At 33.1% G+C, this 134,060-nt stretch overlaps 9 protein-coding genes and 2 pseudogenes across 14 annotated transcripts; 5 read left to right on the top strand and 6 right to left on the bottom strand.

Moving 5' to 3' along the window:
* Window positions 1-13,686: 13,686 nt before the first annotated feature.
* Window positions 13,687-17,279, top strand: LOC129286577 (phosphoglycolate phosphatase 2). The gene is made up of 11 exons (XM_054922521.1): window positions 13,687-13,901; window positions 13,984-14,051; window positions 14,123-14,215; window positions 14,306-14,377; window positions 14,919-14,990; window positions 15,323-15,382; window positions 15,468-15,520; window positions 16,209-16,306; window positions 16,399-16,498; window positions 16,616-16,719; window positions 16,992-17,279. Exons 1-11 carry the CDS (start codon window positions 13,823-13,825, stop codon window positions 17,090-17,092), a joined length of 900 nt encoding a protein of 299 aa, XP_054778496.1. The 5' UTR covers window positions 13,687-13,822; the 3' UTR covers window positions 17,093-17,279.
* A 9,455-nt stretch (window positions 17,280-26,734) lies between these two features.
* Window positions 26,735-31,150, top strand: LOC129285773 (serine/threonine-protein kinase D6PKL2). 2 transcript variants are annotated; one of them, XM_054921647.1, is made up of 3 exons: window positions 26,735-26,984; window positions 27,851-28,921; window positions 30,099-31,150. In XM_054921647.1, the coding sequence occupies exons 2-3, from the start codon at window positions 27,981-27,983 to the stop codon at window positions 30,976-30,978; spliced, it is 1,821 nt and encodes a 606-aa protein (XP_054777622.1). In that variant the 5' UTR covers window positions 26,735-26,984; window positions 27,851-27,980; the 3' UTR covers window positions 30,979-31,150. The 2 variants fall into 2 exon arrangements, with proteins under 2 accessions (XP_054777622.1, XP_054777624.1); XM_054921649.1 differs by lacking the exon at window positions 26,735-26,984 and adding an exon at window positions 27,678-27,698.
* Window positions 31,151-31,362: 212 nt separating this feature from the next.
* Window positions 31,363-35,898, bottom strand: LOC129285774 (U-box domain-containing protein 35-like). Its single transcript, XM_054921650.1, has 4 exons — window positions 35,323-35,898; window positions 34,223-34,341; window positions 33,290-33,405; window positions 31,363-32,144 (listed from the first exon to the last, which is right to left on the bottom strand). The coding sequence occupies exons 1-4, from the start codon at window positions 35,774-35,776 to the stop codon at window positions 31,931-31,933; spliced, it is 903 nt and encodes a 300-aa protein (XP_054777625.1). The 5' UTR covers window positions 35,777-35,898; the 3' UTR covers window positions 31,363-31,930.
* Window positions 35,899-40,869: 4,971 nt separating this feature from the next.
* LOC129286716 (U-box domain-containing protein 35-like) lies at window positions 40,870-44,405 on the bottom strand. The gene is made up of 4 exons (XM_054922720.1): window positions 43,861-44,405; window positions 41,906-42,030; window positions 41,685-41,800; window positions 40,870-41,370 (listed from the first exon to the last, which is right to left on the bottom strand). The coding sequence occupies exons 1-4, from the start codon at window positions 44,204-44,206 to the stop codon at window positions 41,088-41,090; spliced, it is 870 nt and encodes a 289-aa protein (XP_054778695.1). The 5' UTR covers window positions 44,207-44,405; the 3' UTR covers window positions 40,870-41,087.
* Window positions 44,406-49,833: 5,428 nt separating this feature from the next.
* LOC129286130 (WEB family protein At1g12150-like) lies at window positions 49,834-53,973 on the bottom strand. Its single transcript, XM_054922149.1, has 6 exons — window positions 53,956-53,973; window positions 53,702-53,803; window positions 53,636-53,646; window positions 52,547-52,952; window positions 52,233-52,442; window positions 49,834-51,736 (listed from the first exon to the last, which is right to left on the bottom strand). Exons 1-6 carry the CDS (start codon window positions 53,971-53,973, stop codon window positions 50,159-50,161), a joined length of 2,325 nt encoding a protein of 774 aa, XP_054778124.1. The 3' UTR covers window positions 49,834-50,158.
* LOC129285345 (acetyl-CoA acetyltransferase, cytosolic 1) lies at window positions 53,671-60,150 on the bottom strand. 4 transcript variants are annotated; one of them, XR_008587166.1, is made up of 16 exons: window positions 60,057-60,145; window positions 59,904-59,955; window positions 59,552-59,650; window positions 58,899-59,072; window positions 58,682-58,787; window positions 58,105-58,243; window positions 57,582-57,659; window positions 57,426-57,491; window positions 56,435-56,520; window positions 55,901-56,000; window positions 55,709-55,819; window positions 55,311-55,352; window positions 55,077-55,163; window positions 54,411-54,496; window positions 54,137-54,240; window positions 53,671-54,009 (listed from the first exon to the last, which is right to left on the bottom strand). XR_008587166.1 is itself a non-coding variant. In XM_054920981.1 (15 exons), the coding sequence occupies exons 1-15, from the start codon at window positions 60,090-60,092 to the stop codon at window positions 54,237-54,239; spliced, it is 1,266 nt and encodes a 421-aa protein (XP_054776956.1). In that variant the 5' UTR covers window positions 60,093-60,145; the 3' UTR covers window positions 53,671-54,236. The 4 variants fall into 4 exon arrangements, 3 of the variants coding, with proteins under 3 accessions (XP_054776956.1, XP_054776955.1, XP_054776957.1); XM_054920981.1 differs by having other exon boundaries at window positions 53,671-54,240; XM_054920980.1 differs by lacking the exon at window positions 54,137-54,240 and having other exon boundaries at window positions 60,057-60,144.
* Window positions 60,151-60,799: 649 nt separating this feature from the next.
* Window positions 60,800-66,476, bottom strand: LOC129287225 (DNA oxidative demethylase ALKBH2). The gene is given in 5 exon segments (XM_054923412.1): window positions 60,800-61,179; window positions 61,707-61,896; window positions 62,005-62,062; window positions 62,064-62,119; window positions 66,158-66,476. Coding segments are annotated over 5 exon segments (714 nt in total). The 5' UTR covers window positions 66,380-66,476; the 3' UTR covers window positions 60,800-60,991.
* Window positions 66,477-82,899: 16,423 nt separating this feature from the next.
* LOC129285230 (sister chromatid cohesion protein PDS5 homolog A-like) lies at window positions 82,900-99,589 on the top strand. Of its 2 annotated transcripts, none has more exons than XM_054920820.1 (33): window positions 82,900-83,104; window positions 84,763-84,966; window positions 85,113-85,294; window positions 85,906-86,032; window positions 86,153-86,371; window positions 86,674-86,890; window positions 86,975-87,120; window positions 87,232-87,377; window positions 88,367-88,516; window positions 88,602-88,650; window positions 88,731-88,922; window positions 89,086-89,268; window positions 89,667-89,821; window positions 89,899-90,025; window positions 90,107-90,256; window positions 90,352-90,405; window positions 90,559-90,695; window positions 90,820-90,937; window positions 91,092-91,226; window positions 91,339-91,535; window positions 92,203-92,359; window positions 92,447-92,590; window positions 93,140-93,211; window positions 93,302-93,904; window positions 94,003-94,110; window positions 94,240-94,319; window positions 95,595-95,646; window positions 95,737-95,823; window positions 95,936-95,973; window positions 96,591-96,650; window positions 96,735-96,871; window positions 98,178-98,581; window positions 99,179-99,589. In XM_054920820.1, the coding sequence occupies exons 1-33, from the start codon at window positions 83,012-83,014 to the stop codon at window positions 99,227-99,229; spliced, it is 4,974 nt and encodes a 1,657-aa protein (XP_054776795.1). In that variant the 5' UTR covers window positions 82,900-83,011; the 3' UTR covers window positions 99,230-99,589. The 2 variants fall into 2 exon arrangements, with proteins under 2 accessions (XP_054776795.1, XP_054776794.1); XM_054920819.1 differs by having other exon boundaries at window positions 93,137-93,211.
* Window positions 99,590-105,486: 5,897 nt separating this feature from the next.
* Window positions 105,487-120,276, top strand: LOC129285233 (sister chromatid cohesion protein PDS5 homolog A-like; annotated as a pseudogene).
* Window positions 120,277-121,180: 904 nt separating this feature from the next.
* LOC129285231 (trihelix transcription factor DF1) lies at window positions 121,181-123,543 on the bottom strand. The gene is made up of 2 exons (XM_054920821.1): window positions 123,025-123,543; window positions 121,181-122,088 (listed from the first exon to the last, which is right to left on the bottom strand). Exons 1-2 carry the CDS (start codon window positions 123,447-123,449, stop codon window positions 121,329-121,331), a joined length of 1,185 nt encoding a protein of 394 aa, XP_054776796.1. The 5' UTR covers window positions 123,450-123,543; the 3' UTR covers window positions 121,181-121,328.
* Window positions 123,544-129,009: 5,466 nt separating this feature from the next.
* Window positions 129,010-132,666, top strand: LOC129286129 (uncharacterized; annotated as a pseudogene).
* The last annotated feature ends 1,394 nt before the right edge of the window (window positions 132,667-134,060 follow it).

Genomic DNA, 134,060 nt, shown 5'->3' with positions numbered 1-134,060 from the left:
ATTTTTATTAAAAATAAAATAATATTTTTACTTTAAAAATTAGTGACACAAAAGTTTTTAAAAATTTTATAAAATTATGATATTTTAAAAAATTGAATTGTTATTTATATAATTTAAAAAATTTTATTATTTTTTTTAATATTTTAAAAGGCGGGAAATCTTTGGAAGGCGAGAGGCTGAAACTCGTGGTCATGAGACGCAGCATCTTCCAATTGAATATTACATGTCGCTCTTTTCATTGGATCCCACCAGCCCTCGTTGTTCACGTTGGGACACCATTGGACTGAAGAAGAAGATGAAGAAGAAGAAATCGATATTGCGAGTTGCGACGGGGCGCTGGAGGTTATTATCCGGTGTGTCTCGGATGCCGTGTTCCAGGCGTCCATTTCATAACCAGTGTCGAAAATTGGTAAATTACTGAACAGTTTCAATTTGACAATTTCGATGTTGTTGGATCACAGACAGAGAGAGATCAGGTGTCAGCAGCTGATAAGTGGAGCATGCTTCTACCATCACTCATGGGATTTTTCCTTGGGAGAATAATATCTTATAAAAATATTATTATTAAATTAAAAATTTTAATATTGAAATATACTAAAAAAAGTATTAAAATTTAAAAACATTAGTGTTAAAATATTTTAATTTAATATTAATAGTCTTTCAAGGTTCTTATTTGTCATTCTCCCTTTTTTTTAAATAAAATCACATACATTAATAAAATTTATTAAATATATTTTATAGTATTTCTTTTATTTTAAATTATAAAATACTTTTAAGAGAGATTTGGTGTCTCAAAATATAAGACATTTTGATAAAAATAATATTTTATTGATGATATTTTTTAATATTACTCTTCATATTATAATCTCCCTTTTTAATATTATTTTATAAATGGAGTATTAAGTGGATAGTGCTTTTGAAATTTTTTAAAAAATAAAATTATAAAATATATTTAATAAATTTTATTGGTATACATAATTTTTTTAAAAAATATCTTCTAGTTATCTTATAATTTATATTTTTAAAAAAACTTATTTGATATGACTTTAATTATGAAACGTTAAATAAAGAGATAATTTAATAAAGGGGAAAGGGTTATATTAAAAAAGTATAATTAATAAAAATTTGTTTTTATCTAAATATCTTATATTTTAGGCAACCAAATCACTTCTAAAGTTGTTTTATAGACTATGACCAATGAAGTAAAAAAAAAAAAGAGTGAAAAAAAATACTTAGATTGTATTTCTCATGTCCACATCATTTTTCATGGCCGTTTGTCAGCCGAGCATTTGACATTTAGCATGTTAGTTCGCACTTTCAGGAAGCCCAATATTATTTGGATACAAAATTTAACACGAAAGCTCATTCACACGACACTTTAGAGTGGCTTTGGCTCACATTCATACTCATAATTAGAGAAATATTTAAATAGATAAGATGTATTAGTTCAATAAAAACATAATATTTAAATAATATTAAATATAAATTAATTATGATATTAATGCTGATAGAAGGAGAAAAGGTAAAAAATTAAATATACATTGTGTTATAAAAATAAAATTAATTAAAAAATATCACACAAGATTTTATTTAAAATAATTAAAATATTTTAATTAAATAAATTACAAATAGCATGACAAACTTCATCTATTTGTATTTCTCTCCAAATAACGTGATAGACTCTATCTATCTGCAATTTGAAAAAAACAACATATGAAAATTCATTGCTCCATACTATCCTTCCTTTTCCACATGACCTGGCTTCAACTTCACATCACTGCCGTTAAAGGCTTGACCATTTGAAAGGGAATAGTGTGGGACACTTTCAAAATCATCTAGTTTTCAGTTTGCATTGTAATTGAATCATAGTGTAAAAATCAATAGATCTAATGGCTAAAAATTGAATAATTGAGTTGCATTAACTTAAATTTTAGTAGTAATGAAATAGTGATTGAATCAAAACTATAAAAATTAAATAATTAATTTTTTTAAAAAAACATCTTACAAGAGTTTGTAAAGCATAAATTACTTTAAGCAAAATTAGATCTTTGATCTTTTAACTTTATATGACATTTTAATTCGGTCCCTTGATTTATAAAGTATCTTTTAAATCATTTAATCTCAACACCGTTAAATTTAAATTATTATTTTTTTATATCATTCAATGTTATTTAAAAAAGTTAAATTTAATATATCAATATGATAGTAACATTTAAAAGTTTAATGTCAGAATTTTTTAAAAAAGAAAAACTAATCAAGTTAGTGTTATAGGATTGAAAATGATACTATTTAGAATTAAAAAATCAAAATGAAACTTTTATTAAGTTAAGTATCAAAGGCACACCTCTGTCAATTATATCATTGCAAAAATGTCAATTTTATCAATTTTCGATGAGAGAATAAAAAGAACATATAAAAACTATCTTATAAAAATAAAAAAACATTAAAAATGGAGAAGAGTACGTCCAAACATACAGCGTACAATATACAGCAAGGCGAGAGCCCTGTCAATGACGTTTTCGTAATTTGAGGATGCATGAGATCTACCAGCTTTTCATTATGTTAAGATGCATGAGATCCACGCGGTATGTATTTTATGGAGAATATCTATTAGTATAACCTGCAACAGATCGTGTGTTCTCTGAGGCTTCACGTCTTGCGTTGGTGCCCAAAAAAAAAAAGTATAATATCTAAAGGAAAAATAATAGAAAAATCTGCCACAAATATACAAATGAGAACGAGAATACGAGATAGATAAAATATAATAATTCCTCTCACAATTTCTTAACATCTTTCTAGATATTATTTATGGAATGATTATAATGACTCCAATTTAAAATATCAATAACCATTTTAATTTAAGTAATCACTACTCTTTTTCTATTAAAACGAGATAGCAAATGATAAGTTTTACTTTGCAAAATTTTATAATCACTGAAGTCCAAATATAAGTGTTGTAAATGTTAGTAACTACCTTGATTTTAAGTAGTGACTATTTGTTTTTTTCTTAACAATGATTGAAATGGGATAAATAGTCACAACCTCTTCTTTGCACATTTTTTAATTATTAAAATTTAAGTGTTGAAAATATCAATAATTATTTTTTTAAGTAATAATTATTTTTTCCGACAATGATAAATAGGATGGGAAATGATAAATTTCACTTTGCAAATTTTTTAATCACTTATTCATTTCTCTTGTTAATTTAAACTAGGGGTATTGTAATCATTTCACAAAAGGCATTGATGTCAAAAAAGTTTTAAAGGATTTGATAAAAATTATCACATTTTGACATTTTGAGTGACCTTGTTATCTTGTGCATATTTTAGGAGGATTTTTCTGTCATTTTCTCATACCTAAATTTCATTTAAATTATTTGTGCTATGTTTGGATGGATGAAATTTTGAGTTTAGGTTTGAATCAAATCCTTTTTAGATGTGTAAAAGTCTATGAATTTGAATTTGATTCATATGCAAATCTGTGTTTTATTATAATTTTAAAATTTTTTTAGAACCTAGTTATTTGAAATTTCTAAGACTCCAACCCTCATATTTTTAGTATCCATACCTTTGTTAGCATATCTCTCCTTTCATATCTCATTTTTCATCTCTCATCTGTTGAAAAATAGATTTAAGTCATTCTCAATTTTATGTCTCCACTTTAAATTTTGACCCGTCTATCTTTTATCTTCAAATTTTTTTACACTGTCCAAAATAAATAATTTTAAATTATTGAGATTTTAAATTTCAATTTAATTTCATCCATCAAAATGGTTCCTAAATTAATTTATCCGTTTTCATATAGGTTACTATTATTTTTCAAAGAACAATTATATAGATCCCTTCTAAATTTTATTGACATTAATCTTAAAATTATACTACTGTGTCCTGTCAGCAACAAAAAAAGGAGAACAATGATAAAAAAAATAAACTAATTAAATGAACAATATAATCAGCTTTTAAGGTGTTTACCAGTCTGTTTGTTTGTTGTTTATTTTTTTTCTTGTTCATTGGAGTTCTCAGCTAATTTTGACCCACTGTATCAGTTTTCTGGTTGAACCAATTAATTCAATTCCTTTCTCAAGAGTCAAAACATTATTAAGGGATCCAATTCACAGTGCAACCCACTTGGGTCTCGATCTGTCGTAGTTAAGGGTGATTAACTTATAAACTTTAATTTAGTTAGAAATAAGTCATTGTGACAACTTTCTAGAAATGGACTTAAGCAAGGCAAGAGATCAAAGTTAATTAATTAATTAACTTTAATTTCTAAGGGTGCATTTGGATGTATGATGATTTGGATTTATATTCGGTCTTAAACTAAATTTTTATCTGGATACATAATTTTTTTTTAATCAACATCCAGATCAATGTTTTAACTATAATTTATTTATAATTTTAAATAATCTTTAGATCCAAATTATTTAAAAAATTCATATACTCCAACTCTCTTATTTTCTTCACATTCTCATTGTACTTCTAATATTCTCATCGCTCATCTTATCTCTCAAGATTTAAAAGTAAAAAATTGTCAGTTTCAATCTCTCATTTTTGCTTTTAATACCATCTCATCTCTGCTTTACTTTTAAAATTTTTAAAATCTGCTATTTTAAAGATAAATCTAAAATTTAAATTGAAATCTATTAAAACGTTGCCTAAGTTAATTATGATCTTTTTAAAAAGAAAATCGCTATTAATATGGTTGCTTTTAGCATTTTTATAAGTTTTAAAAAATCTAATTGATATAATATTATTCCTTAAGGGATTTAAATCCTTAAAACATTGTAAATTTCTCTGAAGTTTACTCTATCTAATCTCTTTATAAGTTACTTTTAACATGTTTTATTAAAATTAAGAAAAATTTTAAACTTTATTAACCCTGCTTTAAAATTTAATAAGTTTTCACCTCTATCTTATAATAAAGATCAAAAAATTATTAAATTTTTGATGTTTAAGAAGGGAAAGAAAGCAAAAATTAATATAGAAAATAGTAAAGTTCTTATAAATAGAACCAGATATACTTTTTAAAAAGTGAAAGAAAAATTTACACTTTATAAAAAATAATAAAATGAGAAAAATATAAAAAATAACTGAAATTCAGTTATTTCAGTAGAGGATTTAAATCAATAGTTAAGTACCTAACAATTTTTTCAATAATTTATATTTCTACCCGAACTTTTTTTTGGGAACAACACTAAATTAAATCGTGCCTTGAAAAAGCAATGTCACATTATTATAAATAAAATCAATTTCAATAATAAATACCGCCTTAATTGAAGTGGTATGATACATTTGGTTTTTTTTTTTTTTTTTACCAAATAGCATGGTGAATGAAAAAAAAAAACTGTTGGGAAAGATTTCACTTCGATATCAAAAGGCTATGTGACTAGCATGTTGAAGAATTACCATTGCCTGAACATGCTTCAAGTTAATAAAAAAAAACACTTACAAAAAATATTTGCATATTATATTTCGTAATGAGATAAGATTCCTGAATATGCAATAACAACCAAATTTTCAGAGGTACCTGCATCTTGCTGGGAGATTTAATTTAAATCTTGATACCTACAAGTTACAAACGGGTTAGTTTAAATCACAGATTTATGACACCCAAAGAAAAAGATTCTCGTAGTTGGATGCGAGTCAAACTCAATCTTCCTTTTTTTACATGTGAAAAGACAATAATACCCTTATCTTCTTCATCCTTATTAGAGTCGAAAATAAAAACCAAACTTTAAGAACTGCTAATTTAAGCTCATTTTAATAATGGTTCGAGCTTGAAAAGTTAGAGTTTTTGAGAGTAACTAGATTTTGAAACTCAGCCCTAGTACGCTTTGAAAAAACAAACTTGAGCCCTGGTGTCCTCCAAACTCAATTCTCCCTCTCTCTTTTTTCGACTTCCCTTCAAAACGCACTGTTGCACACTTGGGAAGAAAACCCTAACCTTACTCACACGATCCTCTCGCGTCTCAGCCTCTCCTCTAGTCCTCCTCATTTTGCCTCCTGTGTCTTAGTCTTCCTCTTTGCCTCTCCTTTTAAGGCACGTTTGGTTTTCAATTTGCTAAAAATCAGTTTGATGAAAATTTATTTGGCAAAAGTCAGTTTGATGAAAGTCAGTTGTTGTAACGAAATTTGTGTTTGGATACATTTTTTTAAAAGTTAGTTTGGCGAACTGAAAGTTATTTGGATTAATAAAAATTGGGTAAAAGTGCAAATTTGGCCATAAACTATTTTTCGAGGAGCATTCGGTAGCCTAAACTATCAGATGGTGCAAAATAAATTATGAACTTTTAAAAATGGAGCATCCAGTAGCTCGCCGTTAACTTTAGCTAATGCACGTTATGTGAGGCCCACAATGACACGTGGCACGATACGGGCGCGACATGTCAGCATGGTAAAGGTTCAAGTTTAGTCACGAACTATTTTTTGAGGAGCACTGAGTAGCCTCTGCTATAAAAAAGCATATCATTCAACATCTTCCTCTTAATTTTAACTAAACACTATTTATTTCCATACTTATGAGGCCCACAAAACATTAATCTCTCTATCTTCTTGCTTCATTTTCAATCTCAACTCGAGAAGAAAAGGTTCTCAATCTCTCCATCTTCCTTCTCAATCTCAACACGAAGACGACGCTAACAAAGTAGAAGAAATAATTCATGACTAAATTAAGCTAGAATCAAACTTTTCTCATGCATAGTAAAATCAAGATTTTACTTCATTGACATTGTCCTTGTGAATATTTTCAGATAAGAACTCATTGAATCTCTTCTTTTGGAGCTTATATTGAGAACGAAGGCAAACAAATTAAAGAGAGATTAATACTTTATGAGCCTCATAAGTATAAAAATAAATGGTGTTTGGTCAAAATTTAAGAGAAAGTGTTGGATGATCTATTTTTTTTATAGTAAAGGCCACCTAATGCTTCTAGAAAAATAGTTTGTGGCTAAATTTACACGTTTACCATGCTAGTGTGTCACACCCGTGTCATGCCACGTGTCATTATGGGCCTCACATAACGTATGTGAGCTTAAGTTAATGGCGGGCTATTAGATGCTCTATTTTTAGAAGTTCATGATTTATTTTGCACCATCTGATAGTTTAGGCTATCAGATACTCCTCGAAAAATAGTTTGTAGCCAAATTTGCTATTTTACCCAATAAAAATTTTTACTTTTAAAATATACTTTTTAATATGTAATGACAAAAAAGGACATTGATTTATATAATTTGTAATTTTTATTATACAAATATAATATATTAAAAATGTTTAAAAAATGTGAAACAAATTTAAAATAACATAAAATTTAAAAGGTTAAATAATAAGAATACAAAAATATAAAATTTAATTTTGGAAAAATTATGTAATAAATAGTTAAACATTCATTAATATTGAATAGTTATATGATTAATGGTTCAATCTATAATATACAATCTGATTTCTAATAGAATTTCGAACTCTATTCATCTCTCTATCAAAAGCTATGCTTGGAATTACATTTAGAATTGTTGATGAAAATGCATGCTCATCATTATCATTGTTAATGTTACTCAAAATACCTAAGTTCAAAATCAGTTACAAACTTTCTTCTAATGAAATTATGTATAACTATTGTTGCACCAATAATACGAACTTGTTGCACAAATGGATAGCTAGGCATGTGTCATAAGATTGTGAATCTGTTTTTTCAAACACTGAAAGTCTTTTCAATCATAGTCCTTAAGTTTGAATGATAATAATTAAAAACTTCATTATTGTTTGCAAATCTGGATGAATGCCTGAAATATGGGAGATGATATCTATGAGATCTCTAAGGATTTAAATGTCCACGTGGCGTTGGATAGTCGATATCTAACAAATAATATTTACTTATCAATAAAAAAATAGAAATTGTAAGATCCTAAAAAATATTAAAAAATTATTTTAAATTAGACAAATATGAAATATACTTTGGGGTGGATGTGAAAATTTCATGTCCAGCCTTGTGAGTGCATAGTCAAACAAACGAGCATCATGAGCAGTCCCTTCCCATCTAGCCATGAATAAGTGAAGCACATATCCCAATTATATATAGCCATTATATTTTGTGTTAGAATATCTTTCCTTCCAATATATTTTCCTTACTCTTCAATACTGACCACACATGGGATATGTATTCCATCAATTGCTCCTATGGCATCTTTAGAGAATGGCTAATATCACGAATCACCTAAAATTTTTGGATGAATATCTTGAAAAGTGAAATCTTTTGGTTGGATGTATTCCTTTGCTCACAAGCATGCAATACATTTCTAAAATGTCTGTGAATAGTCTCTACTGAATGTTGAAATCGTTCTTGTGCCATCCTATTCCCCACTCCATGTCCAACAATATTTAGGACCATATTGACCATTTCATGAATCCCTATTCTTCTAGTTGTACGTAGGGCATGTTGTACCAGTTCATCACAAAGTTAAAGAAAAACATCTTTTTTCATATGAGACATGTTATAACAACGCGAGGATGCCCTTGCAAAATTTCTTGCACCGATGCATGACCTGATTGCGAACTGATTCTACAAGGCTCTTTCAATAAAGTTGCTGAGTAATTATATACTATTGTAGTAATAACCTTAACCTCATTGTCTTTTGCATGTACAAGTAATTGTAATAAGCGAGACTGCGAACTTTCATCCATAAAAACTACATAACATAATTTGATAACCATTGCACCATTATTCATGACTTAACATAAGAAATGCATAAAACAAGAGTCAAATAACACAATCAATTTCAAAATAAATTAACAACATGAATGATAGTAGCTAAATTTAAAACATTAAAAGGCAAGCTAGGATTGATCTAATTTGCTTTTTTGCCTAAGCACTTCAAATAGGTCACTAATGCTCTTCTGTTGTCCTTAAGCCTAACATACATGTTCTTTGCAATCTTATCTAGCAAGGCCATAGCACATTGTCTAAAAAGGGTCTCATCACAAGTAATCTCCTTGATTCCATAAAGTTCCTTTGCAACATCTACCACATTTTGATCAGCTGATTTTGTTCCACCCTCTATAGAATTAAGAATTAACTTCAATGTTGAAACCCTATCCTCTTACGTGGACACCAATCAACTCACTGAATCAACCATCACGGTTGCAAGACGTTTTCCCTTCTTGTTTTGACTACTTTCACCTCTCTTTTGCTTGCTCCCTAAATTAGTACCACCACTGTATGCGTTATTCAAGTTAACCTACCAACTTTGGGAGAGCTCCTCCATTAATGTTTCTTACATCATCATTATCTCCTGATCTTTTAGTCAAATCCAATTGAGGCCTATACACATCTTGTCGATCATTAGCCACAGGTGTCCACATGTAAGTGCCCCGTGCTGCAACTAGCTGGAACAAATGTGTCAATTTTTGTACATATGGAAGTGGTTTATGTCTGAATTTCCTATACTTACGATTCTCCTGCACATTTACAAGAATTGAGTCCAATATATTTATAAAATAAAATATCAAATGTATAGCATGCCATATATAATTGTATACCTTAATCTTTTGATTTCACTACTCCTCCGGTGCTGAAATAATATTCTTTTTATTATCCATCCCAAACTAGTCTCTTTGTTCAATAGTTTGTCTCATATATTCCAATCTTTCCTCAAATTGTCCCATTTATTCTTCAACTACTTCTTATCATAGCTTCTAAAGCTTAAAGCATGAACTGTTACATTAGCACCTCCCAACCTTCCTTTGATAAGGTAGAGCCTTTATGCTCATTTTTCCTAAATTGCTGGAGAGCTAATTTAATGAATAATTCGATCTCTTTTGTAGTCCATAGTGCCTTTTCTTTACTCATTTTTACTATCAAAATATCATATTCTCAATACAAATGAAATTTGAGGAGTAAAAATCCATAATTGAGTTAGACTTAAAATATTAAAAATTTTACTATCCTTTTTTATCAATGAAAAGTCAATAATAATTGTATTTTTTATTTTTATCAGTGAAAAGTCAATAATAATTGTATTTTTTTGTTTTTTTGGAAACAAAGAGAAAAAGATTATTCGATCATGGTTAATTAACCACTTGTTATCTTAGCCACATATACTTGTTGAAAGAAGCTGTTATTTAAAAGCAGCCACAATCAGATGGCTTAACAATTCTGGACTTACTCAAAAATTCAAATCATATGATTCAATATTATGTATTAAAATAAGCAAGTTTGATTAGAAATTTATAGTCTTTCTCATCTCTTCATCAGTTTTCGAAAAATGAATGAGCTAAAATTCCTATCAAAACAAAACTGAAGAAAAAAAACAAAGCAAGATGGAACAATTAACAAATCAATCATCAGAACATATTCCTAGAACACCGTGTCATATTCCCAGAACATTAATAGATCAATAAAACAATCACAAAATACAATCATAAATATTGATAGATCTCATCCATCTCATGACATGTTCCTGTTTTACGCAGAGGATGGCAATCAAAAGAAGGTAATAAAAAAAACCTCACACCAGTCACACTAGAACAGAGGCTTCACAGTGGTCCGAAAAAAAAAGAAAAACAGATCAGATCAAAAAGCAGAATGGAGGACTGCCATTTCATCTATTAATGTAAAACAGAGCACTACCATTTCCAGATCTGATAAAAAAAATGCTTGAAGGCTATCATACCTTGCAGATCGAAGAGCAGATTGGAAAAGAGGGTCGAAGTTTGATGAGCTAGTCTGAATGTTTAGTTTTGTACTCCACAGGTTGTAAATCCAGCTGGTTGAAGTTCTCTCAGCTCTAAAATGTCGTCCAAGTCCCAAAATAAGCTTGATCTGTGAAAGAGATAAGGAGAAATCAGATGGTAAAATACAACGACCGTCGATGAAGGAAGGAGGAGCTTAGGGAAGGAAGAGATAAGGAGCTTTGGATCCGTGAGATGGTGGAGGAGAGGCGAATGAGAAAAGGAGAAGAGACAGTCGAGCGATGGATGAGCAAGATGAGAGCAGCAGCAAAGAATGAGAGACACAGCTTGGTTGCACGAACGAGATAAATAAAAAGATATAGTTTCAGCGACCACATTGCATCTTCCATGCATAAAGTGAAAGGGCATCATGGTCAATAAACATATTAGGTATCGACCATAAATACGTAATGCCACAGATCACATTTTAAAAGCAACACTAAGGAGCCTTGCAAATTTTTCCATTTCAAACGTATTTGAAAGCTAGTTTTGAAAGCACATTCTATCTAGAAAAAAAACCCAAACAACATTTCACATTTGAAAAGTTAAAATCTACTTTTGAAATGTAAACGTGAGTGTATCCAAACGCACACTTAGTCTCACTCACAAGTCAAGATCTCAGCCTCTCCTCACCTTAAGATTCTTGACCTCTTCTCATGATTCCCAACATCTCGATCTCACCTATCTTTAACTCTTTATTGACCATCGATGAATACTCACCTGATCCTAACCTCTCAATCTTAGCAAGCACAAGTCGGCATCTTACTCTCGACCTCTGTCTCAATCTCACTTAGTATAATGTCTGCCTTGACATTACTAGAACAACACTCTAACACACAGTTATGATAACTAGGATTAATTCTAATCCCTAAGAAGAGTTATCACAATCTAAAGGTTTAAGAATAAAGTTTAAAATATTGAAATCCCAAGAAAACTCTTTTGAAAAGCCGTTTGAGCTCATAATAGAAGGATGGAAATAAAAAATAACTCTTAAATGCATAATTGGAACAATTTAAACTTTTTTAGAATTAACATTGTTTGCTATAATGGATGACACAAATGGATCACGTCCCTTTTTATGTATTGCGTAGCAGTGTGACTGTCATGTACTGCGGCGCACACCTGCTATCAAGACAGCATTTTAGACTAACTTTTAGAGTGTACCATTTTGCCATTCAACATTTGATTTGAATAGTTCAAGTATCCACACATAATTCTTTGAGCCTTTTAACTATTGGCATTGATTTCACAACCAAACATTCAACCATTAGTTAGACACTCAAAATATAAAATAGTTTGTCTTCAACCCTCAACACATTAATAGGTGTCCAAAACTCACAATCTTGTGCTAATAACCTAAGAACTACTTGAACTAACTCAAATGGATCACATACAACTTGATAATTCAATCATTTCACAACCATAACAGCCCATATACAAAATGACCATCAAAACCTCCATTTCACAGCAATATCAAGGGGTGGCTAAAATTCATGATAAATGTCATTTGACCATTCCAACACATAATCAACACAAACATATCACCGGTACTAATATCTCGACCTCTCATAATAACTTCAATACAGATATATCATTTTAGGTTGAGATACACACTCATACACCATAATTCTCATGCATGCAAATACAAAACAATGAATGATTCTAAGTTGGTATAATTAACATGAATTCGTTACAATACCAAATCATGAAAGAGAAGAGCCGTACAGACGAAGCTCTTTACTCCTCGTTAGTCTCTTCCTTTTCTTTGTTTCTACTAGAGCCCTCACTTGTAAAATATAACTATAAGGTGAGATAAACATATTAATAACATAATAATTCACATCTATCAATTAACATGTACAACTATAACCAAGTTAATGTACGTAAAAACATTTGTTTAGCATAGTCAACATAAATATTTCCATATGCCTAAGCCAGTTCACTCTAATATGATTATTCCACCATCTAAGCTTCCATAAAGTAGTGTTATTGGTTTTTTTTTTTACTTTGAAAGTGTTTTCAAATTAATATAGTTAAACTCATTTTTATTTCATTTTGTCTTGAAAAATAAAAGCAAAACCAAAACCAAATAACACCTTGAACTTGAATTCCTAAGGGAACCCACTTTATCCAAACTTGAAAATTTGGTTTTGGGAAGCAAAAATCATCCAACCAAACCTTTCCCTTTCCAATTCGCTTCTCACATCCTTATTTCATCATGTGAACCAAACTGGCCCTAAGAGGCTAAGATTTCTTCGAGCGTGATCTTTGGGGGTTTTTTTTTTGGCCATCTCTTGAATTTCAGCCTTTATCGTCTCTCGCATCATCAAAAGTGCACCATGTTCCACAAGTCCAGATGTGGGCCGGCCTAAATGGCCCATTCTGTGGTTGTTGAATTTGGGCTGCAAGGTTATATCAATATAAATTAAAATTAATTGATAAAGCATCCCATGTGAGTGCACATACAAAACTCTCTCAAAGAGTACCTACTTAAATGAGGATTTGGCTTAGCCTAGAGTGGCCTGAGCGGACAATAAACCTAATAGATTTAGGCATTTTAGGATACTGAGTGTGAAAGTAAAAAAAAAAAAATTAACTAATAAAAATTGATATGGTTAATAATAATTTGATTTATAATTTATATGGTTATGAATTTAATTTTGTTATTAATTTAATTTTTTATTACTAGACGATTTATAAGAAACTTTTAATCAACCCTAGTGAGAAACATAAATTAAAATTTTCTAAATAAAATTTAACTACCAATTTGTTAAGTAGGATAAATTAATTAATCAACATTTATATCAATTAACATAAATTCTAAATTTAAATAAATTACATTATTTATAAATCATAGATATAGTACCATTTATTCCTTTTACAAGTTTTGCCAACAAATATTTTTCTTACCACCAATGCTGAATTGCTGATGCAGTTGGCGATTGAACGACCGTTGTTTCTCACATAACCTAACACAGCTTCATAGCCCGCCAGGAAAATGAGTCATATGGTCAGCCATAGCGCGCGTACTCAAATTCGTTTTCCTTTTCTCTGCTTTTGCTGGCCTAAGCTTCACCTTCTTCGTTTCACCGTCTGTCACAATGCCTTCTCTCCCTCTCTCTTCTCAGAACCTCCAAGATCTCTTCGATGCCGTCGAAGCTTTCGTCTTCGATTGCGATGGTATATGAATATCCTCTCTGTTTTTCTCCCGCTTTTCTTCTTTTCTTATATTCCATTTGTTTGATATGATCGTTACTGTCAGGTGTCATTTGGAAGGGTGATAAGCTTATTGATGGTGTTCCACAAACTTTGGATATGCTCCGGTCCAAGGTGTGTGTGCTGTAATTTTGCTTTGTTCATCTCCTTTATCATCATCAATTTAATTTTGCTTTGTGCTTCAGGGGAAGAAGCTGGTGTTTGTGACTAACAATTCCTCGAAATCCAGGAGACAGTACGCTGAAAAATTCCAATCTTTAGGAATTTCGGTTTCCGAGGTTTCGTTCTGTTGAACTGAATTGGATATGAACCTCCATGTTGTTAAATTTGGAGTAATTATCTCATTGCTACCTAGTTCCATTTTGCAGGAGGAGATTTTCTCCTCGTCCTTTGCTGCTGCCATGTACTTGAAGATCAACGATTTTCCCTCAGAAAAGAAGGTTGGTGTGTTGAACTAATGTGGCAAAGAAAGCTTTTAAATTCCTTATTTCTATTTAAAGTATCGAATGGTGTTCCTTGCCTTGCGACGAACTCAGTTAAATTTCATCTTTACTAGCGATTTTACTTTCAATTTCATCTTTCATGTGCTTATTTCTCTGTCTGCGTAATCAAATCTAAAAGCCAGAAAATAAAATGATTCTGATTACATTCTCGTGTCATTTGAAGTTTATTTGCTTGAAGATCAGCTAGCAAGCTTTTGCATGTGCATCATTCTGATTTTCTTAGCTTGTTTCGTCCTAATTGTCTCTTCATGTATATTGAGTGATTTGAGTCTCAATATTTTATTCCACATTAAGTTCCTGGCTTCATGTAGGGGACTCCTCATTTTTAGATGATACCTGTTCATAAATTATTAGAACATTTATTAAGTATTTCACTGATTCCGGTTATACAATCTGGGTTGAGATTTGTTATTTTTGCCAGTCTGTAGATATCAGTTTTATCCATTGGTTTTTTTTATTTTCCCGTCTCATCCTGCAGATTTATGTAATTGGTGAGGAAGGTATACTGGAGGAGTTGCGGCTTGCCGGCTTTACTGGTCTTGGTGGTCCAGTAAGTTCAGCAGATTCACTTTTTCCCTTCCTTTCTTAGATTCCTAATTGAATTTTAAGGTTACATTCTTAAGACTTTGGAGAGCTATCTGAGACTGTATTGTGCTCCCAAATTAATTTCTTTCAGTTCAAGTGATCTTTTGCTTCAAATTTAGTTGGTTAGATGGTTTTTCTCTTCAATGAGAGAAAAAAGGGGGGAGTCTTACTAGATATGAAGTCTTTCCCTAACAATGACTCAAGTGATCAACTACTGTAAATATTCAATAATACAAGACAGAGACAGGGGATGACTGCTACTGACGTAGCTCTCATAGACGAGTTCAATTGTTGCAGGAAGATGGGAATAAAACGGTACAGCTGAAGCAGAATCGCTTCTTTGACCATGATAAGAGTGTAATGAAACATCTTGCCCAATTTTTCTACATGCATCTTCACTGAGTTCAGTGCAGGCAGTTAACTGCTGAACTCATTCTTGCAGGTTGGAGCTGTTGTGGTAGGAATAGATCCATACATTAACTACTACAAGCTTCAGTAAGAAGATCTATCTTCTTTGTTCCTGACTAAAATTTCAGTATATTTTCTTATAGACTTGGCTCTCCGGTGATCAAGCGTCGGATCTTTAATGACCTTTCTACATATTTAGTCCATAAAGAATATTGAGAGATGCTGTCACAGCTATATTTTAGTAGCTGGTACTATCTGAAGTATACACAAGGCATATTATTTTGAGGAAGCTGACTTATTTTCAACTTCTGGTAGTCTTAGTTTGTCCTTGTGGATTAATCTGCTCTGCCAAGTTTTTTAAAAGGATTCTTTCAACGTTTGTTTATGTCAAACATCTGTAAGGATAGAGTACAGCGCATTTGTAATAAGTTTACAGTACTGAATGAGTGACCTATTGAACACATTACTCATTTTCAAGAAGACTTGTGCATCAAACTAGAAATTACAACAGCTAAAGTCAAAATAAATCACGTGCATTAGAGGATAACCTGACAAAAGAATGGACTTTGAAGTTCCGATATCATATCTCATTTGCTCTAGGTGAATATGACTATACAAAACTACTAAAATCACAATGTTAATGTGTATTGACATCCTCTGAAATTCTGCTGAAACAAGTTAAGGACATACCTTTTGAATACTAGCATCAAATCATCAGTTTATTGCTCGCTTTCATTTGCTTCATATGATCATGCTTTAACATTTGACCTCACAGGTATGGAACCCTTTGCATACGGGAGAACCCAGGATGCCTTTTTATGGCCACGAACCGGGACGCAGTTGGTCATATGACTGCCTTGCAAGAATGGCCTGGTTCAATTTTCAATTCCATTCTATTCCTGAAGACTGGAATTAGTATGCAACTTGATTATATGGTCTTATAATGGATAAAACTTGGACCTCAGGTGCCGGTTGTATGGTTGCTGCCATTTGTGGATCAACCCAAAAGGAGCCTATCGTAGTTGGGAAGCCATCCACATTTATGATGGACTTTTTAATACAGAAGTAAGAAAGTCGAATGGCTTAAGTTTGTAGGCTCCCCCCCCCCTTTCCCCATCCAGCCGGGACTTGCTCCTTCCTTGATATTCTTCTCACCATTGTATAATTCACTCTTTCAATCAGATTCAACATAAGTCCATCCAAGATGTGTATGGTGGGAGATAGACTAGACACTGATATTTTGTTTGGACAGAATGCTGGCTGCAAAACTATTCTTGTACTTTCAGGTAATGGACTTAACTTTCTCTTCAGAAGGAAAAAAAGGGTAGAATGACAATTGTAGACCCTATATAAAATAAGAACCTTTACGTTGTGAATATGAAAGTTTGAGTTGTAAATTTATAAGTTTCATCACAGATTCTCACTTTACATTAATTTTCTTATAGGGTCTTCAATTGTCATTCTCCCAAGAAAAAAGTACCTTGTCTTTCTTTACATTCTGAGCTGTCCTGACTGTGAAAATGATTGATAACTTGGTGTGATTGCTTTGGGGGAACAGGTGTAACATCAGAACCTGATCTGAGACACCCTTCAAATAATATTCAACCAGACTACTACACGGGCCAACTATCCGATATGCTGAAACTTTCTGGGGCTTAAATGAATACCTTCCAATTTGGACATCCCTTTCAAGCCTTGGGGAATTATTTTTCAATTGCAGTTAGTCCACGAAAAAGCTACATGCTCAAATTGAGAGCAACAGATCCATAATAATACATTAATTATTACTTTGGGACGTTTGATTGTTTCCCCATTCTTCTTAATATTATTACTGTTGTTATTTTGAGATTTTCTTCTCTTATGGCTTACAGTACTACCGTTGATTTTTGGGCTTTGGTGATGCTGTTAATTTAATTCATAGAATCTTGAAGATGAGAATTGAGCTGAAAAAACGGGGGAAAGAAGAGAGGAAATAAGAGGAAGAAGAAAAAGATATGACTTGGATGAACAAGTTCCAAAGTTAGCTTTAAAAAAATTGTACAAGTTACACTGCACTTAACAGACACAAGTTGACAATTTTAGTTTTTTTAACGTATTAGCAACGATTTCAAAATTTATGATTTTTTAGAATAAAAATAATTTTTAAATAAATACTAAACATCAAACAGTTATGTTTACTGGAGATTGTCCCTTCCCAACCAATCTTCAAATTTGCTGTCTGAATTAGATATATGCAGATCCAACTGGGCTAGGTAGCATCAATAATATAGATGAACGTGACATTTTCAATGACCATTGAAGAGTAATATAATATAATATAATACTGCTACAATGTTTGTTGCAATAGCCTGTGCTATTCAATACAAATTTCCACAAAATTATATTAAATGTAAGATCTTGAAATAATGATATGGTATAAAGAGATAGCAATATAAAGCAAATTTTATACATTCTATTTTTTTTTTTAAAAGGAGGAGGTTCAATCATACATAAAATAATCCACATTGATCATGGAGACTCACCTACCCTCTTTAACCATCACTTCTAGTTGTTTGGTTTTATTTATTTGTCTGTTTTTCCTCTTTTTCTTCTTTACTTTTTTTAAAAAGATTTTGTGTCAGCAAAACGATCCATGATTCTTTATCCTATAAATAAAAGAGTCAGTTCAGAAAGGATCAGTGGAACTCCAAACCCAGAAGCTCTCATTGAGGTTTCAATATCAGATGTGGTCCACGAATTTTTCTTCGTCTTTCCAGAGAGAAAAGTAAAGGCTTACAGGTCAAATGGGAGAGAGAAAAGCTCAAGAAAAAAGAAGAGGAGGAGCAGATATAATATATGTATGAGTTGGGCCTTGAAAGTTGCTAGCTAGCTAGTACAAGATAGATCCATGGGTCAATAATTCTATCCAAATTAAAGCCACTTTCTTTTTTTTTTTCAAAAAAAAAAATCTTTTAAGTTTTTGGTGTTATTTTTGAACTTTTGCTTTGCGGGGAAGAGATTTTGACATCAAAAGGAACTATAAAGTGAAGGTTGCACCCAAAATCCCACATTTCCAAAGCTTTCCCAAAAGCCTTCAGCTAGGTAAGGCTATCAAACTCTGAAGCATCATGAAAAACATGAAAGAATAAAGTTAATGTTTCTTAGCATTTATATAATTTTGTATTTTCTTTTCTTGGAGTTGTTGTAAAAGTCAGATGTGTTTATTGTGTGGATTGGATATAGATAATAGATTGAGGGTCCCAAGAGTCACATGAAAGGCACATGCAAAAATACCATTGAAGAACTGCTACGTCTTGATGCTGCTCGTATCAGTCTGTAGTGCTATCAGTAATATTCAATCCCAGTAACTATAATAATAATAATAATAATAATGAGCAATAACATGATGAGAGAGAGAGAGAGAGTGAAAGAGAAGAGGAGGACCACTACATCAAATTGATAGTTTTGAATCATAAAGAGAAATAGTTGCATGTGGCTATGCCAAGTAGCTCAAAACTCTATGCATGGGCCTCTGTGGATCTTCTCTCTCTCTCCCTCCCTCCCTCTCTCTCTCTCTCTCTGCATTCTATCATCAATGCATTTGTTGCAGATATGAATCTTTGAAAATTATTTCGCTGCATGAAGCTAGGCATAATAAATTAGTGGGGTAATTAACTGGCAGCATCACATGTAAAAGGCTAAAATTTGAAGAAAGAGAGAATAATAAGAGTAGTATAGAGTTTATATAAAATGAAAGAAATTACTTATTTTTTGTATTTAATCAATTAGTAGCACATCTATAGCAAAAGTTTTTTTTTTTTTTACATGGTTATCTATTTTTTTTTTTACATGGTTATCTAACCGAGAACTCCGCCTATGTTTATAGCCGGTCCCAAGCCCGGGTAAAGGAGGAGGGTTGTGTTAGGCCATCAACAGCCAATGTAAAAATTTGTTGAATCTATCATGAACATGGACAATAGACGTTATAATGTTAATGCTAGGTCGTTGCCCGTAAGTAACGCGCTGCATGGCTCGAGTACAGTGATAAGTGAGTTAGAGCCGCTGCATCGGCGCCCGGATGTAGTGTTAAATGAGCAAGGGCTACCGCGTCATTCTGGACGCACGCGGCTAAAGAAGTTAGTCCATAAGAGCAAAATTAGATTTGGTACTTGGAATGTTGGGACATTAAATTGTAAATCTGTAGAGGTTGTAGGGGTTATGATTCAAAGGAAAATCAATATCCTTTGCTTGCAAGAAACAAAATGGCGTGGAGAAGGAGCTAAGGATATTCAAGGTTTCAAACTTTGGTATACAGGAAAAGTAAGTGCACGCAATGGAGTAGGCATCATTATAGATAATGAGTGGAAGAAGAACGTTGTAGAAGTTAGCAGAATTGGAGACAGAATTATTTCTTTAAAAATGATAATTGGACGTGAGACTGTTAATATTGTTAGCGCTTATGCGCCGCAAGTCGGGACAGAAGCCAGTCTTAAGGAATTATTTTGGGAGGATCTGGAGGGGTTGATTCGACACATACCACAGAGTGAAAAGATTTTTATTGGAGGAGACTTTAATGGGCATGTCGGGAGGGAAGCTGGTCAGTATGCGAGGGTGCATGGTGGTTTTGGTTTTGGAGAGCTAAATAATGAAGGGCAAACTCTTCTTGATTTCTCATTGGCGTATGATTTTAAGATTGCCAACACTTGTTTCAAGAAGAGAGATGAGCATCTCATCACTTACAAAAGTGGAGCCTCAAGGTCGCAGATTGATTTTCTTTTGGTTAGGAACACAGATAGAAAACTTTGTAAAAATTGTAAGGTGATCCCTGGAGATGCTGTAACGACACAACATAGGGTCCTAGTCCTTGATGTGTGTATTATGAGTAAAATCCAAAAACGTCGACAAGTAGTAACACCAAAGATTAGGTGGTGGCAATTAAAAGGTGAGAAGCAAGATATTTTCAAGCGAAATCTTTTAGATAAAGGAATTTGGGATTCTCAGGGAAGTGCTAACATCATATGGGAGGATATGGCTAAAAAGATACGGGAGGTTGTAAAAGTAGTTTTGGGAGAATCAAAAGGTTCTGGTCCGAGAGATAAGGAGTCTTGGTGGTGGAATAATAGTGTACAGGACAAAATCAAGTATAAGAAGAACTGTTTTAAAGCCATACATTTGTGTAACAATGAGGAAAATTGGGAGAGGTACCGTATGGCTAAGAAGGAAACTAAGAGAGCTGTGGGTGAAGCTCGTTCCAAAGCTTTTGAAGAATTTTATAAGAACCTTGAGACGAAGGAAGGAGAGCAAAATATTTATAAGATTGCCAAGAGTAGGGAAAGAAAATCAAGAGATCTAGAACAGGTAAGGTGTATTAAGGATGAAGAGGGAAGAATTTTAGTTACAGATGATGAAATTAAAAATAGATGGGAGACTTATTTTTCTAAACTTTTCAATGATGGAGAGGATTCATCTAGTAACTTGGAGGATTTAGTAACTGGTGAAGGAGAACAAAATTTGTCATTCTATCGAAAAATACGTGATAAGGAGGTAAAGGAAGCTCTTAAGAAAATGGCAAATGGTAGAGCTAACGGACCTGATTGTATATCTATCGAAGCGTGGAAATGTTTAGGTGAAGAAGGGGTGAGATGGTTAACTAAGTTATTTAATGTGATTTTACGGTCCAAGAAAATGCCTGATGAGTGGAGGAGAAGTACATTAATTCCTATTTATAAAAATAAAGGAGATATTCAGAATTGTACTAACTATAGAGGGATTAAACTCATGAGCCACACAATGAAATTGTGGGAGAAAGTAATTGAGCACAGGTTGAGATTGGAGACAAGTATTTCTGAGAATCAATTTGGTTTTATGCCAGGTAGATCAACTACAGAGGCAATTTATCTACTAAGGGGATTAATGGAAAAGTATCGTTGTAAAGATAAAGATCTACACATGGTTTTTATTGATTTGGAAAAAGCTTATGACCGTATACCAAGAGAAGTGCTTTGGAAAGCGTTGGAAAAAAAGGGAGTACGGATTGCTTATATTAAAGCCATACAAGATATGTATGAGGGGGTAAAAACTAGTATAAAAACGCCTAGTGGTCAAACAAAGGATTTTCCTATAAAGATTGGACTACATCAGGGATCATCTCTGAGTCCTTATTTGTTCAACTTGATTTTAAATGTTTTGACGGAACATATTCAAGAGGAAATCCCGAAATGTATGCTCTTCGCGGATGATATAGTTCTTATAGCAGAGACAAGAGAAGAGGTTAATTGCAAACTTGAGTTATGGAGGAGGACATTGGAGTTGAAAGGTTTTCGTCTGAGTAGAAGTAAGACGGAATATTTATATTGTAAATTTGGTAAAGGACTATTCGAAAATAATTTGGAAGTGAAATTGGAGATCAAATTATACCTCAAGTGGAAAAGTTTAGATATTTGGGAGCCATTATTCAAAATGATGGCGAAATCAGTGGAGATATTTCACATAGAATTCAAGCTGGGTGGTTTAATTGGAGAAAAGCTAAAGGAGTTATTTGCGACCGTAAGGTGCCTAATAAACTTAAAGGAAAGTTTTATCGTACTGCTATCAGACCGGCAATGTTATATAGTAGTGAATGCTGGGCTCTAACGGGACAGCAAGAGCATAAAGTTGGAGTAGCAGAGATGAGAATGTTACGATGGATGTGCGGACATACACGTAAAGATAAAATTCGAAATGAGCACATACGTGAAAAAGTGAGGGTGGCACCTATTGAGGAAAAAATGGTAGAAAATCGGTTGAGATGGTTTGGGCATGTACAAAGAAGACCAAGGGAGGCACCAGTGAGAAGAGTGGAACATATAACTTTGAGTCCGATTAAGAGAGGTAGAGGAAGGCCTAAGAGAACACTCTTGGAAGTTGTTGAACGTGATCTCTTAATTAATAATATTTCTAAAAGCTTAATAAATGATAGAGCACAATGGCGTCTTGCAATCCATGTAGCCGACCCCACCTAGTGGGATAAAGGCTTGTTGTTGTTGTTGTTGTTGTTGGTTATCTAACCGAGTCAGGTTCGAACATTGTTCTACTTGGAGGTAGTTCTCTTCTCTCAACTTGATAGCTTGTATTTTAGCAGTTATAATTCCTTCCATTATTGTGACCAACATTTTGTTGATAGTAAATGATATCTTTTTAATAATGATTGGATGGGTTTTAATGGGAGGCCTAGAATATGTGTATTAAAGAAGGCTCAAAAGGTTATGTAACATAATGGTACTTTTGTTTTTAATTTCCTAATGTATATTGTCCTTTTTCTTAAATTCTGCTATTTCATTAACAAGGTTAATGTTGTTGTTGGTTGGTGTGGAATGTAGATCAACTTATCTCACAGGTGTCAACCCGTTTTGGACTGAGATGCAACAAATTTCTATTTTCACAACTAATTACGTGGCAAACATGAGATATATGTAATTTCAATCCTCTTTTATGTACTGTTAAGCAAATTTTGAGAGAAGGAAAAAAATCAATGAGAATTATCTTAAAGAAAATAGAAAATAGAAGGAGTGTGACTTTTAGTTGTGGGACCCAAATTATAGGAGGATGAATTCAATTCAAAAGCCACTAATCCTAATACTACCCTCCAAAGCTGAATGTTTCAGTACTCATCTTCATGTGTGGCCATTACTAGCTCAAGCTGGATGCAGAAAGCGACTTGGATCAAAACAAGCAGACTTGAATCGGTAAGACCAACCAAAAACCCTCAACACTCTCATTCTAATTTTGGCCACACTGTCCAAATCTAAATTTCCTGCCCAGATTTTTCTCATCTCATGCATATTCGCACCCTCCAGACTTACTTCATGTTTGAACGAGACTGGTTAAGTTGGCCCTATGTATACATCTTCATAAGAGTATATACTAATATCTATGTGGGAACATCTTGACTGTGTTGTTAATTGATACTAGTTTTGTGGCTGTGATTTAAAGCAGGACGAATTGTGTTTATGTTTCTTGTTACAGGTCAATTTAACTGCATCAGATAGGCCCTCTTGCCTCCATATATGTTTGTGTTGTCAAATGCAGGGAAGGTGTTCGTGGACATGTGTAAGTGAGAGACATAAATGCTTTTCAGGAAAGATGAGTGTGTTTGGATTATCTTAATTGCATTGCACCCACAAACAAAAGCATCTCAACTGGGTGAGAGAAGGGGGGGCTCATTAGAAAATTAAATTCCAACCACTTTGATTGATAACTTATTTATGAGATCTCATTCTCCATTGGGACCTTGTACGGTTGTAATCGCGATTAATAAAAGATCACCCATGTCAATTTAGTTGGCATGAGCAATAGGTATTTTTGTCTCTTAAATAAATAGTTGGAGTCCAACTCCTAATCTTTATGTATAAAATATATAGTTGGAAGGAATTACCATTTACACTTTGTGATTTAAGAAAAATTAAATTGCCGATCTATGATATTTCTAATTTAAAAAAAGAGAAAAGAAAAAAAAACTAATTATTTCTTGAAACAAATTCCATAGGCAACTTTCTATAGGGTTTTCTCAAGGAAATAATCTGAGCCAGGCATCAGCTCTCCCTTTCTCACTTTCTCTCATTTTAGGGTTTCTATGATCCTGATGCTATCCCTTGTCCCATCAGCAATTCAAGCATTTAGAAGGATGGTCCTGCCTAGTTTTAATGCTAACAAAATTATTATTTTTATTAAGCTGGATAAAATTCTTTGAATCTTGAATTGCATATAGTTTTCCCCCATAAACTTTATAGTATGTTCAAATAATCTTTTTAAATTTTAAATATAATACTAATGCGTCACTCTTCCTTCACTAGTAAAATAATATACCACCAAATATTCATAAATTTATTGTGATTAATAATTATCAAATTTTTAAAGTCAAGTGTTATTTTCTAATAATGAGCTTATATACACTTTAGCCAAAATATTATACAATATCTGAATTTAGAATTAAATATCTTTGGATCTCTTCAGTGGAAAATTTTGGATACTTGATAGCCAGGTATCTCCCGTTGGATCCTCCAGAAGAGAGTATACAAAAGAAAGTGAGAAAGAAAGCAGAGTATAGCACAGTTGATTTCTTATGCCCATCACTTTCTTTAATTTACTTTTTATTGTTTTTTTTTTTTACCAAACCTCTTTTATCATAAAAGGGAATCTAAATTGAGATATCTCTTATAATATTAAAATATTTTTCAACATAAAACCTAACATAACTCTCATTCCTAACATTAAGAATTAATAAAATAAAGTGACTTCATTGTTAGGAGATTTGAAATATAGATGATATAAACTATACAGTTTCATACTATTATTCAATGACTTCATGTGGCCATCATCAGTTGAAGTGATAGGGCAAGATAAAATATATATATAAAAAGCCAGGTTTTAAATTTTTATAATATATATTCCTTTTATTTTTATTATAAATCATTTTTAACCACCTTATCATAATCAATAAAGAGTGATTAACTCATTAAATCATCTTAGAATTAAAAAATATTCTGACTTTACTCCTATTAATAAGAGAATTAATATTCGAGGAGCCAGGTAAAAACATTAAATTAGAATTAAATTCTCCTTTTAGTAATTTGCAATGGAAGGTAAAAACATTGAATTAGAATTAAATTCTTCTTTTAGTAATTTACAATGGATATAAAATTTAAAAATGTTAACTAATAACTCTCTATGTAACTTGTATTAAAGACAATGATTTTTTTTTTTAAGAAAGCATCCTATAATATGGACATGAAAAACTATATGTACATATATTTTAAAAAAGACATGGAGTAATGAAATATGAATATTAGAATTCAAGCCATGAAGAAGTTACCCAACCAAAAGAATACATAATTCATATTTTGATTGCATACAATGAAATGAAAGCCTCTGCTTTCAGGTGCATAATCAAAAGAAGCATCAATGGCCACTCCTTTAGAGCACATAGCAGATGGACCACCAAGAGGTTGTTATTATTATGGCTGTGGGATGTTCAGTATGTATTACACTTCTAATCTTCATTGGCACACCAAAACATTCTCATTCTTCTTTGGTCCATTTTCTAGTGATCTTATTGACTATTAGAGAAAATAGGCACCCATTTTAGGCAACAAAAAATCTTCATGTCGGCTTAAGTATAGGAATTTGTATTCTCTCTCTCTCATGTTTCATCCCAACATAATCATAATAACAATAATTATCTATTGGAGAAAAAAATTCCATCCCTCCCTTATTTTACAGTTTTTTTCTTTCTTTTTTAATAGGTTTAACTAATTTGCAAAAAAAAATATTATAAATTGAAATAGTACTACTTAGCCCATTTATATTTATAGGAGAAACTAGTACTTTTTACTTATTTTTTTATAAAAGCAAAATCATCTATTTTAATAAGCATTTATTACACATTTTTAAATCATCTTTCATAATTTATATTAATGAAAAATAATTAATGTATGTTTATATTGATTAATATAAAGTATTTTAATGTAATTTTTTTATTTTTAAATATAATTATTATAGTTAACTAATTTAGTTAAACTATATGATATAATTTTTTTTTCATATATAGAAACAGAAGGAGTATATAATTTTAAGAAGTGAATTCTTGAAACATTAATTGAAACATTGTATTTGGTATCTGTGGGTCTTATACGATAGTTCTCCATGTATACCTTATTTTTCAATCTATCAATCAATGATTATATAGTTGGGCACAACTTATCATGCTTCCATAAATTCAGCTCCTTGCTCTACCATAAATGTACAATTTTTTTTTTAAATGTAGCATGTGTATTTTTGACACTAAATTTAAATGGAGTAAAGTATTTTCTTTAAAATTATTGACCTCACTCACTCAATTTTTCCAATTGATAAGTAGGTTCTTATATTAAATTAAAAATGTTCTGAAAATCCAATGCTAAAATCTAGAATCTAGAATTCAATAATAAGAGACAGCTCAACATTTTTAGAAGCCGAACTGAGCCTAATATTTTCTTTTTATCTTTACAATTAATTTTAAAACGAGTAACCGAAAAAAGTTATTTCAAGATTAAAAGAAAAAAAACCCACAACGTCTATGATAAAAATAGAAAGGGCAAAATTGTCATGGTGCTGATTAAAAAAATTGGAGAGCACAATCCAAAAGAAAACATTAAAAAAATAAAAAATAAAAAAGGAGAGAGATAAAGAATTATTTGGGCAAAGGCACGACAGACAGGTGCAAGACCTCAGAAGAACAGAGAACTGTTTTGTGATTTGGACCCCGCTAGTTTCAGGACAAAAACCCAATGAAATAATTGAACCAAGAAAAAGAGCTTTGCTTTACCTTTGACCTCTCCCTCTCTCACGTCTCGCCCCTCCTAATGGAGTAATAGTACGCCACAGGCGAAGGCCCAGTCTAGTTTCATGACTCTGCTGCTTCCGTTTCTTATCTCTCCCTCTCTCTCTCTCTCACAGACACACGGCTACCCGGAGCTTCTCTTTTCTACATTATTTTCGTCCCTTTTCATCACTGCGAAAGCAACGACGCTAAGTGAGTTCTGATCCTTGAAATAAGGTACTCTTTTGGGCTTATCTTACTTTCCTCTTGTTGTCTCGCATTTCTCTTGATGTGGGTTTCATCTCTTTCCCTTCAATTTTTGCTTTTGGCACCTGGGTCTCCGTTTTCCTCCGAATCTGCCTCAAATTTCACTTAAATCATGGTTCTTTGATCAAGATCCATTTTTCGTTCAGTTACTCTTGATCATTTGTGTTTGGCTTGTTACGGTTATTTTACCTTTCTGAATAGGTTAAAATCTGTCCAAAATCTGCATTTTTGTGTTGGGGCCCTAACTTGATTGATGCCTATCTTGCTTTTTGTTGGTCCTCCTACTTCCCCTTTTCATTCCTTCTCTGTAAGTTTTCTTTTTTCCTTTCGATTTCACTGTTTATCTTTGGTGGGGAGGGTGTTGGGCAGATAAGAAGCTCAAGTATGTGTTTGCTAGTTTCTCCTCTCTTCCGAGCTTTGCTTGTCTGGCCATGGACTGCATGCAGCTCCACAGCTTTGTTTTCTTTTCCCTTTCTTTCTGGAGATGAAAGTCACTTGATTTACTTATCGGGAGTTAGCTGCTATAATATTTTGCTTTTAAGATTTGCTCTTTAGTAGGAATCTGAGGTTCAATTTGTTTGATTATCTTCTTGTAGTTAAGCTCTTACATGATATCTGAGCGATTCATTCAGTGGATGGTATTATATCACTGACTACTGGATCTGTTGCTATCTTATCATAAGTGTGAGTTGTTATGTGACGAGTTCATTGTGGCATGGATTTTGCCTCTTCATTAATAGATTGTTAGATCATTCTCTGCTCTGATGTTAAAGCTAAGCCGGTAGCAACATACTGAAGTAAACGACTGACAATTTCTTTTGCTTATTCTTTTTTAGGTTGTTTCTTATCATTGAAGAAATTGCAAGTGATTGGGACTACTGAGGGAAGTTACAATGCTAATGGAAAAGGATGGCCAGTCACAGATTTGGTTGGTTTGATCTGATTTAAGACCGTTTATCATATCTGATGGACTCAAAAACTAGTGCTAGAGCTCCCCAGAAACAGCATCCTAGGACATCTGGGATCCAAACAGTAGAGGCAAGAGACATCAAATCTTCTAAGACAGGCAAATCTGAACTGGCTGCGCCAGAAGATTTATCGAAATCTGTTCAGGACACATTGAAGCAGTACACTGGAGACACTTCTGAAAACAAGAAGCTAGGAATTTCAAACCCAAAGGAGTCAGCCGATTCCCTGATTAGTAAATTTGGTTCTTCTGTTTCCTTGTCTGTTAATGAACAACTATCTGGAGGAGTTGACCACGTTGTTAATGGAAATAGAAGTAGCTCTATTGATCAAGAAAAGAAAACATCAGAATATGGAAGCGTGAAGAGTAGTTCTGTATCTGCTAAAGTAAGTGATGGGGCCAGCAGCCTGGCAAAGACCAGTGGAAGTGCCAAGATTAGTGATAGAGCTGATCTTGTTGAGAGTGGCAAAAGCAGCATTTGCAGAGGAAGTACAAGTAGTGATGTGAGTGATGAGAGCACTTGCAGCAGTTTTAGTAGCAGTGTCAACAAGCCTCACAAGGCAAATGACTTGAGATGGGAGGCTATTCAAGCTGTCCGGGCTAAAGATGGGGTTTTGGGCTTAGCTCACTTTAGACTATTGAAGAGGTTGGGTTGTGGGGATATTGGGAGTGTGTATCTCTCAGAGTTGAGTGGAACTAAATGTTATTTTGCAATGAAGGTAATGGATAAAGGGTCTTTAGCAAGTCGTAAAAAGCTGCTTCGTGCTCAGACTGAAAGAGAAATACTGCAATCACTTGACCATCCATTTCTCCCAACGTTGTATACACATTTTGAGACAGAGAAGTTCTCGTGCTTGGTAATGGAATTCTGCCCAGGTGGAGACCTGCACACTCTCAGGCAGAGGCAGCCAGGCAAGCATTTTCCTGAGCAAGCAGTAAAGTATGTTTGAATTCCCTTTTTTGTCGTTAATTCTAGTGATATTTCATTTGATTATTACCTACCAATTACTGTGGAATTTTCAATTGTTCCCTTGGTTTGCTTCTAAGAATCAAGGGCCTATGGTTAATTCTCCACCATAAGAAAGTGCTTGATTCTACAGTTTATGCTTGTAAAATTCATACTTCTTCTCTTTCATCGAGGCATGCAAAGTTCTTAGACTTGAACGTTTTATATTCTTGGAAATGAGAGAACGTAAATACAACAAACCCCATATATTGTGCCAGCTGTATGATTATGCTGTATCTTTTGGTGCGTGTCTATAATTCATTGATCTTTGGAGAACAATAGGCATAATTGGCTTTGAAAGCTAGGTATTGTAGAAGTTTTCAGCCATGATAATTGCTGCTGCATATTATAATTGTATTACAATATGTAATTAGGAAAATAGTCTGGGCATGCATTCATTGTTCATCTATCTCAGGAAAGTTGTGGAAGGTGGATTCTAAATATACGGAGAGGCTTGTTGCTATGGTCATAAGAAAAGCAAGCTAGAATTATGGCATTACATACGGGTCTCATATCCCCCCAAAGGAAATGTATTTAAAATCACAGTATATATCATTTGCACTTCATTTTTATGCTTTACATCCCCTTGATAATTTCTTAAACTACTGATGTTAACAATGGGATCGTTAGCTGTGTCTCCATGCTGCTCTGCAGATGGATTATTGCACTATCTGTGTTCACTGTTCACTGGGCTTGTCCATAATTTACAAAATCTAAATTCACCTAATATGGATCATCATCATCATCATTATTTTTTTGTATGGGGAGGATGGTGGTGGAGGTTGAAATCATGGTTTTAGAACCCATGTATTTGAGTTCATGTTTAATTTTGTCGTCTCTTCCTCCTCCCCTGCTCCCCTCACCCCTCCAGGCGTGGGTCTTCTTATTCAGCTGTATACGAAATCCCATAATTTAATCTAAAAAATTTCTGATTTCAGATTCAGCTCTTGACGTGCATATTTGAAAGCCATTATGTAACTGGAGTCTGATAATGTATACCACCTAGAGATGCAATCACTTTTGCTTCTAGCCTAGATACAACACTGCCTAGTGAGATGTGATTTGGATTTGATTTGATGGTAACCGCTTCTATTTTACTGTTAAATGGCAGATTTTATGTGGCAGAGGTGCTGCTGGCGTTAGAGTATCTCCACATGCTTGGCATTGTCTACCGTGATCTCAAGCCAGAAAATGTCCTTGTTAGGGATGATGGACATATTATGCTTTCAGACTTTGACCTTTCCCTCCGATGTGCTGTTAGCCCAACACTTGTTAAAGGTTCTGTCATGGAATCTGATCCTTTAAGAAAGAATCCTGTGTATTGTGTGCAGCCTGCTTGTATTGAACCGCCTTCCTGCATCCAGCCATCCTGTGTTGCTCCTACAACATGCTTTTCACCTCGGCTCTTTTCTAGCAAATCAAAGAAGGATCGGAAACCCAAAACTGAAATTGGAAACCAAGTGACTCCATTACCCGAGCTCATTGCTGAGCCCACCGATGCACGATCTATGTCATTTGTTGGAACCCATGAATACTTGGCACCTGAGATCATCAAGGGAGAAGGTCATGGGAGTGCAGTTGATTGGTGGACTTTTGGGATATTTCTATATGAGCTTTTGTTTGGTAAGACTCCTTTCAAGGGTTCTGGGAACCGGGCTACATTGTTTAATGTTGTAGGCCAGCCTCTTCGATTTCCAGAGGCACCTGTTGTAAGTTTCGCAGCAAGGGATCTCATAAGGGGGTTGCTTGTGAAGGAACCACAGCACAGGTTGGCATATAAACGAGGCGCCACTGAGATAAAGCAACATCCGTTTTTCGAAGGTGTGAATTGGGCACTTATTCGCTGCGCTACCCCACCAGAGATCCCAAAGCCTGTAGAGTATGAGAAGATACCTTCCCCAGCCTCTTCAGCTGGCGAAAAGGCTGGCAACCATATGTCAATTCCGGATCAGAAAGGTTCTGGTAATTATCTTGAGTTTGATTTCTTCTAGTGTTAGAGACAGAATATTGATGATTATAAAATGGTTTCTGTTGAAAAGGGGGAGGAACTGTTTTTCAATGTTTAAAGAACAGATGATGAGGAATTGTATGTTTGGTTTTTTGTTGGCTGTTTTCATTCTCAAAAGATGTATGGCATATAATTAATGCATAGCTTCTCTGTCATCTGTGAAAAGCTCCAAGGAAAATGTCCCTTTTAACTAGCAACGTCGTCTTAAAGCTCAATGCCTATGTCCCTAAGATGAAGCAATTTTAGATGTTTCCGTGAAACTCAACTGGGTAGAATTCTGGCTTGTAATCACTTGACAGACATTCATTGATTGAACAGGACAACACTGAATTGGAATTAGAACATTCTGTAACTCCTACTCTTCATAGCATATTCACAAAATCCCGAAAAATCAAATCACTCTTTCATTTTATCCATACTAAGATTTTAAAATTAATGATAAAATGACATTAAGCAGGTTTAAGAATAAAAATGTCGTTTTATGTATTTATTTCATCCTATAGAAATACTAGTTTTGAATTGAATGATGGTTGAGAAAGTGACAATCAAAATAAAGTTGAGATTGCGCAAAGTGACTATGCTGATTGTCTCCATTATTTCACCCCGAAGCAATATCTGCATCTTCTTACCCTCGAGAAAGGCGTGATTTCATCTTCCTTTCCCTATGTTGTCAGCTTATTTTCGAAGCTACCGAAACGGATTTTGGCATCACGGATGTTTCAGTGTTCCCAACAAAGAATATCATGGATCCTCCAAGAATGATTGAATGTCTCCGTTCAACCTATCAAATTGATACGCTTTTCCACAAGATTCATCCTCGACATTCTACTTGTTCATAATTACATATACTTTTCTTGTTGACAAACCCTAGCGCGTCTAATTCCCCGATCTAAAACTCTGATCCTCGACGATTATTTTCTCGCTTAAATTCGGAGTCACCTCAACTTCTTGTAGGGAACAATACGACTAGCTTCATGTTCTTCCCGTGAAGATCTGGGGGTGCCGCTTTGGCTGGAACGCGGCGAGGCAGCCCCAACGATGTCATAAATAACGTCCTTTCCTTCGCATATGATCTTAACGTCGCAGTTCTCAGGCGCTTTTTTCACTACGTCACCTGCTATTGCTTTTTTTCTGCGAGACACCGTTTTTCTGCAACCAATCAAAAATTAGAAATTATATGTTTTAGCTTATTCCATTAAAAAATCATTTACTTTTTTAAAATTTATTTTGTGAGTTCTTATTTTATGTTTTTTAAACTTTTAAAAATAATCAAAATTTTTAAAAAAATATTTTTTAATTATTTTAAAAAGTTACTTTTAAAAGCAATTTAATGCGATAAATGAGAGAGAATGTGTGCGAAAATATCATAAAATTTTAAATTAATATAATAATAAATTATTTTTATAAAATAAAAATAAAAAAGATATTATAAAATTTAAAAATAACTAAAAAATAACCAGTTTTTTATTATTGTAATGTCTGTTTTTTATAAAATTTTTACAAAATAAATCTCTCTTTATAAAATTTTTAAACTAATGAAAAATCACTTATTTTTAAATCTTAAACAAACGGGCCCTAGAACATATACAAAGAAGCAGAAATTTTAAGAGAATATTCATAAAGGATCTTGGAATTAGTTTAATTTCATAAAATGGCTCATAATAAGTAAACAATAGTGAAGTTCTTGTTTTATATTGTTCATTGATATCCTCCTTTTTTTTTTTATCATAATAAGTAAACAATAGTGAAGTTCTTGTTTTATATTGTTCATTGATATCCTCTTTTTTTTTATAGAAAAAAAGAGACGAATGAAGAGTAAAGTTAAAAGCATTGTTTTCTTTTAAAAAAATATTTTCATTGTAATTTAATCTTTCAACTGGTTGTTTCTGTGTTTTTAGATTATTCATATTGAGAAATTAATCCACGCCATTCTCACAAATAATTGGGGGAGGAAATAACTTTAAGGAACTACAACAAACTTTGAGTTACGTGGATATAACCCATTGTTTTCTTTTTCTCTCTCTTTTTTTTTGGGCCAGAATGCACATAACCCATTCGAACTTAAAATCATATGCATCACTTAATGACATTACATTACTTAAATTAAAAAATCTGAGAAATTATTGTCAAGTAATAAAAGTCATTAAATTGTTTATATGCAATAATTTAAAACCTTAGCTTACTAGTATTGTAAAACACTATCTGTTTTTATTAAGAGAATTCATCAATATCAATGTGTATCTCAAAATCATTGCAAGTATAAGAAACTTGCACGTTTATGGCATGTTTGTTACCTTAGATTAGATTTGGTAATTCCGAGGACCAATTTTCGGACGCCTACGTTGTTGATGACATCCACAATGCTTTTAGCAACGTTATCGCCTTCATTAAGTATCGTCTCCACCTTAACCTGTATGTTTCCAATTCAGTTTTGGCATATAGAATCATAAATTAAATTAATCTTATACATTTATTCAGTTTTAATTTAAAATTGAATAATCGTATGAGCTGATTCCCAAAAAAACAAAGTTTGGTGACTAGTCCTTCGGCATCTCCGACCATAAAAATGTTAAGAGTTTGCCCTGGCCTTTTAAGGGCCTTGTCAATATGGGCTTCAGACTCATTAAGAAAGAACTAAGATGGCCCAAATTATTTCTACAATATATATAATAAAATGTTATTATATATATATATATATATATATGAAAACGAGCTGTTTATGAACCAAAAAAGGCAGAACATTGAGTGTTTTTGAGCTCAATTTGTTTTATTCAACAACTTTTAGGGAGTTGATATACTTTAATGCTTTACCATAATTGATTTAATTAAACAACTTTTATTTTAATGAAAACTGTAGTTAAACATATCAGTAATTATATGAAATTGTATTATTTATAAAGTATGAATAATATGATTTTATGAATAATATGATTTAGGAGAAATTTAACTTTACATCGTTGTACTATATTGGAGTTTTGCTATAAATTTCTATACTTTTTTTCAATATTTTAGGTTCATATACTCATTTTTTTTTAATATTTTAAGTTCTTATAACATTACTCATGGAGAGATCTAGAATATCAAAAAGCAAAAGTATAGAGACTTAAAATATTAAAAAAGTATAAAGATTTATAACAAAATTCAAGTAAAGTGCAATAATTTAAAATTATATTTTTTCTGTAATTTAGTTTGAATTTCACGCAAAATACAGTTAAGTGGTGCATTACCTGGGAAGCAAGGCACAAGTCAATGAACCTTTGAAGAAGGCGTTTCCTCTTACATTTGTGTTGGTCTAAGTAGAGATTGACGTGCGGCTTGTTTACATGACTCCTTGGAAGTTTTCCCACTGCCATTAAATTACGTCATTTTAATTAATTAATTATACAGACTAATATTAATGCATATGCTTCACATATATTTGCATTTATATGTCAACCATATGTACATTCAATATTTCCCTTGCCTTCCAAATTGTCTTGTCGTCTTCACATAGCCCATGGGGGCAAACTCTTATTCGGCACCAAAAAATGTATTTTGTCAAGTATATAGATTTTTAAGAGCAAAAACAAAAACCTTGCGTGCTTGACCATAAACCTTTACTCTTCTGAAATGAGAAGAGATGACCATTGACTTCCAAACCCATCTTAACTTTTAGATAACGCTCAATACTAACTGCTCTTGAAAATCATCACAAAAACAAATGGACCAGAAAAAAGGTTACTCTCTCAGCCCCATATAATGGGTCTAAACATGTATGTCTAATAAAATCACAAAATTATTTTAAAAATAAATATAATTTTAAATCCTTACACTTTACTTACATTTTATTATATGTCTTTAAACTTTTTTTTTTGTATTTTGAGCTTTTACATTTTATTTTTTAATATTTTAGGTCCTTTTAAGCTTCCTATATTCATTTAGGGACTTATAATATTAAAAAATAAAATTATAAAAACCTAAAATATTAAGAAAAAGTGTAAGGATCTATAGAGCAAAGGTCAGGGTTCAAAGTTATGTTTTTCCTTATTTTAAAATCTCATGTCCTTTACTTACTGAAATTATCAATTACAACTAATAGTTATTAATCAACAGAACAACTCAATTAACAAATCCAGTATTAATTGATAACTTCAGTAAAAGAGATTCAATTTTAGAGTGATTTTCTAATTTCATGGATTTTTTGTATTTGGATTCATTAGAAGGGAGTTGAGATTGATTTTAAAAAAAAAATCCTAAAATGAAATGACCTAATATGAACCAAAATTGTAGAGAAACTGAGAAACACATAAGCTAAAAAATGATAAAGAAAGAGTTATAATACACTTACAGGGACTGGGAATGAGCCTAACCAGAGGGAAGACGTGAAGAAGACAAAGCGTAGTGAAAGGTGTGATCCAGTGCTTCAACGTCCATGAAAGTGCTTCGAAGCTCGACTTATCGCCATGTTTGCCCACACACACATGCACAACATCATTCCAGTTCCGAAAATCCAGAGAGAACACACTACTCTCACAGTCTTCTTCTCTTATCGGTTCCAAACCCTCCTCGTTCGGACCCTGTATACCGAACAGCGAATCCGAATCTGAATCCGAATAACGTCCTTCTTCTTCTTCTTCGTATTTGTCTTCATTTATAGCCTTCTCGTTGTCGGCAACTAAACTGTAATCATCAAATACCTGGTTTCTCTTCTTGAACCCTCTGAAACCGCCGCCATGGCTGGGGCAGTTTGAGATTTCTTCAGCTGATTCATCGTTTGATTGCGTTTGCTCTGACATTTTCATGCAGATTGAGTTGCTTACTGGAAGTCGATGTGGTTGATTGATGGATTTATTATCCTGAATGGATCGTGTTGTACGTTGCGATGTTTGGGAGATTCTGATGAACCGGGTCAGACGATGCGAGAGTTGAAGGATTTACGGAATACGGTTAGAAGAAGAAGCTTCAGATTTATTATTTTGACTTGTTTTTTTTTTTTTGGTGCCATATTATTATTATCTGCCTTTTTTCTTGGTTTTATTCTGCTTTCACACTTCTCATATTGACATGACGTAAACCATTTTAATATATTACGGTACTGAGCTTTTGGTGGTTAGTTTAAAATAGTGAACTATGTAACATTGTAACAGACTATAATGTGTGCATTGTCCTACTATATGAAAATCCGATTCAATTTGCTCAATTAAACTAATAAATTATTAAATTAATATTTTAATGACTGATCGATTTAATAAAATATTTTACTTATAACTATTTTAATTACAGTTCAATTATTGTTTTAATCATTAGCACTTGAATTAATTCATTCAATAAACGATCCAATTTTTAATGTTCGGCATTATCAATTCAAAGAGTAAGTGGTACATTTTTTTTTTTTGGTGGCCAAAGAAAGAAACAAAAGGATTTTTTTAATTCGAATTATATGGATTTTATTTTTATATTTAAAATAATAAAAGGTTGAGGTGACTTGAACTTTTTTTAATTTGGAGATGCACTAATAATGTTTATAGAGTCAAGGACAACTTCAAAAAGGACGTGACGTTGCATCTCTGTTAAAAATTTCAGTTAGTTTCATAGTTAGTTAATAGACAATACAACAGAAAATGCTCCAAAGAAATTACAAATAAATCTTTTATTAAAAAAAATTGGTACTAATAATTGAGTCCCAAAATCATAAATAAATGTCAAAGGATTAATATGATTTCTTTTTCAATTAAAATATTAAAATATCATATTGACCAATTACCAAGTGATTATCAATTCATCATTGTTATCAACAACACCGATAAGTAATTAAAAAATTATTATTATTTTTATAATATATTTTTAAAATATTAATACTTTAATATTCAATAACTTAAATAATATTATTATTCATTACAAATTTTCACATATAATTTACAAGTTAACTTTTAAAATTTGCTAATCATTCATAACTTTATAACATAACATATGTTGTGATTTAAAAGTGAATGTGTTTTGTTGCACTAGTGGTAAATTTCTAAATGAGAACTTGTAAATTTTAGAAGATTTATAAACTATCGGACATTTACTTATAAATCACAAATACACTATTTAAATTTTAGAATTTTAAATCTTAAAAATTAATTTTATATGTTTTTAAATAAAAAATATGATATTAAATAATATTTATGCAATAAATTATAATACGTTAGAACTTAAAAAATTACATACGTATACAATTAAAGAATCATAGTTTAATATAGAACAGGCAGGGATATTTTTTTTTGAAAAAATAATAATAAAATTCATCTAAAATATATAAACGATAATTTAGTCCCTTGAAATGTCATAATTTTCTAAAATTCATAGCGACTTTTTTGTCATTAATGAGTTCATATAAATTATCAAATTATCCTTGTTAAAAATAAATAATTCACAACTTTTATTTTTATATTGACAACAATATAATAACAATAAGGAATTGAATATGCAAAGTTGTGATGTACTATTGCATTGTTGTGAGTGTAAGAAAAAAAGTTGTGAATATAAGAAGGAAAGTTATGAATCATTTATTTTCAACAAAGATAATTTAATAATTTATATAAATTCATTAATAATAGAAAATTCCTTAAAAATTTTAAGAAAAAATAGCATTTTGAGAGATTAAATTATTATTTATATATTTTATTATTATTTTTTCTATTTTCTTCCTCCCTTTTGCCTCTTCGTCTTTTAAAGTACTGCATGTAAAACAGAAAAGAAATTAGACGCTTGATTTGCTGAAACACGCCTTATGTATGCTAAAATAAAATAAGGGCGAATTAAATTATAGCTTTGAAGTTTGAATTGTTGAAAAGCATATAAAACAGAATATGCCTTTTTGCCTTGTGATAATCATTTAATAAATAATAATCCAAATCAAGTCATGCTTATATCACTCTTAAACATAAATTAATTTAATTTTGTGATGATGTAATTCGCTCTCTAGTCTTTACATAACGCAAGCTTTTCTTTTTCATACCCTCAATATGTTTTTGTTTTTGTTTACATTTTAGTATTCCCTAACATTGAGAGAACAGAAACAACTGAGTTTGATTGATTATTAAAAATGGTTGCTGATGATGTCTAAATCATATTTTTATTTGGACAAAATAAAATATAATATTGGCCAAAAAATATATAGGTAGGAAAGCCTATTACAAAATAGCAACAAAAGAATGGGAGAAAACTATCTCTGATCAATAAAAAACCATAATGCTGCTTTTGTTTTTTAAGTGTTGTTTAATGTGCTTGTAAAAAAATTGTATAATGATGCATGTATGTAATATCTTACGCGTGCGCACTTCTAAAGTTTTTAAGATTTTTTTTTTTTTTTGCCTGACATTTTGGTTAAGTCTGTATAGCAATAATGTAATGTAAATAAATTGCACTGGGGATTGATTTCGTATGTTTGGCATGGCAATATTAGTATATTATGATTTGAGATTATTTAACTTATATTTGAGTAGTATTTGTTTATTATTTTTTGTCATAATTTAAATTTGAATTGAATAAATGTATAAATATTTGGACTGCAATTCCCTGCTTGTGCTGTGCTTTACTTTAAAATGTTAAGGTAGATTTTTGCCTCTTAACTATATTCAAAAGGTTACAGGAGATCCTAAACTTAATTATAAGTTAATTTTATTTATTAACTTTAAAAATTTTTTTTCTTATCACCCTATCATTTTCTAAACGGTAGTTAATCATTAGTGAACTCTATATTATATTTTTTTAATATTTTTTATTATAAAATATTTGAGTTGATGATATCTACTAATCATTCAAATAAAAGTTAATGGGCAAAAATGATCCTTAACCAAATAAAAATATTAAAAAAATAGGACTCACTAATAACTAATGAATGTTAAGTGTTTTTAACATCAAGGTAATGAATAAGGGAATCTTTAATGTTGATAGATATAATTAACTCATAGTTAAATTTAGAATTTCTAATGGTCCTTTGGGTAAAATTGAGAAACAAAAATGACCTCTAACCCTATTTTAAACACAATTTCTCATTCATTTATTTATAAATTGCTGTTAGTCTTAATCATTCTTGTAACCATTATCTAGCAATTGGATTGGATCTAACAAAAAGGACTAGTCTTTTATAATGTGATGAATAAAATTTAAATCTCGCTCACATTTAGTACTTGATTGTATCTGAAATAGGATTTCACCTTTGCTCAATTAAAAAAAAAACACAGAAAATTAACTTGTAATCACTTTTATATATCTGCATGTGATGAAAAAATATATTTTTTTTGTCAATGATATTAATCATGCTTTGATATGTTATACATAAATATATATGATGTAAATCTAAATTTAATAAATGAAATTGAATTTAAAGAAAAAGTGTGACGAGTTATTTTCTCAAGAAGAAATGCGTTGAAACATGATTTTAAAGTTGATCATGAATTGTCATTTAACTAATCTGTCACACTTTCATGTTTGTTTATCTGTCATTTAAGGTTTCACGATTTATCATGTAAATTAAGAAATGAAATTAAGATGTCATAAGTCAGTGGGTAAATGAGCAAATCATTTCTTAAACTTTAGGTTTAGTAACACCATAGGCCATAAACTCGTTCATTGTATAAATTATTCTCTTAATTTTTAAAAATTGTGTAATTTGACTCTTGACATTAACAAAAGTTAATTTTAACTATTAGTTGACTAGAAAATAATAAAAAATAACCTTAAAATTATGGAAAAAGACTGAAAAATTATAATAAAGTATCCAAAAATTACAGACTAGAATATAAAAATTTACATAAGAGGATTAATAATTTTTTGTCCTTTTGTATAATTTTTAAAGTTATTTTCTAATCAACTAATAGTTAAAGTTAACCTTTTGTTAATATCAAGGGATGAATTGTACTATTTTCAAAAGTTGAGAGAATAATTTACATAATAAACAAGTTTAATATTTATGATGCCACTGAATCTAAAATTTAAGGGGTAATTTATTCATTTACTCTTAATCATATTTCCTTTTAATTTTCCTAATTATTTTGGTAAATAATGTTATCTTGGTCATCTAAAGTTAATGAATTTTCTTTCATTGTGATAGTTGAAAAGAAACGAAGGTAGTATTTTATTACTTCTCAATTAAATTTCATTTTCTATGCAAATGTATGTACGAATAATTAACATCATAAATTTCTGGTCATTTGTTAAAAAAAAAAAACTCTTGACATGCTGACAGTGAAATAATGAACTAATTAATTAGTGGTTGGAAGATTATCTACGCAAAATAGAAATTACAAATGGGTTTATTGTCAAATTAAGTTTAACATATCTACACATAATTCAAAATCTAAGGAAATTATATGCATTTCATCATTTAACAAAAAAAAAAAAAATGGCATTGCAGGCAATGCTTCGCTGAAGCTGACCCAAGAAAAATAACTTAGACATTCTTTATGCCAATATTTTATTTGAAAAAAAATAGATATATGAAGCTGACCTTTTATTTTTAAAATCAGTTTTAATTATTTTTACACATTTATTTCTTTTTCATTGTATGTAGCAAGATATCTAATATGTACTTTTTGAAAGTAATAAATGAACAAGAAAATGACAAGTAAAGATTTTATAAGAATATTAATATCAAATTAAAAATTTTAATAATGAAATATGATAGAAGGAGTACTAATATTTGAGAATGTTAATCTTAAAAAAAATTAATTTGACAGTAATATTATTATTAAGTTCTTATTTGTCATTCTCCCTGAATGAACTATGAAATCCCAAAGCTATATGCTATTGCACATAGAAGAAAAATATGCTCTGAAACTGAACTAGTTGAAGCTTAAAGCATCAGTATTCAAACCAAAATACAAACACATAAAAAATGCACAATTAATGAACACAACAAATACATGCCTACACACACACACACACACACATATTTTATTTATACTTTAATCAAAATGATACTGATACATCGTGTCTATTACAAGTATTTAACACACACGTCGAATACTGATATGTAAATCCTTTTTTTAGGCCTGACAAATCTCTTAAAGCATGTTATATACGTACAAGGTTCATGGGTTTAAGCTTAAATTACAAGAAAAGTAGTCATCTAAACATGGGTTTAAAACAATTACAAGAAACAGGACTATTTTGACGATCTTGTTCTTTCATTGACATGGACGATCGAGTCATCTGATCATCGTCTTCATTATTATTAGCACCATTAGTGGGTCGAGGGGAAGGAGCATGAGGGGAAGGAGACATGATGGTCAACATTTGTTCGTTGACTTCTTTGGCTTCACTTATGATTCTGACTCTGCAACTTTCCGGTGAATTCTGCAGAATCTGATCTGCTATCCCACTATTCCCCCTCCTTGATCTTGATTTTCTGTTCATCCCAACAATCAAACATGAGGCAAGTAAAATGGCGGGGAATTAATTAAGAGCATACTCCTTTGCACCATGATATTTTGATATATAGCTTCTAGAAGTTTTGGTTAATTTAAAATATAAGATATTAGATAATTTTTATAACTGTTTTTTAAGCTATATCTTAGCTTAAGTTTTTTACTGTTCATTTTTGGAAAAAATGTCTTATAATATAAAATTGAAGGGGTAAATTTTTAGAGAGAGCCAATAATTTTGATTTTTCTTAATTTCAGTAATCATATTGAAAATAATTTATAAATAAGATAGGAATACCTTAGATTGGATTTGTTGGTTCCAATGACAAGATTCTGTATGTTAAGAATGGGAATTAGGTCAAGAATTGCCTTTGCAACCGTGTCACTCTCAATCAAGATGGTGTCCACCTTAACCTGTTAATTGATCCAACAAACCTCTATTTAAATTGGCATGCAAGTTAATTAATAAAATAATAAATAGGTGTTTAATAATTGGATTAATGAAACAATTATAAGGACCTGGGAAGAAGAGCATAGTTGGAGGAACTTGTGAAGGAGCTGTCTTCGCTTGGCTCTTTCCTGAGCCTCATAGCTCTCAACCTGCTCAGCACTCACTTGGTTCTTTGGAATCATTCCCATTCCCACTATCATCACAATCACATCATTTCATAACTCAACTGCTAATATTGCACACAAAAACACCACCAAATTTATTCTTTAAAAAATAATTAAATTGGCATTATTAACTAAAATATGTTCATGTATCTGAACATAACTGGGGATAAGTCATATTATTGATGACTTGTAAATAATATGATTTACTATTAACAAAATTGATGTAAAAGAGATTTTTTTTAAAAAAAAAATGACTTCTTAGATTGAACATGCCTTTTGTTACTCAAATGTAAAAAATAAGTAAAAGAATTTCCTATAAATACGCAAATGCAATTTCTCACCAAAATAGTTTTCTTTTCCCTTTTGTCTTCCGTTTGGTGAGGAAAAAAATAACAAAAAAAGAACATTAGGAGGAAAAAACTTTTTAAAATAATAAAAAATTATTGTTTTTGAAAATTTTTCTTCTTAATTTTCTCTCATCCCTACTTACTTTTCATTTTTCTCTCCATCTAAATCAAGCTTTAAGAAAAATTCAACCTAGTATCTTACCTATCTCAGCTCTTGTCGATCTCTTATGAATAATGCTGAATCTTACCAAACTTGTTTATCGTTCACAAATAACATCGGAGGGGAAGCACGACAAGGTTTTTACCTTTGAAGATTTCACCAATTTCCCGAAACCCATCAAAGATTTCTTAAATCAACGAACATGTAAAAAAGAACTCACAATTAAAAAAAAAAAGCATGCTTACGAAAATATTCAAAAATTATTAATCAAAATATCTTTAAAAAAGCTACTTCTAATTCGGCATGATAACTTGAATCTAATTTAGTCAGATAATCATAAAAAAAAAGTAAAAACACAATTATCAATCTCTATAATTTTATTGAATTTTACTCTTAGTCCCCGCAATTTTTCAGTATTTTTAATCCTTATAATTTCATAATTTGTTATCTAAATCACCATAATTTCAATGTTTTCAATAAAAACAAACACTAGAAAAAAAATATCAAGAATAAGAGCAAAGTTTAGTAAAACTATAAGGTTTATTGAGCGTCTTTTTCCTAAAAAAATTCATGAAATCTTTTACTATAAAATTTAAACCTCTCACCCAAGAAACCAAATCCTTCAGATGAAATTTCTATGGACTTGATGAGGGCCGAGGAGATTAAATATCGATGGACTTAAAAAAGAGTCCAACATATGAGGATGGTTGAAGGGATCGAATTTCAATGGGGTAGGCCCACACTAACCCTATGGAGGTCCCCCACTTTGACAAGATGTGCACTCAACTACCCTTGAAACACACAAACAAACAAGCCAGCATCTTAGGCCTCGTACCAGCTTGCCCAACACAGAAAAAACATGTCCCCATGCCAAATCTTGTTTGGCACTGGTAATCTCTGAGGGGGCAAACACTTATTTTTAAAAAAGAAAAAATTACATACAACTCCCAAGTTAAAAAAAAAATTCTAATAAAATTCCCTAAAGTTGAGTTATTACTAATAAGTTCTCCAAAAAAACACATAGAATAAATTATAAAATGTAAATTTCTTGATTTGATTCAAGCATATTGGAGGAAGACTTGTACAAAATTTTCTCCATCATGTACAATTGTTTTCTTCTAATATTTGTAAGTCAAATTGAGAGAGTCACAACTTATCATATATGCAAATAATTCAATTTCAAGGAACTGAATTTTCTACAAATTTCCCCCCTTTTATAACAATCCTTATTTCGTTACAATTTTTTCTCCAAATAAATATTCTCCATCACGCACATTTTTTCTCTGATTAAATGAATTAATCTGGAAATGAATTGAAGAGTGACAAATAAGAGAAAGAAAATTGTGGCTTACATGGATTAGGAATGTGTTTGATCTCAGGGAAGACGTGGATGAGATAGACCATGGTAGAAGGAGAAGCTATCAGGTGCTTGAGCGTCCACGAAAGAGCCTCCATGCTCGTCTCGCTCTTCCCCACTCCAACATACACACAGTCCTCGTCAACCCCCACCGCCGACGCCGCCGCCCAAGACCCACGGTGGTTCTCCTGCAGCTCCGACGACCTCTCCTCCTCTATCTCCCACAGACCGCCGCCGCCACCAACGCCGCCCTGGCTAAACATCTGGGCGTTGCCGTCGTGATTCATGGCTTCATCAGAATACTGACGGCACTGAATTGGCTCGCTTAATATTGTCGACATAACGAGAACATATATGCATACATATATGTGTGTGTGTGTGGATCTGTGTGAAGTGATATTTTGGTTGTTGGTCTGAGATGGTTGGTTCTAGTTTTCTCTCTCTACATATGGAGGAGAAGGTAATGGAATAGAACAGAGTGCGGCGTCTCTGTTTTCTTTGACGTTGAAGCTTTTGGACTGGGAGAAATAACAGAAGCTAAACACATATATAGGCCGATATGCTGTAGGCGCAGATTTCCAAGGACACCAGGCCGGTTTAACAAAATTATAAATTATAAATTTGTCTGTAGATTAAATTTGTAGACTGTCTCTGTTTCCCACGGTTTGGGTTCATTATTCTAAGTCTACCATCTCAACCGTTGAATTTATATTTAAACGGTTGGGATTTAATATGTTAAAAAATAATTTTTATTTTTTAATTATAATTCTAAATCTTGAATTGTAGTTTTAGATTGAAAATAAATTTAATGATTGAGATAAAAAGTAAAAAAAAAAAATTGGAGAGAAGCTAGGTTTTTTAATGAGTAGTCATTTGGTTCTTTTTATAAATTATTTTCATCAATCTCATCAATACTAATGTAAAAAAGTATAAGGAATAAAAGTGTATAAAATTTTAAATATGCCCTTACATAATAAATTTAAAAAGTGATGTTATATTACTTAATTATCTTATAAAGGATAATTTTAAAAATATTTTTTAAATATTACCTAAAAAACTGTACCATGATTTATAAATACAATCAAATAAAATTTCTAGAAAGTGCTTTATAAATGGAATCGGAGGGAGTACTGCATCACACAATAATTACCATTAATTTAATTAAATAATTGTTAGAAATTGTATCATATGATATCTAAAAAAATACAAATTTTTAAAATTTTGGAGGGAAATAGTGCTAGTTAATAACTATAATTAAGATACTAATTAAATAAATAGCTTTAAGTCACTTATGGAATTCAAATCTATCTAATTACATTTTCACTCTAGATTTTTGACTCGCACAGGTCGAGAAAATGGATTATAAATCCATTGTTTTATGGATTCTATACTTCTAATTCTTTTTTAATACAATTTATACTTCTAATTCTAATTTGAGAAATTTTCTTACAAACTATTCAATATTTAAAATTACATTAAACTCCAACTAATATGACTTCATGTCCAATTAATTGAATTTCGAGTGCAGGTAATTCTTTTAAAACCATTTTTTTCCATTTAAATAAATTTAAACTTGAAACTTCTTAATTATTTTTTAATCAACCATTAAAAATAAACGCTCAAATTTTATTACTATAAAAATTATATTAGAAAGCTAAGTACCCCATGTTAGATCATTTTATAACACCATGTTAGATCATTTTATAACTTCTTCTTCTTCTTAATTATTTCTTCTTCTTTTGATGAAAATTTTATAATATTTTTAATTTTAGGGAGAATTTAGTTAAGGATTAGAAAAGATATTTAATTTCAAGTGAGTCCAAATCAATTTAGGAGAAAAAAGTTAAAAGAATTTTGATGGTAAAAAAATTAAAATACCCCTCACATGTTACACATGATTATTAGTTATTAATTTTTTTATTGTGCTTATTAATTTGTTAATATTACTTATAAATTAAATTCATTTGTCAGACAATCAATAACATTAGTTGTTAATTTATAAATTTTACTTGTTAATTTATTAATATCAATTATAAATTATAAGACCTATCAATATCTATAACTTATGTTGTTAAATTATAAGATCTATCAATAATTTATAAATGATATTAGTAAATTAATAAATAAAGTTAACAATTTAACAATTAATGTTACTGCTTATAATTAAAAAATTGATATTAAATTTTATATAATTATTGAGATGTCAACTCTTATAATTTACAACTCATATTCATAAATTAACAGGTAGAATAAGAAAATTAATAATTAGTAATTCTGTAAAATAAGAGAAGGACATTTTGGTATTTTCATGGTCAACTTTTTTGTCTCTCTCAAATCAAACTAATATTTCATAATATTTTTAAACCCGCTTAAAATTAAATCTCTTTCCTTATTTTTAACTTAAATTCTCTCTTGTTTATATATATATATATAGGGAGGGAGGGAGAACCATACGATTACAAATGGTTCGACTTTCGAGAAATTACGGTCGATGACATATAATGCACAATTATTGGTATCTGAAATATTTTTAAAAATAAAAATATCTTATCTCACGCCTTTGCAAATTCCTTATCCCTTCGTACGTATTTATCTGAATAAATTGCATTTTTTTAAATTTTTGCAAAAGCAATTTTTTATGGTAGAATTTGCAAATTTAAGAGATTTGTCTTCAACCATATCTTTTATTTTTTTTTATTATGAAATATCTACGCAAACTTCTCTAAATATTATTTTGAACTAAGTTTTTTACATCATAACTGAAACTACCATATGCATTGCATATAAATAAGCTGCAATAGTTAGTGAATGACAAGATTTGTCATAAATGTAACATTTTATATTAAATATTGACATATTAATGTGGATAAGTTGACATTTTGTGCAAATTATTTGATGCTACAAAGCACGCTTAAGCAGAGGAGGATTTAATAAAATAAATATATTGAACACTAACTTTGACAAAACATTAAACAAAACTCACATTTTCTTTTAAAAAATATGGCAAAAGGAGATTCAATTATATACTAGCTTATCACGATATTAATTTTATTTTTACTTCATTTAATATGAAATTATTTTCTCTATTTAATATTCACTAAGACAAGACTTAGGTACTTTTATCCAATCAAATAAAAAACAAGTAGATTTTAATACATTAATAATATTAATAACAAGAGTTTGTTATAAAATAAATAGTATATAAAGGATACATGTCATTATTTAATTAAAAATAAGCACCTCAAGTATATAAGGTTAAGTGTATAAGTTTTTTCTATTATATGACACATTTTAATTTCTTTATAAAGACATTTTTTGTGTTAATCAATGATTAAAAAATCGGATCAAACGGGACAATCAGACTAGTTGAATTGTTGTCTAGTTAGGCTAACGACTCAGTCAAATTGAAAAAAAGTTTGGGGAGTTGGGCTGGATTGGACCGCTTTGGATCGGTGGTCGGATTGAGAATCAGGATCAAGCCAAGAATCAAGTTCAGTTTTTAAAAATTAGTATGTTCAAAAAAATACCCTTTTTCATTTTTTATCATTTTTTTAGAAGATGATTGATTTTTTAAAATCATTTGATGTTATAGTATATCATATGGCTTGTTAAATCATAATAAATTTAAAATATTTGGTTTTAGTTTTAAGTTAAGTAACAATTTCATATTTATTTCTTATATTTAGATTATTATATACATATAAAAAAATTTAAATTTAATTGTTACATTATCAATTCAACTATAGGTCAAACCCGGTTGGATTATGTGAACTGTTAACCATTGGCCTTTCTGATTCAATATCTGGTCTGATTCTGAAAACATTAGTATTACTATTAATATGTTAGAATTGTTTCAAATTTTGTTGGCATACTGCCATACCCTTAATTTATTTTAATACATAATGTTGCCTAATACTTTAAAAATTGGTGAGATAATATTACAAATAAAAAATATTAATTAATAATCTTTTTCTTTGGAAATGACGAAGGAGGTAAATTTATAGCTAGGGTATTCATCATAAGTCAGCTCATTTTTAAAATTTATACAATATAAAGAAAACATATCCAATTATTTGCAACCGTGGCTAGCGGCTCTACCTCTACATTCGTCATGCCATCTATCTTTGCAAAATTTAATAATTTTTCAACACATTTTAAAATTTTAAGTTATTTATTTTATTGTATAAGTTACTTCAAAACATCATTTTTAGATTTCATATCAAATTTCATTTTATGAAGCAAGACTAGCTAGAATTTAACAATCTCCACTTTTTATAAATTGATTGTTTACTGTGTTAGCCAGGATTGGTCTTGTATATTTGCAATTTTGCATTGAGCGTAAAATAGTACATCCCTTAAAACCTACAAATAGTATTGATTTTTACAAACATATATATATATATATATATATATATGTTGAGGGTATTGATTTGAATTTTGATTTCTAAAACATTTACCTAGGTGAGTTTTTTTTTTTTTTTTTTGAGTATAAAACCTTTCAATTTTTTGATTTTTTTTAATGTTTAAAATAATCGGGTCCAACTTTAAACCTGTTTCCGGCTAAGTCATGGTGGAATATGCGGGAATTATCCCTTTTTCCCGTTGACTTTGGTTTTAAGTTTTGAAATTGAAGACAATATATTATAATTAATCTGTAATGTAGTCGTAATTCATAGTGCTTGTCTCTCTGACATATTTCTAAAAAAACAAAAAAACAAATACGAAAGGTTACTGAGGTACTTATAATGATGATGATATATTAATTCATATAATTTCTAACGGTTCTGCCATTTGAAAAAGATATAGACATGTTGGTATTTACTTGGTTAATCTGCTAGTTTCTGTCAATCTTTCCTCTTCTGTGAGGGCCATATCTTTTTAAGGATTTTGGATCATTTCCATTTATAAAATGAATGTAGAGACTACATCTAAAGAAAAATAAGCAAATATCATTCCACACGAGACATATGATATGTTAAGTTTCATGCTGAAGATCACTAGAATTTCTTGGTCACAACAAAGCTGAGGGCTGCTTCCATTAAAACATGGTTTTGGTGGTTTCCAATGTGAAACTGAGCATAAACTTATATTCCCTCTGTTTTAATTTATAAGGCACATTTAGACAAAATTATATATACTAATAAAATTTATTAAATATACTTTATAATATTATTTTTTCAAAACAAAACAAAAATATAAACTTCTAAAAATACCCATCATTTGATGCTTTATTGGTAAAAGAATTTAAAAAAAAAGAATATAATAGAAAGAATAATATTAGAAAAACATCACTAATAAAACTTTGTTTTTGTTAAAATATCTTATATTTTAAGATATCAAATTTCTTTTAAAAATGTCTTATAAATTGAACGGGGAAAGATTTTCATAATCACACAAGTCCAAATGCATCATCTATGTTGATTTGGTGGTAAGCGTAGAGGATCTGAGTGGTATCATTTACAACCTAGTAATATTCCTTTGGACGTTTCCTTAAAAACCCAGGTTTCGTTGGTTTGCACTTGTGAGTTTTGCTTTCTAGAAATTGTTTCACAAGATGACCATACTTGATTCTTCTAGCTTCTGGTTTCTGAAGTTCTTTGGAATCTGGATATTTGGCACTTGATGAATAAATGAGATCTGATTCAAGTCTGAAATTCACTATTGTGCAAGTTTTTGCGTTCTGCAGTATTGCGGTGCATTCAGTATGTTGACGACTAGCGTTGCCCATCACATTTCCCTTTTATAGCACGCTTGTGACTAGTTTAGTATTTCTCTAATTGAGATTTAACTGACAATAGGTCCTCTTTTGTATAGTTCAGTTGAATTTAACTAAATGAAGTTGACATGTAGATCATGGATTATGCTTCTCTTCCACATTTTCGCAGAAAAGTTGGCTTTGGATTGGATAGGCTATTACCTTCAAATAGTAAAAGAGGCGCTGCTCATGGCCAGTTTAATGGAAGGTTCATGGGAAGACGACTCATATTTTATTTTTTTGTGAGCTTAATTTTCTTCAGATTTGCAAGATTGTAAACGGGAGATGATTAAACAGCAGCTGAATATCAGATGTTTTTCCCTGCCCTGTAAAAGCTCGTCTTTTTAAGGTCTATTGGGCCTCAAAAAACAAGGAAGTCTGACAATGAGCATTCATATCTGCACAAGATTTTTTTCTCCGTTTTTCCACGAATCTGATAAAGAGTTCCTGAATATACAAATGATCTTCCTTTTTCAAAGGGGATGTTTCTTGATAATCCCATGTCCACTTTTGTGATTGGTCATCAAGAAGTTCTCTTTTAAGAATCCAAAGATGCTGCTTCGGCCGGCACCTTGTCTTGCTGGCGCAACCTTCTAAGTTCACCTTCAAGTGCCATTTTTGCAGAATCTGCCATCTCTGCATTCTTTAGAGCCATCTCTGTAGCTGCCTTTATTTCCTCAATGGCCTTCAGATTTGCTTCCAACTTCTTGTCTGCTTCATTTTGTCTTGCCTTTATTGCTTCAACCTGAATCATTGCAGCCAGCTCTGCCTTCTCCACAAGATCAGCACATTCCTTCACTTTCCCCGTCACCGACTCAAACTTCTCAACAGATAGTTTGATCTTGCCATGATCTTCTGAGTTTGTCACATCACTGACTTGACTGTTGTTGTTGTTACCTTGCATCTCAGACAAGATCTTCATCTCCTCAAGGGCTCTTTGTTCTGCTGCTTTCACTTCTTCAGCTTCTTTTAGGACAATCTCCAGCTTTGTCTCGAGTTCTTGAGCCAAACCTCGCGCCTTCTCAGCTTCTTGCTTCAGCTCATGTGTTCTCTGGTTCATCTCTTCTGTTTCCCTTTTTGCAGCTTCTGTTTCTTCTGTTAGCTTCTTTATTTTCATGCTTTGTTCATTGAATAATTCAGCAGCTTTTTCCAACTCCTCAATGTTTGTTTCCCCCTTGCTCTTCTGGAGTTCATCTTTAACGTAAGCAGCAAGAGCTTCTGATTTTTGTTCCTTGTCTTTCAAGATTCTTTGCTCAGTTTTCACATTATCTAATTCATCCCTCAACAAAGCCACTAGGTGCTTAAGAGAGCTTTCTTCTTCAGCTACTTCTCCAAGAGTCTCTGTGGCTTCCTTGAGCTCTATAGTTATAGCTCTAGCAGCATCCATGTCAGAAGCATGTGCCTTCTTCATCTGTTCCTGCAAAACTTCAATCTCTGCACTTGTTTCAGCAAGTTTAGCCTCAAGATCTTCGGTATTCAACCCGGGGTCGTATTCTTTCATCAAAGATTCCATCTTTGTCTCTGCTTCTTCCTTGCCATTTTTGTAAGAATCATATTGAGCTTCCCTCTCTACCATGGCCTTTGCTTGCTCCTCTTGAGCCTGCAAAGATTCAAGCTTTAACTCCTCAACAGATGTTTTCATGGCTGCAATCTCCTTGGAGAGCTCACTGATCCTTTCTGAGTTCAACTTGGCTGAGCGTTGAGCTTCTCCGGCTGTTTGAAACGCAGCAAGCTTGGCCTCCAAAGCTGCATCAAAATCTTGCCTGATCTTGGTGAGTTCTTGCTTGGCAGCATCAAGTTCTTTCACTGTGGTCGTGTATTCCTTTCTTGCATGCTCAAGTTCTAGCTTCCAAGCTTCAAAGCCCACAGCTTTCTGGGATTTTGCCCTTTCAAGTTGCTTGGCTTGGTTCTTCACAGCTTCTGCAGCTTCCATGGCGGCTTCCTTGGATTCTCTGACATTTGTCAGCTTCATTGTGAGATCTTGAAGTGTCACTTTTGCCTTCTCAAGCTCAGCCAGCGCTTTAGATTTTGTGGTCTCAGCACTCTCCAGTTGCTTCTTTATCTTGTTCAGTTCTCTCTGTGCCAACAAAAGCTGTGTCTCCTTTTCTAATACATTCTGCAAATCATACCAAAGATGCTTTCAACAACGTTATTAATTTTCCATGTGTGTGCTTTAATGGAGAAGACATCCTCGTATTGACTTGAAATAACAAATAAGATGACAAAAGCTCCTGCCATGAGAAGAGGGTTAATGCACATCATGGTATTACAACCCAACTCAGAATTGGCTGGTCAGACCAGTGAACCATAAACCAGTAATCTGATCAGCCTAGTTAAGAGTTTTGTGCCAGTTAGATTATATATATATATATTTTCACTTTGCTCAGCCTACAATGACAATGTCTTGAGTTAAAAAGATAATCTTGATGACCTCGATTCGATCATGGTTTGGATCAATGACCTTTAAACTGACCCGTCTAGATTTAAGTATCTTGATCAGAAAAATTGAAATATGACACGATGTCTCTGAGAGAGAGAGAGAGAGAGAGAGAGAGAGTTTTAACATGTGTGGTTTACGAATATGATTGTGTTTCATAGGTTTTTTTGGTTACCTCGGATGATTTTCTCCTGACAGCACGTTTTTCCTTGGAGACAGCAACTTCACCGAATAAACTCACAGCAGCTTTCACAGATTGAAATGGCGCTCTTGTGTCGATCTCGCCAACCTCCCCCCTGGGAGAACTCATATCCTTCTGTGAATCCATTTTTCTGAAATTCACCATTTTCTCTGCTTCTCCTCCTCCTCCTGAGCACGATGATCTCTGCATTACCCCACCCAAAAAAAAAAAAAAGGCATAAAACTGATGCAATGAGGCGTGAAACACAATACTATGAATAAATGACACGTCAAAATGATGAATATTACCTTGAAGGTTGATGTTTCTGGAGAAAATGATGGTGTTGATTGAAGTGCAAGAACGCAGATGATGAATTTGTGAAGGGAATTAGAGGATGGTTGTTGGACCTTGAAAGAAACCCAGACAGAAAACACACAGGTTTCTTTTATGTCCAACGTTGTGGAATTGAGTATCACAGGTCTTAGGCCTTTGAAAAAAAAAAAAAGTCTCCAAAATATGACTGGTTTGTGAATTGGATTTGCTATTTTAGCTTCCAAGACGCAGGTTTGTGGCGTGATTAAAACAGTAAATGCTAACCATACAGGGCAGCAACAATGTAGAAGATAAGAATAAAATACATTATTTTCTCTCTCTGTATTTGAGAAATTAATGGAGCTATTTGTGGAGATGAAGGCTGATCTTAAACATGCCACGCTGGATATTTCACAGTGAATATGGTTCAATTCAATTGTTTACAGGCATGCTTGGTCCATAAAAGGAAAATATTTAATGTACTCTCCTAGTAGTATTATTATTGGATTAATAATAATGTACTGATATTGATATTCTTATTTTGAGTCATATTTGTTTAAATATTTAGACTATAATCATGAATTTTTCCAAAATTAAACCAAATAATATGATTATATGCAAACGATAATGCTAAAGAATATTTAGTAAAAAATTTATATTTACAGTTGTTTTTAATTTGATAGAGTATAATATAGCAGAATAAAATATTCTATATATTTATATTTTTTATAAAATTCATATCCAATTAACTTAAACACATAAATCATAATGCCCCCTCCAAAAAATAACAAATTGTATTAATTAGATATTCTGGTATGTATAAACATATAGCTGTAATTTACTAGTCTAGATTTTTTGGTAAAAAAAAAAATCTAACATTCTATGAATAATGAGATACTAAATTATCATTTCATAAAACAAATATAACTACATAATTTTCAATGGAACTTTTCAATTTTATTATAATCCTTTGTTTCCATTTCATTTGTCTATGTTTGATTTTTATTATTCGAACTTGCACAATTCACAGATGAATGTTTTTTTCATAAAAGAAGTCTCATTCTCATTCAGTCAAATTAACTAACCTACCAATATCCTACATTCATAAGAGATAAACAAATACAATACAATATGACTTTTCAATTATTTACCAACTCAAGTTGATGTAAATTATAGACACTCTTATACTTAAACAAGTAACTAGAGATTTGAATTTCAGCTCTCATGTACATGTCAACTTGATTAGAAGGAATCTATCATTTACCCTCAGTATTCTATAGAATATGCTATCAGTGAAGCCCACTTTTTGTGTTTCACGAAGATGTAAAGTAGAAAGACATTTCTTTCTTTAGCAGAATCACTACACTTTTTTTTTTTTTTTGGGTTACAGTGAGAATCACTACACATCTTGCTCTCCAGCCATCCTCATAATGAAGAAAGTCCAACCCTGGAAACTGGCCTGCAAAATGCAAAAATCTCCGCAGTCTTTTCACTTGTGTTTACAAAAGGAAAGAGCATTAACATTTATTTGTTCCAAATTGCTAATAATCATTTTTACAGAATATCTAAACTAAAAAGAAATGCACCTCATCTTTCCTTTCATTAAAAAGACTCAAATCTTTTCCCTCATTCGAGTTCAATGTGAGGTGTTTCATTGACAGTTTTGCATACAAGTCGAAACCCACTTTAACTGCAAATCTTTGCTGTTAAGCCAATATTCATAAATAATATAATTATAATATTTAACATAATAACTACTCCTAAAGAATTAAAAGAATTTCCCAGACCTTATCTTAATATTTCTAATATCAACTTTGGAATTGAGTTTAGCCTTGCCAGATTAGGGAAAAAACATATTACATGAGCTCAAAGACAAGAGCAGACGCCCCTCCTCCTCCATTGCAGATAGCTGCAACCCCATACTTCCCCTTCTTTTGTCTCAAGACCTGTGTCACAAAACTCGGATAACATATCCTCAAATTTGGAAAATAATAATAATAACACTTTCCAAAGATAAGAGCTTTATTTCTAAATGCCATTTATGCAGCAGTCAAGACCCAAAATTAGAGATTTCATAGTAGCTAAAAGTTAGCAATTGTGAAAATGAGAGTTATAGACAACATAATTTGTATATCTTAATGACAACCATGAGACTTCATAGTAGCTAAAAGTTAGCAATTGTGAAAATGAGAGTTATAGACCGATAATTTATACATCTTAATGACAACCATGAACCCTAAACTTCTCATTAAGGACCATAGAAGTACATAACTTTAGGTGCTTCCCAACCGCTTGCACATCTTAGATGCCATGAGACCCATTGTTCATTAGCATCACTTATGACTCCTTCACCAGTAATTTTAAGAAGCGCCAACAGTATCTTATTTCTATATGGTCTTCTTAGAGGAATTTTGATTTTCTTAAGGTCTTTAACTATCATTAATATAAGCTATGGTTCTCAACAGTTATTTTTTCCTCACTAATTGGTGAAGTATAGAACATGAGCAAATCAAGATTAAGAATTACCCCTAACAATGTTACTAAGATACGAGCTCCACTGCAACCCAATGGGTGTCCCAATGATACAGCTCCACCGTGCACATTAACTTTATCCTTGGATCCAAAAAACATAATCATCTGTTAGGTTTAAGTCATTACCATTTACCATATGAGGACAAGATCGAGAAATTGAAGGAAGAAGCATCGTATCAGCCAAAAAAAGATTTCATCAACCAAAAGAGCAGCGTCATCAACACTCACAGGATTAAGACCGAGAAGCTTTTGATTTGCAAGAACTACAACCTGCATTGAAGAAATGATGCAGGATGATATAATACAATTTTTATTCATTCCATTATGTAACAATATGATTATTATATGAGGATTAGGGTTATATTTTGGGGAACTGAGGTAACCTATGACTTACAACCAAATGCTTTCAGGCATAGGCTTTCATATCTAGTATCCTTGTAGGATTAGGATGCCTATTCTTCTTAAGATTTTTATTTGGGCCGCTTATGAATAGGCATCTCTAATAAATTATTACCGCCAACTGTTTATTATAAATATATTGAATTGATCTTTGAATTTTGAGAATTTTGTTCCTCGTCTTTCATTCCCTTCCATGTTCCTAAAATATGAGCAGAATATATTCTTACAGAGAAGGCTTCATTTATTTCATAAAAATCAATTTGAGAAGCCTCCAAACCAGCATTTGATATAGCTTTTGGTATTGCAAGAGCTGGAGCAGTTGTGAATAACTCAGGTGCCTGCCAGGAGAACCTCGCTTAAGCTTTGAGTTGTTCATATCAATCAAGACTAAGACAAGTTCCAATAACCAGTCATAGCACCTGAGCTGCATCTGCATATCCCTTTATCTTAGCTATTACTTGCAATCCAAGCTGAAGCACCTTCTCTCCACTCACTAGCACTAATGCAGCAGCTCCGTCGCTGGTCAAGTCAATACACAAATTATCAATTAAAGAGCATACAGTTAAGAACCTTTATGATTTCAACTTCTCCATATTACAGCACCTTGTACAATCAGTATGACGCAGTGAGTTGTCCCCACAAAATTAACATGGGGCATCAATAGAAATATGCATTGGAGTCAACCCCCAAACGTACCCAGCACAATCTAGTGGTTTAGATACCAATTTGACAAAGACATGGGCATATGGTAATAATCAAGTATTGAGTTTTAGTCTATTACACTGGAGGCAGATCCAGGCCATGCCACATGACAATGGACCAGAATTAAGATGGACTCGGGCTTGAGTTTCTAGGCATAAGTCTAGCTAGCCCAGCCCAACCAATTAGCGGGTCTATTGCACATACACCAACTATGCAGAGAGACACATCATAAGGGAAGAGAAAGAGAGGACCTTATGCTAGAAGCATTGCCAGCAGTTACAGAACCCCCGTCCTCCTTGAAGCTTGGCCTAAGCTTCCTTAACTTTGCAGCATCAAACTAGAAACATTCGGACAGATTATGCAAGATATCAAGCAAAAAGCATAAATTCCTACCATATTCCAATGTGAAAGAAAGTCACAAGGACCATAAATTCCTACCATATTCCAATGTGAAAGAAAGTCACAAGGACCATGGTTCAAATGAATTCCAAATAAGGATTCCCCTAAAGGCTCCTACAGTTGAGTTCAGAAGCATGGATTTTGGCACAGAGACAAGACATGACATTGACAGAGACACAATGGCATAACAAAATTTGACGTCTTATATATAATTTGAAGTATCACATCATGTCTAATACGAGTCTTAGACAAATGCCAGATATAGTGCAGCCCTTTTTGAAGTTTCCATGCTTCATTCTGAATTAATCTAATTAGCAGAAGCATATTACCAATTTAACATTAATAATATTCTATTTAACCATGCTTACCAAAAAAATTATTCTATTTAACTATACTATTATTAATTATTAAATATTAATAATTAATTCAGTTTGTTTCTCTTAAACATGGAAGTCACAAAGGGCATATATGCACACTTGGAAGTTGGAATGATCAAAACAAACATATTAACATGAGATAAAGCTTCTTGCATAATTAGTTTCTGCCATGTGCAAGTAAAATTGTTTACGACTTTGAGTAAGGAAATGTTCGATACTAATGCAATAGAGCCTAGCTACAGCATAAGCTCTTAATTCTAAGTTAGTGATTCTGGTTAGAAGTTAGTACATTAGAAGATAGTAAACTAAGAAATATAGAAGATAATGAGTATAACAATGTGAACCCAAAATCCACCATTATATATGCACCATAATCATAATCAGTGTGGTTCACCTTAGGCTTTAGAAAATACACAGGGAAACATGTTCAATTAGTTCCAAAAAATTGTACCTCCTATCTATTTACCTTTTCCAAACATTCATCTTTATCAACAAGGGTGGATGACTTCCCTCTTCCAATAGAAACTTCAACCTGCAGGTGCAGATAGCACAAAAGAAAACTACCTCAAAATCATCGCATATTCTCAAGCATGTAACATGAGTAGGAATTTGAAAATCAAACCGGAACTATCTCCCACGTAAAATGACCAGAATTTTGAGCAGAAATTCCTCTCTTATAGCTTTCTATAGCATAAGAATCCTGAAAAAACAACAACGTGGTAGAATGAAATAGAAATACAGATCTTAGATTGCAAGAAGACAAAAAGATGTGAAAACAGGAAGGACTAATGACATGTGGAAGGGTGGTAAAACCAAAACTTCAAAATATATCAACGTATCAATATTGTTCTACAAATTTTACGTCTAAATAACAAAAGGACAACAACTGGCGACACCAAGCAACTAAAGGACTAATGACATGTGAAATGGTGGTGAAACCAAAACTTCAAAATATATCAACATATCAATATTGTTCTACAAAATTTTACATCTAAATAACAAAAGGACAACAACCAGCGACACCAAGCAACTACATAAGTCAATTAAATGATCTAGTGAAAATAATTAATAAAATCAATTAAATGAAGAGGAGAGAATGAAATACACCACAAAATTTTAACATACAGTTGACTGACGAGCAATACCTGCTCCTCTCTTGCTATGTCATGAAGATCAGCACATAGCTCAGCACAAACACCCATGCCAAAGTCATTATAAACATCCCAAAGGCCATCCTTAATCATACCATCAACGATAGTATCATGTCCCAACCTAGATTCCTTCCTGTTTTAGAATACATACAAAAAAATGTTGATGCATATCATCTTCGCTCACAAAAAAAAAAAAAAAAAATTGAGGTGAAAGTTTATGAAAGTCAGACTTCAACAAATACTTTAAAATTACTGGTTTCACGGGGGTGCACCTATATAGAAGATTATTAGTATCCAAACATGCAAATAATATCAAAAATTTCTGATGTGGGGTTCACGTCTCATACTTGCTATCAGATCCTAATATACACTTCCGTGACCTAGATCTCCAAATTAACTTCTTGAAATACAACCAGTAGTTAATTACCAAAGTAGCAAAATAAACATCAACCCGGTAATGAGTTCCTCCTGTTATCCTCAATACATTCCTTCAGCTTTCTAAAGCGTGAACTTTTTCCCAAAAAGAGCAGATGTATTATAGTATCGGTGATTTAAGAAAGAAAAGGAAAACCTTGCTTCTGCTATATACTTGGGTGCATTAGACATGCTTTCCATGCCACCAACCACAACAATATCATGAATACCCGATTGTATTGTCAGTGCTGCCAGCATATTAGCTGCAACGAAAACGATGAGCTGAAGCATGACTTCACCACTCATTCACAAAAATTAAATTTAAATATTTTTGAAGCGAGACAATATCTCTTAATAGATAAAACAAAGCCTACCTTTTATCCCTGCTGAACAAACTTTGTTAATAGTAGTGCAGATTACAGAGGTAGGTATGCCCGCACCTAACGCAGCCTGCCTGGCAGGAGCTTGCCCTAAATTTGCAGCTAGAACATTCCCAAAGAACACCTCTTGCACAAGTGATGGATCAATGTTTGCTCTCTTGAGAGCAGCTGCAGTTTTAAGCATGGACACTAACATGAACACATTAACCCACCAACTTCAAAATACCGACAGCATCATCTTGTACTTTAAAATACAGCATAGATATTATACATGTAAAGCACAAAACATTAGGAAGAGCTTTTATTCTTTCCTGAAGACATGGAGTTTCTAGTTCCTAAGTTTACTTCTATTTAGGCTGCTTTCTTTTATGGTGTTAAATGTGTCCTAGTCATGTCGGATCTATGTCCAACAAATCTCCAAGTCGAAAGAATAATCCCCCGCCTAATTATGATACATTTGCACACGTACTGAACACACGTGTCGCCTGCATGTTGTGGTAGTTTATGATGATCAACGCGTCAAGCACAACTTCATAGCACAAAATATATTGGGAAAAACATATTTTACTGTTAACATTTACTGAATTATACTCTTTACCTCAATGATGATGATGTATTAAAAACAGAGTAAAGTGCAATAGTTTTACACTTAATGGCAATAGAACCAAGCTCCGTCGCTGAAAGAGATGACAGGGTGCCTAGGAAAGCACCCATTGGCGTCCGCGCAACACCAACAACACAAACATCTGTAATTAGATACATCCAGAAGACCCGAGCTTAGCAGTGACATAATAATCAACTCAGGAAAAACCATACAGATGAATTTGTTGTTTTTCTCATAAGCTACGCAATAGCTAACTACTTTTTAGGGGAATATATTAGCAGGTTAATGAACTACCCCAAAAAAGAAAAAAACAGAACTTATAATACGAAATTACTTATGAATTTATGTGACGATATAATATAGATAAATGATGATTCTATCAAATTAAACCAAACCTCGTGGCTTTATAGAATCGGGACCTGGAGACATTGAATCGTCGGAAAAGACCTTCAGAACAGAAAGAAAAAAGCTTTGGACAACAAAAGCAGCAATGAATGATCATGTAGTAAGAAAAGTGAGTAAAGACAAGGCCGGCAAAAATCAAGTACGTGATAGAAGAAGACAGGGGTCATCGTATTCAGCATTTTCTTTTTTTAATAAAACCCTGTCATGCCTCGCCTCACTTGCCCTCCCACTAAGCCTCAGGTGGTATTATTTCGAGATATGTATTGTTTATCAATTTAATACGTCAGCTAATCTGGTTAATAATCTAAATTAGGACAAATATAATAAAATTTTACAAACACAGAGAATCAAAGGAAAAAAATATAGGAGAAATTACTGAGAAGGACCAAGAGGTAAATTTATTTGGGGAAAAAGTCCTAGATCTTTCAAGTGAATTAAGATAATTCACTTCAAAAACCTTAGTCCCTTTTCTCAAATTTCTCTGTCTCATGATATTTCTCACCAATTTTTCCCAAAAAGTATGCCACCATTGGTTAGCCAGGACACAGTGGTGGTTTGCGCCGCTCCATCAACACATTGCAATTGAAGTGTGAACAAACCAACGTATCATTTGCCTAGTTTATATACATACATACATATAAAAAAGTTAAAGCGAGCAAGATTTCAAAAACTGACATGTTTTTGAATCCAAAAAATCCTCATAAAATTACAGATCATCTATTAATAAAATTCTCACTCATATCAAGTGCAAAATCTCATTTTATCACCTTAGGAGTTATAAACAAAATTTTAATATTTGTTGGCATAACATTTGCCTAATTGTCTTAACACAAACAAATAGGATTAGCGCGATATTGTCCGACCCCCAAAAAAAAAAAACAATAACTGAGTAGGATACTTGTTTTTCCTTTAAAAAAGTTACAAGTGATACTCGCCTCAAGAAACCCAGATTTAAAAAAAAAAAAAAAAAAAACTCTACAAATTACATTCGCAGTGCTCAGGTTTACAAAATTCTACAGAGGATCGTTTCTAAGATCATGTGTTCAAAAAGTCCCTGCTAAAAACCTTCCAGAGGCAGTCATAAAACACGCCTAAATGTGAGATTGATGCGAGTAGCTTCTGCTTTTGCTCGTTTAGGCACAGAATGAATCCAATCCCTTTGTGTATAACCTCTCATCACCAGCAGTGATCCATGCTTGAGTGTAAATGAATGTTGATCACCATGATTGTTCTTTAATCGCTTCTTCACGGGTTCATCACTTCCATCTACACATCCAAACCAATATATTATTATTGTTATTATTTTCGGAACAATTCTAGCTTTTCTGTTACACGCACAATGCACTTCATAACCCAGATATACAAAACGCAGAATCTGATAAAGGAACCTTTCAACACAGAAACACAAAACTGGACATTAATGGTCTGTTTGGTTCTGTTAGGTTCATGCAACGTGGTTTGAAAATCTCAAGCTCAACACTGACTTGTTTTAATTCAAGTGATAATTTATAATATTAAAATAAATAAATCATATACTATTATGAATTAAAAACATAGTAAATAAACAATTAAGTTCGAAAATTTATTTAAAAAATTCTGAACAGACGATGGAACAAGTATCTTGGGTTTTTTTTTTTTTTTATAAACAGGAGAAAAAAACACTGTTTCATAACAGGATCAAGCAAGCCTTAGATCATCCTAATCATTCAGAAGCCAGATATAGAAAAGCACAAAATCAATGAGAAACTGGAACTGCAATCCTAAATTTAAATTCAGCCGACTAACATATATACCTCTGGATCTTTTACTTGGTTTCTTCTTCAAAATGAACTCGCGTTCACATCCAAAAGACACTGAAGCAATTTCAGGGGTTGGACCATACAGCTTCTCATCATCCGCATGCCAACCAACATAGTCATTACCACCTTTATACCTATTTATGAGTAAGCTATTAAAACGACTCCCGGGAAGAGCTTTATGGACCTTCAGAAATAAGGAAGGTATTAACTCATTAAGTGCTGTTAATGAAGGCTGCCAAATTTATCAAAACATTAACAGTACTGTGAACAAAAACATTTTTATGAGTCATACTGCACCCAAGATATCTTTCAGTGGCGGATAATCATCCCAAGGATAAGCATGTGGTTGATCCACTGTAAGTCAATTCCGTCAATCCTGGAGTTGCAACGTAACATGTGTCTCTAGGCTGCAGCAAATTAAACAACAAACAACAACAACAACAACAACAACAAGCCTTTATCCCACTAGGTGGGGTCGGCTACATGGATTGCAAGACGCCATTGTGCTCTATCATTTATTAAGCTTTTAGAATATTATTAATTAAGAGATCACGTTCAACAACTTCCAAGAGTGTTCTCTTAGGCCTTCCTCTACCTCTCTTAATCGGACTCAAAGTTATATGTTCCACTCTTCTCACTGGTGCCTCCCTTGGTCTTCTTTGTACATGCCCAAACCATCTCAACCGATTTTCTACCATTTTTTCCTCAATAGGTGCCACCCTCACTTTTTCACGTATGTGCTCATTTCGAATTTTATCTTTACGTGTATGTCCGCACATCCATCGTAACATTCTCATCTCTGCTACTCCAACTTTATGCTCTTGCTGTCCCGTTAGAGCCCAGCATTCACTACTATATAACATTGCCGGTCTGATAGCAGTACGATAAAACTTTCCTTTAAGTTTATTAGGCACCTTACGGTCACAAATAACTCCTTTAGCTTTTCTCCAATTAAACCACCCAGCTTGAATTCTATGTGAAATATCTCCACTGATTTCGCCATCATTTTGAATAATGGCTCCCAAATATCTAAACTTTTCCACTTGAGGTATAATTTGATCTCCCAATTTCACTTCCAAATTATTTTCGAATAGTCCTTTACCAAATTTACAATATAAATATTCCGTCTTACTTCTACTCAGACGAAAACCTTTCGACTCCAATGTCCTCCTCCATAACTCAAGTTTGCAATTAACCTCTTCTCTTGTCTCTGCTATAAGAACTATATCATCCGCGAAGAGCATACATTTCGGGATTTCCTCTTGAATATGTTCCGTCAAAACATTTAAAATCAAGTTGAACAAATAAGGACTCAGAGATGATCCCTGATGTAGTCCAATCTTTATAGGAAAATCCTTTGTTTGACCACTAGGCGTTCTTATACTAGTTTTTACCCCCTCATACATATCTTGTATGGCTTTAATATAAGCAATCCGTACTCCCTTTTTTTCCAACGCTTTCCAAAGCACTTCTCTTGGTATACGGTCATAAGCTTTTTCCAAATCAATAAAAACCATGTGTAGATCTTTATCTTTACAACGATACTTTTCCATTAATCCCCTTAGTAGATAAATCGCCTCTGTAGTTGATCTACCTGGCATAAAACCAAATTGATTCTCAGAAATACTTGTCTCCAATCTCAACCTGTGCTCAATTACTTTCTCCCACAATTTCATTGTGTGGCTCATGAGTTTAATCCCTCTATAGTTAGTACAATTCTGAATATCTCCTTTATTTTTATAAATAGGAATTAATGTACTTCTCCTCCACTCATCAGGCATTTTCTTGGACCGTAAAATCACATTAAATAACTTAGTTAACCATCTCACCCCTTCTTCACCTAAACATTTCCACGCTTCGATAGATATACAATCAGGTCCGTTAGCTCTACCATTTGCCATTTTCTTAAGAGCTTCCTTTACCTCCTTATCACGTATTATTCGATAGAATGACAAATTTTGTTCTCCTTCACCAGTTACTAAATCCTCCAAGTTACTAGATGAATCCTCTCCATCATTGAAAAGTTTAGAAAAATAAGTCTCCCATCTATTTTTAATTTCATCATCTGTAACTAAAATTCTTCCCTCTTCATCCTTAATACACCTTACCTGTTCTAGATCTCTTGATTTTCTTTCCCTACTCTTGGCAATCTTATAAATATTTTGCTCTCCTTCCTTCGTCTCAAGGTTCTTATAAAATTCTTCAAAAGCTTTGGAACGAGCTTCACCCACAGCTCTCTTAGTTTCCTTCTTAGCCATACGGTACCTCTTCCAATTTTCTTCATTGTTACACAAATGTATGGCTTTAAAACAGTTCTTCTTATACTTGATTTTGTCCTGTACACTATTATTCCACCACCAAGACTCCTTATCTCTCGGACCAGAACCTTTCGATTCTCCCAAAACTACTTTTGCAACCTCCCGTATCTTTTTAGCCATATCCTCCCATATGATGTTAGCACTTCCCTGAGAATCCCAAATTCCTTTATCCAAAAGATTTCGCTTGAAAATATCTTGCTTCTCACCTTTTAATTGCCACCACCTAATCTTTGGTGTTACTACTTGTCGACGTTTTTGGATTTTACTCATAATACACACATCAAGGACTAGGACCCTATGTTGTGTCGTTACAGCATCTCCAGGGATCACCTTACAATTTTTACAAAGTTTTCTATCTGTGTTCCTAACCAAAAGAAAATCAATCTGCGACCTTGAGGCTCCACTTTTGTAAGTGATGAGATGCTCATCTCTCTTCTTGAAACAAGTGTTGGCAATCTTAAAATCATACGCCAATGAGAAATCAAGAAGAGTTTGCCCTTCATTGTTTTGCTCTCCAAAACCAAAACCACCATGCACCCTCGCATACTGACCAGCTTCCCTCCCGACATGCCCATTAAAGTCTCCTCCAATAAAAATCTTTTCACTCTGTGGTATGTGTCGAATCAACCCCTCCAGATCCTCCCAAAATAATTCCTTAAGACTGGCTTCTGTCCCGACTTGCGGCGCATAAGCGCTAACAATATTAACAGTCTCACGTCCAATTATCATTTTTAAAGAAATAATTCTGTCTCCAATTCTGCTAACTTCTACAACGTTCTTCTTCCACTCATTATCTATAATGATGCCTACTCCATTGCGTGCACTTACTTTTCCTGTATACCAAAGTTTGAAACCTTGAATATCCTTAGCTCCTTCTCCACGCCATTTTGTTTCTTGCAAGCAAAGGATATTGATTTTCCTTTGAATCATAACCCCTACAACCTCTACAGATTTACAATTTAATGTCCCAACATTCCAAGTACCAAATCTAATTTTGCTCTTATGGACTAACTTCTTTAGCCGCGTGCGTCCAGAATGACGCGGTAGCCCTTGCTTATTTAACACTACATCCGGGCGCCGATGCAGCGGCTCTAACTCACTTATCACTGTACTCGAGCCATGCAGCGCGTTACTTACGGGCAACGACCTAGCATTAACATTATAACGTCTATTGTCCATGTTCATGATAGATTCAACAAATTTTTACATTGGCTGTTGATGGCCTAACACAACCCTCCTCCTTTACCCGGGCTTGGGACCGGCTATAAACATAGGCGAAGTTAAACAACATGAAAAAAAACACGAAGTTCCCAAGGTTAGCCAGATGCATGAAGAACAACTGTTTAAGGAGGCTACGGTTGTTGCATACTATATTATTAAAAGAAATGAATTTTACTACGAAAATAACAGCTTTCTCAGACCTTTGTGTGAGGACCTATAGGATCAGTAACTACCCACGAGTGGAAAACCCAAAAGTGTGCTCATATAAATGGCCATGATACCAATTATATTCCTTCTTGCTTGAATAAACAGAACCATTGAGTAAACAGAAACGAATCATAAAACTGAGTAGGCAGAATTCAGCAAAAGATTCAATTTTGCTCGACAAAATTTTAATGAAAATGATCAATTTTGTTCTTTTGACATAAGCTCTGTATCATGCAGCGTCGTAGCAAAGACAATAGCTTATTGTCGGACGCTGACAACTACAAAGTACAAAGTGACGCAAAAAGTTTCATAAAAGTTCCCATTCCAACCAAAATACCTTTTTTAACAACTCAATATCAATGTATTTGATTTCATGTTAAAAATTATGTCTTTTCTTAACCCATGACTCTAGCCACATCAATTAAACAACTGCGAACTGGCAGCAGGTGCAATCTTCCATAAAATCAATTAGACTGGAAGTTTCTTTATCAGAGGTGAGATAATCAAACAATAGAAACGCAGTACCGTGGAAGAGGTGATTCGTTCAAAAAATACATGAAGATTTGAAATAGAGATAAATGACCGAATCAAGGAGAGAAACTAAAATTGGACTAACTAACTTGTCTTCTGGGTCAGAATCCCTAATCCCTAACTTCTATAAAGATGCATCGTAGCCGTAGGGAAAGGAAAAAGAGAGACCTGAACGCAAGATTTTCCAAAGACGTGAATGGTTGGTCTGTTCCATGGGATATGCTTATCGAGGTAATCGAACCAGTTCCATGACTGATCCAAGGGTATGAACCTCCGGACGTATATGACTTCGCTTGCGTTTCCAAGATCGATAATTTGCTTCTTCAAAGTGTCATAAGCATTATCGTTATCGGTAGGTGTAGACACCGCCTTCAGCTTCAATAGACTCATCGGAGGTCACGCCGGCAACCGCATCTATTTTCGCGCCAGCCCTGCAAGTACGTACAATACAAATATGGAGATCGGGGGAGAATGACGTTCGGAGGGGAACAATTATTTCAAATTGAGCCTCAAAGTCCCCAAGGAATTTTGCAAATTGGACCTTTAATTTTTTAATTTTGATGTAATAAGTTTATAATTTATTTTTAAAATTTTAACATAATTAAAAAATAAATAAATATATTTTATTTATTAAAATTTAAAATATAATTTATAAATTTATCATAACATTGCAAAATTAAAAATAAAACTTATAAATTTTTAAAATTTAACATTTTAAAACTTAATTTAAATTAATTTATTCTATTAAAATTTCTATATCATTCTTCTTATAGATTGACTTTAGGTCAAAGGAATTACTCTTTCAGTTTCTTCATTTGTTTTTGTTGGGAGATGATACAATTTTCATTTTATTTATCTATTTATTTATTCATTCATATTTTTAATAATATTTATTATTTTTTAAAAAATAAGCAGTTGATAAACTTATTCAAAGTTTACCTCGATTTAAATGTAAAATTTTGATATCATTTTGTTATTTATGTTTTTGAAAAAGAAATTACACAATATTATATGTATTTACATTTTTCATAACAAAGATAAAAAGATTCATTGCACTAATATATATTGGATATATAATTAGATAAATTAGACTTGACTATTGAACTTTTTAAAATTAATAGCTTCTAGAGGTGTTCATAGAATAAGACGGGATCAAAAGAACCCTATCCTATGTCTTGTTCTAAAAAATGAATTGGGTTTAATTTTTATCTTATCCTATTTTGAAAGTTGCATCGTCTCGAGACGTCTTGATAAAACAAATAAAACACGAAAGAGAACTTGAATAATAACATTTATTAAATTACATAACTTACTGGTTTCAAAATTAAAGGAAAATGAGTATATAAATTCAATCATTAAATTATTGTGTAAAGGGCGTCCTAAATTAGGATTTAATCATCATACTAACCATGGTTAATCAAGGACTAACCCAAATGGATTATCCAATATGAGATTAACCCAAATGAATTCTTAATATGTATTTTTTTAAAACTATTTAATATAAAGGGATCCTAAGTCTTTAAAATATTTTAAGAACTCATATCATTCAATTAAACCTATACGGAAGCATGATAATAACTATTTTTACTTGTACAAATATTTTGGCCCGTAATTATAGCACAAGTATCAAACCACATTCCCTAGGGTCCAAAATATATTTCTCCCAACACAAAACCCATAATGCAAGTGGATCAAGAATATATTATCCTAATTGGCAATATCATAAACTAAATACACATATCAAATAAAAGGAGAGAGGCCCACAGAAGTGATTATTATCACTTGGCCTAATGCTCCTTTTCTCTGTTCTTCTGAGATGAGTTAGCTCCTGTAATATGTTAAAAGAGAGGGGTGAGTACAACCACTCAGTAACCAAGGTATATCTAAGTTATACAAATGCATGATAATTAATCATGAATGCAAGTGGCCAGTAAATTTATCAAGGTGACCATTCAAACAATCACATTAATAACATGTTAATCACATTAGCATTTAACTCATGTGAATAATTTCAAGAATAAAGTCAAGTATAAAATTTGCACAAATAACCACATATACATTATTCACATAATTACTGCATGTTCTCATTTTTACAATTATAATCATATTCTCAACATAGCCATTAATCACTCAAATGGCATGATAGTAATAATATGCATGATCAATCTCTTCCTTATATCCCCCCTTATTTCCTCTGACATGAAATCCGTGGGCCAACAACCAGAAGGGATCGTCCATATGGTGAGACTACCCAAAGCCTTAATCATATCATGAGAGGCTACCGGGCCAGGGTTACCTTACTCACTTATGAACACGTTTTCTCCCAAATCACACACTATGAGGTGTCATACCCAAAATTAGCTCTACCCAAAACTCCAGGTAGGTCAGTAGGGTCAAGTCCCTTAATAGGAATAATGCTACAGTACCTTACAAGGTAAGTAGCGGCTATAAACCCTAGAATTATTGGTTAATAGCCAAGTACCATATGGATTTTGCATAACCGCTAACTCCTTCACTAAGGCGAACTCCCGCCATATGATTATGCTCATGAGAAAATGCATTTCAAAAACTCAAATATATAATACACAATTATCCCACATGCTCATCAATTTTCTTACTCAACGAATATCAAAAATCATCATATTTCAATTATGTCTCTTGCATTAATTTTTATATTATCACATAAAGCCACATTAGCATCATATAAAACTCAACATGCTCATACAATTCATCACTGTGCATAATCCACAACTTATAATCAAGAGTGTACATATAATCATCAACCATCAATCTTATTACTCACACCAAGTCATAATTAACTTGGTCACAAGTCATAGAGTCTCAACAAAGTCACATGCATTACAAACAACTATTTTAAATTTATATATATATATATATATATATTCTTTTGTTTCACTAACATAATTAATTAATTAACATATAAATGCATAAATAGATTTCCCCCCGGTTACCTCAACCTTTGAGAGGTCAAAGGTTACCCCTCAAGTTATAACACTTCCAAAACTTTTCAAAGTTTGAATGGTGTTAAAAAAAAATTAATCTACAATTGATCAAATCTCAATGTGTCAATAATATTATTAACACAATTTTCACTCATACTTTAATATTTAAGTATTTATTTTATTTTATTTTATTTTTTTAAGACCTTAGTCTTAGCCTCTTAAGTTCTAAAATTTAATTTCATGTATTTGAACCTATCTACTTAGTTCAATAGTCTCCTTCACAATAATTTAATTCAAATAATTATCTAATATCAAAATTTCCCTTTTTATTCCAAAAATTCGCACATAAAAATACCCAAAAATTGTAAACTTGATTTCAAGCCTAGAATCATTATTCTATAGCCATAATAATTTATTTCTCATCTCAAATAATCATCTAAATATCAACAAATCAATTTATATTTTTGAATTTAACCAAAAATCTACCCATAGGGATCTATGGATAAACTCAAATGCCTTAAATTTCAATTCTATCAACAAAATAATAATCTAAAATATTTATTACACTACCAGCAACCTCAACAATCAGATTTTCTCACCAAAAATTCATCCCTCTTTCAAACCCTAGATTTTTTAAAATCTCAAAATCTGCAGTTTCAAAAAAAATGACTAAAAAAATATTTAGAACACTTACCTAATCTTAGAATACTTAAAATCTCATCTGAAGTATCCTATTATAAAGCTTTACCTTCTAAACAGTTCCTATCGCCGGCGATGCTCTCGCTCTGTTCTTCTTTTCTTTTTCGAACTTCTCTATTGCGCGCACGGAGAGATGGGGAAGGGATCAGGAGAAATGAAAAAGGCTTGTGTGTTTTAAAATGGGTGTGGGTCCCATGGCAATAATTTACACCACTCTTCCGCCTCCCATCTCCTTTTCTTTCTTTCTCTCTTTTTTTTATATAATATTACACAGTACACACACACCAACGTCTATATTCCTTCTCCTTTTTCTCTTTTTTTTTAAATACAATATTGCACACTACACACACACCCCAACGTCTATATCCCTTCTCCTTTTCCCTTTTTTTTATATAATATTACACACTACACACATGTACAAACGGATGAAGTCCGTTCCCAATTTTTGTTTATTTCATTCATAACCCTTTTTTTCTTTTAATGATAATGATAATAATTCTATTTTCTAAAAATCATAATTTAGAATTTGAATTTATGCTAAATTAAATCCAATAATAATATCCTAACTAAAATTATTTATATCTAAATATTCCTTCAAAATTACTCATTTACCCTTGATTAACTTAATTAATCTTGGGTTAAATTTTGGGATGTTACATATTGCCTGCAATTTAAATTCAAAAAACATAAATCACACCGACAACAGCTTAAAGTCAAGTGCACATCAAATAGCATATAGGCTGCAAATTATAATAACAATAGAATCATTAAATTACATAACTTAAATAAGCATGTGGTTATGTAAAAATAAAAGAAAATAAATGGATAGCATATTTTTGACTTTAACTGAATAAATAAATAATTAAACATTGATAAAAGAAAACAATAATAATTATAATATTAATAGCACTAGTAGTATATTCGGAACGGGACGTCGGGATGGTGATCACATGTCACTTCTTACAAAGTATTGACCTAATTTTTTTAGGTCAAAACAAACATGTCCTAATATGGTTGGGATAAGATTGGATCAACCAACCTAATGAAGCATAAACACCCTCAGCAATATCATTTGTTTGGTACTCTTTCTCTTGAAAAATATAAGGCATTCTTTGAAGTTAGATATTCAAAAATATAATTTTTTTCAACATGCAACTAATGAGTCCTTTTTTTAAATGTTCTTAATAAATAAATCACTCAACATTTCACCTTAAGTGAGGCACCCTATTAAATAATGTCAAACGTGAAAATAAGGTGTTTGTTTAAAGACAACTAATTAACTTGTTGGATGTAACATCATGATTCTTAACCCTTCAATTTAATTGAGGAATTATGTCTAATTGAGGTTACTTGAGGACAATTAATTATCAAGGCATGTATTTATAACTTAAGTTGGGTCTAGGAAAGAGAATTAAGGCTGTTAGGAGTCCAGAATGGGGTTTTGGGTTGGATTTAGGGCCCAATTACATTGGTCATATATAGAGTCTTGTCTCTGAATTATGTGTCCAATTTTTTTTAAAGCTCACGACAACTCTAAAAAATAGAAGGAAAGGAAGGAGGTGTTGTTAGATGTAAATAGAATGCTTTTTGCTAAGATTTAATGAAAGGCATAGAAGGAGCATGTTTTGGAGAATTTAATTACTAAGATAACCTCTTCTAACCTCTCTTCTACCCTATAATCTTCATTTTGAGTTTGTATTTTAGATGAAAATGGGTAGGGTTTTTGGTTATGTGAGGTCCTAACCATGAGTTTGAATTTATAGGAGTGTTTGAGGATATTCAAGTGCATTTTCATCAATGGGTGATTTTTTTATGATGTTAGAATGATGAAAAGTTAAATATGTGTTATAAGTGTAATGATAATAAAAGTGAGTAAGTTTGAAGGTTTAAATGTATGGAGATTGTTTGAGCGCTGATGTTGATTAAACCAACTCTAAAATTAGGGTGTAATTAATGTATGAGCATAATATTAATTGCTTTTAGCATTTTGTAATATGTAGATTGTGTTGTGGGTGGAGACTATGGTGATTCAATGCTTGCGAGGGAAAGTATTTTGCTATGAAGTAAATGTAACCACTACTAATTTGCAATTGTGTGTGCTTGTATGATTTGTTATATGCTACCACTTGTTTGAAAACTGTACTATAATAATATGTTCTGTTTTGTAAAAATATTGCCAAATGAGATGAACATGTAAATATATGATGATAATCACATTTGGAAAATCATATATTGTCTGGGATTCATGAATATTGTTTGGAATTATATGTGTGTTTTTACAAATTTTTATGCATGATCTATTTGGGGATTTTATTATTCAAAAATTGTAAGATGTCATGTGATATGCCCTTATTTGGACACAACGAGTGGCTTGTCAAGGCTTGGGCCAATCTAACTTTAGTCGAGTTAGTTTGTACCAAGTGGTCACATCAGTCCAAATAAATAAGGTTGTGCTAGAAATTGTACTCTAGGGTCAATCATTGTACTATGCACATAGTTATTTAATGAATTTTTCTTTTGTTATCATAACAATTGCATGTTTAATATGATAACTATATCCCTGGACAAACTATAATGATTGTCTTAAATGTCCCTGGTCGGTTATCTTTGAGGGATCATAGATGAAACAAAATTGGTATAACTTTGATTAATTATATAGATACAAATTAAAGTCATAGGCACTTAAAAGAGTACAAGGTGCGGGACCGACACGTTATGAGAAAGCTATATGGTACAAGTCATAAGCTTATCTCATATGTAACTATATCACTACGCCCTTTGACCTGATATTATCATGAATTCCTACATGATAACCACTGAACTTTAACCTAATCAAAAGTTACCTTTGACCGGGTGATCATAAAGGCTATGATTGAGTTTAGTGATATTTATGCAAAGGAATATAAGTGGTCAAGATAGAATTTATCCCTCACATTAAGTGAGAGATATTATTGGGTCCCTTAATGAGTAAGATTGAAAAAATGTATGGCCATACTATAATGGAAAGGGTTTTTCCATTGCTACTATCAGTTTACTCAGAGATCAAGAAAGTAATGGTCAGGTAAAGGAGAATGACAATTTCATGCCTCTTACTTGATCAAAATATCGCGTGACAAAAGAGATGTGATATGGTTGCATGATAGGTTACATTAGAGCATCGATCCCCATGTAAATTAGGTAGTTGCAATGTATTGCTAAAAGTCACTTGTAACTTGTGGGCTAGTAGCGCAATTAGCTCACTGCCAATTTTATATGGGCCTACAGGGTTACATACAAGAACAACTCAACTCGAGCTATAATGTCCAAGTTTGTTGAATCTGAAATATGTCTAGATTCAATAAATGTAATATAGGGTGAATGAATTTTATGTGTGTGCGTGTGTGTGAATATTTATTTGATAAATACTTATATATATTTATATGAAATATAAAATTTAAAATATAATTTTATATATATGTATATGTATATATATATATATATTTTCATATATATATATATATATATATCCATGTGTGTGTGTGTGTGTCATTGCATAATATTCTCTTCTATTGTGTATATATATAATATAATATGTATATATGATATATATTATACTATACTATATTATCTTATCTTATCTTATCTTATGTTAGTTTTAACTTTAATTTTATATGATAAATTAAATTTAATAACTAACATGATAAAGGAGAATATCATGTTAGTTTTATAATTTAAATTTATAAGATAAATTTAAATTATATATGATATTATGGATTAAATTTATGAGATAAATTTAATTAAATTTTCGTGAGTTTTTAAGTGGAAGACAAAAACCCTTATCTATATACTATATATAGATAGAGACGTCCTCATGAAGGGGAGAGAGAGAGTTATAAAAGTTCTAACGATAAAAACACTCGGAGAGTTATGAAACACCTTATAGAAAGGAAAATTAATTAATGTTCAAAGAAGAACGGACATTGAGAGCGCTAACATGCTGTTTGAGTTAAAGAGCTGTTCATGTGGATACCAGTAGAGGAAGCAGATCTATGTTATCAGCTCCTGAGATCCAAATGTGTGCTAACTTCAAAGAATTAAAAAGGTAACTTTTCTATCCACCTTGACTTCAACGAATTTGTTTGGTCTATATCAGGATAAAGACTTTATAATTTTAATTTTTCATTATGTCTCTCTATCCAACAGGTTGGTGGTCATATAGTTTTGTTTGAATTTGTTCAGATTGTTCAGATTATGTGTTGTTTGGAAAATGTTTTGTATACCTCGTTTAGCAATAGCATGATTAGTTGCATGATATTCATAATTGCATCTTAGTTTTGGTTATAGGATATTTCATTCTTTGCAGTTAATATTTTTACAAGAGAAGTCTAGTTGGATGAGTACTTGAGATTTAGTGTGTATTTAGATTAAAAAAATTCACAATTGTTATGATTCAATTAAGATTAGCAAATTAAAATTAGAAAAAAAATAACATAATTTATGTTTGGATACTTTTTTGTATATATTTTTGTTATTAATTAATAAGTAAAAAATATTGAACTTAAAATTATAATTAATATGAAAAAATCTTAATATCTAAAAGGTTAGAATTAAATAATAAAATTCACCATAACAAGTAAGGGTTATAAAAAGAATTATTTTCCTAAAGAAATGGCCTTTGTTCCCATCCTCTTTTTCATCCATTACCTTCTTTCTCAATGGTTCCTAATTGTTTGCCATAATTCCTTATTCTAGTTGCTAACTAAACATTTCAAGTCCTTATATATCATACTTCATACATTGTAAGCAAGCATTATTCCTCTGCCATCTTCAATCCAAGATCCCATGCACGTGAATTTGATATGAGAACACTAAAGGTGGGGAAGGAGATAAAGAAGAAGCTTTCTTGGCAAAGAGAAGAATGGACGATGGCGACCACACTCTCAAGGCAAAGACACTATCAACATAAGAAGAAGGGACAATGATTAGCAAGAATCAACACAAGCAACACGCACAGTCGAGGTCAAAATATAGTGGCAACAATGGCAATGATCTCATGTCAGATTTCGATAGAGCAAAGAAGAATGAGATGAAGATAATGTAACGAAGGACTAACAGAGGTTTATCTCAACCACACTCTTAACATAAGAAGAAGGGATGATGGCAAGCAATAATCAACGCTAGCAACACATATGGTCGAGATCAAGCGATGGTGACGGTGATCTTAGGTCCAATTTGATAGAGTAAAGGAGAAGGAGGTGAAGATAGTACAATAAAGCAAAGTAAGAATTTGAGTAAGGGAGACAATAAAAAGAGAGAAGCTTATAAAAAAATTAAAAACCATTAAATGCTTCCCAATGTTCACCACCCACCCAATGTAATGTTGACAAGCTAGAGCTAGCAGCTTTGTGAAAGATGCTTGCTCAGGCCCCAAACTCAGTTGCTATTTTTTAATCCAAATAAGAGTAAATGGGCTTTTAACATTTCAACCTAGGTTTATGTCATCCTAACCTAAGTTAAGTGTGTGTTTAGATTAAAAATTTACAACTAATATTAGGATTCAACTAAGGTTAGTAAATTGAGATTAGAGAAAAAGTCAGTTATTGAAATGTGATTTATGTTTGAATATCATTTTTTTCAAAGGTCAGTTAGATAAATTAAATTTATTTTGGATAATATGATTCAAAAGCCAGTTGAGCTTTTTAATGACAAAAATAAATAAATTTTTTTATATATTTTTGACTAATTAATAAGTAAAAAATAACAATTTTTAATTAAATCAATGCAATAACAACTATAGTGAGTTTAATAAAATACACTTGGAGGTAGATGTGAATTTTTTATATAATTTTTTGAAAGGGAGCAAAAGAACCAGTTTCTTATTATATCAACCCCATGACCATAGCTCCTATTTATACTATTTAAGGAGGATAATGGCAAGGGATGCTAGGTTTTTTTCCTTGAAAAGTATACGATTTAAATCCTCTAGTATTGAAATTTGTCAATTTAGTGAAGTTTGCCTTTCAGAAAAAGAGAGAATGTTTAATACTTTATAAAAAAATAGAATGATGAAAAATACTAAAAGGGAAAACTTCATTGAATCATTTTTATTTTTTTATAAAATATTAAATGTTTTCTTTGTTTTTTAAAAAACAAACTAAATTGAAATTTATATGTCTCAATTTAAAGGATTTAAATCCTAAAATATAAATACAAAAATATTGTTAGACTAATCGAACTAAAGTAGTGTCAATTGGTGTATTTTTGTTATTAAAAAAATGTTACAGGTGACATGAGCAAATAAGAATTTCTCTTCTCATTTGTCCCTACTAATTTCTCTCTTCTTATCTTTTATAATTACTTTTTTGACGTTGTTGTCTTGCTTGTCTTTGGCTGAAAATATAAAGAAAAGACATTTGAATACAAAAGAATAATTCTCACCAATACTGACGCTGAGTGCTGAATACAGAAGCCAGAAAAATAGCTATGGGAAAAAAGCTCATGTGAACCCTCATTATGGTTGAAATTTTTTTCCCATCCAAACAAGATTTTTTAGGCTTTATATATCCTAACTTTAGTTTGAACCATCCTAACTTAAATTAGAAAGTCATACAAATAATTTACCAAAAAAAAAACAAAGAAAGTTATCTAAACACACACTTAGTTTGGTGTCTTTCTTGATCTTGTTTATGAGGTTGAAATGCTTTTGGTATGCCTGAGATTTATGTCAATGTTGGAAAAGCTTTTGAATCATTTTTCATATGAATTGTGTTGGGTGGTTGTAATCCAACCGATTGATTTAAGTGTCTATAGTTTAAATGATGTTTTGCAAGAGTCATCTAGTGTAAGGTGGATGTGATCAAATGATCCTATATCTAACATTGGTTTTAGGGCTGATTTGTTGAGTTTGTTTAGAAAAAAGTTAGTGTTTAGTGACCATAATGATCATTTGTGGATAACTTTGTCATATGAAAGAATTTTTGTGCGAAATCAAAGCTAATAGTTAGTTCTCATCCACAAGATTTTGTACGAATATTTGAATAACTTGATTTGGATTGGCATGTGAGAAGATAAGGTATTTTAAAGTTGGATTTTACTATTTTAACAATCAAAGTAATGTTGCATCACAACGTATGCATTGTTTGTTGTAGCACATGACATGGTGAAAGCTGGTTGAGGCAACCTTCATCCTTAGATGTGTTGTGTCATCATTGCATCATCCACTGTGGCTATCACACCCAGAAACATGACGCAGACGGCGCAAGAGCAGAGGTTTCGGCCTTCCAAGTGAGAACCGGCTAAAACAAAAGTAGCCACCAAAATTTTAAGGGAAATCTTGAAAAACTAATTAAAGGAGAATAAAAATGGTCTATGAAAATAGAAAATAGGTTCGGGAGTCGATTGAGTGTGGGGAAGGTGTTAGGCACTCCATAACACTCGTTCGTGAGAACGGTTACTTGAAGTTTGTTGTGCTAAATTAATATAATTTTAAATTATTTTAATTATCCCTTTCTTGTTCACGTGTTTTTAAAAAAATGATGATAATAAATTGGAAAATATTTATTTATTTATGAGGGAGGATTTGACTCAGAATTTGACCCTGAGGCCTACGTATTCTGTGATGGGGATCAAAGTCTACGTAGTTCGGGCTTCAAAGTTGTTGGTGAAAATATTTTTTTTAAAAGAAAAATTAATTAAAAATAATTTACCATTTTACAAATAAAATAATTTTCTAAAATTTAGATATATATGTTTTAAATTGCAAAAGTAATTTAATTTCAATTATTTTCTCAATTTTTGAATTTTTGGAATAAGGAAAGAAAAGAGTTTAAGATTGTTATTTTTAGAAAAAATTGAACTTTTAGTCCTCCAACTTTTAATTCACTTGTAATTTAGTCCCTCAACTATGACTCACCTATAATTCAGTTCCTCAACTTTTGAATTACTTATAAATTAGTCCCTAAACTTTTGTTAATTTTTTTTATATTAGCTTATATTTCACATCAATGAGTAAGAGGAGGGTATTTTAGAATAATATATGAGCATTTTTTATCCCTCTTATTTGATAAGAAATTTTTTCAAAAAAAATAAGGACCGAATTTTAGGTGAATCAAAAGTTAAGGGACTAAGTCACAGTGAGTCATAGTTGAAGAACTGAGTTACAAGTGAGTTAAAAGTTGAATGATTAAAAGATTAATTTTTTCTTATTTTTATATTTTATGACTGATAATTTAACTACTATACCTGCAAAGCCTTATTGGCTCATACAATAATGCAATCGTTTTAAATATCTGTGAAGATTTCAAAATCTCACATAATAAAAGAGTTTAACAACTTAATTTATTTATATTTTTGAGTGTTAGTAATAATTTATTTCAGCATGTATATATATATTTTTAAAGAATCTTAATCATCATATCTATAAAACTTTATTGGTTTATACGGTAATATGATTATTCTAAATATCTAGGAAAATTCCAAAATCTCACACAATAAAAAAATTAAATTTATTTAAATACATTTTTAATTTAATTGATTTAATAATACAATTATCTTATAAGTCTACGGAGATTCAAAAATCACACATGACTAAAAAATATAATGATAAATATGATTACAATTTAAATACATTAATTTAATTAATTAATTTTTTTAAATTATGTATTATATCATTATTTTTAAAAATTATTTATTTATTATAAAAATTGAGAATCACTACATTTGTGAGGACTTATTATCCCACACGATGATGTGACTAATTTAAGTCTCTATGAAGGTTCTTGAAATCTCACATGAGACTTAAATATTTATTATAAAAAAAGAATTAATTTTAATGATGGGCCTTTGGAACCCATGTTAACATAGAAGTTTTACTCTCATATTTACAAAATTTTATTAATTTACATGATATGAGATTATCTTAAATATCTGCAAAGATTCAAAATCTCGCATAATAAAAGAATTAAATAATATTCACTTTAAATATGTATTTTCAAATATAGAAATCTTAATTGTTATACATACGAAGCCTTATTAACCACATGGTAGTACGACTATTCTAAAGATCTATGAAGTTTCAAAAATCTCACGTGACCAAAGGTCTAATTAGACAATATAATTATAATTTAAATTTATTAATTTAATTAATTGATATTAAAAAATATTTATTACTTTATTTATAAAAATTTATTTATTTATTTATCATATAAATTGAGAATCATGATATTTGCAAAGATATATTATCCTATACAATGATGTGATTAATTTAAGCTTCTACAAAGATTTTTAAAATCTCACATGAAACTTAAATATTTATTATAAAAAGAGAATTAATTTAACAACAAGCCTTTGGAACCTATATAAATATATACAATATTGATCTTCATACCTGTAAAATCTTATTGATTTACACGGTGTGAGATCATTTTAAATTTAAATGCTTGCGAACACTCTTGAAATCTCACACTATAAATAAATCATAAATATATATATATATATATATATATCTCTCTCTCTCTCTCTGTCTCTCTCTCTCTTTTCTTTTTATACTTTAGCCTTTTATAATGAAATCATGACAACATGTGGAAACATAAAGCACCTTGAGGTATATGTATATTATTAGTCACGATTATTGGTATGCATGAATAAACTACCATAAATGAATAAAGATTAATATAAGGATTAAACCATGCTACCATATGTTGCATTTTTCTAAAACATGGTAATTAAAAAGCTTGAAAGGCAATTTGATAATCAATCATGTAAAACTAAATGTATTTAGATTAGATAAGTTGGATATCTTATAATACAAACCATCACAAGTCCATTTTGCAAACACAAAGATCACAAGATGAAATGTCAAATTTTTAAAATTAGTAGGCAAACTTAGCGATTAATTCTCAAGCGTCAAGAATCTCAAAACTTGAATAGAATTATATTCTTGAACTATTAAGAGATGTAATATTATACAAGATATTTTATAAATAGCCAGTCAAGGACTTATGCAAACTTATGCCCACCATAAAATCTTGGAAAGAAAAGGGAAAAGGAGAACAATATTATTCAAGCCACAGCCTTTACCTGCAACCTTTAACAGGGATGATGTTTTCAATCAGCTCTTCCTTTAAGCTCTCAGTCCTCTCTCCTTTCCTTCTACATTCATCTCTTTTGTTTCGGTCCCCTCTTATCTCTAACTAGATCATCTTTGCACCTCACGCAATACGTCCGACGCACCCTCTTGCATAAGTTCAGCCTTGAATGCATGCTCACAGCCCTCCTTAATCTATGTTCTGCTTCAGCTTTCTATTCCCATCCTTCACTGCCACGGCATGGTAGATTTCATCTTCCTCCATTGGCTCTTCCCTTTCGGCTCTCTATTCTTTTTTCGTTTCAAAATCTTCATCCTCATTCCTAGCTCTCTCATTCTCGGTCTCTCCCTCGCTCTCACTGCTACGTTTATGCCTCTGCTCTCCTTCTCCTTTTTTTTCTCCCATCCTCGGCCCCTGTTCGGACTTCCTCCAATTCTCTTGGTCTCTTTTTTTTTCTCTTTCCTTCTTCGTGCAGCGTCTGTGCTCTATTTCTCTTTGCCTCTTCATACGTGCATGCGTTTCTTTTTCAGAGGTAAAGCTTCGTGCTCTGTCTGCTGTTTTGCTCGCGTGTCTGACTTCGTTTCTATCTACTGTCTGCTTATGTTATTCTTGCGTCTACTATGTTCGTTTGCTTCTTACATTTTTCTCCGTGTGTTTTCATGTGTGTGCTGCTCTCTTTTCTCTGTATCCATTTTTGCCTTTTCGCTCTTTGTGACTCTGGTTTCTGTTCGCGTGTTCTTTGTGCGCTTAAGTCTGATCTTGTTTTTTTTCTTTCTGGCGTTTCGTGACTGTGTGTGCTTGGTCAGTTTTTCTCTACCGTGTCTGGTCTTCTCGCTAAAAGCTTTGTTTCTTTTTGGCTGTGGTGAGTGTTTCACCCAACCTTTAATTACTTTTTTTTTTCTAATTTTTTTAATTAGATTAACACACACACATTTAAATGAAAAATAAGATTTAAGAAGAGAAAAGTTAATTTTTAAAAGTTGATTCCTAATATTTTTTGAATGGTTGAGATAATTTGGGAGAGATTTTAAAAGATTTAAACAATATTTTTTTAATTTTGTTAAATTATTATTATTTTAAAAATATAATCCTAAAAAAATTAAATTTTATTTTTATATTATTTTAATGAATTAAGAGAACTAAAATTCTAACTAACAAAAGAATATCTAAAATAAAATTAAACCCTATCAATTAAATTAAATTTTTTTATTTTAAAAATATAATCCTAAAAAAGATTAAATTTTATTTTTGTATATATATATATATATATTGGTTATTTATTAATATTTTTATTAAATTTTTAAAAAATGTATGGATAAAATATAGTGTTTACAATGGCACAACATGCATTAGATGCGGCGATGTGTCCCTTTTCATATATGTCCTTGTTGGGATTTTTACATTCCAAAAATGGACAAAAAAGAAAGGAAAAGAAGTGAAGAGACCCTTATATCCTTACAAATAAGACCAAATGGAGTATCTCATTAAATTAAATTGAATTTAAAAACACGCAACTCTCAAAATAAATGCAAACTTAACAATCCAAATTAAAAAAAAAAAACCACGACAATGCATTGACTAAAAACGTCATATAAACATTAGCAAGCGCACTAAAATGAGATAACACGTTCTTTACAATTATCCAACACTCACGCTCACATTTGAGAGATTTACATGATCCGATGCTTCCCATAGACTATATAAAATGGATTTAGTAATTGAAATCACTCCTTATTAACCAGTAGCGACAAGGCTTTCATAAGAAACAAGAGCAAAGGAATCACATTGTTCACAAAGTGAAGTTATCAAATAGGTCCCGTGAAAAGGATAAGAGGGTGGTTACTATAAAATAAGTGGCTTGTGAATTTACTGTGAAAAGTTACAACAAAAGTTTATTAGTTCACTTCATAAAAAAGTAATCATAACTTAAAATATACAATTAAAAAAGGAAAAAATTACATATAGGTATCATAAAATTGATTTATTTACAAATAAGTCTCGTAAAATTTGAAAACAGCAACTAAATTTATCTGAGTATAGTTTAAAATTAATGTGAAAAAATAATAATGCCCTTTTTAAGTATATATACATTACATTAGTTAAATAATTTATAATTATTTCATTATCAATTTATAACTATAATTTTAACTTTTATAACTGTAATTTTACATATTCAATAGTTAAACTAATCACAGTTGTAAAAAATTAAAACTGTAGTTATAAATTATTGATGGAATAGTTGTAAACAATTAATGTTAATTTTTGCTAACAACACATAATTATTTAATTATTAGACATGTAAAGTTATTGATGTAAAAAATTAAAATTATAGTTGTAAATTATTGATAAAATATTTGTAAATTAATTATTTGATTGATGTAATGTATGTATTATAAGAGTATTATTGTTTTTGCAATCTAATTTTAAATTACACTTAAGTTTCAATGAATTTGGTTGTAATTTTCAAATTTTGCGAGACTTATTTGTGAATAAATCTACTTTACGAGACCTTACATGATTTTTCCTGAAAAAATTCATCTTACTCCAATGCCTTGGATCTTCATGTTACTCAAAGTAACGCTATCATAGTTAACATTTTTAAAAAATGATTAGATTGAAATAAATAATTTTTTCAAAAACATTAACTAATTTTATTCTAAAAAAATTAATAAATTCCATTAAGATCTAGATCAAGACAAACTAAAATAACGTACTACATATGCTAAAACAATCCAAGATAAGCAGCAAACGTTAGAAACATTAAATGGAGAGGCGTCATAATTCATGGGTGTACTCCTTCTCAGCTTACGCTGCTATCAATCTCATCAAAAATTAAAGATGGATGATTAGATTATTAATTTTATTTAAAAATTAAATAAAGTTTTAATTTTATTTTTATTTAAATGAAATTTTTTAAATCTATGTAACATTATCTCTCATGAGTTTAAATGAAAATAATATTAAAAAATATAATTAATTTCTCACCAAATATCTTACATTTAGAATTAATTTTTTAAAAAAACAGTAAATAATTAAAATTACTTTCTTTTTTGGCCAATTACAATTACTTTCGGAGATTGTTCCCCCCCAATAAAAAAAAAAAAAAGATCTCTAGCCGAAGCCAGCATGTGAAATTTCACTTGGATTTAGAGCTTATTTTGCTTCCTTGTTCGAAAATCGAAACACAAGCCCTCTTGTCTCTCTCTCCCCGCTTCCCTGCTCAAACCTCACACCACGTGCAACTTCATGAAAAGAGCTTCTAAAACTCTGAAAACTACATCTTATTCTGTTGCGATATGGCTCTGAAGCCCCAGCAGCAGCTAAATGAGTTGGGATCCAAGCTGGACATTCTTCCCGCTACCAAGGATGGCCTCATCAAGCTCTTAAAGGTGTGCATTTTTTCTCTCTCTAAATTTTTGGCAGCTTCTTTTCTCGGTTTCTCCGTTCACTCGGCTCAAAATATTGGGGTTTCCAATGCAAAATTTGAACCTCCTTCGCGGTTAGTTGTATTGCTTGTTTTCTGTTTCGCTGCTGGGAAGCCAGGGAGAAGAGGAGGAAAAAGCAATGACAATTTTTACGTTTTTAGCTAATTTTCCTTCTAGAAATTTGATTTTAGCTGAAATTCGTTAAATTGGTCTTCTAAACGGGTTAATGGGGCCATTTTTATTTGCGGTTTGGTGTATAGTGTGAACTTAAGAGTATATTGTACTGCTAATTTTTCTGCAATTAAGGCCATGTCAATTGTATGTATTAAGCTAAATTGTCTATGAGATAATCGAATTTTGATTCCATGCATCAAATTTCTCTTCTAAGCGGGTTGCGGGAGCAAAATTCAGTATTACTTCGTGGAGTTGGTTTAATAGTGTGAATTTAGGATGCACTCCCTTCGGTCCTAATTATAGGGCAAAGTTTTAAGCCCTATTTGGTCTTAAATATAGCGCAATGATGTACTTATATTTAATTTTTTCCAATATTACCCCTCCTTAATTGCACAAGTTGTAATTTCTAGATACGCTTTATTGTTGTCATTAATTTTAGTGAAGAACAAAATTGAAAATTCATACATTATTTACAAGTTTAAGGATATTAACTACTATTCCTGAAGAACAGTGAAGTTGGTTAACTTTGTCTAATAATTAGAACCGGAGGGAGTCTATGTTACCGCTATGCCTTCTGCAATTACGAAGAACAATCAGCTGTGTCAGACATATGTTATTTTGAAGCAAGGTTATGAAGAATCTTTGAGTTTGCGTTCTGAGAAGGTTGTTCGCTTGAGTTAGCTGAATCATCAATCAACTTATCTGTAGTTCATACAACCCTTGATATTTATCAGTATCACTCCAAAAGTCTTTCGTATTGTAAGAACATTACTGGTTTCTTAGTCTCAATACAATATTGATGTGATAAATTCTCTTCTCCTCTAAATGAGCCATCTACATCGCTTGTTACCATGTTGTTGATTTTACCCTCTTGGAAAAGCTAGTGTCTTCATTTATAAAGATGCTTGAATGAAATAACTTAATACCTGTACTGTAAGCCTGTCACCTGATGCGAAGTGTATGTTGGTTCAATCCCAAAGACCCTGGTACAAGTTGATTAAGAAGTCAGCAGTCTGAAGAAAGAACTATATCATAAGATTTTCAATGAATGCTTGATTAAAAGTTCATATAGTACTGTTTAGTTGCTCATATGGACATTATCTTGGGGCAGTTGTTTCCTAAAACGCTACTGAATCTTTTGATTGCCACTGAACTTTCTATTGATGATAAATTGTACTCTTTCTGTCTCAAATTCACTATAACTGGTTGAGTATATAGATCTCATATGAGATAATAGCATTTCCATTTATTAGGTTTGCTACTTTTTTTTATAGCAAATGAATGCGCTATTACAAAGATGGAAAAAATTTTACATTCAGGAGCACATAAAGCTTGATGGCCCAATGTGTGCCATAATGTTGTTTAACATTAGAAGTGTTACGTTCTTATACCCTGTAGTTTCTAGAGCTAGTTGATGATACTTCATTAATCACTGTTTTTCTGTGCAGCAAGCGGCAGCATGCCTTATTGAATTGGATCAATCACCATCAACATCAACAATGGAATCATTGAAGCCCTTTTTAAATTCCATCATTAAGCCAGAGTTGCTGAAACACCAAGATAGGGATGTCAAACTTCTAGTTGCAGCGTGTGCTTGTGAGATAACACGGATCACTGCACCTGAAGCCCCTTACAGTGATGATGTTTTAAAGGTGCCTTTAATACACTAAGGTCTTCTGATTATATAAATTGGGTCATCTTACTTAAAACCTGTTGTCATCCATTCATGTTCAATCAAAGGAAAGAACATATAGCTGCATTATAGTTTAGTTGTTCTTATTGTTTGACCTCTTTGCAGGACATCTTTCAGTTGATTGTTGGCACTTTTAGTGGTCTGAGTGATACCAGTGGCCCATCCTTTGGCAGGAGAGTTGTTATATTGGAGACTCTCGCGAAATATAGATCATGTGTAGTAATGTTGGATCTTGAATGTGATGATCTGGTGAATGAAATGTTCAGTACTTTCTTTGCTGCTGCCAGGTTTGTTTATCTTAAAATCTTTTGTTAGTTGTAAGTTATATGGATTTTAATGTAAACTAAAGAGTAGTAAAGTCGGGTTCTCATGAAGCATTCTTGTATTCCAAAATTACAAACCTGACATGTTGTTGGTTTCCATTTTGTTTTGAAGCCTGTATTTTCTTGTCTGCCCATAAAATAGTGACAACATGAATTACAAATGATTAGACAAAATATACATTTTTGTGTTCCAGGAATGAGATGGTTTGGTCGATCAATTATTACTGTATCAACTGTTGACATATTCTTTTTCTTTTTCTTCATCCTGCTCGTTGTTTTGCTCCTTGTACTGTTTAGTCCTTGTTTTTAAAATTTATAATATTAAGAATGATGTTAATGAGATGTTTAGCAAATTTTACATGCAACTATTGTAAGTATCAACCAAACTTTATTACACTAGGTTCATTTTTCCTTTGTCATTCAGGTTCATCACTCTTTGGTTGACTGAGAACAAGGCAGACATGTTGTAGCCATTATCTTATATGTAAAAATTTTCTGTGTGTTATCCTTTGTCGATGAAAGATTCTCTTTAAACTGACAGTTGGTAATTGTATTTTTTTTAATTTCTCACTCAGAGATGATCATCCAGAAACTGTCCTCTCATCAATGCAAACGATAATGGTTGTTCTTTTAGAAGAAAGTGAGGATGTCCAAGAGGACCTTTTATGTACTATACTGTCTACTTTAGGTCAAAGAAAAAATGTGAGTATTGCTTTATTTGCTAATAAAAGCAGATAGCTGATGCTCTTGCCAAGCGAGTCTTCTTGCTTCTTCTTCTTTAATTTTTCATATGGACATGACTGTGTGGAATTTTAATTCCAGGGTGTTAGCAAGGCTGCAAGGAGGCTTGCTATGAATGTTATACAGCAATGTGCAGGAAAACTTGAACCCTGCATTAAACAGTATGTGCTATCATTGATGTCAGGAGATAGCAAGCCGATGGATAGTCAAGTTCAATACCATGGAGTCATTTATGATCTGTATTGCTGTGCTCCTCAGGTGCTATCAGGAATTCTACCTTATGTGACAGGAGAGCTACTGGTAATTAGTGATTTATTGGCTTTCCTAATGGATTTTTTATGGTTTCTGTAGTGGCTTATATTGTCTTTAGAATCAAGTAAATGTCTATTGCCAATTAAAGATGATTCATTTTATATTTTATTTCTTAAGTTTATGTCTTTTGAGATTTAAGGTATTGGAATTCATAAATCTCTACAATCACACTTCTAAGAGTAACCCTTTTGTTTTCCTTGCTGACATCATTTGTTTGAGGCAAATTTATGAACTGGAGACTGTCACTCAGTCAATGAATGTATTTTTACCAGTAATTTGGATATCTGCAGACAGACCAACTGGAAACCCGTTTGAAAGCAGTGAGTTTGGTTGGTGATATAATCTCTCGTCCTGGATCTTCCATCCCCGAAGTGTTTCTGCCTATATTTTCGGAATTTTTGAAAAGGTTGACGGATAGAGTTGTTGAGGTTCGCATGTCTGTCCTTGAATATGTAAAAAGCTGCTTGCTGTCAGATCCTGTTAGAGCCGAAGCCCCTCAACTAATCTGTGAGTGCATATAACATGTAGATATTCAGTCTGTGTTTACAACTGTAACGTTTATGCTAATTTTATGTTGTTCAAATGCTTTAGCTGCCCTTTGTGATCGGCTTTTGGATTTCGATGAAACTGTTCGGAAACAAGTTGTGGCTGTTATCTGTGATGTTGCATGTCATTCTGTTAACACAATTCCTCTTGAGACTGTAAAACTTGTTGCAGAACGCCTTCGTGACAAATCTGTATGTTTGCTTCCCCTTATCTTCATTCTTTTTTCCTTTACTGGCATTTCTTAATACTTGTTGATTGCAATTGACAGATTTCCACTTCCCTGTTTTGCTTTGAATTTCCAGCTACTTGTTAAAGGGTATACTTTGGATAGGTTGGCTGAGGTATATAGAGTATTTTGTGAGAAGAGCTCTGTCAGCTCAGTAAATCCCAATGAGTTTGATTGGATTCCAGGGAAGATTCTCAGATGTTTCTATGACAGAGATTTTAGGTGAAGTACCTAATACTTATACTACGGGAGAATATATATTTTTATCATTTATTTGCATTTTTTTTCGATCATATGTACAAAGGAAGCACAAACCAGTATTGTTTGTTAACAATATAGTGAGCCCTGACCATGCCTAGTTTTTAGCAGTCAATTAGAATTGACTGGCAGATTGCTTTGAAAGGTTAACTGGCTGTTCGCTGATTTTTCTGATCAGTCCAAAGCTGCATATAGTGCAGTTTTATTTCCCAGATTTTAGAAGATCCAGAACTCCAAAAGATCTTGAAAATAATTTAGCCTTTATGGCTTTATTCATTTGAGAACTATAAAACATCATTTCAATGCTATTTTTATGCTTGTGGCAAATAGTTTATGTCAAGTTTGTCTTGGACATTGCCCATGAAAAGTTAGTAACGTTCTAAATCATAGTCTCTCAGAAGGAGGGCAAACTCAAAATGACAAGAAATTGCATTTGAATAATACAAGTGTTGATTATACCTCATCTCCTGTAATTTAATTTATATATTTTATGAATGTAAAACCATCTCTGCTATTAAGAGAAACAAGATAATATTTTGTTGCGTCTTTTGGTCCAAACCTTCCATTTCATTTTGAGATTAGAGAATGTATGGAGGAGCTTTGAAACTTGAAATAAAAACTACGTGACCACTTGATATAACTTGTTGTATCATTTGCAAGCTGCTATTTTATTCATAAAATTGCTTGATATGCAAGCATACATAACTGATGGCTGACTAGTCAATTTAACACTGGGCCATTGATTCCCATGTTATGCAAGGTTCTATCTTTCTGCAAAGTTCTTGCTTTCCCTTGTGTTTTTCTGCACACATGTAACTCAAGTTTCCAGTGGCATTTTGAGAAATATATATATATATATATATAAGGGTACAATGGATAGAGTTGAATACTTTGGTGGTGAGTTTTATATTAGCATCCGGGTTAACATTCCTCCTGATCACTTTGTGCTGCAGATCAGATATAATTGAATTTGTTCTGTGTGAGTCCTTGTTTCCAGCACAATATTCCATTAATGATATAGTTAAACATTGGGTTGGGATATTCTCTGGATTGGATAAAGTGGAGCTCAAAGCTCTTGAGAAGGTATTGGAGCAGAGACAAAGGTATGGTTCTGCTTGGTCGATCATGGCTTATCAATGTTGAGTGGCAATGAAGTTTCAGGTTTCACTGTACCTCTTTGCCTGCCAGGTTACAGCAAGAGATGCAGAAGTATCTGTCTTTTAGGCAGATGAGTCAGGTAGTCATTTCACAAATTATAAAGATGATCTATTTGAATGAAATTTGATGAGCTCAGGCATTGATTGTGTTTATATGTAGGATAAAGATGTTCCTGAGATTCAAAAAAAAGTTCTGTTCTGTTTCCGTGTAATGTCTCGTTCATTTGTGGACCCTGCAAAGGCTGAAGAGAGTTTCCAAATTCTTGATCAATTAAAAGATGCTAATATTTGGAAGATTTTGACGAATCTTGTTGATCCAAATACCAGCTTGCATGAAGCTCATGCCAATAGGGTATGTTAATCAGAGGCTGGTAGGCATAGTTTTGCAAATGGTTGATATTCCTTTTTTGGAAGTCATGATTCAAATCAATCCTCGTGATTCTGTTCTGAGTAAGAAAATGAAGGAACTGTAGTTTGCATTTCTTTGTGGACTGATTTTGGTTATATGTTTGCAGGATGATTTGCTTAAAATACTTGGTGAGAAACATCGGCTCTATGACTTCCTGAAGAACTTCTCTGTGAAGTGTTCTTACTTACTTTTCAACAAGGAGCATGTGCAAGCGATTCTCTCCGAAATTTTTGCAAAAAAATCTTCAGATAATGCAGAATATATACAATCTTGCATGAATATATTGGTGGTAGGACATGTCATTCCATGGTTCTCAAATATCTGTAGATTTATAATTTTATTCTTCATTACATATAGTACTTCTTAGCTTCTATATTGATTCATTTTGTTGTTCTTAGCTTTTATCACCACAGTAGGTGGAAAGGGGAAAAAGTACCCACTGACTTTATACCTCTGCTTGCTGTTGATTGAATGGTATCTGTGGGCAAAAAAGGGAGGGGAGAGGGTAGTGTGTCATATGAGTTATGATGCTTGGATCTTTGCCATACCCTGTTTCCTATTTTGTCAAATGTTTTAGTCATTTTTTAAGAGTGCTTTAGGCTGTATGATTATGGCCATGGAAATCATAAATAGTGGATTTTACCTTCTCTAACTCTATTTGATCACTTCCCTTTGGATAAACTGCAGATAATTGCTCGTTATTGTCCATTGCTTCTTCATGGCAGCGAGGAGGAACTTGTGTGTTTACTTAAGGATAGCAACGAAATGATTATAGAAGGTGTTTTGCATATTTTAGCAAAGGCTGGTGGTACAGTACGCGAACAACTTGCAGTAACATCAAGGTGCTAATGTCAAAACTGTTATATTTGTTTATCTGTATTTCATTATAGATTTCGATATAATCTTCTTCTTCATGCAGTTCTGTAGACCTTATACTGGAGAGGCTGTGTTTAGAAGGTAGTCGGAGACAGGCCAAGTATGCTGTGCATGCACTGGCTGCAATAACAAAGGATGATGGGCTCAAGTCTCTATCTGTTCTATATAAGGTTCCATGCGATTTATTTGCAGGTCTTACAGACTATTTTACTTTGTTGTTATTGTTTTGATTATTCTCACCTTTCATGCAGAGGCTTGTAGATATGCTGGAGAAGAAAACACATCTTCCTGCAGTACTACAGTCTCTAGGATGTATAGCGCAAACTGCCATGCCTGTTTTTGAAACTAGAGAGAGTGAAGTTGAAGAATATGTGATAAACAAGATTTTGAAAAGTGATAGTGTAAGCCTTTCAAAATCCCTTGAATGGCGCTCTTATTTATGAGGAAAGCTTGGATAGAACATAATTTTTTCTACATGTTCGCTTCACTTTTTCAGAAAGATGATGCAGGAGTATCTTGGGATGATCGAAGTGATCTTTGCATGTTGAAGGTAGATAGGAAGAGTAGTCTTTTCTAAATTTGAATTAAGAATACTTGGGTTGGCATGAATAATGCAGTACATTGAAAAATGCTTATAAATTCACTTCTATTTGGACAGTTCATACTATTTTTTCCCCTTTCCATTTCTCTTTCTCTGCTGCAGATATATGGCATTAAAGCTTTAGTAAAGAGCTACTTGCCAGTTAAAGATGCCCATGTTCGTTCTGGTATAGATGGTCTTCTGGATATCCTTAAGAACATGTTAACTTATGGTGAAATATCTAGTGACATACAGTCTAGGTATATCTACTTCATGGAAATATAATTTTTTTTAATCAATATATTTGACATTGACCACGTTCTTTTTTTTTTCCCACTCTGTATTAGATAATGAGTTTATGCACTTATTTACGCCTTCTTACAGTTCAGTTGATAAGGCTCATTTGAGACTCGCATCTGCAAAGGCTATTCTTCGCTTGTCAAGACAGTGGGATCACAAGATACCTGTTGGTCTTTTCTACTTAACTTTGGGGACATCTAAGGTAGGTTCCTTTGGTGCTATTAGTTTCTCTTTGAGCAATTATAATTTTTTAGATGAATCATTTCTATTCACCTGTTTAATTAGGCTAAAATTAATTTGTAAATTTTGATTTAAAGTTTTAAGTAACTGTCTTTTGATTTCATCTGGTCTTTCAGATTAACTTCCCTCAAGCTAAGAAGATTTTCCTAAGCAAAGTACATCAATATCTAAAAGATAGGCTTTTGGATGCCAAATATTCTTGTGCCATTATACTGAGCATATTTGAATCCAAGGAAGATGAGTTTGCAGAGGTAATTTTGTTTTGAAACATTAGCTACATCATTTGTATTTCTAAATTTTTTTCTAACTAAAACTTCACTTTAAGCATGGGCTTGTCATGGTTGCTCTTGTTTTATCATACAGGGTAAACAGAACTTGGCCGACATTATTCAAATGCTTCAGCAAACAAAGGCTAGGGAACAATCTCTGCAATCTGATGCAAATTCCACGGTCACCTACCCTGAATACATCCTTCCATACCTTGTTCATGCACTTGCGCACAATACATGTCCCAACGTTGATGAGTGCAAGGATGTTGAAACATATGATAATATATACAGGTACTGTGTGGCTTATATAACATATCTCTTACCCCGCCGCCCAACCATAAATAAATATATATATCTACACGCACGCACGCACAAAACATAACCCGTGTTGAAAAGAGAAATATGGAAGAGGAGAGTAAATGAGAAATTTAGTTTTTTTCTCTTTTTTGAATAAAATGAACACTTTTAATGCAGGTATCTGTGTGCATGCTTATCAATGTTGGCGTTTTATTAATTGTCATGTATTATTCACTACTACTGAAGTGATGACTCATATTCATAAGTTATTGGGCATAGCTATGCCATGTTAATATTGAAGATCTTTTTGGATGCTGGGTTTGCATAATATTATTTTATTTCACATCCTTTGGGAAGCTTATGCAGAATATATATTGTGCGTGCTCATTTACGTGGTGTAAACATGTTTCCTTAGATGTCTATTTTTCATAAGAATGCTCAATTTTTTCTCTCCCGGCATACTCAAGTATCTTTACGCATCCATGTATTTTTCTTTTTTTGGCTGTGACATTAACATTTGTTAGTTTTATTGAATTTTACTTATGGATACTATAGTGTCAATATAGCAAGTTTAATGTATATTTATGTTGGCACACTTTGATATCTGGGAACTTATGAGAATGCCTATTCCCTACTTATTTATCATGTTATGAACTTTCAGGCAGTTGCACTTGATTCTGTCAATTCTACTACATAAAGATGAAGATGCCAAGTCAGAAACAACTAATAACAAAGAGAAGGAGAATATATCAACTATTACTGATATCTTTCAAAGTATCAAGCACTCTGAAGATATAGTTGACTCATCAAAGTCGAAGGTTGAGGATTGATATCATTACAATATTTGACATAGTTGTGTCTGATATGAAATTGGAACCTTACTATTGTGATCAATGAATTTCCAGAGTTCTCACGCTATATGTGACCTTGGGGTGGCAATCACCAAACGGCTAGTTCAGAAGGATGTTGATTTGGAAGGATTGTCAACTTCAGTCTCTCTGCCCTCAATGCTATACAAGGCATGTGAGAAGAAGGAAGATGACTTTTCGGTATGGTATTTCTTTTGTGAAATTATATTGTTTTCATCTTGTGTGTCAGGAATTTTGTGCTGGAACAAACAATGCGTACTGTAGGGTTGCTAATTTGTGGAAAATTCTTGTATAGACATTGTCTAGTATCTAGTAATCTACTAAAAATTAGTAGACTAAGCCCAAGAATTGCTGGCATGCTCACATGGCAGGTAGCTTTTAAACATAAGTTAGTTGATGCTTTTAGTTGAACTTGTGTCATTCTCAAGCTCTGCTGGATAATCTTGTGTGGTTTTGGTACAAAAAGACATGCATTCTATAAGGTTGAATTACATCGCACCGCTTGGTGGACGTGACTGTTTTCAGTTTTGTCCAGTCTCTAATGAATGGGCCATGAGATTGGGTTTTTGTTCATTGTTGTTAGTCTATCTTATGACTTGTTATTTATAAGAGTAGTCTATTTTGATTACCTCAATAGCTAATTCAGTTGGAATTAGCCATGCCCTGTAATTTAACATTTGCAAGATTGTTAGAGCTTTGCTCATTAATGCATCTGAATCTTTGAAGCAGGTTAGCGAAATGAAAACCTGGTTGGTGGATGAAAGTGTGTTGTCTCACTTTGAATCACTTGAACTAGAAATGGTGAGTTTGATGCAAATGGTAAAGCTGCATGGCAATTTTGCATTCATGTTATTTATTGATCTAAGTGATACTGATTCTTTGATATGTCAGGTTCCATCTGAATTAGCTGATGATGTTCTAAAGGACAATGAAAGGGATGGAAGTGAAGTGCCTCTCGGAAAAATGATAAAGCACATAAAATCTCAGGGAACCAAGAGAAAGAAGGTGAAAAAGAGTAAGTCTGTACCAGGTGAAATGGAGAAGGCTGAAAATGATATTGATATCTTAAGAATGGTCAGACAAATCAATTTAGATAACTTAGGAATGTCTTCTAAGTTTGAATCGAGTAATGGTCATGAAGATCCTTTAGGCAAGAAAATGAAGAAGGATTCAGCTGATGCAATGACTAAAAAAAGAAAATCTAGCGAAGAAACACCTATCCAAGTGCCCAAGCGCAAGCGGTCTTCCTCTACTCCTGGAAGTTTCAGATCATCCAATGGCCCTTCAAAGGCTTCTCTGACAGTTTCAGAAGACTCCCCTGAAGCCAAATTACCCTCTGATGCAGAAATTATCCCTGATACAGATAGCAAAACTAAGAAGAGAAGGAAGGTCAAAGGCAGTAAGCCAGGTTTATTAGTGTCCCCCTTAAAACAGAGAGTCTCTGACAGCTATCATGATGATGAGGACTTCAAATCTGATGAGCCTGACTTGAAGGTCAAGTCTTACTGTCTAGTAGCTTTTGTGCTGCTGTAGAATCTTGGACTGAGTTTTCAGTATTGTATTCTTCTACTTATTGTATGCCTCTATTGCAGAACACTGATAAGCTAAAGAAAACTGACAAGACTTCTAGTAGTAACACCAAGTCTTCCACGGGGTCTTTTAAAAAGAAGAAAAGAAAAAGTATTGCAGGATTGTCAAGGGTAAACTTCCTTGACTTCTTTCTTAATCAATTTTACAGTGGTGTCTCTGTGCCATGTGTGGATTTTTTTTATACGCACCATCTTTGATTAGTTTAACCTATAATTGCTTCCCCTTCTCCCCTTGTACAGTGTACAACAAAGGAAGGTGAAGTTGATACTGAAGACCTGATTAGTTGTCGAATCAAAGTTTGGTGGCCTATGGATAAGCAGTAAGTGTCCAAGATAAATTCAATAGATCAGTCGCAGAAGTTGAAAGAAAAAAGAACTGGCTTTGATGCCATTTTTTTCTGTATAAGGAAAAACAGACAAAAGGATGGTTTTCTAGTTCTGAACATTATGATCATATTCCTTGCATATGGCTGTGATGGGATATAAGATTTATTAGATTTAGGATTTTTTCTTTATTATAATGATTTCTTAAATTTGGATTGGGATTTGGTTTGAACAAATGTAATCTTTTAGATTACTAGGTTATCTTTTAGATTATTCCAGTATATTGCCGATTATTTGCGTTTAATTCTTAGGATTTTAGAAGATTGCATTTAAGTTTTTTGGGTTAGGATTAACACAACTTTATTTGTACATCTTTTGCTATTGAATAAGGTTATTAGTGAATTTGCCTCCTCTCTCTCTCTCTCTCTCTGAGTTCTTTGTTATCTTCTCTTTCTGTCTCTTCTCTTCTCTCTCTCTTTTCCCTCCCCTGTTCTGCATCAGTTTAGCATCAGAGTCTGGTTCCACCTCCCTTTTACTGCTTGTAAAATACAAAATCTCATATAAATCAACTCACTGCCAATGTTAGAACTCCCACATCTAGCCATCAAGTCGTCAAACCACCATCGTTGTTGTGTCTGCCTCCACAAATACTGCTCGTCCACTAAAGATCATCACTAGAACCTACTGCATGTGCCATCACATGTTGACCTTGGAATCTCCTACTAACAATTTGCTTTCTTGGAGCTATTACCAATTTTACTCTCCAGAGAACTCCTTCAAGTGGGGAAGAAATGATGGGATATAGGATTTATTAGATTTTGGATTTTTGTTTTATTAGAGTGATTTCTTAGATTTGGACTAGGATTTGGTTTGAATACATGTTATCTTTTTATATAACTGTTATCTTTTTGATTATTTCAGAATATTCTGGAGTACGATTATATAAAACAAGAATATTCTAAAGAGTATTTGCATTTAATTCTTAGAATTTTAGAAGATTGCATTTACTTTTTTGTTTTTTGGGTTAGCGTTGTGGTCTATAAATAGCTCTTAACACAACTTTATTTGAAAGTCTTTTGCTATTGAATAATATTGTTAGTGAATTTGCCTCCTCTCTCCCTCTGAATTCTCTGTTCTTTTCTCTGTGTTCTTTGCATGTCTTTGAATCCTGGGGACACGATTCCAACGTCTCTGACATTTTCTTGTTTCAATATATAATTTTAATTTAATTTAGAAAAATTGAAGTGCTTATTGTTGCCTCTGTATTTTAGATTCTATGAAGGCACTGTAAAGTCATATGACTCACAAAAAGGGAAGCATGTGGTAAGCTGGATGATAAGATATTTATGTTTTTAGTGTGTTTACCAACTATTTGCAATCCTGATGCAATTTTCTTTTCATGTCATTTCAAAGATATTGTATGATGATGGAGATGTAGAAGTTCTCCGTTTGGAAAAGGAGCGCTGGGAGCTTATTGACAAGGGTCGCAAATCTGCTAAGGTTCTCATTTTATATCTTTTTTCTTTTTCTCTGGAACAGTTACAATTTTCTATTTCCATTGAATGAAGGCAGTTATCATTGAAATCTGATGCTTCTTTTATTGCCTTTCCAGAAGATAAAATCTTCAAAAAATCTTTCTTCACATCAAGTGTAAGTATTCCCACTACAGGATGGTTTCAGATGTTAGATGGTATATCTATTATAAAATTGAGCATCGCATGAGTAGGTTAAGCTGACCTTCTTCAAGTTTTGACCAAATTACACTTAATACCCCTCATTTGAAAAATTTTGTCTCGTGACGTTGTCATGCACACACATCACAAAAATCTTCCTCCTCATTTGTTTTATGCTAAATTAGGTAACTGTTTGCACAAAATGTGTCTGATTTTATTCCTAATATGATAGCAAAGACAGCAAAATGGGTTCAAAATGGGTATAAGTTATTTCTATGACAATAAAGACAGTAACTTTTGTTTTTGGAAGTACATACTGTGTAGAAAGTTACTTTCATTGTCCATTGACAGAATAAATCAGAGGGAGCCCAGTGCAATTTTTAGAACAAGAGGGATATTAAGTTTAATTTAACTAAATCTGGGAGTTTAGTGTAATCTACTCATTTACATTATAAGAAAAATTTTTTAATACGATTTCATCTGCTTTTAATGGAATGTTTTGTTTCTTCGTGCTCACCTTCTTTTGTGGTCTTATGGTCCATTCTGAGAAAGCTACCTTCCTTTTGATGGTTGAGTTTCTTGAGTGTTTTACAGGTCATCTGGACAGAAACATAAAAGCTCCGGTGGTTCACAGAGTAAAAAATCAAAAAAATTGTGAGTGAATAATCTGAGATCATTGCTAGAGATTTGTGATTATGTTTTATATGTTAGTCATTTTAGTTTGTGTATTTGATATAGAATTAATGGTGAACAATCTTCAAGAAAGAATGTGAAACTTGGAGAAAAAGGCAAGTCAAATAGTAATTTTCACCGTGAGGATATCAAAGAGAGTTCTGACACGACCATGACATCCAAAGCTGATGAGACGGACTCAGGTATTGCATCATTGGAGAATATGCTTTGCATGTTAGCTTCCTTGATTTTCATTTGTGATCGTGTGAAGGAAACAGCCTCTGATATAGTATTATTGGATGATAAAACCTTCCACAGAGTGTAGGTTTAATGGAGAAAACTCTAGTTGCAGGAAGAAGAAAGCAAAATCTCAGCAATCCCCCCCTAATGACAATCTACTCTCCCCTCTAACAGACCCATACACAATTCCTCAATAACCCTTTCTAATTGCTCGGATCCTGGCATACAGTCCTGAGCCTCCTCATATAGCATGCAACGCTGGGCCCATACTCAGTATCATGATTGTGTATCAAACAAATTTCTCCTCTGGATTTAATGATTTATGACTTTTATGAAATTCCTGTAGTCATGCTGATCTGTTTTTAATCATGTTTATTGCTGACAAATCCATCTTCATGCAAAAAATTCCCATGTTTGCTCTTTCATTTGTTAGAGGTATTAAAGCCAGAAAAGAGGATATTCCATTCTTCAAAAGTTTATTTGTTTATTTTTAGATGAATAGAACAGGCTGAACAAGACTTTATTACAAAAGAATTACTATGTAAAAATCAGAAGACACTTTTGTGCTATGAAATGAAACTATTGCTCAGGCTGTCACTTAAATTGGAGGTTCATATCTTCAGGCTTGCTCAAGCTATCATTTAATTGTAATATTTTTCTGTCTAACTGATCCATGCGGTCGTGTTGATTTGGTTACATGTGGTATTCTGCTATTCACAAATTTGATTGGTAGACTTTTATGTCAATTGAGGGGGTGTTTACAAATTGCAAGTGATATTTTCCCCCGAGTAGGACTGTGCAGTGACATGTTTAGATTTACATGAACGTGGCAGGAAGAATAGCGTCTTATTGCTACTGACAGATAGAATCATTCAAGTCAAACCAAGTATGCTGTCTTAACATCAGGAGCAAACCCTATCCCAATATGTAACAAAAACTTGTGTTGATTTCTTTGCTGATTGATTGGCTTTGAAGTTGAAATTTTAAAATTAGTGAAATTTGGAGGACATTAAATGTGAAAGAAGTTACAGAAGTAGTCATTTCAATTTGTCCATATTCATGTAAAAAAGGTTCAAAACTGGTGATACTTGATGCAAAAACCTGCACGTGTTTAGAATTTATGAATGGGCACAGTGATGATAAATTGGTAGATTGCCAAGTCTCTTTTTTTTATTGAATATTTGCACTCTGGGTTTCATTGTTGTGTAAGTAGACTTAAGCTCCAGTTTCACTCTCTCTCACACACACTTTTTATTTTTCCTTTGCAAGGTGATTTTGAAGGGAGGCAGGGTGAACTATCAGATGAAGTCATAAGACACGTCAACAAAGGTAAAGAGAAAGTAAAAAATGTTTCAAGTGGGAACAAACTTCAAAAAAAGAAGGCCTCAAGTTATATGGAAGAAGACCCTGATGAAGAGAAGCAGGAATTTGACGAAAGGCTTTCTGAGGATAGAGAGACTGTCCCCCAAGGTGTTAAAAATGTCGAAGAGAGTGGTTCAGATGGGAGAGAAGTTGATGAATCAAGTGTAGCCATGAGAGAAAAGGCAAATGGAGAAGCAGAGGCTGATTCTGAAGTTGAGGAGAGCAGTCCCCAAGAAATGGACCGGGCACATAAAAAGTCATCAAGTCTTGATGGTGTTGGGAATGCTGAAATTTCTGAAGATGAACCTCTTGTAAAGAGCTTGACCTTTCACACTTTTCTTCCCTTTTTTTGACTGAATTAGTATTTTGGTTCTTCAGAGATGCACTTTCTCCAGGTGGTTTTCCAAAATTTAGTCATATTTATTGTCTTGGTCTTCCAATGAGTACTGTATCTCCAATTTTGTCCATGTATTAAACCCCTTAATAGGTCATTAACACAGATGTGACATCCCTTAACTTCAAACTATATTGTTTGGTACTTAAACATGCGATGGTTTAGCTTGAAGTAGCAGCACCATGTTCTTTGGTGCTTTTATAATTGCATGTTTTGGTATCAGACATTTAATAATTACTCCGTTTTGATGCTAAGCCATGTCTTTGGTTTATGTTAATTTCTTGTCAAGGGGTTTGATATGAGAATGCTATTGAAGATGAAATACTCCTATTCAAATGAGACGTTCAAAACTTCAATTGATTAAATTGAGGGAAGGTGTATCTTTTGAGGAGCAAAATATTAATTTGCTCATCAATCTTCATGCAAAATTTATAGCAAGTTGCACTGTGCATGAGTGATAAATAGTACAATTCATCCTCAAACTCTTTAACATTTATAACTTTGACTCTTGCAGAGCAAATGGAAGCCTCGTACTGGGAAGAGAAGTTCAGGCCAAAAGCGGTGAGGATTTGGCTGCAAATTTTAGTCTTTTTAATACAAATACAGATGGGAGCTTGAATGAAGATGACTACCACATAACTTTAACACACTTGTAGTCACCCTGTAGAATTGTAAAATAACACTCATTCCCACGTCTGGAATGAAAAATGATAGAGCATTTAGGTTTTAGGGTTATGACCATCTTGTATTAGTATTAGTTAATAGGTTTAGTTTATGATTCATGAGGGTGTCGTTCACCCGTCCCAATATAATTTGTATGATAAGTGGGGCATTGTGTACAGCTGATACGTGGCCATAATTGTACTTAGCATATTCATACTTTCTTAACTTCTTTGAGAATGATGATTTAAGGATAAATTTTTAATCTTGATCGTTGCTATGGCTGGCTTATGAATCTATGTTTCTGTTGAGTGGAGATGCAGAATTTTTTGTTTATTAAAATCAAGGGTTTAAGTAATCAAAAGAAAAACTCAGGGGTTTAATGGGTCTTTCTGGGGTCCATTTGGATCCCCACATGTTATGTTATTTGTTTTATTACATTCATTTAGTGGGGTTGCTAATGTGTGGGTTGTTATTCAACTGTGTATTGAGTCTTGAGTGTCACCTGTATTGTCTTGTTTACTTTCTACTATTACTGTTTTGCTTGTTTTATATTTTAATGTTTTTCGTTTATAGGGTTCTGTGGGCCACTTTTTAAACTGGTTACTTTTTAGCTCTGTGTAAGTGCTTTTTTCCATCATCTGCATGAGCTTCGATTTGGAAATGTTGGGGGGGGGGGGGTCCTACTTTTGGTTTTCTGTTGGCTTTTGTCTGGCTTTTCTTCTTTGTCCTTCTGTAGGTCTCTATGTCTTCTCTCTGGGTCTGTTATTGTTCTCAGTTTGGTGCCTTGTTGGGTCTGGGGCTTTTCACTAATGTTTTTAAAAATCAAGTCGGACAATGAACCAAAAAAATTAGTGGGTCACAGGTGTCATGATTTAATTGATTATACTGTTGGTTGAATTGGTGACATATAATTAAATAAAAATAATATTGCATGCATGCATACATATATATAGATATATATATATATTAAAAAGGATTCAAAATGGTTTAACTATTCTGATTTTTAGATTTTTGCTCCGGGTCTTCAAGCTACTCAAGTCAAAGTGAGTCAACTCAGGTCAACAATTAGAATGGGTCAAATGGTTGAATTCTATTGTTTTCTTTTTCAAGTGATGGTCTGACAGTTCAGTCAATCTGTATCTTAAAACAGTGCTTTTTGCTTTTGTTCTAAGAGCCCATTTGCATGTGCTTGTTTTTTTATGCATATATTTTATTTGAGTTATTTAAAAAAAAAATGAAACATTGCCTTATGTTTAAAGAAAAAAAAAAGAGAAATATATCTTTTTTTCTCAAATTTTTTGGTTTTATTCATTTTAAATAAAAAAATAAATGATTGTTCTACACTTGCGCCACCCATGCCTCTTGGAGCAAAAGATAATCTTGGTGAAAAATAGATCAATTTGGTTAATGGAGTTAGTAAATCATTGAACTAGTATTTTTGACTAGTTCAATGAAATCTTGTTTATAATAAGTTTAATTATAGTTTGACTACAAATTTAATTATTGATTTTTGAATTAGTTTTGACCTATTTAATGACTAGTTTCAATTTTCAATATCTTGTGATCTATAGATAACATGATTTTTATATAGGGAATTTAATTATTGAATCTCTATAATTTTGATTTAGTTCAAACTTAATCCTTAAATTTTTGCTTGGTGCAATTTAGTTAAATTAGTTAAAATTCAATTGTAAACTTTGATTTGATGTAACTTAATTTTTATAATTTTTGCATTTTAAAAAAATAAAATTACAAGAATTAAAGTTATTGGTCGAAACTTAGAAACTAATAATTTAAATAATTAAAACTTAAAATTATAAAGTTTGAGTTATATTGAATTAAATTTTAAGAATTAAATTTTAATTCAGATAAATTGTAAGAATTGGGTTGTACTAAATTAAAGTTTATAGGTCAATCAAATTAAAATTATAGAGATCAAATTATTAGTTTTCTCTTTCACATAGTTAGCAAGAATATGACATCCCTTGTGGTCTCCTAAGGGGTAAGGAACTAAGGATCCTCTCTTATTCCTTTCCCATCCTCTTTCCTTCTTTTCTTTTTATAGCAATTGAATAAAGATTTAGATGGTTTAGATTTAATCTCTTATAAAATATTGTTAAAATAATAAATTGTAGATAATAAAATTCAATCTGCTAAAATTTAATATGAACGATTAAAAATAAAAAAATATAGTAAAAACAAAACAAAAAAATATTTTGTAAAAGATAAAAATCTAAACCATTCAAATTTACTTTAATAGTTAAAAATTAAGCAAAGGAGGAGAAGTAAATATGAAGGGCCGAGGGTGGGGAAAAGCGAGAAAAGGGAAGAGAGGCACGAGGAATTCACATTTCAGTTGAGGTCATCCGTTCTCCATTCATGGAACGTTAAATTAATAAATTAAAAAAATATTTGTTATCAATTTATTCTTTTAAGACAAATTCTGCCACTTTTGAAATAAGATTCTTTGATTTTTAAAATTTCAATTAAATATTATTTAGAACAAAATTAATCTTACTATAATCAGTGCATGTATGCTCGTAAGTCGAAGCTGATTCAGCCTTCATGACTTTTTAATTCTTACCAAACAAATAATGATAAGTTGAGTAAGGTTGGGTATTACAGTTTTTTTTAAAGCAAAATAAAGATTCTTTGCATTAATTTCTGTGAGATTAGATTTGGCGGTTGAGCTTTTTTAAATTAGCATTAGCAGTATAATCCGAAATCCGAATAGTATTTTCTTGCATTAATTATAAATCAACCTTTTAGAATGAGGCAATGAGCCATGGCCTATAGTGTAAAATAGTATAATTCATGCTTTTAGTATGACCCGGTGATATGATTTTATCAGATAATTATATGAAAAATTCACATGGAAAGGATAAAAAATATTACGAAGTAAGTAGCTTTGAAATGAAACATAATGTAAAAATAGTTATATAATAAAATTGGGTAAAAAGGAAATTTGGCTCATAAATTTAGGCCCAGTACATCAAGGAGTCTAGACTCATTTTTTATATAATATTTTTTTTTTACTTTTAGAAACAGTACAATGTTGCCCTTACATTAATAAAAGTTAACTTAATCATTAGTTGATCAGAAAAACCCTCAAAATTTTAAAAAAATTTCTTGCTCATTTTCTATAATTTTGTGGGTCCTGTATATATAATTTTTTGGTCATTTTTTTATAATTTTCAAAGTATTTTTATTATTTTTTGGTTAACTAATGCTCAAAGTTGATTTTTTTTAATAATAAAGGTGGCATTGTACCATTTTTAAAAGTTAAAAAAAAATATATATAAATAATATTTTAATATCTCAGATACTTTTAAATCTATAATTTAGAAATTAAATTGCTCTTTAATCCAAGAAAATTTTAGGGAGAATGATGGTGAAAGTTTCCAAAAGACCGAAAAAAAAAAACCCTAATCAGCTAAAAGGTCATCTATATAAAATTAAAAATTTATCAATTGATTTGTGCATAGAAAAAAAAAATTGATTTGTTCACAGCCTCTGTTGCCGTTTCCCCCCCTCTTCTAGTGGCTTTTACTGCCGTTCTCCAAATTTTACCAGTTCAGTCACTAAAAAATGTCCTATTATAATATTATTTTTCTCTGTTAAAAATATAATATATTTTTAATTAAATTTTATTTTTTAATAAAGTAGTCACTACTTTCAAACTAACCTTATCTTTTTATATTTATTTTCTATTAAACATTTATAATAAATATAAAGTTATTATTAATAGGGGGCTTTTGAAAGGCAATGATTACATCTCAAAAGATTAAAAATTTCTTATATTTTTGAACATCTAACTCCTCAAAAAATGTCTTATATTTTTGAATGGAGTGAGTATATAAAATGAAATTCATAGCAAGTCATTATTTACATGTTATGAATAGTATAGTTCCCTTCACTAGCTCTGTATAATATAAAAAAAACGGTATACAACTAGGGGCAGAGCTAGAAATTTTATTAAAAAGGGTCAAGATAACAAAATATATATGATAATTAAAGAAAAATTCATATATATATATATATATATATATATCACCCGACATAATATAAATATTTCAACAACATATATTTATATTTAATTTTACACATGTATAACAATATGTATGCATGCATGCATGCATACATACATATATATATATATAATTTTACTTATTAATTTTTCATGATATAAAAATTACAAGTTATTATATTTTACGATAAATATTTTAGCAATTTCATTCTTAATATGAATTATCATTAAATTTGTGAAAATTTTATTATTTGTAATAGTGAGCATTACATGGTTTAAAGTATATTATTAAAATCTAAAGTTCTATTTAATGTATTAAGTTATATTACTTACTTATTAAATTTATTTTTAATTTTTTTAATTGATAATTGTAATAAATAAATATATTAACACATTAGTACTGCTTAATTGTCATAAATCTTTTGTTAATGAGAACAAATTATATCAAAGATAACTATCCATATCATAAATTTTTTAATTATTTTAAAAAAAGTAATATTTTTTAGAAGAACATTTTCATCAAACCTCTTAATTTTGGATAAGTAATTTTATAATAGATATCAAGTACTTGGCATTCAATATATTTAAAATTTTTATTGCAATACTTAATAAGTCTGTTAATAATAATTATAAAATAAAAAACAAATAAAATGAGATTAAAATACTTTTAGAGCATGTATAGCACTATCTTATTAAAAATGAGTAGATTTTATAATAATTATATCTTTAAACTATTGAAATAATTATTTTATACATGTGTGAAAAAACTATTTATTAAATTAAAATGAGAATTTCATCTAATATTTTATAACTTTATAATGTATCAACTTCAAAGAATTAAAAAATATAATTTTTATATTTTTAAAAAAAATTTAAAAAAATTAAGGAGGCCGTATCCCATTTTGACCCTCCCTCTCCACCCTTGCAATATAATACAACTGTAATAAAAAAATTGTATACAAGACCAAAATGAGAGAGAGAGAGTGGGGAAAAACCTCCTCCTTCAATCCTGATGTAAACGAAATGACAGTGGTCCTTGTTCTCCTGTTTCCTGTCTCTTTGGCGTTTGCCTTGTCTGTTGTACGTTATTGACTTCCATGTTTGAACTTTGAACAAATATTCCCCTCAAAAAGAAAAGAAAAGAAAAGAAAATATATATCCATCTCCTTTGTTCCTTCCCAAAATCTTCATACTTTCCCCTTCATTGGCCTCCCTTTACTTGTTTCTTTAATTCTTGTATGTGTGGCTTAAAAAAAAAAATCATGAATGGAGTTTGGTTCTTATTATCATGAATTAATTAATACTGGCCTCTAATTTTATTTATAAGATATTGAGATATCTTTTAAGAAAATTATATATTAATTTTTTAATTGTTATCTCAATTTTCAATTATACCATTATTAAAAATTAATTAAAAAAAATAAATTATGTAGTTATCTGTGCAATGCTTTATTAAGTAAGGATCAAATGAAAAAGATTATTCTATCTTTTTGTTAACACGTTATAATAAGAACCACTTTTTTTTGTTACAAATCATCTTATAAAAAAATAGGAGGGAATAATGCTTAATCATGTCATCACAGTTGACATTTTTCAAAAATGGTTATTAAATGTAAATTGAAATATCTAAATCTGATGGAGCAAATTTTAAAAAATTATGAACCTATTTATTTCATTAAATTTTTTATTAGAACAACTCTTACATATTTTTGATCAAAATAAAACTATAAAAGTTTATCTCGCTCAAAACGGAATGAGAAACATAAGTGCAAAATCTTTCAATTTAAATAATTAATTACCTTCGAAAATTGCCACCCCCAAAAAAAAAAAAAAAACTTTTGCAGAAATTATGAACCTATTTTATTTCATTAAATTTTTTATTAGACAACTCTTACATATTTTTAGATCAAAAAAAACTATAAAAGTTTATCTCGCTCAAAACGGAAATGAGAAACAATTAAATTACCTTCGAAAATTGCCACCCCCAAAAAAAAAAAAAAAACTTTTGCAGAAGTCAGCACTCTAAATCTCGTTTACATTCGGAGTTTATTTCGTTTCCTTGTTCGGAAATCGAAACACCCCCTCCTAGTCCCCAAGATAACGAAACTAAACCCCTCTCTCTCCTCCCCCCCCCCCCCCCCTCTCCTCGTTCTCTGCTCCAACCTCACGCCCCGAGCAGCTTCATGAAAGAGCTTCTAAAACTCTGAAGAAAACTATATCTTATTCTGTTGCGATATGGCTCTGAAGCCCCAGCAGCGGCTGAAGGAGTTGGGATCCAAGCTGGACACCCTGCCCTCTACCAAGGATGTTCTCGTCAAGCTCTTAAAGGTGTGCATTCTTTTTTTCTAAATTTTTGGCAGCTTTGCCTCTCAGTTTCTCCGTCCACTGGGTTCAAAATATTGAGCTTTCCAATGGAAATTTGGAACTCCTTTTGGGCTAGTTGTATGCTTGTTTTCCGCTTCGCTGCTGAAGAGCCGGCGCGAAGAGGAGGAAAAAAAAAGTAATGGCAATTTTACGTTTTAAGCTAATTTTCCTTCTAGAAATTTAAATTTAGCTGAAATTGGTCGAATTGGTCTTCTGAACGGGTTAATGGGGCAAAATCTATTGCGGTTGGTGTAGAAGTATGAACTTAGGAGTGTATTTTACTGCTAAGTCCTCTAAGGCAATTACAATTGTATGTATTAAGATAAATTGTCTTTAAGAAAATCGAATTTGGATTACATGCGTCCAATTTCTCTTCTAAACGCGGTGTTGGGAGTAAAATTCAGGACTACTCGGTGTTTACTGCTACGCCTTTTGCAATTAAGAGGAACAATCGGCGGTTTTACTGTTTTCCGGTTAGACATGTTATTTTGAAGCAAGTTTATGAAGGATCTTGACCTTGCGTTGAGTTTGAAAGGTTGTTCACGTGACGTAACTGAATCATCAATCAACATCTCTCTAGTTCGTATAACCCTTGATATGTACCGGACTGCCAGGATACACCAAAAGTCTATATTGTACCAAGCACGTTACTGTGGCTTAGTCTTAATACATTATGTATGTGATAAGTTTCTCTTCTCTAAACGAGCCTTCTACATTGCTTGTTACCAAGCTGTTTAGTTGATTAAAAGTTTAGGTTGTACTGTTTAGTTGCCCTTACGGACATATTCGTCTGATGTTTGTTTCCTAAAAAGCTACTGGATCTTTGGATTATCACTGAACTTTCTATTGATGAGAAATGGTACATTTTCTGCTCAAATTCACTATAAGTGGTTGAGTATATGGATCTCATATGAGATTATAGAATTTCCATGATAGGTTTGCTATTTTTTTCATAGCACATGAATGCGCCATTGCAAAGATGGAAAAAAATTTTTGCATTCATTAGCACATAAAGCCTGATGGCCCATGTGTGCCATAATGTTGTTTAACATTAGAAGTGTTGCGTTCTTATACCCTGTAGTTTCTAAAGCTAGTTGATGATACTTGATTAATCACTGCTAAGTCACTTCTGCCCCCCAATAAAAACTGTTTTTCCGCATGCAGCAAGCGGCAGCATGCCTTGTTGAATTGATCATCAATCACCATCAACTTCAACGTTGGAATCATTGAAGCCCTTTTTAAATGCCATTGTTAAGCCAGAGCTGCTGAAGCACCAAGATAGAGATGTCAAACTTCTAGTTGCAACCTGTGTTTGTGAGATAACTCGGATCACTGCACCTGAAGCCCCTTACTGTGATGATGTTCTAAAGGTGCCTTTAATTCACTTAGGTCATCTGATAATATAAATTGGGCTTTCTTACTTAAAAACTGTCGTTATCCATTTAGTTCAGTTGAGGAAAGAACAATATAGCTGGCATTATATTTAAGTTTCCTTATTGTTTGTTCTCTTTGCAGGACATCTTTCAGTTGATCGTGGGCACTTTTAGTGGTCTGAGTGATACCAGTGGTCCATCCTTTGGCAGGAGAGTTGTTATATTGGAGACTCTTGCAAAATATAGATCATGTGTAGTAATGTTGGATCTTGAATGTGATGATCTGGTGAATGACATGTTCAGTACTTTCTTTGCTGTTGCCAGGTTAGTTTATCAAGAAATCTTTGTGTAATTGTAAGTTATATGGATTTTAACGTAAAGAGTAAAAAAGTTGGTGTGTCACGAAGCATTCTGTTATTTCCAGCATGATCTATAGATAATTAGACAAGATATACATTTTTGTTTTCTAGGAATTAGATGTTTTGGTCGATGAATTAATTCTGTATAACCTTTGAAGTTATTCTTTCTCTTGCTTCCTCCCTCTCATTGTTTTTGCTCCCTGTACCGTTTAGTCCTTTTTTTCTAATTGATAATATTAAGTATGATGTGTTTGAGATGTTTAGCAAATCGTACATGCAACTATTATAGGTATTAACCAAACTTTATCACACTAGGTTTTCATTGCTACTTTGTTTTTGGTCATTGAGGTTCATTTCTCTTTGATTGGGTGAGACATTAGCTTGTATGTAAATTTTTCTGTTACCCTTTGTTGATCAAAGATTCTCCTTGGATTAATGGTGGTAATTCTAACGTTTTTTCTCTCACTCAGAAATGATCATCCAGAAAGTGTCCTGTCTTCAATGGAAAATATAATGGTCGTTCTTTTAGAAGAAAGTGAGGATGTCCAAGAAGATCTTCTATGTACTATACTGTCTTTTGGGTCAAGGAAAAAATGTAAGTACCAATTCATTTGCTGTTACAAGCAGATAGCTGATGCTCTTGCCCAACGAGTCTTCTTGGTTCTTCTGATCTAATTTTTCATATGGACATGATTTTTGTTGGAACATCAATTCCAGGGTGTTACTAAGGCTGCAAGGAGCTGGCTATGAATGTTATACAGCAATGTGCAGGAAAACTTGAACCCAGCATCAAACAGTATTTGCTATCGTTGATGTCAGGTGATAGCAAGCCAGTGGATAGTCAAGTTCAATACCATGGAGTCATTTATGATCTGTATTGCTGTGCTCCTCAGGTGCTCTCAGGAATTCTCCCTTATGTGACAGGAGAGCTACTGGTATTAGTGATTTATTGTATATTGGTTTTTAAAAATGAGTAAAGCCCTATGGTGAATGTGATAAAGATGTTTCAATTTATATTTTATTTCTTAGTTGTTATGTCTTTTGAGATTTTGGTATTGGAATTCAAAAATCTCTAACATCAAACTATTAAAAGTAACTTTTTTTAATTCCTTGTTGCCATCGTTTATGTAATGCAAAATTATGTACCGAGACTGTCACTCATTCGATGAATATATTTTCATGTTAATTTAAATATCTGCAGACAGACCAACTTGAAACCCGTTTGAAAGCCGTGGGTTTTGGTTGGGGATATAATCTCTCTTCCTGGGTCTTCTATACCCGAAGCATTTCATGCAGCCTATATGTTCAGAATTTTTGAAAAGGTTGACGGACAGAGTTGTTGAGGTTCGCATGTCTGTTTCTTGAACATGTAAAAAGTTGCTTGCTGTCAGATCCATTAGAGCTGAAGCCCCTCAAATAATCTGTAAGTGCATATAACACGTGTAGATAGTCTTTCTGTCAATCTGTTAGTGTGTGCATGCGTTTACAATTGTAACATAAGATGCTAATTTTATGTTGTCAAATTTTTTAGCTGCCTTTTCTGATCGGCTGTTGGATTTTGATGAATCTGTTTCGGAAACAAGTTGTGGCTGTTATCTGTGATGTTGCATGTCATTCTTTAACACAATTCCTCTTGAGACTGAAAACTTGTTGCAGAACGCCTTCGTGACAAATCTGTATGTATATTTCTGATTATCTTCCATGTCCCTTTTTTGGCATTTCATAATTGTTTGTTAATTTCAATTGACAAGATTCCACTTCCCTGTTTTGCTTTTGAATTTTCCAGCTACTTGTTAAGAAGTATACCATGGAAAGATTGGCTGAGGTATAGAGAGTATTTTGTGAGAATAGCTCTGACAGCTCAGTAAATCCCTATGAGTTTGATTGGATTCCAGGGAAGATTCTCAGATGTTTCTATGACAGAGATTTTAGGTGAAGTGCCTAGTACTTATACTTTACGAGAAATAGTTTTGTTAATCATCTACTTGCAATCATTATCATTAATTTTTGACTATGGATTTTTTTTTCTTTCCAATAATATGTACAGAGGAAGCATAAACCAGTTTTGTTTTTTAAACATAAAGTAAGACCCTGAACTTACCCAAATTCTTAGCAGTCAATTAAATTTTTAGCGCCAAGTTGCTTTAAAGGTTAACTGTTGTTCAGAGATTTTTCTGATAAATCCAAAGCTGCATATTGTGCTGCTATATTTTCCAGATTTTAGAAGATCCAGAAGTCTAGACGATTTTTGAAGTTTTTTTGCCTTTAAGGTTTTTTAATTTGAAAACTATAAAATATCATTCCATGCTGTTTCGTATTCTAGCAGTAAATAGTTCATGTCACGTTTGTCTTGGCCTCTTGGGCATCGGCTTTGAAAAAGTAGTTATGTTCTGAATCATTGTCTCTCACAAAGAGGGCAAACTTGAAATGAAAAAAATTACATTTGATTTCAAACTAGGAAGCGGAAGATGGTGAAAGAGGGATTGTAGTTTTTGTTATTTTTCTTTGCTGCTGGTTCTAGGTCTATTTGTACCTTTTAAGTTTCTTCAATGGACTTCCAGTTTCATTTCAAAAATTACATTTGAATGACACAAGTGTTGATTATACATCTATTACTGTAATTTAATTTAATTTTTATTAATTTGTATGAATATGGCAAGATAATGTTTTTGTCCAAACCTACCATAAGTATACGATGGATAGAGATGGACATTTTGGGGTGAGTATTATATTGGCATCCGGGTTAACACTCCTGCCGATCATTTTGTGGTGCATCAGATATATTGAATTTGTTCTATGTGAGTCCCTATTTCCGGCACAGTATTCCGTTCATGATATGGTTAAACATTGGGTTGAGATATTCTCTGGATTTGATAAAGTGGAGGTCAAAGCTCTTGGGAAGGTACTGGAGCAGAAACAAAGGTATGCTTGTGCTTGGTCGATCATGGCTTATCAATATTGACTGGCAATGAAGTTTCAGTTTTTACTGTATCTCTTTTCCCACAGGTTACAGCAAAGATGCAGAAGTATCTGTCTTTTAGGCAGATGAGTCAGGTAGTGATTTCACAGTTATAAAGAGATCTATTTTAAAGGAATTTGATCAGTTTAAGGCATTGATTTAGTGCTGATTTGCTTCTATGTAGGAAGTAGATGTTCCTGAGATTCAAAAGAAAATTATGTTCTGTTTCCGTAATGTCTCGTTCATTCACGGACCCTGCAAAGGCCGAAGAAGAGTTTCCAAATTCTTGATCAATTAAAAGATGCTAATGTTTGGAAGATTTTGACGAATCTTGTTGATCCAGATACCAGCTTGCATGAAGCTCATGCCAATCGGGTATGATAATCAGAGGCCAATAGACATAGTTTTGCAATTGGTATTTGATATTTCATTTTGGAAATCATGTTTCAAACCAATGCTGATGATTGTATTCTGAGGAAGAAAATAAAGGAACTGTAGCTTGCTTTTCTTTACGGACTAATTTTGGTTATATGTATGTTTGCAGGGTGATTTGCTTAAAATACTTGGCGAGAAACATCGGCTCTATGACTTCCTGAAGAACTTCTCTGTGAAATGTTCTTACTTACTTTTCAACAAGGAGCATGTAAAAGTGATTCTCTCTGAAGTTGTTGGAAAAAATCTGCAGATACTGCAGAATATATACAATCTTGCATGGATATATTGGGGGTAGGAGAAGTCATTCTCATGTTCTTAGCTATCTGCACATGGTTCTCAAATATAGATAGATTTATATTTTTATTCTTCATCACAAGTACTACCTCTTAATCTATATAGATTTATTTTCTTATTCTTAGCTTTTATCCACGGTAGGTGGAAGGGGAAATAGTACCCAAAAAAAAAAAATCTTTTTACCTCTGCTTACTTGAAATGACTGTAAAATGGTGTTTTATTCCTCTGCTTGCTGTTGATTGAATGGTATCTGTGAGCAAGAAGGGAGGGGCGGGGTCGTAGTGGCATATGAATTAAGATGCTTGGATCTTTGCCATTCCCATTTTCCAATTATCCCATATGTTTTGGACATTTTTGTAGTGAAGCAGGCTTTAAGCTGTGTGATTATGGCCATGGAAATAAAAAATACTGGATTTTACCTTCTCTAATTCTATTCCTTCACTTCCCTTTGGTTAAACTGCAGATAATTGCTCGTTTTTGTCCATTGCTTCTTCATGGCAGTGAGGAGGAACTTGTGTGTCTACTTAAGGATAGCAATGACATGATCATAGAAGGTGTTTTGCATATTTTGGCAAACGCTGGTGGTACAATACGGGAACAACTTGCAGCAACATCAAGGTGCTAATGTTTAAACTGTTATATTTGTTTATCTGTGTTTCATTGTAGATTTGATATAATCTTCTTGTTTCTTGCAGTTCTGTAGACCTTATATTGGAGAGACTATGTTTAGAAGGTAGCCGGAGACAGGCTAAGCATGCTGTGCATGCACTGGCTGCAATAACAAAGGATGATGGACTTAAGTCTCTATCTGTTCTCTATAAGGTTCCATATGATTATTTGCAAGTCTTAAAGACAATGTTTCTTTGTTGCTATTTTTTTGATTATTCTCACCTTTCTTGCAGAGGCTTGTAGATATGTTGGAGAAGGGAGCACATCTTCCTGAAGTACTACAGTCTCTAGGATGTATAGCACAAACTGCAATGCCTGTTTTGAAACTAGAGAGAGTGAAGTTGAAGAATATGTGATAAACAAGATTTTGAAAAGTGATAGTGTAAGCATTTCAAAATCCCTTGTATGGTGTTTTATTTATGAGGTAAGCTTAGATAGAACTGAATTTTATTTACATGTTCGCTTCATAGTTTCACAAGATGGTGCGGCAGTATCTTGGGATGATCAAAGTGATCTTTGCATGTTGAAGGTTGGTGGGAAGAGTAGTCCTTTCTATATTTGAATTAAGAATACACGGGTTTGCATCAATAATGTGGTACTTTGGAAAATGCTTATAAATTTACTGCTACATGACAGTTGATTCTATTCCCCCCCGCTTCCTCCGTTTCTCTTTTATTGCTGCAGATATATGGCATTAAAACCTTAGTAAAGAGCTACTTGCCAGTTAAAGATGCTCATGTTCGTTCTGGTATAGATGGTCTTCTGGATATCCTTAAGAACGTGTTAACTTATGGTGAAATATCTAATGATATACAGTCAAGGTATATCTACTTCATAGAAGTATATTTTTTTAAAATCAATATATTTGGCAATGAACAGATTTTTTTTCCCACTCTATATTAGATATAAATTTATTCCCTCATTAATGCCTTCTTACAGTTCTGTTGATAAGGCTCATTTGAAACTGGCATCTGCAAAGGCAGTTCTTCGTTTGTCAAGGCAGTGGGATCACAAGATACCTGTCGATCTTTTCTACTTAACTTTGGGGACATCTAAGGTAGGTTCCTTTGGTGCTAGTAGTTCCTCCTTGAGCGATTATTTTTTAAATGTGTAGATGAATTACTTCTATTCACTTGTGTAGGTAAAATTAATTTGTCAGTTTTGATTTAAATGTGGAAGTAACTGCTTCCTTTTGATTTCATCTGGTCTTTCAGATTAACTTCCCTCAAGCTAAGAAGATTTTCCTAAGCAAAATACATCAATATATAAAAGACAGGCTTTTGGAAGCCAAATATTCTTGTGCCTTTATACTCAGCATGTTTGAATCCAAGGCAGATGAGTTTGCAGAGGTAATTTTGTTTTGAAAGATTAGCTACATCATTTTTGTATTTCTAAAATTTTTTGTTTTTGGTCTAACCAAAATTTCATTTTATGCTTGGGCTTCTAATGATAGCTCTTTTTTCATCGCACAGGGTAAACAGAATTTGGCTGACATTATTCAAATGCTTCACCAATCTAAGGCTAGGCAACAATCCGTGCAATCTGATACGAATTCCACTGTCACCTACCCTGAATACATCCTTCCATACATTGTCCATGCACTTGCACACAATTCATGTCCCAATGTTGATGAGTGTAAGGGCGTTGAAACATATGATAATTTATACAGGTACCATGTCGCTCATATAACACCCCTCTTGTCCACCCACCCCAACCAAATACATACATACATACATACATATATATATATATTCAAAAGAGCAGTGCAAATGAGAAATTTAGCATTTTCTTTTTTGAATAAAATGAACACTTTCAGTGCAGGTATCTGTGTGCTTGTTTATCAACGTTGTTTTATTAATTCTCATGTATTATGTACTACTACTGAAGTTATGACTCATTCATGTCAGGCATAGCTATGTCCTGTTAGCATTGAAGATTTTTTTCACATCCTATGGGAAGTTCATGCGGACTTTATATTCTGCACGTTCATTTATGTGGGGAAAATATGTTTTCCTGAGAGGTGTATTGTTCATGCGAATGCACATCTTATTCTCTCCTAGCACACTCAAGTATCTTTATGCTTGCACGTATTTTTCTTTGTTGGCTTGACATTAACATTTGTTGGTTTTATTGAATTATACTTATGAATACTATAGTGTCTGTATGGTGTTTGTTATGTATATTTATGGTAGTACGCTTTGTTATATGGGAACTGTTGAGAATGCCTACTCCCTATGTATTTATAATGTTCTAAACTTTCAGGCAGTTGCACTTAATTCTGTCGATGCTACTACATAGAGATGAAGATGCCAAGTCAGAAGCAACTATTAACAAAGAGAAGGAGATTATATCCACTATTACTTCTATCTTTCAAAGTATCAAGCTCTCTGAAGATATAGTTGATGCATCAAAGTCAAAGGTTGAGGATTGATATCATTACTATATTTGACATAGTTGTAACTGATAAATGCAAAAGTTTAAGTGATATAAAATTTGAGCCTTACTATTGTGATCAATGAATTTCCAGAATTCTCATGCTATTTGTGACCTTGGGTTGGCAATCACCAAGCGACTGGTTCAGCAGGATGTCAAGTTGGAAGGATTGGCAACTTCAGTCTCTCTGCCCTCAATGCTATACAAGGCATGTGAAAAGAAGGAAGGAGATGACTCTTTGGTATGGTATTTCTTTGTTGAAATTATTTTGTTTTCATCTTGGGTGTGAGGAATTTTTTTCTAGACAAACAAGGCCTGCTGTGGTATTGCTAATTTGTGGAAAATTCTTGGATAGACATAATCTACTAAAAATAGGTAGACTAAGCCCGAAAATTGCTGGCATGCTCATATGTCAGGTAACTTATAAACATATATTAGTTGATGCTTTTAGTTGAATTTATGTCATTTTAAAGCTTTGCTAGATAATCTGGTGTGGTTTCATTATAGCAAGACTTCCTCGTTATTTAAGTTGGAATTAGCATCATACTGCTTGGTGGATGTGACTCTTTAAGTTTTGTCCAGTCTCTAATGAACAGGGCTTGAGATTGGATTTTTATTCATCATTGCTTCTCTATTTTGATTAGCTTATCTTATGACTTGTAATTTTATAAGACCTGTCTACTCTGATTAGCCCAATAGCTAATTCAGTTCGAATTAGCCTATGCCTTGGAATTTAACACTGGGAAGATCAGTAGAGCTGTGCTCATTAACGCCTCTGGATTTTTGAAGCAGATTAGTGAAATGAAAACTTGGTTGGTGGATGAAAGCGTGTTGGCTCACTTTGAATCGCTTGAACTAGAAGTGGTATGTTTAATGCAAAGGGTAATGCTGCATGGCAATTTTGTATGCATTTATTTCTTGATCTAAGTGATAGTGATTCTTTGATATGGTAGGGTCCATCTGAATTAGCTGACGATGATGTTCTAAAGGACAGTGAAAAGGATGGAAGTGAAGTGCCTCTTGGAAAAATTGTAAAGCACCTAAAATCTCGAGGAACCAAGGGAAAGAAAGTGAAAAAGAACAAGCCTATACCGGGTGAAATGAAAAAGCCTGAAAATGATATTGATATCTTAAAAATGGTCAGACAAATCAATTTAGATAGCTTAGGAATGTCTGCTAAGTTTGGATCGAGTAATGGTGGTGAAGATCCTTTGAGCAAGAAAATTCAGAAAGGTTCAGCTCATGCAATGACGAAAAAAAGAAAATCTGGTGAAGAAACACCTATCCAAGTGCCTAAGCGCAAAAGGTCTTCTTCTACTCCTAGAAGTTTGAGATTGTCCAGTGGCACTTCAAAGGCTTATCTGACAGTTTCAGAAGCCAAATTACCCTCTGATGCAGAACTTATCCCTGATACGGAGAGCAAAACTAAGCAGAGAAGGAAGTTCTCTGACAGCTATCATGATGATGAGGCCTACAAATCTGATGAGCGTGACTTGAAGGTCAAATCTTACTGTCTAGTAGCTTTTGTGCTGATATAGAATATTTGACTGTAAGTTTTCAATTTTGTATTCTTCTACTTATTGTCTGCCTCTGTTGCAGAGCACTGATAAGCTAAAGAAAACTGACAAGGCTTCTAGCAGAAATGCCAAGTCTTCCCCAGGGTCTTTTAAAAAGAAGAAAAGAAAAAGTATTGCAGGACTGGCAAAGGTAAACTTCCTTGACACCTTTCTTAATCAACGTACCAGTGGTATCTCTGTGCTGTATGTGGATTTTTTTTATACCCACAATCTTTGGTTAGTTGAACCTGTAATTGCTTCCTCTTCTCCCTTTGCACAGTGTACAACAAAGGAAGGTGAAATTGATACTGAAGACCTGATTGGTTGCCGAATCAAAGTTTGGTGGCCTATGGATAAGCAGTAAGTGTCCACAATGAAGTCAATAGACTGGTTGCGTTAAAAGAAAAAAGAACAAGCTTGGACGCTATTTTTTTTTCTCTCTATAAGGAAAACAAACCAAAAACATGGTTTTCTAGTTCTGAACATTATGATCATATTCTCTGTATATGGCTGCGTGGTGACCCCTGTGATTTTTTGCTAAGCCTCTTGTGTTTTGCTTTCCTAGTTTGTTTATTCTTTGTCCCACGCTTCATCTTCTCATTATTAACTGATGCTAATATCTCTCTGTTTCTGGATTGAGAAGCAGCATCTCTTTATCATCTAACTTGTTCTTTGCATGTCTTTGAATCCTGGGGGCATGATTCTAAAATCTCTGACATCTTCTCGTTTCAATTTATAAATTTAATTTAATTTAGAAATATTGAGTGCTTACGGTTGCCTCTATGTATTTTAGATTCTATGAAGGCACTATAAAGTCGTATGATTCACAAAAAGGGAAGCATGTGGTAAGCTGGATGATGCTGAACTTATGATTTGACGTGTTTACTGTGGCCACCCATTTGCAGTCCTGATGCAATTTTCTTTTTCATGTCATGTCAAAGATATTATATGATGATGGGGATGTGGAAGTTCTCCGTTTGGAAAAGGAGCGCTGGGAGCTTATTGACAAGGGTCGCAAATCTGCCAAGGTCTCATTTTATATCATCATTCTTTCTTTCTGTGGAACAGTTATAGTTTTCTATTTCCATTGAATGAAATTAGTTATGATTGAAGTCTGATGCTTCTTTTGTTGCCTTTCCAGAAGATAAAATCTTCAAAAACTCTTTCTTCACTTCAGGTGTAAGTATTCCTGCCACAGGATAGTTTTAATATTAATAAGATTTCTATTTGACATGTTTTATGGTTATATATTATAAAAAAATGCATGATATGAGTATATTAAGCCAAGTGTTGACCAAATTACGCTTAATACTTATACCCCTCTTATTCCAAAAATTCCCTTGTCTTTTGTGATGTGATGATAACATACATACATGCATACATACATACATTACAAAAATCTTTCTTCTAATTTGTTTTATGCTACATACATACATACATACATATGTTACAAAAATCTTTCTTCTAATTTGTTTTATGCTAAATGAGGTAACTTTTTGCAAAAAAGTGAATATGATAGCAAAGACAGCAAAGTTGATGTTATGGTTCCAAATGAGATTATAATTTATGGATATAACAGTAAAGACAGTTAACTTTTGTTTTTGGAAGTAAATACCGTGTAGAAAGTTACCTTCATTGACAGAATAAATAAGAAGGGGGCCAAGCGTAATTTTTATAACAAGGTGGATATTAAGTTTAATTTAATTAAATCTGGGAGTTAGTGTAATTTACTCTTTTACATTATGGAAAAATTTGAATATGATTTTCTTCTTTTAATCGAGTGTTATGTTTTTTGGTACTCGCCTTCCTTTGTGGTCTTATGGTCCATTATGAGAAAGCTATCTTCCTTTGGATGGTTGAGTTTCTTGAGTGTTTTACAGGTCATCTGGACAGAAACGTAAAAGCCCTAGTGGTTCACAGAGTAAAAAAGCAAAAACGATGTGAGTGAAAAAGCTTAGATTATTATTGGAGATTTGTTATTTTGTTTTATATCTTAGTCATTTTAGTTTGTTCACCTTATATAGAATTAATGGTGAACAATCTTCAAGAAAGAATGTTACACCTGGAGAAAAAGGCAAGTCAAAAACTGATTTTCACCGAGATGATGTTAAAGAGAGTACTGAAACAACCATGACATCCAAAGCTGATGAGATGGACTCAGGTATTGTGTCATTAGAGAATATGTTTTGTTTTTGTTTTTTTTTTTCAGTTGCCTACGAGTATCTTTCTATTGGAGGCAATTCTTGTCAAGACACAATTGAGCACTAAATATGGACATATGCTTTGTTTGTTCACTGCCTTGATTTTCATCTGTCTTCAGATCATTTCTATGTGATGCTGATCAATGCATCAAACATATTTCCCTTTGGATTTAATGATTTATGACCTTTAAGAAGTTACTGTAGTCATACTGATCTGTTTTTAATTATATTTATTACAGACAAATCAATCTTCATGCAAAAAATTTCCATGTCAGCTCTTTCTTTTGTTAGCTGCATTGGCACCAGAAAAGATGATATACCATTCTTTTAAACCATATTTTTATTTTTAAATAACTAGATCAGGCTGAACAGGACTTTATTACACGTGATTTACTATTTAAAAATAGAAGACACTTCTATAAGATGAAATTAAACTTAAACTACTGCTCAAGCTGTCACTTGAATCGGAGGTTTATATCTTCAGGGTTCCTTGCAGTCATGTTGATTTGTTTACATTTGATATTCTGCTCACTTGCAAATTTGATTGGTGAACTTGTATGTCAATTGAGGGCATGTTTACAGGTGATTATTTTTTTAAGGAGGATTGTGCTGTGACTGCATGTTTAGGACTTTAGATGTACATGTTTGTGGCAGGAAGATTAGTGTCTTACCGTTACTAACAGATACAATCATTCAAGTCAAAGTAAATATGGATTCTTGACGTTAGAATTATCCCAATATGGAACAAAATCTAAGCTTCGCTTCACTCTCTCTCTCTCTCTCTCTCTCATTTGTTATTTCTTCTATGAAAGGTGATTTTGAAGGGGAGCAGGCTGAAATATCAGATGAAGTAATAAGAAAAGTCAAAAAAGGTAAAAAGAAAGTAAAGAATGTTTCAAGAGGGAAGAAGGTTCAAAAAGAGAAGAGCTTGAGTTATATGGAAGAAGATTCTGATGAAGAGAAGCAGGAATATGCTGAAAGACTTTATGAGGATAGAGAGACTGCCCCCCCAGGTGTTCAAAATGTAGAAGAGAGTGGTTCAGAAGAGAGAGAATTGGACGAATCAAGTGGATCCTTGAGAGAGAAGGCAAATGGAGAAGCAGAATCCGATTCTGAAGGGAATCAGGGAAACAATTATTTGGAGGAGAGCGGTCCCCAAGAAATGGACGGAGCACATGAAGAGTCATCAAGTCTTGATGGTGTTGGGAATGCTGAGATTTCAGAAGATGCACCTCTAGTAAAGAGCTTGACCTTTCACACTTTTCTTTTTAACCCTTTCTGATTGAATTATTATCTTGGTTCTTCTGAAATGCACTTTCTCCAGTCCTCCAAAAATTAGTCTTCCAAAGAGTTATTTTATTTCTATTTTGGTTCATATGTTAAACCCCTTAATACGTCATTAACACAGATTTTACATGCCATGGCATGAAACTATTGTGGTTGGACAATGTCTAACTGGTACTTAAAACATGCTATGGTATATGCTTGGAGTGGCAGCACCAAATTTTTCGGTGCTTTATCATTCCATGTTTTAGTAACAAACAGACCTTTAACAATTACACAGGTTTCTTGTCAAGCCATGACTTCAGTTTATGTTAATTACGTGTCAAGGGGTTTAATATGAGAATGCTATTGAAGATGAAATGCTCCTTGGAGCCACAGGATTGAAATGAGACTTTCAAACTTATGTTCATTAAGTTGATTTGTGGACCAAAATATTAATTTTCTCATCAATATTGTTGCAAAATTTATTGCAAGTTGCATTATGCGTAAGTTACAGATGGATGCATATTTTGTTTATCTAAAAATTGTAACATTTGTAACTTCGTACTTTGACTGTTGCAGAGCAAATGGAAGCTACGCACAGGGAAGAAGAGTTCAGGCCAAAAGCGGTGAGGATTTTAGCTGTGCAACATTTTAGTCGTTTCAATACAAATACAGATGGGTGCTTGAATGAAGATGACTACCACATAACTTTACCACACTTGTAGTCACCCTGTAGAATGTAAAATAACAACCATTCCCACGTCTAGAGTGAAAAATGATAGGGCATTTAGGTTTTAGGGTTAATGACCATCTTGTATTTGTTAGCTTACGATTCATGAGGGTGTTGTTTAGCTTAGCTTATGATTCATGAGGGTGTCGTTCTCCCGTCCAATTTAATTTATATGATAAGTGGGGCTTTGTGTACAGCTAGCTATACCTATACGTGGGAATAATTGTACTTAGCATAGTCGTACTTTTCTTAACATCCATGAAAGGGATGATTTAAGCATAAATTTTTAATCTTGTTTGCTGCTGCGTTTGGCTCACGAGTCGGTGCTTGGTGGGTCCCTCGGCGGTCCATTTGGATCCCTTCAAGTTATGTGATTTTTTATGATTTGGTTCCGGGGAATGGGGGGAAAAGAGAAGGAGAAATTGTAATGAGCTTAATTTTTGTTTTTTAATGGAGAAATGTGGTTGAAAGTTTTTAATTAAATTTTCTTATCATTTTCTTTAACATTTTTTCTATTAAAATTTTGCAACTCCATTTCTTCTTTTTTAAAAAAAAAAAATCAAATTCATTACAATTCTCTCCCTTACCCTTGTCTCATTTTCCCTTGAGAAATGTTTACAATTTTAATTTTCTTTATTTATTATTAAAATAAACAAATGGTTCGCCACACCCCTTGGAACAAAAGACGATCTTGAATCAGGACTCGAACATGTTTAAATTATCTAAATTATGGTCCTGTCAAGCTCAAGAATGAGCCTATTTTTGGTCCCAAAAAAAATTAAAAAAGAATGAGCCTATCTTGTGGAGGAGGCAGGCAATTTTGGTACAGCGTGCAAGATGAATTTATGCTTGGCATCTTAACTTGGTACTCATAAGTAGCAAGTAATTTTAGACCTGTTCTTGAGAAAGGTTTTGGTATTTTTTGGGCCAAAAGTTTCGGGTTTTTTATTTTCTCAAAATTTGAGTTCTAACTCTTGAGCATGAAACTTCAAGGTAGTATGGGTTTTTTGGGTCAAATCTATAGGAACAATGTGGATCAAATACAGAAGTAGAATGAAGAAGACAGCATCACGGACCATACGATGGAGTTCTGAGTCTTTAGAGACTGCTGAAGTTCAAAAAATCAATGATATAGATTCACATTATAATGGGGATACCATTTATATATTATAATGGGGATAAATGAATAGTCACTGCAAAAGCTCAGACTAATATTATATTTCCAACTTCAAATTCATTACCAAGATTATGGCCAGAAATACGTGGCTGAATGAATATGAAATAGCAGTACACTTCGGAAAACACCATATTTCCGAGAACAAACTCTTAACGTTATTACTTTTCAGTCTTTGAGGACATTGAGGTATCGCTAAAGGCATTCCCAATATGAGGCAGCCGATTTCGGTACAGAATGTCAAGCTCATCAAAGTATGGGCAAGCTTTATTATTTAGACGTCGCTTCTTCTTCCTACTCTCCATCGTTCTCTTATAGTACTTGTTGATGTTTTCCCATTTCTCCTTGCACTTCTTTGCAGAGCGATTGTAACCCATATTGTTCATTGCTTTAGATATTTCTTCCCACACAGATACTTTGGATCCTATACCTTGAAACTTGTGCTCTGAACAAGTCCTGAGAGTTACGAGAGCTTGTACTTCAGCTTCCGGCCATCTGTTGTTACTCTGATCACTCTTGAAATCTTTTGGGACGTTGGCTTCGCCTTCGCCTTCATCATCGTCTCTTGCACTGGTTGCTGCTGGTTGGGGGATTTGAATTTCATGGCCCAGTAGATTCTGAATCAATGATATGAGTGCTAGGTTATTATATTTTTCTTGAGCTCTGGCCTCCTCATCCTTTTTAATTCTTACCATCTCCTTTTGCTTCCAAGCTTCTTCCCTCACTGCTCTTTCCCTTTCCTTATTTTCTATCATGTCCAGCAGTTGCTGATGCATCTTTTCTTGCTTTTCCATCACCTTCGTCACCAAATTTTCCAGAAAAGCTTCAAACTTGGCAATCGTCTTTTTCCTTTTCTTTCCATACCCACGATCTTCCACACTTTCAGATGAATCATCATCACCGTCATCTTCCCAAGATGAACTGCAATATGAGAGGAACAGCTTAAAATAACAGGTCAGATGCAACACCTGGATAGCGATAAGAGCAGTTTCGCCTGATTCTTCCCCCAGCTTAGTTACAGGGCATCCATATTCTATATGATAGATGTTGACCCAATTATGATAACCCACTATGCTAAACTGCCTAGTTGCTATTTGCATTTACCTCAACTGTAATGCATCATAAATAAGTCCCCACTATGCTAAACAACACTGATATATCCTAATATCCTACAAATGACTCGAGAACACACAAGGTAAGTTCAAACTTCAGTTCTTTTTTCTTTTTCTCTCTTTCTTTTTCCTGTAAATTATATTATGACAAGGGATATACACCATCCATACTGTAAACAGTTAGACTTTAGATATTGAATTATCCACTGTTTAAACCGTTTGGTGTGAAATCGGACTTTTTGTTTACAGGAAAGCTAAGTTTCTTAACCAAAGCTCGTGCGTGCTGTGCATTACATTTCAATTTACATAGGAAAAAAGTAAGCACTGAACCCTAGACAACAAGATACACAAGTCAATTTTACTGGTGAAAAAAAATTTGGGTATGCGGTTATGATTCAAATTTCTTCATTGTTTTGAATTTATCGTTGTGAATTACATCATATTAACATTCTTAGTTCTTATAACTTCAACTCTCAGTTAACAAAAATAAAAAATAATGATAAGCAGTTAAGCACCATGCATTACAATGCAACTTTTCAAAGACACTTTGTTGGGATGCTCTGCCCCACTGCAAGAGATAATAATAAGATAATGAAGCAAAAAGCAAGGGAAAAGGCTGCGAAAAGTATTTATATAAAAATGAGGCGAAAAAAAAAATAAACAATTTGCCAAGGCGCGTAAACAAACGCAATCATACAGAAGATTTTAAAACCAGAAAATTCGAGGGATTGAATTCAGAACTCACCCAGATTCCTGCTTCAACTCACAACTATGACTCGGCCCGAGCCCTGCCGGAGTATCCGTCTGAAGGCAATCATTTCCCGCACCGTCATCGGAAGCTTCCTTCCTCAGCTCCTCGCAAGACTCAACTTGCCGATCCAGCAACACAAGGTTCTGACTTGGCTGTTGACAAGGGTAACCCACATCGTGAGACGTTCCGGCGAGCCCTCCATTCTCAGGAATCTCTACGAGCAGCGATGGCGGCGAAGAAGACCGGTCGAGGCTCCGGATGGGCCGGAGCTTCTGCGGCGGGGGATTGGGAAGCCGACGATGGTCGGTGACGTCAGAATGGTGAAAAGACGGCGTGGGATGGGTGTAAAGAAGGTCAGAGGTATCGGGAAATGGAGCCACGTGGTAAGGGAAATCGCCGACGGTGAAAAGGTCGTCCATGAAGAGGGAGGTTAAAAACTTGCGGCGCGAGGGTTAGGGACAAAGGTGAAAATGAACATGTTGACTAGTAAATGTAAGTAAAACTCTGGTAAAATTAAAATGGACCGTTGAAATTACCGATTTGTAAATTGGTGGCCTTTATTTACGAGATTGTCCCTATGTGGGGTGTGAGGATTATTGCGTGTTCTTGGTCTCTTGCTCTCTCTCACTTGTCTTTGCCTCCTGTGTCAACCGTCTCAATATTCTGGATTATCATGAACTTCATGACAATACGCAAATTTTGAACTATTCCTCCCATCCAGAATATAAGCATTTTTTCTTAACTAATCTCAATTTAAAATATATGCAATTTTATACATGTAAAAAAATTATTTTTTTACTTTACCCCTTATATTATTAATTTATATATTTGTGTAAATGTGCCTTACTCATTTTAGACTACATTGATAGTTAAAAATAAGGGTAAAAAGATATATATTTTTATGTGCATGAGTATCTTATTGGTATGTAAATTTTTCTCAAAAACTACTTATACTTTGGATCAGAGGGAGTGCTTAATGAGCTATGTATTTTTTTTTTTTAAAAAAGTATAATATATAATCTAAAAAGAATTTTATATATAATTCTTTTTAGATAAATTTGTTTCTCGCCATCCACTCCTTAATCAATTTTTTGGGACAAAAATTTGAAGTAATTCTTATGCACTCATCTTGATAATGTTAAATGTTACTCATTTGGTCTTGAATACAAGATTAAGACCTGGTTTGCTAATGTACGAGTGTTGAGAAAATTGATTGAATTGGTTACTTCAATTGTCATTGGTATATATGAAACATTGAAATGTGTTAAAAAGAGATCGAGGGAGATAAGTGAAATTAGTGAGAATAATTAAGGGGAAAATATTAAATGAGGAAGAAAAAGAAAGTTGAAGTCTTATATTCAATATCATAATCAATATTTCAACCAGGTCTTATATTTAGAACTAGATAAAGTGTATACTTCAAATTAAAAAATAGTTGTATAAGGATTGAAATTATAATGGACAAACAGTAGGTAAAATTATAAAAAAAATAATTAATTACTCCAATTTTACTTTATATTAAGAAAAACTACTATTATTTGTCTTGCATTAATGAAGGGAGTATTTATTTGGGAAAATATCATAAAAGAACTTCTGGAGAGTTTTTATATTAAAGAAAGACTTAAAAAATTTGAAATTTCACTTCCATGGTGCCTATCTAAAAATAAGATTTTCTAACCCCAAAAGTTTAATAATTTAATAGGTCATTGTTAATTACATATAACTAGTTATCAAAATTCAAATGAGTGCTTATTTATAGAAGATTAACACTTATACAATTAAACATGTGTTATAAGTTTTTGCAATTTGTTCATTTTATAAATGGATTGTTATTAATTACATATAATTACTTGTCAAAACTTGAATGGATGACTTATTTATATATCCATAAAATCTTAAGGGTAATTAGTTTTTTTCTCGCAAAAACTTATTTTGAGATAGGTAATTCCTTCTTTGATATTATGTTATGTTTGGATATATATGGATTTGGATTTGAGCCAAATTCATTATATGGACAATTAAAAATGTGTGAATTTAAATTTAACCGAAATCCACATCTAAATCTTACCTGAATCCCTTTATAATTTTAAATCTTTTCTAAATCTTTTTATTTTAAATTTTAATGAAAGCTTCTCTCTTTCTTCATATTTGTTTGTCAACTTCACTACATTCTTCACTTCGACATCGCTGCACAGAGTCGACATCTATCAAGACCGTAGGTAATGACTAGGACCAAAATGTAGGCGTTGACTGAGACCAGACCACTAGTGTTGATGGGGACCTGTTTGTTGACATTGATAGGAACTGGACTATTGGAGTCGCCTAAGATTAGACAAGTGACTTTGGCTTAGATCGCATGAATGCCACCCACCAAGTTTGTATCGTCGGCGCCAAATGAAACCAGACCACTAGCGCTGCCCAAACTGAAACGTCAACGACAACTAGGATAAGTAATGGCGACTATCGAGACTAGGTCGCAAGTACCCATCGAGAACATACTGTTAGCACTGACCTAAACCTAACTGCAGGCTATGACCAGGACTGAACGGTCGATGCTAATAGGGACCAAAAAGTTGACTTTAATGAAGAAAAGATAGTTAGGGCGGACCGCTAGCTTTAATCGAGATAGGATAGTTGGGGTGGATCAGGATCGAATAGCCAATGCCATCCGAGACCAGACCGCCAAAGATAATAGGAAACTAATGGTTGAGTTTGATAGGGACTGGACTATTGGTGTCAATCAAGACTAGACTATAGGCTTTAATCGAGACAAGATGGTTGGGTTTAACTTAGACTGGATGGCCGATGCCAACCAGACCAAACTGTCAGGGACTATCGGGAATGAATGGCAAGCTTTAACTGGGATCCAATGGTTGGCTTTGATCGAGACTGGACTGTTAATGACAATTGGGATTGAACCACTAATGAAAATTGTGACTGGATCGCCAATGTTGACTGAGACCACCCTCCTCCCTCACCCGATGTCAGTTTTTTATCATTGTCATCATTTGATTCATGTCCAATGCTGTCATCCAATGTCAGTTTGCTACTACCATCCAATGCTAGTCTATCACATCCAATATGTGTTAGTTCACCGTGGCCATCACTATCCAAAACCATTCTATGGTCATCATCTTCAATCCATCCACATTTATTGTCCAACGCTAAATGCTGCTATTAATAGGGAATGTTATGGTGTCGTCATCCAAGACTATTGTAATTATCCTTTGCTAATTATTAGGTGTTGTTTAGGATCAGTGCCGATGTTGACCAAAATAAGACTATCATTGTTGATCTAGATCGGATCGCCACCCCTGATTAGGATCGGAGTGTTGACTTTTATTAGGACTGGATCTCTGACATCATCCAAATTGCCTTTAAATTTAAACGTAGAATTTAAAATTTAAAATTTTATTTAAGATCTAAACAAAGTATTTTAATATTATTATTTAAATTTTTTTATATCATCTAAACAAAGAATTTAGAATTTATAAATATCAAATGTGAGATTTTAACTATGAGATTTCAAATTCAAATTTTCAACTCAAATACATATATCCAAACGCATCCTAAAAACTTTTTAGGGTATATCCTTGTGTGATATTTTCTCTATTTCTTCTATCAAGTATATATTACAAAAACATAACATAAGCATATGTAATGGCAGTTTACACTTGCAACATACCAAGTAAGAGTAACATGCAAGCTGTTGAATTGTGATAGACTTATTTGAGTTTTTTCTAAAAATTTAGTTAGTACTAAAGGGCAAAAATATTATGAAATTTTCCTTAAAGGGTGCTTAGTATCCTAAACTTTTTTTAAAGTAATGTCTCCTTAGAACTTTCCAAAATAGTGTAATATTGCCCCACTGTTAAATTTGATGGATGTTGACTACTAATAAGGTAAGTTTAACCATATATGGAATGCTAAGTTGGACAATTTATTAATAAAAGCTAAAAACCTAAACTTACTTTCTTCTTTCTCATTCCAAGATGCCAATTCTAGCTTTATCTCCGTCATCATCTCAAACAAACTTGTTGGCTTCATCTCCATCATTTCCATATCAATTTTGACAAATCCAACATTAGAGAACTTGTTGGCCATGATGTGGATTAATAACTTAAGAGAAAGAAACCAAGAAGTCGAGCAAAGTTGGGTAGCTAAATTTCAATCACTGCATCGACCTCAGTCAAACTCAAATTGAAAGATTACAAGTTCCTCCATTGTTAAAAGCTCAAATTGAAACCAGAATCATGCACAATACCTCATTCTCCTATTCAAGCAACCACAATATCAAAGAGAGAACAAAACTAAATTCATCATCATTTCCCCTATCACTACAATAAAAAAGCATGTAGAAATGCAAAAATCCTACAATTTACTCAAAATGTGGCTATTTCAATTGTGAGAAATACTTTTCCATAGTAATTTGGGAACTATGGGTTATATTGTCTATGGTATAATCAAAATCATGAAACCTTTATTGATAAATGACATTCTCCCACAGTTCAATCAAGAACTGTGGGTTCCTGACTGACAACTCTAGAACTTGTGTAAAGTTCAAGAAGTTTTGACAATCTTACAATTCCTTTTTGAATCATGGGACTTTTTATTTGAAAAAATTTTGGCAATCCTACAATTCCTTTTTAAACCGTGGGACCTTTTATTTAAAAAATAAAATAAAATATAAGATAGGTCTCACAGTTCCTTTTTGAACCATGTGATCTTTTATTTAAAATAAAAAATATGACTTTAACAATTTCAATATATATCCAAAGGATTATTGATAATAATTTAAATAAAATTAATTTAAAATATCATTATTTAAATATATATATTATTTTAACTGTAAATAAATATATATTATTTTAATATTATTTATCTTTTAATTGATTTATTAGTTTTACTTGATACATTTAATTACATCAAACATATATTAATTTTATTAAATATTTATATTTTTAATGGTTATATATAAAAATTAAAATATAGATTATCTGTTATTTTTAGCAGTTTAGATATGTGTAGGAAAAAATAAGTATTATAAAAATAACAAAAAAACATAACATAAAATAAAATATAAAATTAAAATATAATAATAAAACTTTGATTTTCCAAACAAATAGTATCTCGTGCTTCTATACACTATAAAACTATGATTTTGTCTTTTAAATAGATTATTCTTTAAATGGTAAGCTTTTGGGATCTTGGTTGGAAAAGAAATTTTGTTTTTTGGGATTTTACATATGTTTCATGGACCTCAAAATCAAGACTAGTAGTGACAAAACTCGAGGATTTTCTAGGCGATTCTTCATCATCTATTATATGCTACTCTGATAGCCAAATGAACACTTAAGATTTGTCAACCCTAACCTATATATATGACCAAGGCTAGGCCTACTTCAATAACTAGCAAGATTTTAAGGCGATCTGTCACGTTTCGTCATTTTTCACAAGGTTAAAGAGGTCCGGAATGCTCCAGAACCCTCCAGAAGGCTCCCAGCTAACCTTAAGAGTGCTAGATAGTGCAAGAACATTCTAGAGAAGCCTACACAACTCTAGCCTCAATATTTTAATATTGTCTCTAGATTCTTCCATTAAAATATCTAGATATTTGTTAAGAGAATTCTAGAGAATCAATTGTAACCGTAGGATAGATTTAATCTCCACCGTCCATTAAGGAGGTGGGAACATTCTAGATCCAAGGGGAGGCCTATAAATACCTCACCCCTCCTCATTTGTAAATCATCCTTGAGTTCTCAAAGCTATAGAACTCTCACATTCTCTCTCTACTCTCCTTTGCCTTCAAGCTTTCCCTTTCCTCTTCTTAGCCAAGCATCCTCCTTTCATACGAGTTAGGCTTACTTAGCAACTTCCAGTGAAGGTTGTCTAAGTGCCGCACGGGTCGAAAGACTAGCCCCGTGACAGTTGGTATCAGAGCACGGTTCTACCGTTGTGCTTGAAGGAAGGTATTGTACGATGGCAACTGAGGAAGGAAACGTCGTTGGCACAGAAGCACAGGAGCAAGCTCATGCTCAACAAGAGCAAGCTCACCCCAGGTCCAAGCGAGAGCGAGGCCGGAGCAGGGCACCCGCAGGTGAGTCCCTTGAACCTCATGTTGGTAGCTTGGAATCTAACATGGAGGAAGTGAGAACTACTATAAGGGGACTCAACGATCAACTCAACAATCTCCTCCAAGAGAATGCTGAGATAACGCGGGCTGCCAAGTTGATGATTGCAGACCTTAACGATGATTTAGGGGAAGACATTCGTTCCCTCAGACGTGATCTCGCCGATCTCCGCAAATATGTGAGGGATGAGGTACGAGGTTTACGCTCTCAAATGGATGAGATTCGTCATGAATGGGATTCTCATCACTGTGTGAGTAGCCCTATTAGTGGTAGTACTTCAAACGCCACTTTTCAGGATCTGAAAGTGCCCAAGCCGGCCATGTACAATGGGGCTCGTAGTGCTACAATTGTGGAGAACTTTCTCTTTGGCCTAGAACAGTACTTTGAGGCCATAGGAGTCTCTAACGATTCGATCAGAATCAACAATGCTTCAACTTTTCTTCGGGATGCAACCCAACTATGGTGGCGCAGAAAGCATGCCGAGCGAGAGAAGGGCATCTGCACTCTCAACACATGGGAACTGTTCAAGTCAGAACTCCGCAAGCACTTTGTTCCCCACAATGCTGAGACTGAGGCTCGAGGTAAGCTTCGTAGATTGAGACAAACTAGTAGTATTCCTGACTACATCAAAGAGTTTACTACCATCATGCTCGAGATCGAGGACCTATCCGACAAGGAGGCTCTTTTCTACTTCATGGACGGACTTAAAGACTGGGCGAGAGTAGAACTGGATAGACGCAAAGTGCAAACTCTAGATGAGGCAATTGTTGCTGCTGAGTCTATAATCGACTACTCCACCAAGTCCAAAAAGCCTAATCCTGGTAGCAGTGGAGGAGACAAAGGAGGACAAAAGAAGAATTTTGATCGTAAGGATGGTGGTAGATTCTTTGGTGGGAGTTCTAGACAGGATAAACCACTCTCAATCAGGCGTGATGCCTCAAAGCCACCGAGGCCATGCTTCATGTGCGATGGTCCACACTGGACTCGTGACTGCCCCAACCGCAAGGCTATGAATGCCTTGGTTGCTGAGATGAAGGATAACCGGGACAAGGAGCAACAGATCGACCTTGGTTCCCTCCAACATTTGAATTCCTTGACTGGACTCTTTTCTCCATCGAAGAAGGAAGAGAAGGGTCTACTTTATGCTGATCTTGCCATTCAGGGCAAGTCTGCCTCTGCCATGCTCGACACAGGAGCATCCCATAACTTCATGGAGGCTGAAGAAGCTAAGAGATTGGGTATCCAACTCAACAAGGGAGAAGGCACCATCAAGGCAGTGAACTCCCCAGCCAAACAAGTCCTTGGGATTGCCAAGGATGTGAAGGTGAAGATCGGGGACTGGCAAGGTACGCTGGACTTTACTGTTGTCCCTATGGATGATTTCAAAGTTGTATTGGGACTTGCTTTCTTTTGCAAAGCATATGCCTTCCCTATTCCCGAAGCCAAGTCTATGGTGGTCATTGACTCTAATATGATCCGGGTAATCCCCTTGAAACGCTTGGAGAAATCCAACCTTATGATTTCTGCCTTGCAATTCAAGAGGGGTCTCAAGAACTCAGAAGGGTATATTGCCACTGTACGTTCATTGGCCGAGAAAGAGGATGGCCCAACCAAACTACGGGAAACCTTGCCACCTTGCATCCAAGAGGTGCTACAGGAATACAAGCACGTCATGCCCGATGAGTTGCCCAAGAAACTACCTCCCAGAAGAGAGGTAGACTATCAGATCGAGTTGGAGCCTGATGCCAAACCACCTGCCTTGGCACCTTACCGCATGTCACCTCCAGAACTTACAGAGTTAAGGAGACAACTGCAAGATCTCCTTGATTCAGGATATATTCAACCATCTAAGGCCCCATATGGTGCTCCAATCCTTTTCCAGAAGAAGAAGGATGGATCGTTGCGAATGTGCATCGACTACAGGGCCTTGAACAAGATTACTATCAAGAATAAGTACCCGATACCTTTGATCGCTGACTTGTTCGACCAGCTTGGAAAAGCCAGGTACTTCTCTAAGCTTGATCTTCGATCCGGGTACTATCAAGTACGCATCGCCGCAGGTGATGAGCCGAAGACAACCTGCGTGACGAGATATGGAGCATTCGAGTTTCTTGTCATGCCCTTTGGACTGACGAATGCCCCGGCAACGTTTTGCACACTCATGAACAAGTTGTTCCACCCTTACTTGGACCAGTTCGTGGTGGTATACTTGGATGACATCGTGGTATATAGCAACACTCTTGAAGAGCATGCTCAACACTTGAAGCAAGTCTTCTAGGTACTCTCTGATCATGAACTCTATATTAAGTTGGAAAAATGCTCTTTTGCCAAACAAGAGGTGGACTTCTTGGGGCACAAGATCAAGGATGGGAAGCTCATGATGGACCCAACTAAGGTTCGAGCCATTCAAGAATGGCAGCCTCCTACCAAGGTCCTAAAGTTAAGATCATTCCTTGGTCTGGTGAACTACTACCGACGGTTCATAAAGGGATACTCAAAAATCACTGCTCCATTAACAGATTTGCTCAAGAAAAATAAGTCTTGGCAATGGTCACAAGATTGCCAAGATGCTTTTGAAAAGCTCAAGCAGATGGTCGCGCAAGAGCCTGTTATGTCCTTGCCTGACTACTCCAAGCCATTTGAGGTACACACTGATGCCTCAGACTTTGCAATAGGGGGCGTGTTAATGCAAGAAAGACACCCTATTGCATACGAGAGCCGCAAGCTCAATGACACAGAGAGGCGCTACACGGTGTAAGAAAAAGAGATGTCTGCCATTATCCATTGTCTACGAACCTGGCGTCATTACTTACTTGGGAGTAAGTTCACTATTATGACAGATAATGTTGCTACGAGCTACTTCCAAACACAAAAGAAGCTCAGCCCGAAGCAAGCTCGCTGGCAAGATTTTCTTGCTGAGTTTGATTATCGGTTGGAGTACAAGCCAGGCAAAGCAAACGTAGTGGCGGATGCCTTAAGCCGGAAAGCCGAGTTAGCCACTCTCTCAGCAAGCATGCCCCAGAATGACTTCCTTGAATGAATCAAGGAAGGTATGTCTCAGGACTCATCTACAAGCAACTTAGTAAAGCTTGCTACTGAAGGCAAGACTCGAAGATTTTGGGTGAATGATGGAATACTCTACACCATTGGGAACCGAGTCTATGTGCCGAAATGGGGCAACCTTCGAAGGGATGTCCTAAAAGAGTGCCATGATTCCATGTGGGCCGGACATCCAGGTATGGCACGAACACTTGCTCTCGTACAAAATCATTTCTATTAGCCACATATGCAAGATGATGTTGAAGCATATGTGAGAACTTGCTTAGTGTGCCAGCAAGATAAGGTTGAACAACAACATCCTGCTGGTCTACTCGAACCTTTGCCGGTGGCTGAGAGACCATGGGAGAGTGTCTCCATGGACTTCATAGTTGCTCTCCCTAAGTCTGAAGGATGTGGGAGTATCATAGTGGTGGTTGATAGATTCAGCAAATATGCCACCTTTATACCAGCCCCAGTAGATTGCAAGGTTGATGAAGTAGCACGCTTGTTTTTCAAGCATGTCGTGAAGCTATGGGGGATCCCTCACAACATCATCAGTGATCGAGATCCCCGACTTTTTAAGCTCTTGGGGACAGACTTGAACTTCTCAACAAGCTTTCACCCTCAGAGCGATGGACAAACGGAGTGAATCAACGCTTTGTTAGAGCTCTACCTTCGCCACTATGTGAGCGCTCATCAACGAGATTGGGCTAAGTTGCTCGATGTGGCCCAATTCTCTTACAACTTGCAGCGAAGTGAGTCGACAGGTAAGAGCCCTTTTGAGATAGTTACCGGACAACAACCTCTAACCCCCAACGCACTTGCCACTCCATACAAGGGAGACAATCCAGCTGCCTATAAGTTTACCAAGGAATGGCAAGAAGAAGCCGACATTACTCGTGCATGCCTGGATAAAGCTTCTCGAAAAATGAAGAAGTGGGCAGACAAGAAGCGGCGCCCCATTGAATTTCAAGTAGGTGACTTGGTCATGGTTAAGTTATTACCGAATCAATTCAAGTCACTACGCAAAGTCCACAAAGGCTTGGTCAGGAGATATGAAGGCCCTTTCCCTATCATTAAACGTGTGGGAAAGGTTGCGTACCAGGTACAACTCCCTCCCAGGCTTAAGATTCATCCTGTCGTCCATGTTAGTCTCTTGAAGAAATACTATGGAGATGAAGAAGATCCATCTCGAGGTATCTCTAAGAGAGCACCGACAGCGGTCATCACTGAGTACAACAAAGAGATAGAAGAAATCCTTGCCGACAGGGTGATCAGAAAGAGAGGAGTTCCCAACTATACTAAGTACTTAATCAAGTAGAAGGGTCAACCAGACTTTGAAGCTAGTTGGGAACGTGAAGACCTCCTGTGGCAGTTCACTGACCAAATCCAACGCTACAAGGAGGAAGGCGCGACGAGGGCGTCGCGAAATCAAGTAGGGGAGAATGTCACGTTTCGTCATTTTTCACAAGGTTAAAGAGGTCCGGAATGCTCCAGAACCCTCCAGAAGGCTCCCAACTAACCTTAAGAGTGCTAGATAGTGCAAGAACATTCTAGAGAAGCCTACACAACTCTAGCCTCAATATTTTAATATTGTCTCTAGATTCTTCCATTAAAATATCTAGATATTTGTTAAGAGAATTCTAGAGAATCAATTGTAACCGTAGGATAGATTTAATCTCCACCGTCCATTAAGGAGGTGGGAACATTCTAGATCCAAGGGGAGGCCTATAAATACCTCACCCCTCCTCATTTGTAAATCATCCTTGAGTTCTCAAAGCTATAGAACTCTCACATTCTCTCTCTACTCTCCTTTGCCTTCAAGCTTTCCCTTTCCTCTTCTTAGCCAAGCATCCTCCT

The sequence above is a fragment of the Prosopis cineraria genome, unplaced genomic scaffold (assembly GCF_029017545.1).
Source record: "Prosopis cineraria cultivar Desert tree isolate PC_DT_omini unplaced genomic scaffold, ASM2901754v1 PC11, whole genome shotgun sequence".
Lineage (NCBI taxonomy): Eukaryota > Viridiplantae > Streptophyta > Magnoliopsida > Fabales > Fabaceae > Prosopis > Prosopis cineraria.
Note: the sequence above shows the minus strand (reverse complement) of the source record. Positions and strands in the feature narration are given on the sequence as shown.

What these genes read in the sequence shown, in the direction of transcription:
- LOC129285345 (XM_054920980.1), bottom strand. Translation starts at nt 60,092, where the DNA reads ATGCTGAATACGATGACCCCTGTCTTCTTCTATCAC. An exon ending in CGATTCTATAAAGCCACGAG is followed by an intron (nt 59,651 to 59,903) that starts GTTTGGTTTAAT and finishes ATCTAATTACAG; the next exon opens with ATGTTTGTGTTGTTGGTGTT. An exon ending in AAGATGAATGTTTGGAAAAG is followed by an intron (nt 56,521 to 57,425) that starts GTAAATAGATAG and finishes GAATGTTTCTAG; the next exon opens with TTTGATGCTGCAAAGTTAAG.
- LOC129285230 (XM_054920819.1), top strand. Translation starts at nt 83,012, where the DNA reads ATGGCTCTGAAGCCCCAGCAGCAGCTAAATGAGTTGGGATCCAAGCTG. An exon ending in AGAAGGAAGATGACTTTTCG is followed by an intron (nt 92,591 to 93,136) that starts GTATGGTATTTC and finishes GAATCTTTGAAG; the next exon opens with CAGGTTAGCGAAATGAAAAC. An exon ending in GTATTGCAGGATTGTCAAGG is followed by an intron (nt 94,111 to 94,239) that starts GTAAACTTCCTT and finishes CCCCTTGTACAG; the next exon opens with TGTACAACAAAGGAAGGTGA.
- LOC129286130 (XM_054922149.1), bottom strand. An exon ending in CAGAAACATCAACCTTCAAG is followed by an intron (nt 52,443 to 52,546) that starts GTAATATTCATC and finishes GGGGTAATGCAG; the next exon opens with AGATCATCGTGCTCAGGAGG. An exon ending in TCAGGAGAAAATCATCCGAG is followed by an intron (nt 51,737 to 52,232) that starts GTAACCAAAAAA and finishes TATGATTTGCAG; the next exon opens with AATGTATTAGAAAAGGAGAC.
- LOC129285773 (XM_054921647.1), top strand. Translation starts at nt 27,981, where the DNA reads ATGGACTCAAAAACTAGTGCTAGAGCTCCCCAGAAACAGCATCCTAGG. An exon ending in TTTCCTGAGCAAGCAGTAAA is followed by an intron (nt 28,922 to 30,098) that starts GTATGTTTGAAT and finishes GTTAAATGGCAG; the next exon opens with ATTTTATGTGGCAGAGGTGC.
- LOC129285231 (XM_054920821.1), bottom strand. Translation starts at nt 123,449, where the DNA reads ATGGACGACCTTTTCACCGTCGGCGATTTCCCTTACCACGTGGCTCCA. An exon ending in GAGTTGAAGCAGGAATCTGG is followed by an intron (nt 122,089 to 123,024) that starts GTGAGTTCTGAA and finishes CTCATATTGCAG; the next exon opens with TTCATCTTGGGAAGATGACG.
- LOC129286577 (XM_054922521.1), top strand. Translation starts at nt 13,823, where the DNA reads ATGCCTTCTCTCCCTCTCTCTTCTCAGAACCTCCAAGATCTCTTCGAT. An exon ending in TCTTTGACCATGATAAGAGT is followed by an intron (nt 15,383 to 15,467) that starts GTAATGAAACAT and finishes TCATTCTTGCAG; the next exon opens with GTTGGAGCTGTTGTGGTAGG. An exon ending in AACTATTCTTGTACTTTCAG is followed by an intron (nt 16,720 to 16,991) that starts GTAATGGACTTA and finishes TTGGGGGAACAG; the next exon opens with GTGTAACATCAGAACCTGAT.
- LOC129285774 (XM_054921650.1), bottom strand. Translation starts at nt 35,776, where the DNA reads ATGAAAATGTCAGAGCAAACGCAATCAAACGATGAATCAGCTGAAGAA. An exon ending in TAGGCTCATTCCCAGTCCCT is followed by an intron (nt 34,342 to 35,322) that starts GTAAGTGTATTA and finishes ATTTAATGGCAG; the next exon opens with TGGGAAAACTTCCAAGGAGT. An exon ending in ATTACCAAATCTAATCTAAG is followed by an intron (nt 32,145 to 33,289) that starts GTAACAAACATG and finishes GATTGGTTGCAG; the next exon opens with AAAAACGGTGTCTCGCAGAA.
- LOC129286716 (XM_054922720.1), bottom strand. Translation starts at nt 44,206, where the DNA reads ATGTCGACAATATTAAGCGAGCCAATTCAGTGCCGTCAGTATTCTGAT. An exon ending in CAAACACATTCCTAATCCAT is followed by an intron (nt 42,031 to 43,860) that starts GTAAGCCACAAT and finishes TTGTGATGATAG; the next exon opens with TGGGAATGGGAATGATTCCA. An exon ending in ACCAACAAATCCAATCTAAG is followed by an intron (nt 41,371 to 41,684) that starts GTATTCCTATCT and finishes TGGGATGAACAG; the next exon opens with AAAATCAAGATCAAGGAGGG.